Source organism: Rattus norvegicus, chromosome 20 (genome assembly GCF_021556685.1).
Source record: "Rattus norvegicus strain SHRSP/BbbUtx chromosome 20, alternate assembly SHRSP_T2T, whole genome shotgun sequence".
In the NCBI taxonomy this organism is placed as follows: Eukaryota; Metazoa; Chordata; class Mammalia; order Rodentia; family Muridae; genus Rattus; species Rattus norvegicus.
In genome coordinates, this window is record NC_141553.1 from 48,968,292 (window position 1) to 49,090,187 (window position 121,896).

The window sequence follows — 121,896 nt, forward strand, 5'->3', positions numbered from 1 at the left end:
CGAGCCTCTTATTGACCAGTTAAATTGGGGAAGAAGGTTTACATATTATCACCTGGCATATGTGAGGATCTGCTTGTGGGGAGCAGCCAGGTCTTAGGAGCCAGCATCTAGCATTAGAATACGTAGCAACATTAGACCAACCCACTACATTTCCCATTTTAATCTAAATAAAAAAGCCTTCTCTTATAATAATAAACAACACAGAGTAGAGACAATTATGAAAACTATTGAGTAAGAATTACATTCAAAAGTCTAGTCTGTTTGTATTTGGCAACTCAGGAGAAAGTATTTTATTATCTATCCTATCCTGGTGAGTTTAGAGTTCTGTATCTAAATTGTTTTCCACCCTAACTTGTATTACCATTCTAAAAACCATCTTTAGACCTAACAGATTCTTCTCACGTCCTAAACAACTTAAGTTAACTGTGAAACTATAACTCTCTAGTCTTCAACTCCACCAGAGACTTGAGAAACAAGAGATATTATCTGAGTATGTAGGAAGGGCAGGCAAGCACTTCCAAAATTATAAACACGACAGACAGTTGGCCGCCTGGGAAGCTACCCGGTATTCTAAAACACTGGAGCAACATCTTCAGCCTTCTGGCCCAGAATACCTGACAGACATTTTGTGAAGCAGGAATTATGAAGGGCCTGTTTTGACAGAGCTTGGCAGTCGACTTCCCTGTGTCCATTTGTCAATTCTGGGCAGCATTCTGTCTGCAGATAAAACGAGGGCACTTTCCTTGCCTGGTGACTAGGCACATTTGAAGCCATCCCCAAATGGAGGTCTTGCAGTGTTCATCATCTTCTGAGTCAAATGGGTTGCTGTCAGGAGCTGACACGTCTCAATGTCAAAGAAGCCTTAAATTAATAAAAAAAAAATCTTTAAAATGCCATATTTTCTGAGTCTCTGAGGTTTTGGAAGACCATAACTGTTTGTAACCATAAAATGACCAAAACCATCCGCCCCAACTTAAAGAATAGGACAATGGTCTTTTTGTTACTGTTTCTTGTTGAATTAGAGTGAAGAATTCCTTTTTGGGAGGCCCCCAAAAATTGGGAAAGTGTTTAAGTAAAGACAAAGCTAGCATTTGTTGCCCAGTCTGTGGGGGCCTTGAAAGTTCAGGCTTAGGTTCTCATTGGATCAGTCTGGAAGGCTGAGCGAACTGAGGTCATCTGGGTCAGGCACCCTCCTTGAAGCCATTCTGAAAGCAAGTCTCTCAAGGAAACAGCATCAGCACAGTCTGAGGCAGGACCAGGCATCCCAGTGTCCTCAAGGGTGGGTCTTGCCAGGACTGTAGTGTTGAGCCAAAGATGATTTTTCTGCTTTTTGTTCAAGCAGATGAAAGACATTTTGTCTTCTTTAACAGTTAGTTTGAATTGTATGTCAGATTATAACATAATTTTTTACCTATATCATTTAAAAGAATGGTATGAAAAGCTTTAATTTTTCAGAATCTACTTTTAATAAGGGCTCTTAAATGCTTTAACATCACCCACCAGAGGTAGTAGAAAGGGAAGGTGATTAGGACACAGGGGCTGTGGACCTGTTTAGAAATAGTTCTTTGGAGCAAATCCAATCTGCACTGTCAGGATATCAGCAGTTCGGTTCACAGGAATCAGCAACGGCAGGTCGATCCAGAAGAAGCCTCAAGGCCCTGCTGTATGCCGTTTAGAAGTAGTTCCTTGGGGGCAGTTTCAACCTCTGTCAGGGTACCAGCAGTCCAATTCAGTAGTGTCAAACATGAATCAGCAGCAGTGGCCCAGCAGAAACTGCCAGGCCTCCACCAAACAGCATGAGTCAGCAGGAGCGGGACTAGCAGGGACTCCAAAAGTTCTCTACCGTGCCTCTCTCAACAAAGTGAAGATCATCAAAGACTAAGACTTGAGACCAGTGAAGGATTGCAAAGCTAACTATGCAAGTCCACCATCACTATCCGTTGAGTCCTACTCATACTCCCTCCAAACGTCACATGTCCTCCCACAGGTCTTGCCTCAGCAAAACACCATGTGAATCTGTCTTAGCAAAACTCTACATGAGTCTGTGTTAGTAAAACTCCACTTGGGTCTGTATCAACTGACATACTCAGAAACTTCCACTTCACTCTGCCAATCAGCCCAAGTCAGAGGAAGTGGTAAGAAGCCACCAGAACACTACCAGAAGGTTTTTTTTTTTTTTTGGTATGTTTCTTTCTATGAATCATGACAAACAATGACTATTAAGGAATAATAAGGCAAACCAATGTCATCCACTGTCTATTGAGTAATATTTATATTCCTGCTTAACATCATGCATTTTTTTCCCATGTGTGCCCCAGCAAAACATCATTTGACGTAACTGACTTTCCAAAGACACTGGAAGTTTCCACTTCAAAGGGTCCTGAGGATTTTGTAGTCAACAAGATCTATTGGTTATGCATAGGCATTTTTTTCATATCATATCTCAGCCAATCTCAGAGCAGGATCAGGGCACACGTTGTCTGACTTAATGATCTTGCCAACCTCCCTCTTTTGTCTGTATCCAACATCTTCAGGGGGTCTTCCCCAGTCAAACCTTATTTTCAATAATTTAGATGAAAGACATAGCTTTTCTTTTCCTGTTGGAACAAATGTAAAATCTTATTCCCCTTTTAGTCTATAAGCATCTCTTGGAATTTCTGTTAGATTTGTTTTTTCATAATGGCTTGACTTATGTTTAAGCTGTGGATTGTAAGTTACATCCGGACTAGGTTCCATGACATAATGTCTATAAAATTATTGTTTCTAACGGACGTATATGCCTGAGCATCAGCAGCTTTGATCATCGAAGGCATTCCCAAAGCAGCCATCCTCTCCAATAAGTATGCAATCTCAGAATCACCCTTTGGAATTTGAGTCAGAAGCCCATTGGGATTTCAAATATGCGTCAATAGCTTGATGCGTCAACATATGTGCATATCTCAATTCTCCAAACTCTACAGAATGAAGCACATATTTTATTTATGACACTGTTTTAAGGCAGTATCCAAATGTAGAATGGTTTTCCCATTTGTAAAGTGTGTATTTTTAATTTAATATACTGCATCTTTGTGAGTTGTCATTCTAAATTCTCAAGCCTTTGCTCATTTTTCTCATCTGGGACTACCTTTTCTGTTGTTGTAGGTTCCAGATCCTCTAATCTGTGTTCTATGGCCTGTAATCTAGTATCTAATTTCTCCGTCTCTTTCTTTTTTTAAGTTTTTATTATTTTGATCTCTTTGTAAAAGGACATATAAAATTATAACAATTATTCTTATGGTGTTACATATGGTAAGGTTCTACATGCTCCAGATGTCCTGTGACATTGTGTCTCCTTTATATTTTTAACATAGAAGATATTTTTTAATGAAATTTTATATTTAGCTTAGAATTTTGGGACTTTTAAGTCCCCTTGCAGCTTTGGAAAAAGGTTCTATTTGCCTGTAGGCTCTTTGGATCAATATGCACCTATGTTAGCTAACTCTGCCCCCTTGGTTGGAGCTGCAATAGTTTATCCTCTGACTTTTGTAGTTCTTGGCTTCTCCCACAGGGACCCAAATTGGTCTAGAGCCATCATTTGTCTGGCTTGCCCCTAAGCCTCAGCGCCGGTGCCCAGTGCCTGGTGCCTGGTGCCTGGTGCCAGGGGAAGGCTTGAGGAAGCTGCAGTGAAGCTTTGGAATTCTCTGTAAGCTAACCTGTTTGTGGCTGGATAACAGTCCCAGAGAATTGCAGGTCCTTGCATGGCATGGCGGGATAAGCATCGATTGCATCCCTAGGAAATGCATTGAGAATCTGTAGTCGGAGAAAGACTCCCCTGCCAGCTTTGTTTAAAGGCAGTGGATTCTCTTTACGGAGCTCACCTCCAACAGTTAGAAACCCTTTGTTTTGTTTTGTTTTTTAAATCCTGGCTTAGGTCTAATAAATGAATAAGAAATTTAAAAGTTTGGGTTTATGTCCTACGTGGGGCGCCAACAATAACAGGAATTTAACAGTCTTTGTAGCCAGTATAGAAACACACAATCCAGATGTTTTATTTACAAACTATAAGCTATGGGCATGTTTGGAACTATTCTAACTTATTTCCAGTTCATAATATCCCTCGTTACTTGCTGTTTTTTCCAGGCCACGTGCTCATGGTTCATCTCCTCTCATGGCAGCCCCTCTGTCTCTGTGTTTTCTCTTCTTTTTCCTTTGTTCTCCCCTGAGACCTCTCACTAGATCCTCCAGCCCCACCTTTCTCCACCCACTGCCCAATTACAGGTTCTAGCCTTTTGTTGACCCGCTAAATTGGAGAGCAAGGTTTACATAGCATTTCTGGGTGTACATGAGGATCTGCTCATCAATGACAGCCAGAACTTGGGAGTCAATATTTAGCATGAGAATACATAGCAGCATCAGACAAAACTACTACCAATCCCATTAAAAGCAACTGGAGAAAAGGCCAGAAACTCAGAAGGGAAATCAGAACCAGAAATGCCAATCTGGGGGCTGGGAAGCAAGCATTTGCCCAGTATATGCTCACAAGCATAAGGACTTGAGTTCAGATCCTATAACCCATGTAAAAACCTGGGTACAATGGTATGCCTCTATAACCCCAGTCATGACAAGATAGTAAACAGAGACAGGGATGCCTGGACTCTTACTGACCATTTTGTCTAACTACTTGGTAGCGTTCTTAGCCAACAAGAGACCCTACCTCAAAAGATTACAGGTACCTAAGGACCAATCCTGGAGACTGTTTTCTGATCTTCAAATGCATGCCATTCATGTGATACTGGCTCTCACACATGTACACCAATACACACACACACACACACACACACACACACACACACACAGAGAGAGAGAGAGAGAGAGAGAGAGAGAGAGAGAGAGAGAGAGAATTGAATTTGGAAGTCCCTGTTGGTATGAGTTGGGTTCATCTGGGGAAAGTGTGACACACAACTTTCAGATACAGAGATATATCAGTAGGGGTGGGGAGTGGAGGCTTGAGGGGTGGGTGTCATACAGAGGCTTCAGTAGTCAGGTTGGTTTGGGAAACAACACTGGACAGATCTACTTAAACTGATTTCTTCCACGCAGGACTTCTCAGAGTCTTTCACAGTGTGGGTGGATGGGAAGGCCAGTGAGGCTGAGGGCTTTCCAAATGAGGAATCACATTTGGAGATTCCTAAATTTCTCTTGTTACAGAACCCTTCTATGCCAGGACACCCCATGAACTAGACAAATCTCCCTGATCGTCTAAGGTGTTAGACAGAGCAGTCCTCTGCCCCATCATCTGAACAGGGCACCACACTTAACTAAATGCTTTTGTACCACCTGAGTCAACCCAAGACAATATGACAGAGGTCGTCTTTATAACTCCGTCCATTCTCAATGCTCAGACGTGTCTCACTGAAAAATCACTTCATTTTATTATTATTATTGGCTTTGGAATGATTCTATTTGTAGTTATCGAACTTTAGGCTTCTTTTCCTCCTCATTGTCTTCTAGCTGCCCTTTAAATATGTTATTTCATTCTTCTTTGGCTCCCATTGTTCTGCTGAGAGGTCTCACCTCTCATTCAGGCTTCCTGATGTATTTCATAAACTTTTTAACATGTAGTGGATTAATCTGATGCTGCTTACACTCTAATGCTAAATACCGGTTCTCAAGATCTAGTTGCCCAAGAAGAGCAGATTCTCAGATATATCAAGTGATGCTATGTAAGCCTTGTTTCCCAATTTAATTGGTCAATAAAAGGCTAGCTGTTGTGGTTTGCCCTGGAGTTATCTGTATTTTGATGCTAATTCCACTGCCCCAAGGACAGCTGCCCTGTCACATTCTCAGGAATCAGGTGACCTCACCAGAACCTTGTCATTGAATTTGTAAAGTACAGGTGAGGGGCAGGTACAGGATAGAAGGAGGCCTGTCATTGGAGGAGAAGGAAGGATGGGCAGGAGAGAAGTTTGAAGGAAGAGGAGGAGACAAGACGAGAACGGAGAGAGAAGAAGGAGAGAGGGGAGAAGCCATGGCAGGTGATGTTAAGATTCTGCTCTGTGTATTTATAGGATGTTATCAATGTTCTTAAGGGATGGATGGTACCGGGCTTTTTATGTTTAAGTGGGCAATTATATCTTACCAATTGGGTCAAAGATTATTGTGTTGTGTGTTCTTTTATGTGAGGGTTTGAGTGTAAGAAAATGTGCGGCTGGGATGTGTTTCCACCAAGACATCTAGCAGATATCTGGGACACCACGGTGTGGACCTAGCAGGTAAAAGACATCCATACCTTTTTATTTTTATATTTTTACAACAACATAGCGCCTGTGATTGGGCAGTGGTGGGAGAAAGGTGGGACTGGAAGATCAAGTGAGGGGTTGCAGGTAGAGGAAGAAGAAGAGAAGAAACCAAGGGGGGAGGAAGCCGCTAAGAGAGGAAATGGACCATGAGCATGTGGCCGGGAAAAACAGCAAGTAACAAGGGACATTATGGCTAGGAAATAAGTTAGAATAACTCCAGACCTGCCCAGTCTAGTGGCATAGCTACTAAATGAAAATACCTGAATTATGTGTCTTTTATATGGGCTTGCTAGAATTATAAGTTCATTTTACATTAAACTTACTGTCCCGTAGGAAAGTCTGGATATTTTCTTCTGATCTATCATCCAGTTTATAACAATTTCTTTTCTCTTGCATATAATCTGCTTTTAAGCCCTTCTACCGAGTTCTTAGGTCCTAAGTTTTCATTTGATTCTTCTCCTAAAAGTCTCTGTGCAGGCTGGAAAGATGGCTGAGCAGTTAAGAGAACTGCTGCTCTTGCAGAAGGCCTGGGTTTGGTTCCCAGGGCTTACGTGACAGTTCATAGCTGTCTGTAACTCCAGGTCCGGGGGTCAGACAATCTCTTCTGTCCTTCTCACACCAAACATACATGTAGTATACTTACAAACATGCAGGCAAACATGTGTACATATAAAATAAAACCAAAGAAGTGTTTCTAAAAAACTGTGTGTAGGGGGTGAGGTATCGCTTGGTGGCAGAATAGTTACTGAGCTTGTACGAAGACTTGGGTTCAAGTCCCAGTATTAAAAAAACAATAAACTTTTTAAAAAAAAAGACTACATATACACTCATGTGATCTGAAACAATGTATATATGATGTGGCCTCAAATTATAATAAAATTAAAAAATTCTCTTCAGTTAGTGTCTTTACTACATATTTTCTATTTAGATATGCTTAGATGAGTAAATACAATCATGTTATAATTGTCTACAGTATTCAATATGGCAGCATGGTACCTGGATTTGTAGACTAGGAAAAAAGGGTGTATACCATTAGCCTAGGGGCATAGGATACTGTGGGTGAATTTACCTAACAATCCAATTGTCATTTCTCCAAAATGTCCCCATTATCCCAGAACACATGTCTTTAAACTCTAACACTTTTCTCCTGGTTTTCAATCATTTGATCTAAACTCTTAGCATGCCTTGTAACAAAAGGTAAAGCAATCCCAGAGACTGTATGAAGAAACGCAGTGGTAACTCAAACATTGATGCTATCTTCCTCTAGATAGGATTTCCTTTCGTTTATGACAGGCAGCCCCTAACAGACCATCTCCTTTAATTTAACCTGAGATTGAATTCTCAGCTAATAGACTGGGGCACCCACTAGGTTCCTGGCCCTTCCCAAGAACCGAATGCTAATTTTTGGTCTTCTTAGCCCTGTAATACAGCCAAGAGCTGCTACCTTAGAAATCAGTGTCTCTGTACTAATTTGGGATCAGTGAACGCTTCATGGGGAAGCTACACCTGCCCACCTGCTTACAGCTCACCTGTCCACCTGCTCACTTGTCTACTTGTTCATCTGCTCATCTGTCCACTTGTCCCCCATCTACCTGCTCACTTGTCCTCCTGTCCACCTGCTCACTTGTCCACCTGTCCACCTGCCCCCCATCTACCTGGTCACTCATTCACCTGTTCACCTGCTCACTTGTCCACCTGTCCACCTGCCCCCCATCTACCTGGTCACTCATTCACCTGTTCACCTGCTCATTTGTCTACCTCCTGCTCCTGTCTACCTGCTCACTTCTCCACATGTCTCCCATCCACCTGCTCACCTGCCCACCTGCCCCTCATCCACCTGCTCACTTGTCCAGATGTCCCCCTATCTGCCTGCTGACCTCTGTGTTTCTTCCTTTTAATGCCTCAGACATGTCTTATTAGTTCGCTGAGGCTTCCCAACAGATGTTCCTCACTTTTTACAATTATGTCTTCTGGCTGTTCTTAAAGGGAGATCTGATTAAAATTAGTCCATAATGGCCAGAAGCAGGGGTCTCCCTCTAACAACTTAACCAGCGTGTTGCTGTGTTTCAGGTTTCACTTTCTGCCCTTTGGTAACTTTGCCCACCTAAGCTCCAGTGGCTATAAAGAAAATTCTCAAGGTAACAAAAATAACTGAGACTTATTATTTTTCAAGTAAAAAGATTTTTTTTGCCTTAAAGTCTTTTGTTGGTTTTGTTTGAGGCAGGGTCTCACTCTGTGGTACAGGCTTTTCTAGACCCTCCTATAATGCCCAGAATGGCCTCAAACTCACAGAAATTCTCCTGGGCTCCATAGGGTTAAAGGTATGGGCCACTGTGCCTGGGTCTGAAAGCTTTTCTCCATTAATTTTTTAAATTAGCATATAAAATAACGGTTTAATTATGACATTTTTGTAGATGTGCATAATTATGCTTTGTTCATATTCAGCCTGCTTGTTCTCCTTCCCACAGCCCCTTCCTCCTCCCATACAGTTCCATCATTCATACACACACACACACACACATAAACACACACATACGCACACAGAAACACACGCAGAGGCAGGCACAAACATACACTCACACACACATACATGCATGCACACACGCTCACACACACATATGTGCAAACTCTCATGCACATAAACACACACACAAACACAAAGAGGCAGGCACAAACATGCACACACACAGGCGCACACACATATACATAGATACAAACTCTCACACACATAAACACACACATACACACCCATAAACACACACACAGAGAGGCAGGCACAAACACACACACACAAACATGCATGCACACGCGCTCACATACACACATATATGTGCAAACTCTCATGCACATAAACACACAGAGGCAGGCACAAACATGCACACACACATGCACACACATATACATAAATACAAACTCTCACACACATAAACACACGCATACACACCCATAAACACACACACAGAGGCAGGCACAAACACACACACACATGCACACACACACATACACTCACACACACACACATCAAATCTAGACTCCACATCTGAGAAAAAGCATGAGAATTTTTGAAGACTTAATTATTAATAAACTGTGGTGCTCTGAATGTAAACAGCTCAATGGGCTCATAGATGTGAACATTTGCTCTCCAGGGAATGGAGCACTTGAAAGGATTAGGAGGTGTGGCCTTATTGGAGGAAGCGAATCCATGTCAGTAGGCTTTGAGGTTTCAAGAGCCCATTCTAAGCCTAGCGTCTCTCTCTTCCTGCTGCCCGTGGACCTGGATGTAGAGCTCAGATCTCCCTCTCCAGCACCGTGTCCACCTGTGTGCCGCCATGCTCCCCATCATGATGAAACTGCAAATAAGCCCCAATTAAATGATTTCTTGTATAGGAGTTACTGAAGTCATGGTGTCTCTTCACAGCAATAGAATACCAGCTAATACATAAACTGGCACATCTGGCTTGTTTTATTAAGCAGTATCTTATAATATCAGTAAGTACTTAGGGCCAGGCATGGTGGTGCACACCTTTGATCCCAGCACTCAGCAGGCGGAGAGGCAAGTGAATGTCTGCGAGTTTAAAGCCAGCCTAACCTACATAGTGAGTTTCAGGACAGCTGGGGCTGTTACACAGGGAAACCCTGTCTCGAAACCAAACCCACTCAAACCAAACCAACAAACCAAAAAGTACTTAGTGAGTGTTTAACTCTGGACCAGGCAGCATCTTCATATGCATGAATTAATTTATTTAATGGAATACAACCAGTGGACTTTGCCCTTCATATTCATCAGCTACAGGGTTTGTTCAAGGATGGGTCGTAGAGAAAACATGGCATATGACTTAGCACACAAAGCCAACACAGTATGCTGAAGAGAAGAATTTAGTCTTATGTATCTCAGATTTGATGGAATGTAGAAGCCCCCCCCCTCAAAGGGGATCTCCAAGCCCTAAGTATAACTCCAGCGGGACTACTAGCATACGTTGGTTGACACAAAAGACTAACAGGGAGCATAATTTCCCCCAGCTGTGTACTTCCTGGTGGCGGTGACAAAATGTCTAAAGCAGGAAGAAGCAATAGGAGGCTGAAGAGGAGGAGAACAGGGAGTGCTCGAGAGCTGGGATCAACTGTCCTTGTGTATCTTGACGATTTATTTGGATTTAGCAGACATCAAATAATTGCAGGTCAAAGAAACAATTAGAACGGCGGAATCAAAAAGGAACAAGACTGGCTCAGTGGCTAAGGAGACGCTGCTCATCTAGAGGACCACGCACTTGAGTTCATAGCACCCATGTAGGATGGCTCACAAGGAACTCTTACCCCAGTTCCAGGGTATCCGACACTGTCTTCTGGCCTGCGCGTGCGCGCGCACACACACACACACACACACACACACACACACACACACACACGACTGACACATGCCCATAAATGATTTTTTTTTTTTTGGTTCTTTTTTTTTTTTTTCGGAGCTGGGTACCGAACCCAGGGCCTTGTGCTTCCTAGGCAAGCTCTCTACCACTGAGCTAAATCCCCAACCCCAATGATTTTTTTTTTTTATTTAAAAGGGAAGACGGGGGGGGGGGGGAGACCCTGCCAAGAAGAAGAGGACATTCTATTGCACAGAAATGTACCAAAGCCAGGTATGGAGGCCAGAACGTAGTAATTCAACCCTCTGCAAACCGGTTCTGCTTACTCTGCAGACTCCTCCAGCCCAGGTCATGAAGAGTGTGTGCTCTATTCTAGCTACGAATGAGGCTTGATTACACACCCTTTGTACTCCAAAGAGTTGTCCTCCAATGGGAGTGGTATGAAGTGGGTGAGGCATAAATACCTCATGGATGTTGGCGGTAGTTGTTATTCAATTCACGGTGTAGAGAGAATCTCTCTTGTCCTGTATGGAAGCATCACCTGTCAATCAAAAGCTGATTGGCCAATGAGCTGAGGCAGAAAATAGGAGGTGGGATTTTTGGTAGAGGGAGAAGAATTCTGGAATAAAGTCAGGCACAGGAAGAGATTCACCCTGAATGAACCTTGAGGAGTCAGATGCATAAAACTGGTAAGTGGTAACCAGCCATATGACGCCTATAGAAGAGAGTTAAACGGGTTAATTAAGTTAGGACCTAGTCGGGAAACGAGTCCAAGCTTGAGATGTAGGCATTTATTCATATGTAATTACATCCCAGAGTTCTTATTTCGGGAACTGGGGCATGGCTGGGAAAGCCCTCAGCTACATCAGTGTCCTTGGGTGTGTAAGAAGTGATTGTCTTCATTGATTGGGTGTCACGAGTGGTTCCTTGGATACATGGCTATAGAAAGGGATATAAGTTCAATCCAACAGAAGTGGTTCCTTATTACAGCTGGCATCCAGGACGTGAAGAAATGTTCCAGAGTACACGGATGTGGAAGGTCATTAGCAGAGTTGCTGTTTTCACCCCACCCTGGGAGGAGCTGGTTCTCCCAAGGTCATTGCAAGTCGGCTAGCCAGAAACACTGGAGCTAGATGGGCTTAGGTTGGTTAAAAATGAGGTGCCTGTCCACCCTTAAAGACAGAAGTGCTCCTCCTCAGATGGTGTACCACCATCACCGTCGTCATCATCATCATCACCATCGTCCTCACCACCACCAGCAGCACCACCATCGTCAAAACCTCTGCCCAGTAAAATGATTAAAACAATGACTTAGTTCATAATGTGAAGCAAACCAATGTATTGTGTCACCCATGCACACTTATGTTTTGTTATCTTCACTCTGGAACCAAGTCTTGTGCCTGCATGAAAGCCGAGATGAGACAGAACAAGCAGCCATCTTACCTTTCAAAAGGTTTCAACCCAATTCCGGTTGTCACTGTCTGTATGGCTTTGGGTGGTCCTGTTTCTTTGCACCGTCCCTAAAACTCTTGTTAAAGGAACTTCAAAGTCCTCTCCGGGTCTAAGATGTATTATGTGTGGCAGTGGTTTTAGTTAGAAGCTAGCCTAGAAATTACCACTGGCCGGTAGAGTGAGCCTGCTCATTCCTGATGCAGCCAGCTTTGAACCCACAGTATATGGCTCTCAGGTACCCTCTGAGGACCCTCTGGGGTGCCGGTTCCCCAGCCCCACTCTGGCCCCATGGTGGAGGTTTCTCTAACTCCTTCCCCACCAGCCCCTTCCCTGATTTATGCTGCTGCTCAGAGCTACAAAGACAAACTAGAAACTTCCCTGCCCTCTCCCTCTTTCAACTGACTTATTCTTAACTGGCTCTAACCCAAGCACTTTGTTCTCCACAGCGTCCTATATGTAAAAATACTCCAGGCCCCACCTCCCCTGCTTGGAACAGGGCATCAGCTTCCAAACTGCTGGCCAGGTCTTTCCCGGTGGGCAGGAAGAAGGCTGCTCTGTGAAGACTGGAGTCTAAGTAAGTACTGAGAAAACAAACCACGGGCTTCAATTTTAAGCTCTGAAAATAGCAAGTGCCCAGGATTCCTGCTGGCCTGAACTATGAGATTTGTCTCCCTCTGCCTATGGAGTGGGGGAGGAAAAGACTTACAGGACCTGAGGCCAAGCAGAGAAGCAAACAAGAACCGAAGGCCTCCAGGGAGGGGGGCGGGGCAAGTGAGGGAGGGAAGGAGAGGGGAGAGAGGGAGGGCAGAAGGGAGAGAAGAAGAGGGAGAGAGAGGAAGAGGGAGGGGGAGGGGAAGAGGGGGAGAAGGGGAGAGGGAGGGGGAGAGGGAAGTAGAGAGAGGGAAGGGGAGAGGGAGAGGGGGGAAAGGGGGAGGGGGAGAGGAGGAGAGGGAGGGGAGGGGAAAGGAGAGAGAGGGAGAAGGAGGGAGAGGGAGACGGAAGGGAGAGTCTCAAGCTCAAACCCTGGGTGGGGGACCTCCTAGGTCTCTGCTTGGCACCGTCACCCTGATGGTGGAATGAACTGGCACACAGGGGTTCTGGGCCCTGCTGAGTGTTCCTCCTGAGCTGCTCTAGCTTTGAATGCTAAGTTCTGGTCAAAGCTGAAGCAAGCCTCTGAGAAGCTAGCAGCTTCTGTCACAGCTCTGTACACAGCTGATCCTTCTGAACACTGAGCACGAGGTCAGATACCAAGAACAAACGGACTCATGCAAACTAAAGCTCCTGGGAGTCAACTGAATGTCTAAGTGGCCCTGGGCCACTCGAATATGAGCCTTACTGGCATCTTCTCTTGCATGGAGAGAAGTCAACCGTAGGGAGATCCTGGCGTGCAAATACTCGCCATGCAAACCAAGGTGTGTCTGAAGTGGCAAGGGAATGTAATTAATGATTGGCTACTCACCTCCTCCTAGTTCCTCCTCTTCCATATGGGTATGACTAGCCACCACCCTCATTAGACAATGGGGCGTAAGTGCTACAGGACAGGGGCTGTATAGTACGTCTCCTTTGCTGTGTGTTTGCACAGCTCCTGGGATTAACAGAGCAGTGAGTAGATGCAGAAAAGACACATACAGACACGGGAATGCTGGGATCTGGTAGCCCGGGGTTCTCTGATGTAGAGGCCGCAGCATCCCGGAAGTTCAGTGTACTTATTATATTTAGCCAAACAAGGAGGCTGGCAGGAGCAACAGGAGGGGAGCAAACTCCAGGCCATAAACAACTGAGAAGAGAGCTACCAGAAGTGGGCATTTCTGCACACGCTGGCTGTTAATATTTGCAGTTGGGCTATGACAGGCTTTGCTAGCTCTCTGAGCCTTACTCGGGGAAGGTGCAACTCCCATGGAGCTGAGGCCTGGGCTCTTGACCTGGACATGTGACATGTCTTGTCAACAATGCACACTCACCCAGGACCTCAATCACTCTCTCGCTGCTTCACTCTTCCACTCCACAGTACACAGTACCCGACTGATACACTTTACAGCACCTGCTTTGCCATGACCTACGTGCAGTATCACCGGAAAGGTCACAAAGCGACGTGCAGCATCGTTGGGGAGCACAAAGCTATGATGCAGGTTGAGCCAACTGAGCTTAGCGGAGAAACAAATCCAGGTTTCCATGTGCATGCATGAGTCTACATAGATTGGTGCTGGGCCTGCAGTGAGGTCCCTCAAGTTCCTGGTGACTGGACAAATGCCACCTATAACCCTAGTGTTCCACTTACTGCCCTGGGTAACCACTACAATGAGGAGAAAGTCAGAGGGCATGAGGGTCTGGGCTCTTGCTGCTATGACTTTGCAAGAGTCTATCCATGTTGGCCGGGTTGCTCCATGGGCAGTTCCCTATCCCAATGTCTCCTTCATGGAGACACCTCAGGTTTCTGACTTTCTTCAGGTTCATTGATTTCAGCTTGGGCTTGAGTTCCCACTGCGGCTACCCATCAAAACAGCTAATCAAGGTGCTGCGGAGGGGCCTAGGAGCCAGGACTGAGGAAAGAGGGGGTCAGGGCAGAAGACCCACAGCTGTTTAGTACTATGATGCTTCAAAGAGAGACATTCAGTCTTGGGGATTTCCTCTCTTCTTTTTCTTGCTTCTCTGATGCTATGGGGATAGAGCTGTGGGAATATTATCACTCCCTAGGGTGCCTCCGCTACCTGACCTCCTTATTTCCCTGCACCCAGGAGCCCAGCAGCTGATCTAAACTACCCTCTAAGAAGTCTTCCTTTGACTGGCCTTGACCTTGTGACCTTCCTGCTTAGGTCTCTGGAGTGGCTGGGGTTAGGAGTGGTAGGTACTACTACGCCCAGAAAAAAGTCTGAGGCCAGAATATAAGCCGCAGCTGCCCTAAAGTAAAGTCAGTTCAAGCACACGGACACTTGCACAACTTCAAACTAGACAAAAGCCCAGTGCAGAGAGAAGGAAGTGTCCACAACATCTAACCCCTGATCAAGAAGCCATGTGCAATCAGTACCTGACTGAAAAGCAGGTATAACAACCACACTCTGGGGCAGACCCTGTGCTCAGGAGCAGTTATCCAACAGACACCATGGTGTGTGTGTGTGTGTGTGTGTGTGTGTGTGTGTGTGTGTGTGTGTATGTGTGTATGTGTGTGTATGTATGTATGTGTATGTGTGTGTATGTGTGTGAGTGTGTGTGTGTGTATGTGTGTGTATGTGTGTGAATATGTGTGTGTATGTGTGTGTATGTATGTGTAAGTGTGTGTGTATGTGTGTGTATGTGTGTGTGTGTGTGTGTGTGTGTGTGTGTGTGTGTGTGTATGATGGGGGGAGGGTGCTGTTGTTACAGTTTGGTGTCTTTTGTCTCCTTAGTGCCCATTTTGTTTTGGATTTGTTTGCTTTTGTTTTTTGAGAGCCAGAGAAGGAACACCACAGCACTGGGTGGAGAGGGAGGTGGGGAGGACCTTGGAGGACTTGGATAGAGAGGGAAGGGGGGGATGGGAGGGGAGAGATGAGCATGTGATAAAAGAATATCACATGAAAAAAATTTAAGAATAACTTTAAAACGCAATTGGAAAAAGTACAGGCCTGTACTTTTTCCTGGACTGAAGGCTTTGGGGCTGAGGAACCCTCTCCACCCTTGAGCTCCCCCCCCCCCCCCCCCCCCCGTGGGTAACTGTCCCAGCCCTGACTGCCCTTGTGGAGACACATCTCAATGTGGCCAAACCAAACCACAGAGTCCCCATTTGGAAGATCTCCCTTCCTAACCACCCTGGCCCCACATCAATAGCAAATGTTGCCTCACAAGTGGCAAGCCATTGCCTGTAGGAACCACCCGGGGCTCACAAACCAAACTCGCATAGGAGGAAAGAACATCCCCCTAGAGAGGAAAGCCACCATCAGAAAAAAGAGGAAAACAAAAGTTCTCAGCCCAAGTTTCCTCCATGGGAGACACCCTGGCCAGGGCTCCTCCTCACAGCTGGAGGCTTCCTTTCCGTGCTGGGCCTCTCATTAGGACCTAATGACCCCCAGCTGTGCCCGCTTCTGCCTGGCCTGGTTAACCCGTTGGTTTCCTTGACCAGAAAATATGGGTCAATCAATTCTGCGCAGGACTCACCCATCTAGTCAGGGGGGTGCATTAAGTGCGTTCTCCTGGGAGCCTTGAGAGTGAGAGGCTAGTTCACCAGTCTCCCCTGAACGCTGAGGTGGATGACGGTTCCCCCCCTGAGGCCACGCAGCCAGCAAGTGAAGGTGGGACGTACACTTGGCTCTGGGCTCTCTTGGGCATCCTATCGCTTGTTTGGCTAAAGTTAGATCATTTTCAACGCACAGATTACAAAGATCCCCACCCTTGCCTGGTGCACTTCCTGTAAGCTTGAAAAACAGAATTCTGGGCTGGAAGTAGGGAGAGTCTAGAAAGGAATTGGCTTTGGACCTACACCAACGTCTTTGAACTTCAGCCACCTTATCTGTAGTGTAGTGCAGGGGAAAGGATATGTCGCCACGCTGGAGACAGAGCTCAGCAGGGAAGGCTTGCCCTAGGATTTATGGCCCAAATCCATCCTCAAAATAGAAGGAAGGAAGGAAGGAAGGAAGGAAGGAAGGAAGGAAGGAAAGAAGGAGGAAGGAAGTCTCTTGAATGTACTTGAAAACTAAATAGATTCATTTGGGAAAAGTATTATAATTGCAGAGCCTCCTCAAAGGACATTGATGCTCTGTGACCCCTGATGGTCAAGCACATTGAGTGACATTGGAAGTGTCCTTTGTAAGAAGCAGACTCTGAGAACTTCTGAAAACTGGAGATTTTTTTTTTTTAATTTCAGGGATGGTTTATCCTGACTAAATCCTTTATGCCACCTGAGAGAAACCGGGTCGGAAAGAGTACATGTGGTATGTCTCCAAGCCAGTGGCGCTGCCTGGGTCCCGCTTTCCCGGAGGGTCCCGCTTTCCTGGGAGGAGGTGTGGGCGTGTCCTGGGTGTTCCTACCTGGACAGGGTAGGGGAGGGGCATCCTATTCTGGTGGGAAGGTTCCTCTCATGGTCCTTGTCTGTTCTTGGGGTTCTGGGAGGAGCCAGGTAGGCCATTGTCAGAGGTCCCAGACTCGTGGGATAAACTCGAACGAGATCTTTGGGCATCAGACTGTATTTCATTTCTGACTGTTCCTGATGCGCAGAAATCTTGCTCAGTAGCTGTCTGAGAGCTGAACCTTGAAGAAGGAGAAACAAAAGACATGGGAAGACAGCCCATGAGCCACACTAGACCCTAGCGCCAGGTGCAGACGCAGGAGTCACCCACAGCTAGTGACATGGATCCAAACAGGAAAGGGGACATGCGCTTCCTACTGCTTCCTGTGACAAACTGCCACCAACCCATGCCTCCCAACACAAACCACACACAAGTCACTGTCTTATGATGCTGGTCTGAAGGCCAGAGTAGCGCTCACCAACAAGGTGGCAGCTTTCTTCTCCTAGAACCCTAGGAGCCAGCCTCCAGAGGCCATACTCATCCTGCTGCCTCAGCTCTGTCTTTAGAACCAATATGGCTGGAAGCCCTCTTTTCACTTGCCTTCCTTCTAGCTTTGGCCCTGGTTCCACTACTCCATTTCAGAACCTTTATGATGAGAGCAGGTCCATCTAGACAGTCTTACTTTTCATTGTTAACCCTTAATTTCCCACTGCTGCACGACCAAACGTTTATAGGCTCCAGGTTTAAGACGTGACATCTTATCCTACAGAAGCCTAAATAGGCTGACACATTTACCTTTGATCCCTGAGAGATCTAAATTTTACTGTATTTCAGGATCTTGGCAGGCAACACTCCCGGCCATTGAAATTGAGCCTCTGTTAGATTCTGATTTATTACTTATGCCCAAGGTAGCTGAGTTTGCTAACCCCCTCACTCCTGCCTGACCCTCACCGACAGACACCACGCATCAAAGAATCTGCCTTCTTATGTCACTGGATTGGGTGTGATGGATGCATTTTTAGATACCTCATTACAAGGTCTGCGACCAGGGGTTTATTGAGAACCTACTGTGTTCACACATAGAACTAACCTTAGCAAGCTCCTATTAGGTGCCGCCAGGCTCTAAGACCTTCATGCAACCTCTCTAATCTTCACGATGGCACAAGATGGGATAAATCTTCACCTCTACAGTGGCAGTGGAAACCCGGGGCTTAAGTCACCTACATGAGGTCACACAGCGAAGCTGGCTGCCTATCTGTTGCCTTTCTTTTTTTGGTTCTTTTTTTTCCCTGGAGCTGGGGGACCGAACCCAGGGCCTTGCGCTTCCTAGGCAAGCGCTCTACCACTGAGCTAAATCCCCAACCCCAGCTAAATCTCCAACCCCTTGTTGCCTTCCTTTTCTCAAATTTTAAACTCTTTTTTTTTTTTTTTTCCGGAGCTGGGGACCGAACCCAGGGCCTTGCGCTTGCTAGGCAAGCGCTCTACCACTGAGCTAAATCCCCAACCCCTAAACTCTTTTTTAAAATGCTTAAGCCCTAGTCGCTGACTCTGGTACTACCAAAGAGTAGGCTCTTAGTGGGCATATGTTGACACGGGGCAAGTCAAATCATAGGGGTGTGTGTGTGTGTGTGCGCGCGCGCACACACACACACACACTCTAATTCTCATCAGAATCCTCAAGGGAGACACTATCTGTACCCCCAGGAAACAGACAAGGAGGTTAAAGCCCCAGTGACCGCAGCTGCATATGAAGTCCCTGTGCTCCTAGCTGTAGCCTGGGCCCCCAGGTTGCAGGCCACGTGTTCTCACAAAGGCCGGCTGTCTTTTCATCTCTCAGAACAGTCGCCATCATAAAATGCTCTTTGGTTTGAATTCTGTGGTTAACAGATGCTTCTATTGTGAAGAACCTAATTGTACTGAACCGGGCATGTGCGGTGTGCACCACTCCGGGAAGATGTTCGTATTCCTCCAGAGGTGGGGCCAGCCTCGGGCACAGCCAAGGGAGGAGGCCCGGATCCTTATGCTCAGGGAGGCATAAACACAGCAATTAAAGCTTAAGCTACCCCAGCAGCCCTCTTTTTTTTTTTTTTTTTTTTTTTTTTTTTTTTTTCCTTTTTTTTCTTTTTTTCCGGAGCTGGGGACCGAACCCAGGGCCTTGCGCTTCCTAGGCAAGCGCTCTACCACTGAGCTAAATCCCCAACCCCCCCCCAGCAGCCCTCTTAATTACATTCTTCCTTAAATACCGACAGGGCTGACAGGGCCACATGCAGGAAGTGGTCCATGAGGGCCCAGCCTGGAGACAGCACCATTCGAGGGGACGCACGCACGCACGCATGCACGCCCCCAGGAGGACCGTTTCCCTTCGTTATATGGGTATTTCAGTCTGTGTGCTTCCCCTTCTCCCTCTGACTTCCTGTCTGCATCAGGCAGCTAATCCATCTGGGCCGCTGTGATGATTAATTAATATTATCAACTCGACAGGCTCTTGAGTCACCTAGCAGATAAACTCTGCACCTGCCTCTGAAGGATTATCTGGATCAGGTACACTGAAGTGGGAGGGTCTACTGTAACGTGGGTGCCGTCAACCCCAGACTAAGTAAAGAGAACATGAACTGAGCATGCTCCTCCGCAGTCTCTCTCTCTCTCTGCTTCCTGACTGCGGATGTGATGTGACCGGCTGCCTCGTGGTCCTGCCACCATGCCTACACTGTGAGCCACAAGAAGCTCTCTCTTCATTGGGTTGCTGTTGTAAGGTATTTTGTGACAATAATGAAAAGTAAAAATAAATAAACGATATAGCCACCGCGGTGCCTCACTTTGTGTCACTTCTTTGGAACCGAAACTGGAGAGACAGCACGCAAGGGCGTGAGATCTGCGAGAGAGCACCGCCTTTGTCGGAATACACACGGAGAACGAGCGTTTGCAGGTTCTTGATGAGACACCAACCATCCCCATTCTCATCCCTACTCCTCTCCACACCGGTCTCCCTCCTGATCTCCTTCCTCCGTCCCTCAGTCTCTACCTCTGACTCTACCTTCTCTACCCTCAACTCCACATACTCATTTTCCCCCCCTAGTACAAGATGGTAGCCACTTAGCTCTGAGCCTAGTCCCTCGGTGTGCAGCAGACAGTGAGTGGACCACCTCAGAGGCTTGGGGTCCTGGGCACAGTCTGGAGGGAAGAAGTGGGTTAGAGTCAGCAGGACGGGAGTGAGGGGAAAGGGAGCTTTCCTTGTTTAGTGATGTGACCAAGCAGGGCTGTGTATGTGTGTGTGTGTGTGTGTGTGTGTGTGTGTGTGTGTCCTCCGCTCTCATCCATCTTCCTCCTGTCTCATCTGTATCTTCATCCAACCTCCATTTTCTTTATCCTTCTCCCTGTCCCCATCTCCTCTTCCCTCCCCCATCTCCATATCTTCCATCTCTGTCCCCTCTCCATTCCGTAGCCCAGCTCTGTCTCTGAGATCCTCACCTCTGTCTCTGTCCCTGTCTTCTCTAACCTCATCTCCATCTCCCTCCCTATCCCCACCGGCCTCGGACACACAGCTGATGGTCCATTGGTGGCTTGCAACGACCACCTTGCAAGGTAAGAAATGTTCCCAGAGTAGACTCTGCAGGTGGGGAAACTCACTCCCGAGGACGTTGAAATAATTTACCCGGTGTCTTCGTGTCACCAGTGCCATGACGAAACACCAGGATCAAAGCAACCCGGGGAGAAAAGGGTTTGTTTGGCTTTCTTACTCGCAAGATCATCACGGAAGGAAATCAGAACACAAACTCAAACAGGGCAGGCACCGGGAGGCCACAGAGGAATGCTGCTCACAGCTTCTTCCTCGTGGCTTGTGTGGTGGCTATTGCCAACTGTCAACCTTGCTGTATCTGGAATGAACTACAATCCTGGTGGGGAAGGGAGGCACACGTGGGATCCAGATCTTGAGGCTGGAGGACACAGGCATTCCCAGGAGATGAGCCACGCAGATCTCTTAGTTCAAGTCCAATCTGGGGCAGAGCAAGTTAGAGCTGAGGAACACCTCAGGTCCGGGTGTGGACACACACCTTTAATCTAGGACGTATCTTCTGCTGGTGGCCTGCATAAGGACAATGGGAGGCTCTCTTCTTTGCCTGCTGGCCCTCACTTACCTGAAGTAAGATGGAATCTATTTCGTCAGGATTCCAGCTTATACAGAAGGCCGGCTGAAACACCTATCCTCACGGAACTGAGCACCTACTAGGATCTCGGACCTCCGGTTGTTGGGAACAGCTGCCCACTGTTGGGTTAGCCGGTCCGAAGACTGTAAGTCATCCCAGTAAATCCCTTCAATATATAGAGGCATTCCATACCTTCTGCGACTCTAGACAGCCCTGACTGATACAGCTCGCTCAGCCTACTTTTCTTACAGCACCCAGGACCACCTGCCCTCGGGTGGCCCCACCCACAGTGGGCTGGGCCGCCCGCCCTAATCACTAATTAACATTCCCTACAGGCTTGCCTGCAGCCCAATCTTATGGAGGCTTTTTTTTTTTTTCTCAAGTGAGGCTTCCTCGTTTCCAGTGACCCCAGCTTGTGTCAAGGTGACATAAAATTACCCAGCATACTCAGGGAACATGGTTCTGGTGGGCAGAACCAGAAGAAGACATACGTCATTTGACGTTCTTTCCCAGGACACTTAAGTCTCTTAGGCCTTGACTATGATTCTTTGGTCCATGGCATGGAGGAAGCCAACTGTTGAGTGTGGCTCTCACCACAGCCTAGACATCATCAAGAGAAAGGAGAGCAGGACTTAAAACTGGCCACCTCTCAAACAAACGATTCTAATGGATTCCTTATATTTGATTCATTTTGCTGTATGCTTCTAAAATGTAACATTCATTTTTTAATCTTATGAGCATTGGTTGGTGTTTTGCCTGCATGTGTGTCTGTGTGAGGGTGTTGGATCGCCTGGAACTGGAGTTGTGAGCTGCCATGTGGATGTTGGGGATTGAACCCCAGTCTTCTGGAAAAGCAGCCAGTGCTCTTAACTGCCCAGCTATCTCTCCAGCCCCCTTTATAGAGTAAACATCAATCATGCATGGAGAGAGGGTCTGCAGATATGACACCTGGAAGAAGGGTTTACTCAGAGCTTGCTGGAAGGGTAGACAGACTTCTTCTTTTTTTTTTTTTTTTTTTAGATTTATTTATTCATTATATATAAGTATACTGTAGCTGTCTTCAGACACACCAGAAGAGGGCATCAGATCTCATTACAGATGGTTGTGAGCCACCATGTGGTTGCTGGGATTTGAACTCAGGACCTCTGGAAGAGCAGTCAGTGCTCTTAACCACTGAGCCATCTCTCCAGCCCCCGGGTAGACAGACTTCTGGGCACCCTCATGTTATCTGTGGCCTCGCTTCTATCTCGGCAAGGACGTTAACTAGCATTATGGCTGGGGTCTGGTAGGGCCAGGTTCCAGTGGCTCCTATTTCAAGGCAGACCTCTCTGCTGACTCTGGCCGTGCAGTCCACAGAGGTGTGTGTGGCTTGTCCCTACTCCAGCTTCTTGTGTAAGGCAGGTCCCTGTCTGTGTTGCCAGTCTGCAGGGTAGGCAGTGAGCAGGTGTTAGAATTTCTCCTTCGGAGGTGCAATGTCTCTGCCTATTGGGAACAGGAACCAGTGGGCGCCGGAGAGTTCCCAGCCTTGGGAATATCTTGCTGAGCCTTTGGAAACAGGCTGGCTCTGAAGGCTGGCAGATAGCCCTCCCCTCCCCCAGAGGAGTGCTCAAATCTCAAGCACAGCAGAGTAATCTTCCATGTGCTTGTGCAATCTCACTGTGAATAGGTCTGCATGTGCGGTTTGGAGCCAAGGAGACCAGACGTTTCTTCTGGGGTGATGGTGTCCTTCTGGAATTCTGGGAGATGAGGAAGCACAGCTGTGAGGTTAGGCTGCTCGCCCTGAGGCCATGCAGTCCAAGCTGATGGGGCGAGGGGGAGGAGACTGGAGCCAGACCGGATGGACAGGTTGCCAGCCAGAGACTTCCTTGTGTGGCATGTGACAACCCGATTGCTCTAGGCGACACTGGAATGTCTCTTGACTCTTCCACCCTTATCCACGCTTGTCCTTTGATGCCCACTTGACCCTTACCTTACCTTAGGTGCGGACTTAGAGGTTTCCCCGTACAGAGGGAAACACCTTTGTAACTCTCCTTTTAAAATACTCACATTACGTTGGTGAGAAGAGACTCTCATTGTCGGTGTGTTGTGAACTGGTTGGTCCATTGGACGTCAGCTGGGCCAACTTCTGCCAAAATTACCCATGCATGTTTCTTTTGGTTCAGCAATTCAATATTTGGGCGATGGTCCTCCAGAACTCCTGGGACATGTATGAGTCAACACAGGGATAAGACTGTTGCAGTGTTGCTGGGAACAACAGCTGGTTGGAGGTAACTCAGTGTCACTCTGCCGGCAGGGGAGTCTGGGTTAAGTCAATTACGATGTAGCAATACAGCAGACTCCTGCCAGGTGTGGCGTCTAGGAGCATCTAGGGCAGGAGTGATTTCTATTTTTATATTTTACCTTGCATTATTTTCCCCTAGCTGGTTTTATATGAGTATAAACCACTTGAAACCCGCATTTCTCATTTTCTTATCTAAGTATGTAAAATTATAAAAGTGCATTTGCAGGTGTCTTTTTTTTTTTTTCCGGAGCTGGGGACCGAACCCAGGGCCTTGCGCTTCCCAGGCAAGTGCTCTACCACTTAGCTAAATCCCCAACCCCGCAGGTGTCTTTGATATGAGCGTTTTCTCTGTATTTTCCCATGCATTTTTTAATGATTATTGTTTTAATAGCTGTATAATATTCCTTTGTTTGGGTCAGGCACTTCCCGATTATGGCTTCTAAGATGTTAGCAGGGAGAAGTTGAGGCTATGAGGACAATGTTGCCACTGTACCTGCCGTTTGGAGGTCACATAGCACTTAAGCAGTGTGGTGACCTCATTACCTCCTGCTTCTAGTCCCCAACACCCTTCTCCCATTGTATTATCTGATCCAGTCTTAGGAGTCAAAGCCACTCTACCACCCTGCCTTTAAAACTATCTTCATATGAGAAATAATACACTCCTTCCACAAGTTACAACCGTATATAAAGTGAATTACTGACAGCAAAACCCTCTTGCCTTCCTTCCCCAGACTCAGCCATTGCAATGGGTCTCCTAAAGTCTAGGTCACAGCTGCTCACCTTGGCTAGAAAGAGGGATGTGAGATTGACAGTGCGGGCATCTGAGACCTGAGGCCACTTCCTCCACTACTTTGACGGGCCACAGAAACAGTAGTTCTCTGGGTGCCATGTTGTTCTGGCGTCTTATTTCAACCCCTTCCTATGTCCTGCCAGAGTACATCCTAGGCCTGGCATTTCTAAAGACCAGCTTGGCTCAGGTCTCCACCCGGCCCATTCCCACTCTATTGAAAGGGCGAAGCGCCTTGGTCTGGACATTTCGGCAACCCACTTTTCTTGCTGGGGTTTCTGCTGCTTGAAGCACACGACGTCCCAAATATGCCCCTTCCTCACTCTCTCCTGGGCCCGAATTAGCCTCCCCAGGTCACCTGAGTTATGCTGCCAGCTAGAAAGCCCTGTTTGGTTAGTGACTTCTGCTGGCCCGGCTCTCATTCTACTGTGTTCCACTCGTCCGTGGCACTCAGGGACTCATTCAGGGCTGGGCCTGAACACTTCAGTTCGGCCCCTTTAGCCTAACTTACAGCAATCCAAGACAGGCGCCGAGTTCTTCTCTTCAGACATTTGCTGCACCAATTCTCGGAGGAGGTAAAAGCAGCTGAGCCCTTAGCGTGTGCCAGACAGTGGGCGGAACCTCACGCATGCGCACAACTCCGTCAGGGGGGTTTATGCCAGGGGTTGGATCCCCTGGAATCCCATGGAGTTACAATGTTAATGCTGGAAATCAAAGTAAGTCCTCTGGAAGAGCAGCCAGTGCTTTTACCCCTGAGCCATATCTCTAGGACCAACTTCTACATTCTTCGTCTTTTATTGAATTTTGTTTTATGTGCATTGGTGTGAGGGTGTTAGATCTTCTGGAACTGGAGTTACAGACAGTTGTGAGCTGCCGTGTGGGTGCTGGGAACTGATCCTGGGTCCTCTGGAAGTCAGTGTTCTTAAACGGCTGACCATGGTTCCAGCTCTCTACGTCCTTGATAAGGAAAATCATGAGGAAATTGTTCCTCCAGCCCCGAAAGTGTGTCGGCTTCATCCCTCTCTCCACTGGGGTGGGTCTCACGACTGTTCCCTCTTTGCTACTATGCCTACTTCCGGCTGAGTCGAGAGATGCCCAGAGCATCGTGGGCTGTTCCCCACCAGACCCAGCTGCCTTCCTCATCCTCCATGTTTCCCAGGAGTGGCTGCGTGTCCCGCAGCTCCGTTACCCGCCAGGAATTTCATTTTCCTCTACTTTTGGACACCAAGCTGCAGCTCCGCGGAGCACAATTTTGATGGCGTGTGTCCAGGGAGCCTTTGATGGCTAAAAGCCTTGCCCAGACTATCAGAGTAGGAATTGTTGTAGAGACTCAGATTTTCCTTTTAAATCAGATGTGGAGGCGGGGCCAGTCACCTAACATGGGTCTGCACAGGGACATCACACATAGTACATATCACAGTCAGGGCTGGGGCCAAGTCATGGTTCTCTCTTGGGGCTGTCACAAGGTCTGGCTACTGCCACTCAGACTTAGTGAGCTTTAAAGGGATCTAAACTCACTGTTGGCTGCGTTTTAGCCTGGCTTAGAGACCTCAGTGTCAAAGCAACTGACATCAGAGGTCTCATCTTTTGGAATAGTATCAAGGTGCACAGGTGAAAATGTCTTTCCAAGTTGGATGCCAGAAGAGGCTAAGGAATTTCCCTTTGTAAGGGTTCAGTAATGGGAGAGAAACTGACCGAAAGTGGGGCTTATCCTACCTTTTCAGGCAGCTCATCCCAAGGGTCTGACTTGCAAATGTACCTCTTTAAAGTGAAATCCAAATCACCCTATGTCTTGGGACCTTTAAACCAGTTCCTGGGTTTTTGGGTTTTTTCCCCCCAAAGTGCAATTAACTTTTATAATGTAAGAATTAAAGAAATTAATTTATCTAAACAACCAGGGCTAGCTTTATTTTACAATGTTGTTCCTTCTCACAGCTCAGCGAGGCCAGGCAGGGTCAGCATCCATGCAGTTAATGTTGGCTCTGTGTTGTCTGCTGTACAGTGTGTGGGAAGGAGGGCCCTGATGATGGCCCCTGGTTACTCACTGGACTCACAGGAGGATCACCTCTTTAGACCCAGTCACCCCACAAAAGCAGAGTCCCATCCCTGCTTTCACATTTCACCTCTGGGGCTCCGGTGACAGTACATGGTAAGCCCAGCACAAACAACCCCTTAAATGTGTTTTATTAAACTGTCTGCAAGTCTATGGAGGTCAGGAGTGGGCTGGAGAGAAAGTTTACACTTAGTTTAGATTACGGGTCGTTGCCTCTCGAAGGCTGGGAAGGGTTACCGCAGGAGACTGCCACACAGACGGAACCATTTCTTCCCTGGGGAGCAGGACAGCAATGATGACAGACTCTCGGGCACGACAGAGTGTCGTCAAAGCTTTATTTACATGCGGCATCCTCTCTTTTACAAACTAGATTATGGTTTTAAATGGAATACACAGGCAATATCTACAAACGACACGGGAAGGACGCACCTCCAATTCCACTGGGAGGGGCGCATTCCCAAATCAAACTGGTTTTGATCCTTGAGAAGAAAGGCGGCAGGGCTAATTCATGGCAACGTACGGTTAGACAAGGTCCTCGGTACCCAGAATGCAGCATGGTAGTGTTTGCCACGCGCACATTGAATTCTAGTTCGTGTGGCGTAGAAGCAAGAAATCAAAACAGGCCCTTTTTTTTTTTTTTTTTTTTTAACAGATACTGTATACAGAGGTTGTTGTTTATTTCATTCATGCAACTTTTTTTCTTTAAAAAAAAAAAAGTTAAACATGTGAAGCCCAAAACGCACATTTTTCAATATTCACCAATTTTTCTGGTCTCCTTCACGTCTGTTGACATTTCCCACGTACATAATGTGCTAGGACAAGTATACAAGAGAAGGCCGACTGATTGCCAGAAAAGGAGATAGTTTTAGAGAAATAAGTGACCAGACACACACTTTTAAAAAAAGGCAGTCACACAAGTTTTCCCGGAGTGTGGCAGAGGCCTCGGAATCATTCATTCGTGAAAGAAGGATGAGTGAAATTCAACAAGAGAAAAACTTCCACCCATCTGATCTGCGTGCTACACACGAGATTTAGTTCAGTACCACTTACTCCTGTCAGTGGCTTGGGCATCCGCTCTAAGGTCCTGTCTGACCAACGTGAACCCACAAGATCTCTCTCTCTCTCTCTCTCTCTCACTTCACGCCCCGTTCCTGCTGCTGCTACCACTCCCAGAGCTGACTTCTTTGTATCTCGATACCAGTGATTGCTTTCCTACAAAAGGTCTGCTTTTAATAAAAAAAAAACAAAAAAAACCCCAAAAAAACAGAACATTATTCCGCCTAATCGTGATGTTCCCCATATACATGAGGAAAAAGGAAAAAAAAAATCAGCCCCCATTACCTTTGCTCTGTTCTCAGAGATTAGGTAGCATTTTGTTCCCCTTCGTCCGGGGGACGACGATGGAAGGTTTGTTTTCTCTCTGCCTTACTCCAGAAGTTCTTTCCCAAGGGATGCAAATGCTGCTCGTTCCTTCATTGGATGGAGCGCTTTAAGAAAAGGCAAAGTTGTCTGTCTGTCCCTATGAACTTTAACCTGTGTATGGGTTTAGAAGTTGGCTGAAGTCACACCTGAGATGGGGTGTACCCTCTCCTCGGGCTGATGCTAATCACCAACCCCCAATGTCCGCTTTGTGCTACACCCGGTGCACGCTCCTCCATCGGCAGGAGACGTAGGAAAACAGTTCTGTGTGCTTCAGCTGTCACTATGTTGCAGAGGATACAATGGCGAACACACCTCTATTGCAGTCACAGTTAGCCGGAATGCTGAACCCAGTCAGTTCTAGCGCTAGGATGGCAGAGGCTCGCCACAGGCTGGCCTATCTTTGGTACAAAGTATCAATTTCTAGAGCCTGATGAGAACCATGGAGCCCAAGACAACTGCAGTCTTCGACACGGCCTCCTGCCTTCTGTGTTCCTGTCACAGGTGTGCAGGGCTCCCCAGGAAGGCTCGAACATCTTCCTTCTCACCAGGATTCCATGGGCTGGTCCTAAGCCTAGAAGGGCCACAAGGTCATCTGCTCAGATGTCTCAAGAGAGTGCTTTGTTGTTAGGGACTTAGTGAGAATGCTACTTGGTGGCCAGTGACCAGTCTACCCTGAAAGCAGGGTTCCAACAGAAGGTACAGAGGGCCCAGGCTATACCTCTGTCAAGTCTGACATTGAATCAGGCTTGGCTTCTCTGGGTGGGGAATCTGAGGGTGGGTGTGCAAATACCCCGGCAGGCATCACTATTCGTATTTTACCCCAGACTGTCCAGGGCCTGCCAGGCCTTAGCTCTCCACACATTCTGTGTGTGGACTCCATTATTATTTAAAAGTAAAGTAAATCAAAACATCTGCCTCTGCTTTCCTAATCTGCTGAGGCTACTCTGTCCTCACCTGTTCCTGCTTCAGTTTCTAATCTATTTCTAGGACATTCTGAGAGATTTGGTGCCTGAAACCCAACAAACACTGGGAAGGAAAATAAATGAACTGTTACATCTGGAAGGAAATCTGAGTTTTCAAAGGAGAGTACACTGGAGGGTTACCCTTTCCACTCCCGATGCCTGTAAACTGCACGTCCAAGACGCTATCTGGTGACCTGGTCTGCGTCTCTCTAAACTCAGATAAACTCAGAATGCTCTGAGCCCTCATGCTGGAAGCACGTGTGGTTCTCCCTTGTACCTGAGCTTTCTCCATTCCTTCAGCTGCCACCGATAATGTCCCACTGAGGAAGCAGCACTCTGGGAAGCCAGAGCCGGCCCTCTGCCTAAATGACACAGGTTTCTTGGACACTGACTACTGAAGAATCGGGGCATGGCTAGCGTCACCAAGGAGTGGATAAGGAAGTATGGGGCTCACTGACCAGCAGGTCACATGACTACACATCTTCAAAACTGGACTTTAAAACTGAAGATTTTAAACAGGTAGCAGTTTGGAAAAGGCAATGTGCTAGCTACCAGGACCACCACTGCACGACGACGACGTATAGATTCCATGAAAGGCAGAGTGAAAAATCAACAGGGCCATCGCTCAAACACGAGGATCCAAGCGAGGCAGGAGAGGCATGTGACAATACCAAATGGAACTCTCATTGTGCTAGGAGCTGTGATGGCCGTCGCTACCACCCCCAGAGCGCCCATGAAGCAAAGGTGCACAAGGAGGGCAGGGAGGGGATTTGGTGGCACCCCTGGGTTGGTGTCCATGGCCACGGTGCAAGCAATGGCAGGAACTTGAGCAGGGAAGCCTGTGCTGGAACACTAGCCCACATTCCTAATGCCATGCACAAAGTCCCATTTTCGTACTGTACATGATAAAATATATTTTATACACTTGTATACCTAGTGCTTTTTATGCAAATCAGAAAGTCTTCATATATCACTTTGGAGAAGTGTGTATATGCCGCGCTAATCGGAGCATCGTCATAGCAGTTTTGCATGTACCAAAGGAGTTCCCAGCTACGCTGTCCATCAAAGGGAGTAACAGATGCACAGATGCACTTACACTCTGCAGGTTAAACAGAAAGCACCTATACAGCACCATAACTTTTTGGAAACAACAACAACAACAACAAAAACAAGATCCACAGAAGCAGGAAAAGTTTTTAAAAAAAGTTTAAATTGCCTTATCTTGTATTCCCATGAATCACTTGAACAATTACAAACTAAGCGCATATATATACATATATGTGTGTGTGTGTATGTATATATATGTATATATCACCTTTATGCTATTGCTTGTCACTCATACACTTCTAGGAAGATCGGCGTACACACAGCAAGGTTGAAAAGAATCAAAAGATATGCATGTTCCAAAAACAGTGACGTTGGACCTGCTAGTGCAGACGTGGCTTGTTGACCTCCCGCGCTGCTCACTGCATGGTTAACAGCTCACCTGTAACTCCACGTCTTCTACAAAGCAAAACAAGCACACGTTTCTTTTCTCTTTTCCCCTTAAAACTAAACCCACCAGTGGCATTTGGCAATGAGCAGAGGCTGAGCTGAGGCGTTCCTGAAGAGGCCCTAGTTCCTAAGAGCAGAGCAACACTGCCTACCGCTGAGCATGGCGGGAGATCATGAGCCCCCACGCTGAGCATGACGGGAGACCGCGAGTCCCGCTGAGCAGGCAGCTGCAGAGTGGGCACGCAGGACAAACAGTTGTGCCGTTGTTCAGTTTTTAGAAAAGGATAATTTTCTACCAAACAAGAGAAGAAAGGAAGTCCCCCTTTAGTCTATGTAATGTGTTAGGTTTGCGGAGTTCCACAGGCTCAAAAGCTCAGACTGGGAACTGACACAACACCTTCCTTCTGCTTTTTAAGTGTGCTAGGGAAAGGACAGTCAACGTTTTCAACAGAAAAATACTGCAGGTTACTGTGTGTAAAAAAACTCAAGAGGGTCAAAGGAAACAAACACAAAATGACACTTAAAATATCCCCTAAACCATCACGATCCTGAAACAGTACGGAATCGCCGCAGCCGGGGCTCCCGGTGTGCTCTGGAGTAGGGATGCTGATGGGTGCTGTCCACGATGGCAGGTCACTTGCAGATGAGTTAGATTTGCATACGTTATAGAGTTCTGCTCCACGGGAAAGGGCTTCACCCAGGGCCAGGGCTGCTAACAGTCTCTGCTGGGTTAGGAAGATGGCGTGGGAGTCACAAAGGTGTCAAGCTGTAAACGGGGTTCACTGTCCACTGGCTGAGAGCAGATTTGGCAAAGGGTTTTTTTCTCTGTAGGTCTTCGGTCAGTTTGAGGGTCTGAGGGAGAAAAGAAATCCAGAGTTATCAGGGGCATTCAGAAAGTGACAGGGAGGAAGCTAGGGGAGGGTCCGACCGCCGCCTGCTTGTCTGACCTCAGAGCCCAGGTCTGTGCACTAACGCTATACTGCTAAGTATTTCGGGCTGGAAACCTAAGGATAACAGAGAACTGCTTACCTTGGTTCTTATAGCATCCTAACGTGAAAAGGCCAAATTTGGGTGGTAATCAAGAAAGGCACTCGAGGGGTGTTTTGGGTGGGTTTTTGTTAAGTTAGGGTCAGCCAGGCATGGATTGGGGTATAGTCTACGTTTCAGAACGTGGCGTGCTTAAGATACTCGAGCTGGTCACTCGGCGTAGAAAGTGGTACTTCTGTGTTCCCCCTCAGTCCAGGGGTGAACTGACCTTGCTGAACAGCTAAGGCTTAGTGAGACTCCATGGGGAATCTTGGCTTTTTCGCCACGCAAGAATCAGGCAAGCTATCTTAGGAATTAGATGTTTATGTTAAAAAAAAATTGGGATTGAAAAAACATCGACCGTACACTGCACATTTCTCACAGAAGGAAGGTCTTGTTAATTACATTGTTCCGTCTCTACAGTCGTCACGGAGGTCTTCCCAGAGCACCTGAATCCAGGGAAGCTCAGACAAGTCACGAGAACTAACACTAAATAGTACATCCAGATAGCTTAGCAGTAAGAGCACTGGTTGCCCCTCAGGAGGACCTGGGCTCACGTCCCGGCACCCACGCGGCAGCTCACTACTGTCTGTAGCTCCCGTTCCAGGGGATCTGATGCCCTCTTCTGACCCCTATAGGCACCACCCATGCAGTCCACTTACATACACACATGCGACGCTACTCACACATAAAGTAAAAATAAAGGAAAAAGTGTACCCAAGAGGTGAAGCTAAAGGACGTAAAATCTGTTGTCTGTGGTGACCCTGCCGTTTGTCCTGGTCACCTTCCCAGGGGACATGGGTCTGAGTAACAGAAAACTGTATGCTCTGACAGCACAGGATGGTACATCCACCAGCTCCTCTTGGATCCTAAGACTCCTGTGACCTCGCAGGACTGTGTATCCTGTCTTATCTACTCTGGTGACAGCACTAGAGAACAGAGGGAAGGTTTTTGTTTTTGTTTTTGTTTTTTTTATTAGAGGGAAAAACTACCAATCAGGAGAAGAAGGCCTGTCTTTCTGTAGACCTCTGGTTTGGCTGAGGATTTTTCCTGAGGTGAGTATTCTGTTTTGTAAAGCCACCAGACAATCTTATTTTGGCCTATAACTTTGGGGTTAAAAAGCTAAGAAACAAACCAACCAACCCAGACCCCAGTATCTCTGAGGAGCTTGGCCTGGTAAAGACAACGCTACTCTATATGGAGAGTATCTATATAGTATATACAGGCTTCTCTGTGGGTCCCTGACAAACATTGGCCTCACAAATGAAGTCCTTTCAAAGGGATTAGGTTTCCCCTCACAATAAGAGCTAACAAACCACAGTCTAACATCACTATGCCATTAATCATCAGGGGACTAAGTTCCCCAAGTCCCAGTCCTGACTTTCTGTGGGTGCCTAGGGAGAACTGGTAAGATATTACCTAATTCAGACCCCTCCCTGATTCCCTTTGGTGCCAATTATTCTGCTGTGAAACTGGTGCATGATGGGAAAATGACACACTTCATTCCCCAGGAACAGAGGCTGACTATGGTCCACTTTGATCCTGGGGCTGGAACAGACTGGGAGGGAAGCATCCAGGGTGTAGTGAGGTACCCAACATGTCATCACCTAGTTAGGACCGGCCATGGCCTTGAAATTGGGACAGAAGCCCCACCATAGTAGTCCAAAGCCACGCCAGCAACAATCCCCAGGCTGCCACATCCCCATTCCCTCAGCAAAGTCTGATCATCTTCTGGGAATGTCATCATTAAAGAGAAGAGGCACTAATCATCGCTCTTCCCCTTCTGTAGAATGGGGCGGGGCTGCCTGTGACACTATGTGCTGGAGTTCCCCTGGGGTCTCAGGCAAGGGCTCCCAGGGAGGCCTGTGCTGGAAGCTGCTCGGTGTCTGTGGGCTGAGCCAGCAGGGCCAGGTAGAGCTCTTGGAGAGGGGACATTTCACAGAAACCCTCGGGGAGGCCACTGCTGTGTTTAGTTTTTCTTTTCTTTTTTTTTTATTTTTTATTTTTTTAAGATTTTATTTTATTGTATATGAGTATACTGTAGCTGCCTTCAGATGCACCAGAAGAGGGCATCAGATCTCATCACAGATGGTTGTGAGCCACCATGTGGTTGCTGGGATTTGAACTCAGGACCTCAGGAAGAGCAGTCGGTGCTCTTAACCACTGAGCCATCTCTCCAGCCCTAGTTTTTCTTTTCTATAATAGAGGGAGAAGGGTGTAAGGGAAGCAGACGGACTAAAGAGAAACACAACCGTCCTGGAAAGGCAGGCAGGTGCAGGGAGGACTGGGGCGAACAAAGGAAGGGGGTCCCTTTGATGCCTTAGCAGCATCTGCAGCTCCCTGTGGGCACCTACCTGTCTATCACACAAGAACTGGGAAAGCAGGGGAGCAAAGGGACAGAAGCAGCCACTCCCTGGGGGCTCAGTGGTGCTTGGATGAGTGTGCGAACCACGGGTTCTACGGGCGTTCACGTTGACTTAGCTGCGAGGCTTCTGTATGCGTTGATGCTCCCATAGCTTACAGAAACAACAGCGACTACAACCCCCCCTACCCCGCCCCCACAGCCAGACTCTGGAATGGAGAAGAAGCCGACAGCTGCAGTCACTGAGCAACACAGCAATTAACCAGACGCTGTCCTGCTTCACTGGCGACCTCCACAGTGAGGAAGAAGAGGCCTCCTCTCGCCCAGACTAGTTTTAAAAATTCCTCACTGAATCGAGGGAGATGAAGTGGGAGACCTCGGGAGTCAGGAGGGACGCTCTAAAAATATTGGTGGATGCTGTCATCTGCTGAGGGGTAGGTAGTCGGTCCCTCGGTAACCCCGGGCATCTCCGGGGTAGGCAGCCTTCTGCCCGCTTATCACCACCAAGTCACATGATGTTCTAAGACAGGGAGAGGCCTCCAAAATGACACCAAACAGAACAACCCAATCGACTTGAATTGGACTCGGGAGCAGAAACAGCTCCCACTGCTGTCCTCCCACAACCTAACTTCACCATGCAAAGCGAGAGCTTGTCAGCAGGGTTTTTTATCTTCTTGGCAGAGAAGAAGTAAGGGCCCCGATAACTAATATGATATGAACTCTTCCGTCCACAGATCCACAACGCTTAGTTAACAACTATCTCTTGGCTGGAATTTTAATTGTCTGCCTGAAATGCAGGCTTAAAGTGAGAGAGGCTGTGATCTTTATGCTTTGAAACAGATAATTTCAGAATCGCCTGGAACTCCAAGGTCAGGCTGAGGGCCAAGCAAGGAACATTCAGGATGGGCAGGGCGGAGATCCTCGGATGGACGGGGAAGCCTCTCACAGAGTTCAGAGAGCAGCTGTGGGCTGCACACTTAATTTTTTTTTTTTTTTTTTGCTGGGGCACAGTGGCAGCCACATCTAATTTTTTTTTTCTTTTAAGATAGGTTGTTCTCGAGTAGCCCAGGCTAGCCTTGAACTTTTTATCCTCCGGGTCCCACCTCACAATCTGTTGCCATACCCAATACACCTTATTCGGAACATTCCTGTGGAGTTCAACTCCAAAGGCAAACAGAATGCACCACGGGAAAAGCCATGGGAAACCTGGAGGCAGGTAGTGTTGGGGCTTTGCTTATGCGCAGCCCATCTTGGACCTATGACCGGTCATACAATAAGAAGGGACTTAGGAGGGACCATCTGTATAAAACTCCATCTTGGGGGTTGGGGATTTAGCTCAGTGGTAGAGCGCTTGCCCAGAAAGCGCAAGGCCCTGGGTTCGGTCCCCAGCTCCGAAAAAAAAAAAAAAAAAAAGAACCAAAAAAACAAAAACAAAAAAAAAAAACCAAAAAAAACCCCTCCATCTTGGCAAAAGCTGCCAAGGAGCCTCAACGGGCAGCGAGGACTCTGGGGGACAGGCAGGCAGGCAAGGAGGCTCTAACTGCAGGGGAGGGCAGCTTTCTGTTTGGTGACAGAGCTCTCCAGAAGGAAACCTGGACCTTGTGGAACCAACCGATCTGGAGGAGTGGGTGTGCTCTAAGAGAGGTTTGTGCTGACTGCTGGCTGATTATTAAGAGTCTGGACCCCCAAATTAGATTCTCCCCAGGAATCCCCAGGAGAGGAAATGCCCGAAGCCCTTGAGGTCAGTCAGGGAAAGAAGTTATCGCCACGATAACAATCGGTCAGAGACCTTGCAGGGGAGACTTGGCAATGAGACAATTCTGGGTAGGGTCTGACCCTGGTTGGGCTGCTGAGCAAAGCACCTTGTACTGTACTTGAACCCTAGCTCCACTGTCAGCAGCCCCAAAGGAAAACCTGGGGAAGTCTCTGGATCCTTGGCCCCTCTTCCCAACAGGGCCTCGATGAATAAACTGCCCCTTTCTGCTCTTTTCTACTTGTCTGTCTCCGTTAGTTGGTTTCCTGAGGACAGGTGGGCGAACTAGGCGAGGAAACGGGATGAGTAATGGTGGGCACTGTTAACCAGGGGAAAGGCAGGGGTCTGCGCACACCGAAGACACACTTAAAGACAAAGGCCCAGCTTCCGGAAAGCACGTGAGACGTGTGACACACTGGGCTGCACCGTGACCTGCTGTACCCCCCCTCAGCACGCTGAAGCCTTTCAGGTGTCAGGGAAGGTGTCCAAGGCCTGGCTGAGAAGGCCAGAGACGGCAGGCAGCCGAGAGGCTCTGGCTCCCAGGACACTTTGACGCCTAGACTTGTCTGCCTGTCCCGTTGGCCAGCCTTTGTGCTGAGCTGACGAAAACGCAGGGAAGAGAGAAGCAGCAACCTTCGAACTTCACAGCTGAGGACAGAGAGCTGTGGTGGGAATCAGCGGTGGCTAAAGCGAGCAGGGGGCAGCCTGACTTTGCCTTGAGGAATGGCAAGGACCTCTCCGTGCAGACAAGACAGATGCTTTTGACTCATAGAGTAATATGCAACGTTTGGGATTATCGTCTTTTAAACAACTACTTTTGCCAAGTGTGGGGACACAAGCCTTTATTCCCAGTACTAGGGAACAGTAGATAGAAGGCAGATCATGTGAGTTCAAGGCTAGCCTGGTCTACGTTGCAAGTTTCGGGCCACCTACATAGTGAGATCCTGTCTCAAAAACAAACACTACCAACAAAACCCAAACCAAAAGAACCACTTTTTGAGGGGATGTGGGAGTGGTAAGAGTTAATCACCCTTAACTATTATACCCAAAAGTTTAACTGGCAAAGACCTGTGGGATCTTCCACTCTGCTGGGCATAAACCTCACACTCACCTGGGGGTGACCTCAGGGACGATTCGCCCAGCCTGCCCTCCTGTCCAGGTGAATCACCCTCCACACAGCCTTCACTCTGCCCCTCCCCCCCAGATGTTCAGCTCCCTGCTGTGCCCTGCCTCTGACAGGTAAGCATTGAGTGCCCAGAATGCCTGCCCACACTCTGAGCTCCCAACGCTGAATTCCTTGAAAGCGGGACAGTCTTCCCAATGATGCAAGTACCAGGGAACATGGGCTATTTTAGGAGCATCTTAGACACAGTATCTGTTCTCAAGCACCATAAACTCTGTGAGCGCAAGTGTTTCCAAGTAGCCTGGAGAGCTTGACCTAAAACAAAACAAAATGAAAAGGTCCACACTGGACCTCGGCTAAGAGAACGAGCCATCCTCTTGGAGTGGCCTTACTTCCTCCTGGCCTGTTCCAACCCCAATGCCTCCCTGAGGCTGCTGGTTCTAGGACCTCATCACACTTCACACAGGAGTGAGGCTTACTGATGCCCAGGCAGAACCTATTGTTTATGGAATGGAGTCGCAGATTCATAACGCTTCCCGGGGAGGAGGATTTTCAGGTTAGTTTCCAAATCTGTTTCTTTTAAGGTGAAACCTATTAACATCCAATAGCTTCTCACCGATATAATTAGTCTACCTTTGTTTCTGTCTACCTTCACTGTGTAAAGCTCCCAAATTCCTACATTAAAGCCTTGCTTCTCTGCCTCAAGCTGAGCCACAAGGAAGAGATCCACCACTTACAGAAGAGGACAGGGGCCTTGAAGAAATGTTTACAGACCTAAGCCAGGACTTCAACAGTCCTGCTCACCTCCCCCGGGTGTGGCCCCGGAGTGAGATGGGGTGAATTATGACAGCATGCAGGCTGAGATGCTTTCCATCTTCTGAAGGTGGGTGCAGTGTAGACGCCACCTCACCTGAGGGCCGGTTCCCAGGCGCGGAAGCCGGCTCACCAGAGTCCTCTTTTCCTATTTCAGATACGTGTGGGTCTCGGGAGACTAATTTTCCAACAAAACAAAAATAAGGTTCTTCAGATTCCAGAGTTCGAACTGCACACCCACCTCTAAGGTAGGACCAAGACTCAAAGGTGACAGACAGTGGCCGAAAACCAACCAGGAGGGAAACCAGAGTGAGCAGGAAGGAGGGACTTGATGCCGAGTCTGTGGGAGACAACGTGTCTGTCCCCTCGGGCTGGGGGCCTTGCTGACTTCAGCAGGGAGGCCAGTTCTGCCTTCGTGTGAACCCCATCTCCATGTCCACCTGCACTGCACAGGCAGCCTGAAGGGAACCTGGCTGGCTGTGACGGGGTGGGCTCAAACTGAGGCACTTGGTGTCAGCTAGCGTTCCAGTTCCACCGCCTAACCGGTCCATCAGCACGTTTTTTGACTATTTCTGACTGCTGGTCTGTGCGGCTTTCTGATCACTTCCAAGCATATAGAGGATCAATACAGTGAGCCACTGGGCCACGTGTAGAACCTAAGTCTAAGAGAGGCTCTGGCTGGGGTCTCCTTGGCCGTTAACTTCCCTAAGGAACCATATCAAATGCTCCACAGAGATACATATTTAGCTGGGAAAAAAAAAGATAGAAAATGTATGTCCTGGACTGCTTTCACTAGTGAAAGAATGGGACAGGGGAGGAGGGGAAGGAGGAGGGAGAAGGAAGGGAAGGAGGAGGGAAGAGGAGGAGGGAGGAGGGAGGGAGGAAAGAGGAAGCAGGAGGAGGGGGAGGAAGGAGGGAGGAGGGAGGGAAGGAGGGAAGGAGAGAAGGAGAGAAGGAGGAGGGGGAGGGAGGGAAGAGAGAGGGGGAGGGAAGGAGGAGGGGAAGGGGGCCACGGTGGCACAGAGACCTTCAATCAAACTGAGACTGACAATTAGAGCCTGCTCTCTACAAACACTGGAATTACCCGGAGACACGATGACCAAAAGACTCTTGCCCTTCAACAAAGGAACACCATGGGCTTAAGAGGCCACTAAACAAATAAAGACCTGGGGTCAGAGTAACGGCCACATCTCTCACTGGGAGGGGAACAAACACAAGCAGACCAGACCCTTGCAGCCCAGCTCCTCAGTCCTCAGAGTTGTGCTCCGGGTCTTGGCCCACTGCATAGCACTAGGGCAACCTCTCAAAGACAGCCTCACCTCTCAGATGTTCACCCACTGAGAATTGCCAAAGCCGGGCACGGTTAACTGGCTTTCCTGTTTTCCTGTTATGTCCGACAAGTAACCACCGGCTCTTAGAGGCCAGAGCCCCTGTGAGTATCTGCCCACCTGAACATTTCTTCTGCTTCCCTGAGAGCCCCAGCAGGCTGGGGGTACACTTGTATCTCTCAGTGGACTGGGGTACCTGTCAGGATGGTGAGGGTGGGAGATCCAGGGTTCTTTCCTACAAGCAGTGGGACACCTCAGGAAAGTGCTGGCTTCCGAACAAAGGAAGGCAAGGCTTCTCCCACAGTGAAGACCAGCAAGGTGGGGCCTCGGGCACTCCTTCAGAGAGGCCAAAGGAACACTTTGGTAAGCCCCCAAACCTCACCAGTCCATCTGTGGCAGGATTTCTCTTTGAAAGTGGAAAATACCAGCCTCTCTAATGTGTGTCCCCAAAATGGCACACAGGACTCTGAGGGCAGAGCCCAGAAGGCAAAAAGTTTACCGAATGAGCATGGAAAGAAACCTTAGCTAGCTCTGGTTGTCAAGGAAAGGAGCTGCCCTGGGCAAACAGTGTAAGGCTGACTCAGTGCTTCCTACGGGCTGCATGAAATTACGGGATCAAGTGAGAAAACACCCGGGTCCACACGATGGCTCTCACAAAAGCTGGCTCTGCTCCAGAGAGAAACGCTTGCCACACGGTATAAGTGAGCCTTGGTGAGACCCTGAGGCAAACGGCATGACGCCTTACGTACCACAGGGCCATGAAAACTGAAAACAGCAGCCGTCTGGGGAGGTCAGTCTTTTCTGCCATACCAAGGACCCCAGGATACTCTGAGTGAATAGCAGAGGTGTTTTAATCTGCAGGTCCCCTCGGAGCGGAGCCCAGGGACAGTGTGCCAAAGTGGGTGCTCATCTCAGAAACTGGTCCTGAAGACGAACATGAACTAAAGGAGAGGTCTCACTGGATTTTAAACAAGAAGCCGGCATCTGACCTTTGACCTTTGGAGCTCCTGAAGTAGTAGGACCTTTATTTTTATGCGCATAGTAAAAAGTTAAGTGGGAAATATGCAACAACGAGGTTGTTGGCAGGGATGACCAAGAAACTCCAGCGTGCTAAGGCAGTCAGTCACCCGGCGCTGACCGTCTTCACCAGAAGGTAAAAGGTCACTCCACCACTGTGCCTCCTTCCCATCCAGGCCATGCATCCCTGCAGGGACAGACCCAGTTTGATTCACCTCTCTCTCCATACTCAAACTTCATTCATCGAGCTCTGGCTGCTCTTGACCCTCTCTGAGACTGGCTACACTGCAGGACTGAGAAACGGCTCGGCTCGAAGTGTGCTAATACCCAGCAGGTATCAGGAGAGCCACAGTCCCCCAGAGAGCCGCTGACTCCCTCAGAAACACCCGAGGGTCGAGGTTTCCTAGAACTCTGGAGCGGTGGTTTCCTCAAAAAATAAAAAATAAAACAATAAAAATGAAAAGATTTGATGCAAGATACTGAAGAAACTTAGGAAATCTTGGCTAGGTAGCAATTTACCCTTTACTGTCAACACTAAAAGATCCAGAAGCCAGGTGGGGTGGTGGGGCAGTGGGCGCAGCACCTGCCTTTAGGGAGGCAGAGGCAGAGGTCTCTGAGTTCAAGGTGATACTACATACTCCTGCAAGGCAAACTCCTTAAGTTGGTGTACTATACCCAAAGGTGGACAGCAGGGTTCTTCCTCCACACAGCACACTACAGGTCTGTGTTTACCCTGTGTTACATTCCCTAAAACAAAGTAACTGATATCAAGAAAAACAGACTACCTGCATTTTGTTAGAGTTATTATCGCCCAACATAAACATTAAAGGCACGGCAGGATCACCACATCAAACATTAGTGTAACTCCTATTTCTTAAATTCTATTCTACACACGTATACCGCCAGCTCTCTAGGGCTCTGCCCTCGATGCTCATCTGAGTAGGCCCATTTTACAGACTAGTTAGGTTTCAGGTTAAAACCATGCATAGTCCGCACATTTAAAAATGCCCCGATTCTGCTTTCTGTTGACAGAGAACAACTTAATGTCCTTAGCGGTTTATTACTAACGCAGCTAACGGTAGAAGCGGGAGACTCGTCTCTCCCATCTCACTAATAAAACTAAAGGCCACCATATATTTAAATCTCCCTTGGGCTGGAGAGATGGCTCAGTGGTTAAGAGCACTGGCTGTTCTTCCAGAGGTCCTGAGTTCAATTCCCAGCAGCCACATGGTGGCTCACAACCATCTATAATGGGATCCGATGCCCTCTTCTGGTGTGTCTGAAGACAGCTACAGTGTATTCATCATATACTTAAATAAAATAAATCTCCCTTAATTGATTCATACAATTTTCATAAACACACACACATACACGCACACACACGCACACACAGCATGCTATCTTTAACAAGAAGGAACATCCAACTGAAACAAAAGCTGATACTACACTTTCTCCTAAAGTTTAGTGAAGGGCAAGTGGTCTCTACTTACAATGACAGCCAAATTAAACTTTCTTGTGTCAGAAACCACAACCACAGTCTTCCTCACTGGAGATGAACCTGAGTATCTACCTACATTTCTAAAGTGAGCTCCCCATAGAAGATCCTTGTGATGACCGCACCAGGAACGAGGGGTAAGAAGGCTGGGTGGGGTTTGGGGCTTTGACCGGGTGGGGTTCAGGGTTTTGAGGTCCTTTTCTCTTTTGGGTCATTTGAGGGAGGAGGTAAGTAGCTGAGATTAAAATTAAAAACAGAAGAAGCCAGGAGCTGAGGGTGCAGAGCCTTTAACCCTAGGCATGTGGGGCACACACTGAAACAAACCCGTTGGCAGGAATAGGCTGCCCTTCCCAGCCCAGGAGAAGGGTTACAGGGGAAGAGCCTACTACCCACACGCTGGCTCAGACCACAGTGCCTTTTTTTTTTAACCATATACAGAAAATCAAGCCACTTAAGACAGGTAGTGCCTGGGGCAAACTGTGTGACCTGGGCAAAGTACTGAACCTCTGTGGTTCCCGGCTCCGGCTCCCTCACTTGTCAGTGGACTCACTCAACCGCCCTTGGGATGCTTCAACCTGCTGTGGCTTTACAGACCCTCTCACACGCCCTAGTGTGTGTGATTCCTGCAGTAGCTCTCTGGAATAACAGGATCACTATTCCTGAGAGGCTCAGGAGCTAAACCCATCAGTGTGGCTGGACGGCAAAGGTGGAACTGGACCTTCAGGGCCTCTGTAGGTAGCCCAGGCCGGCCTCGAGTGCTCTGCCTCTAGGTGCTGGGATTATAGGTGTGTCCCACCTGTCCAAGTCCACTGCTTTTTCTCACGACACGGCAGCACCTGCTGGCTCTATCACAGCAGCATTAAAACACTGTCATTTAAGAAAAACTGCCACGCCCTTCCCACAATCCCTCGTGCTCTTTCTGCAAAGGCTGGCGAGGAGGGCCCCCTGCTATCGATGAGGTGGTGATCTAAGAACCTCATTAACGCTTTCCTAGGGCAAAGCATTACTTTCTTAGGGGATGAAGAACCATCACACAGAAGGTTGAACCAGTGCTAGATGTGAGCCTGTAAGAAACTCCGGGGCCTGGTATGCTTCCCCGTGACCTCTGACCTATGACCCAAGCACCTCCCTTCCTCCCCTTTCCTTCTCTTATCATCCACCCACCCACGGAGAACCTGCGTCACAGCTCTGTGAGGACAGAGGAGATAAAGAGTGAGCTCTTTGAATATTTGGGTGTTCTTTTTATTACTGACAGCTGTGAGCCCTGTCTCACAGGTAAAACTCTGGTGAACTGGCTGGGAGCCATGACTGCTGCGAGGGCCGTCAGGACAGATGGACCGCCCCACTCCCGCCCCCACGCCCCGCCCCCACGCCCCGCCCCGCCCCGCCCCCGCCCCACTCGTGATGCTCTCCCATGGCACTGGGCACTGACCTGCTTTGCCCATTTCCCCTTTCCTCAGTGATCCTTCAGCCTGGCACCCAGCTTTGAGATGAGGCCTGCTTAGCACCAGTGAAGTTCCCCACGTTCAAACCAACAACGTTCTGTGTGGAGATGAGGGAGTCAAAGTTAAAATCCAACCCATCGGCATCCATGAGTTCGCTACGGATGATGGACTCCATGTCACACTCCAAGCTCCCATTGAACATGTCCAGGTCCAAGTCACTGGGGAACTTGTCGTGACCCATGACGGGAAGGTTTGCACTGGCTGAATACAGTGAGGAGCCTGAGAGAGAGTCCGAGAGGGTTTGCATAGACTGGCTGACGGGAGACTGCTGCTGGTGTTTGGCTGAGCCGAGGCTGCTGGAGTCACTCAAGCCCATGTTGCTGACAGAATTTGACAAGGCACGGCTGCCACCAAGAGCGCCCTGGGTTTGGTGCTGGTGGTGGAGCAAGTTCTGATTGACCAAACTCCCCTGGGTAGGCTGGGCGGCAAAGGACATCATTGGGTCGTTGCGAAGCATCACGTTCCGGCGGGCGTTCTGGGCGGACACAGCGGTGCTAGCCTGAGACATCAAGGGGTCTGACTGGGTCATCATGACATCGCTGTGGCTGAGCGAGTCCGAAGTGAGCAGGTCTTGGAGTGTCTGGTTGCCGTAGTGCGACACGGAAGAAAAGGTGGCTGGTCTGTTCTCCTGGATGGTCTGCATGGGCGACTGGCGCAGGGAGTTGAGTGACGCAGGTCCGAACACGGTACTGTTAAAGGAGCTGGTTGGGGAGCCCAGGCCGGAGCTCTTGGCGGTGTACGGGAAGCTGGAGCTCCGCTGCATAAGCCCGCCAGGAGGCGACGCCTGGGAGGGCGGGAGCGCGATGTTATCTAGCAGGTCATCCATGAGGTTCTCGGCCAGCCCATCGTTCAGATTCATGGTGCCCGCCATGTCAGTCAGCCGCGGCAGCTCCACGGTACACGGCTTGCTTACGGAAGGCGACAGGCTGGCAGAGCTGCTGTAGAGCATGGGGGAGAGGGGCCCGTCATCGTCCTGGACGTCATCCAGCTCCGTGCTCGCCAAGATGGGTGACAGGCGGCCGCTCACGGTGCTGGCGTTGGAATTGGTGCGCGAGCGGAAGTCGGTCCAGGCGTCCAGCTCGTCGCTGCTGCGGGATGTGGGGCTGCCCGGCCACTTGGAGAGTTGGGAAGGGCTGTCGTCTGCCGACTCTGGGGCAGCCTGCAGGGCCGCCTTCTTCTTGGCTGCCCGGCCTCGGCTCTTGGTGTACTTGTTGCTGTTGTCCATGGAGACGGCCCGCCGCCGGGGAGCCTTCCCACTCTTTCCCCCATCGGGGTTGATGATCCACCAAGAGCTCTTGCCAGTCCCTTCGTTCTGAACCCGCATGAAACGGCTGTGCAGTGACAGGTTGTGGCGGATGGAGTTCTGCGGAGAAAGGGAGAGGGATACGGTGATCAGGGGAGGTGCAGTCCAAAACAGACGTTAAGATGCTTCAGTTTCTAAAGAGTTATTTCGAAAAAGCAACCAACCAACCAACCGAAGAAACAAACAAAACACTTCTTATAATTTTGGGGAGGGGAAGGAAGGTAACACACACCCACCCACACCCACACACACACACACACACACGGGAATCAGAGGATAACCGGTGGAGATGGATTTTTTCCTTCCACCACGTGGGCCATGAGGTTTGGCGGCAAAGGCTTTTATCCACTGAATTTTATAGGCCGACTTTTTTTTTTTTTTTTAATTTTTTAAAACGACAAGCATCTTTTTGACTTGGTACAAGGCACCAAGGTAAATGGAAAACTTCACAGGGCGGTGCACTATCCGTCCTATGAAGGAGATGCGGGAAACATGGGCGCTCACGGACACTGCCCAAGAGCATGATTTCTGTAATTCTATTTCTCAGCCCGCAGATCACTCTGAAAACTTATGACCATGCCACCCCCTTCTCCATACTTTGCAACAAATTCCCCAGCTCTCTGAAAAACTAGTCGCCTGGGTGGCTATCCCTTACAGTCCCAGACCTCTAAGTAGCTAGCTCTGAAATGCTTCTGTTGGAAAGTGTGACGTTTTACCTGTTCCCTCCAGGGAACCCTGCCACAGTTTCACAACTCATCATGTAATTCTGGCAGGCAGGAGTCAGGCGGGGCAGACTGTCAGGGACAACTGAGGAGCAAGACTACCTCATTTAGAAGAACTTGCATCATTTACAACCTTGTACGCTCTCAGGAAGGGTGGGTTGAATAACTTCCTTCCACAGAGTACAGAAGGGAAAGGGAAGAAAGAGTATTGCAGTGGAGAAATCTGAGAGAGGCTGTGTCGGCTGGGTGACCAGGACCCATGTTCACAGCGACCAGCACATTGCTAGTGTGTATCCTAGGTAAAAATGCATGGAAAATGGCAACTTTTCCATCGGTCTTTTTCCAAAACCCAAATCCTAGATGAATCGTAAGAAATATATGAACTCCGATTAAAAGGGCATTTATGAAAGCCTGTTTAGTACTCCCCAGACCTGCCTCAGCCAAGGAGTAACCGGAAAAGGTAATAGCTGGAGCTAATGCATCCTGGATGAGATCCCATCCCAGAAAACCCAACCAACCAAAAAAAAAAAAAAATCAGAAAAAGTCTGATTAGCATTATAGATCTTAGCTCATAGTAATAATGATAAATATTGGCTCATCTGTGCTGACACTCATACCAGAGCTGTAGAAAGTTACGAGGGAACCCTTGACGGCGTGGATTCCTGCTAATTTCACAAGTTTCCTATATATCTACAATAATCCTCCTGTTGGAGTAGGGCAAATCCCCTTAAAAGTCCTAATAATCTGCACCCACTGCAAGAAACTTCCTCCTGGCTTAGCAGATACACCCAGTTGTCAGGGATAACCAGGCTCAGACTTATCTCCGCCACTGGCCAATCACGCGACCCCATGCAAATCATTTCATCTGTCGACAACAAGGCATGTTCTCTTCTCCACTATGGTCATGATACAGTCCAACCACCCCTCCCTGCCTGGCAGGATGACCTAACAAAGACGGAGGATAATGCATTTCAGAAGCCAGTCACACTCTCAGTCAGTGTTCCTCTTTCCCTAGAAGGGCAGGCCCATAGTGAGGAGCGCTCAGAACGGGGAGGGATCCTTCTAATCTGTAAAATGCCTCGTGTGCAGCAGGAAAAGAGCTGACGGTGTCCCCCACATCTAGAATAGCACCTGCAGGCCAGATGAGCCTTTATCATCAAGTTAAAGATGAAAGACGGTGCCTAATGCTACAGGATTAAATATGAACAATTTCTAAAAGTCACTTTTAACAAGAATTGGCAGGCATCAACTGTATTTATGTAGAAGGCGCAAATACATGTGTCCTACCAGATTGTTTTTAAAACACAGAAAGTCAACAGAATTTTGTCATAAGTAAATAACTCAAAACACAAAGTATTCCTGATATACATTCCTCCTGTTCAAGAAGGGACTTGAGTTCAGGCTGGGCAAAGAACACCAGCAATTCTGGTCACAGCTGCCATTTTCAACAATGGCCCTGGTGGCCAGGTAAGATGACAGCCAGCACCGGAGGACCCCAGGAAGCAGGTGTCGCCCAGGAGACAACACACCATTTCCCTCTCAGGTTGGTTAGTTTGTTTAGAACAAAGGTGAGTGTGTTAATGGTTCAGAAACGATTTCTTTGAAACAGGATGCTTTCTCTATGATGTGGGTAAGAGGCACATTCCTAACGTGCACTTGGCAGGGAGAAGCAAGGCCCACTGTGAGTAGAGGTAATTCAACGCATTTAGTAAAATGTAAACACAAACTTCAGGGTGAAAAGAAAGCTGGCCCCCAACCTTTAGGGGTACAAGGCAGACACCCCCTAATTATTCCCACACAAACACCGAATGTTTACAGAAATGATCAATCTTACATATTCAGTGATCCTGTATCTTTTAGGGAAGGATGTTTTTAAAATGTATTTCACTGTCCCTAATTCTAAACCTACTAAAAGACAAATGAAACCTTTAATTTACCATGACTCTACCTCCCCAACAACGTATATGTATAATTTTATGCAATCCCAAGTGGCTAAAATTAGAGGCAGATATCACAAGGCTTCTGCAAAAGCCTGAAACACCTAGCATGGGAGGCCAGCACCACAGGGAATCAGGGCAGGAGTGGGTCATGAAGACTGGCCCCCTCTCCAGGTTCCTAACTGCCGTGAGATCTGAAGGTCCGCCAGGTCACGGCCGTGCTGGCTACTGAACCTTGGGTTTTAAATTCACTTGATTTTACATGTAAAGTCTCAGGGTCGGAGATAGGAAATAGCACAGCCCACCAGCTGGTGCACAACTGAAAGCAGGTTTCCCAACTTCCCTGCAATGCTTTTTCTATAGCTCCTCACAGGACCCTTAGCGAGCAGTCACCATTTAACGTCCTTATGCAACAGTTTAAGAAAAATACTCCGGGGAACACACAGAAATAATCTTATTGTGACTTTGTGAAATACTTAGAAATTTAGAGGCCTTTCCCCAATTTTTATAGAAACTTTGTAACAAAGCATTTTGTTCTTCCTGAGGAGAACTATCAGACTGTATCCACTCTGAGAACAGAACCACCGCAGGCTCTTACATAGAGCCCACCTTGGGAAGGAGAGAGAGTCTGCCTTTAGGGGCCAGTCTCCGCTGGCTTCTCATTTTAGCGGCAGAACACAGTCCCTGAGGTTCATTATCTACTGATAGATAGGTCTTTCCAGCTACTTTACTAAGACAACGGGGCCACCACCTTCCTGACTGCTCTACCACCTTCCTGACTGCTCTGGTCGCAGAAGCCTCTCTCCATGCAGACTGGCCACCATAAAGGCCACAATCTGAAGGCGGGACACAGACAAAGACCATTAAAGACGGCTCACCTGCCCATTGTGTGCAAATGCCCTGCAGGGCTGATGCCAGCCACAAATGTATTTACGGGTTGGTTCAGACTGGCTTTTCCACCTCAGTTTTATTGAAAACAAAGAAGTTGAAGAAAAGAAAGGAAGGGAGGGAGGGAGAGAGGGAGGGAGTGAGGAAGGGAGGAAGGAAGGAAGGAGAAAAGGGAAAGAAAAGAGCTAGGTAAAACATCAGCCCTGAGATACTTTTCTCTACGCCTTCCCTGGTAACAAGTTAAAAGCGAGGTTCGGCCTGTAAGACTCTGCAGGGTCCTCCCCAGCTTCAATCTCAGGGAAACCACCATTAAAATCATACTACTGTGCTGAATGGTGGTCGTCCACACCTTTAATCCCAGCACTGGGGAGGCAGAGGTGGGTGGATCTCTGAGTTCAAGGCTTAGCCCGGTCTACAGATCTAGTTCCAGGACAGTCAGCCAGGTCTACAGGGAAACCCCATATTGGAAAACAAAACAAAACAAAGCCCTCCCAAAACTGTGCTTTTGCATTAATTTATGTTATCGTTGTAAGAAATAATCTAAATTTCTAAGGTTTTACTTTAAGTGGAGACTGGTAACTAAAGGTAATGAAACAACGGTTTGGTAAAACTCTTTCTAACCCTACTCACACGTACACTTGAAGTCCACTGTGACGTTCACTTGGCTAGAAAAATGTGCTTTGCCTGGCCACTGTCACCAGTTAGTCCCCGAGGCTGCCCATGAGCTACCCCACACAGACCTTGTGAGCAGCTCCAGTTACATAAGTCAAGAGTCTGTCGAGTTACAAGAAAGCAAGGAGCGGCACTGCTGCTCCACATGCAAGTGCGCTGACTTACACAGATTTAGAAACCTTAAGAGACTCCTCCAGTGTGTAGGAAGGGGGCAAAGGTAAGAACAAGCCCGTGTTTTTGTGTTACTCTTCTATGAAATAGCCTACAGCGAACAGGCCTGCGCTGGGGCAGAGCCCCCACTACATGTGGTTAATTAGTAACCAAGCTGGCAAACCTGACTGTGGCCGCAGTTAGCTCCTTCCAGGAGCTGTGCAAGAGGTGTGTGGAGGAGGAGGTAAACCTGTTGGGATTGAAGGTTCAGTCTTGCCGCCTGCACTGTGTGGGCCACCGCCTAAAGATTCCTTTGCCCGGCCCACCTAGAAAACACTGTTGCAAAATTGCATTCACTGCTGAGGCCGAGGTGTCCACCACCCTTCACTATGATAAACCATTATGAAGGCAGGTGGACCCAAACAGAACGGGAGTCCGTGAGAAGCTGCCTAGAGCTGCAGAGAAGCCCACCACTCTCTCACAGAGTGGGTGCGTAATATAGCAAGCAAGGGAAGGTAGCCATGGAGGAGATGGCCATGCTGAGTCAGGCCCAGCGCTCTGGGATCTGGACCTCGGCTGCCCCTTTGGAGAAGGCAGGATCAGATGCTCTCTCTGCACCTGGGATCTCTGCGAGCATCTAGGATGCTCAGTAAGCAATGCTGCTCCACGGCTCTCTACAACAGACCCCACACGCCAGAGCAAACCGGAGCAAACAGCGGGCCTTAGCTTACTGCTTCCCAGCGCCGTGTGCTTTAAGTCAAAGGGTGAGAGGGTGGTGCCTTCCAAGAAAGGATGACAAACTTGTAAAAGGTTTTAGGGTGCAGTGCCAGCAACCGGACACTTTACTGCTGCTACCCCGCATCTGCTTGGGGTCCTTCCCAGCCGTGTTTACCTTGTGCAGACTCTACTAACCCAGACGCCAGCTGCACACGCTCTCCCTGGAACACAGAGAGGGCTTGTCTGGAAGCAACATGTGGTAACAATTTATCTTTCTGAGCAACAGCGAAGTCTACTCACTTTAAAAATAAAAAGGTTGTGCAATTTAACTCTTAAAAGCCCTGCTTTTTTTTTTTGCAAAGAAGACAATTACGATCCCTCCTCTTCTTCCTCCTCTTCTATTATTTATTTATTTTTTATTTTCTGGGCTGTGTAGAGAATTAACAGAATGTGTAATGGCTATCAACTTACGAGCCCATCACTGCCCACTAGACTTGGGAGACTCTGCCAATGGCTGGTTTCCAGCACAGCGTTCATCTGCCTCACATGCAGAACCCCTGTCTGTCTCCGTGTTTGAGTCGAGGGCGTTGACGATCTAGAACAAAGCCGTTCGGTGCCTGCACTCCAATATTTGCTCCTGGTGAACCACAGGTGGCAACGGTGGCATGGACAGCTCAGTGTAAATGGTGAGTCTCTGAGGTGGCAGAAGTTGGTGTACCACATGCAGAGGCAGCTACAGGAAGAGCTGCTTGGGCTGACAGGGACTCTCAAAGGTTTCTACTCAGTAGCAACTCTACAGTCTGGCTGCCTACTTGAGTCTCCCGGGGAAACTTTACTCACCCACGTCCCTTCCCAGAGATCTGGTTCAATACTTGTGATGAGGCCTGGGTATTTTACTTTAATTTTTGTTTTTTCAGAACTCACTGTGTAGATCGGGTTGGCCTCAAACTCAAGAGACGCCTGCCTCTGCCTCCAAGGTGCTAGGATTAAAGGCATGTGCCACCATGGCGCAGTTGAGGCCTGGGTATTTTAAAGCCCCTCAATTATACTAATTAGTAATCAGGATAAAACCCACTGAGGTCTTCCCCTCTCCCTACAGCATTCCACTGACTTGGTTCCCAGTGCCCCAGGTCTGTAACAGTGTAGTGACTTCCTTTGAGTCGTCAGACTTAGAAGTTGAAGGTCAGAAGAGGCACAGTGGGGAGTTAAGGTAACTGAGGCCCTGACTATGTGTTTATTTAAAATGCCTGGGTACTGGGAAGGGTCCTCCACCTCACTCTGGGTGGGCAGCTTCCCTTTGTCCTGTAGCCTGCAGCCAGAGAGAAGCCTCACCCTGAGAGAGAGAGAGAGAGAGAGAGAGAGAGAGAGAGAGAGAGAGAGAGACAGACAGACAGACAGACAGACTGACTCACCCTGTCAGACTGCAGGAGACCAGCCTTTAGCTGGCTCTGCCCTCGCCTGCATTCACCCCCAGACCCTATCTCTTCAGGACTAACACCCTGAGTAACACGTGTCAGAGCATAACCCTGACGTGTGACGGCAGGCCTGAAAACTGGGAAAACATTTTTCATATGTGCTATCTATAGCGGCCAAAAAGTAAGCCTTACGGCTTGATAAAAATGCAAATAAACCTCCATCAAAGGATTGCACAATCAACTCTGATGTGTAAGACAAGTTTGTCTGTTCCTAGTCTTACTCTTGTCTAAAGTCTTAAAAGTTTAAACCACTAAAAGGGCCTTAAAAACAACGATGTTCTAAAATAAATGTTGTTGGGAACTTGGCTGAGGGATTGTGTTTCCAGCTAGAAACAAGACTTCCCGCTAAATTTGCTGACAGTAATTCTCTACCCACAGATTTCTCTGGAAACATTTTTTAAGTTTTCATGCAGACAGCCAGTGACAGCAGGATTAAAACAGTCATCAGATGAGCAGAACAACGTCCATTTTTGTTCTCTACACCCCCCTCACCTTTCTGAGGTAACAGCTGGCAGGAGAGAAAATCCTAGCTGGGAAGCAAATTCTCCTCAGTGTGGAGTGAACCAGCATGCTGCGTGCACAGTGTTGCTGGGTTTTCTAGTGTGAATGTTATTTTAATATAATAATAATATACATTAGTTTTTCACCAAGCAATCGTTTTTTTCAAGCTATTCCACAGCTGTTTCTGCTCTTGGAGGGCAAGAGGGAACATTCCATTCCTCCAGGCCAAACTTGCACTTCCGGCACACACAGAACCCTGGCAGCCTCGCACCTCTGCCCACACCCACTGCTTGCAGCCCAGCCCTCTTCCTCCCCCCAGGCTCCTCCCCCACTCCACAGTCCAGGCCCCAGACCAGGGAGACAGCCACAGGTACACAGTCCACTGTCTCCACAGAGCAGGTTAGATGGCAGCTTGTGGACAACATTTCTCTTCTATGTTTTCTCCCCTGAGGTTCCAAACGGCCTCCCCTCTGCCATGAGGGAATTGATAATAAACACACGGCTGAGATTCCCTTTAAAACCTCGCTTATCCGGCCCATATAAAATCAACGTATCAGAGAGTTCAAAGCCAAGGGATCACAGAACTTTCTCGGTTTTGCAGTGTTGAACAAAAAAATAATTTCATCAACCTAGTCATTACCTGAGATTATGAGGAAAAAAAGCTACATTTTTCTCCAGTTCGGAAACATTGTGTATAGAAATGGAAGAAAAACGGATATTAGAGATTCACATCCAGAACTCAAGAACGTACGGGAAAGTTTAGAATCCCTTTAGTGACATTAGACAAGTGACCAGGGCAAGAAGCTTGGTATAATGCAGGGGCTATGGCTCTGGGAAACGGCAGTCATAACTTTATAGTGCTGGGAATCGAGGGTGCTGTGTAGTGAGTGTCCGTCCACTGAGTGGGTGTGAAGCAGCACTAAGGTTGCTTCCCAGTTCATGGTCTCACCCAGGGACATGAGACACGTGCTGACACCTTCTAGAAGAGCGATGGGAAGACCAATGAATTGACAGGGTGCAGACTCGTCGGTGCTGAAAGGCCTTGGCAGAAGGCAGCTAAGATCTAGCTGGGAGAGCGCTTACTCTCAGTGCATCTTGCAAGGCTTTGGGGCCCTCACTACTCATTCACTCACTGGAAATCACAAGTAAACAGACCTTGGCTCCAGGCAAGTGCGCACGAGGGGAAACTCACAGCAGCTCGTATTTCACCTACAATCTGAAGGAAATGCATGTACTCTCTGCAGGCTGCTCGGCACCCGACAAACCTCATCTCGCTTTCAAGCAGGAAGCTGAGAGGTAAGAAAGCTGGATGTGTTTGGTGAGCCTGGTGCTCTGAATCCAGCCTGTTGGCTAACTCATGAGCTCTTCTACCATGTGTTTCCCCAATTAGCAAACCCGCTGAGGAGGGAGGCTGTGCTGACAGGGACCAAAGGACTTGAACTACAAACACTTCCTGTGTGGTGGCTTCTGTGCTGAGGGGAACTAGCCACCGACTGTGTTCAGGCAGTACTACCTGGCTGTTCTTGGGAGGTCTAAAATCAGGTCCTCAAAGAGTTGGCATGATGCCACAGATCTCAGGCCAGACACGTCAGGCGAATGTCTGCAAGGACCCTGGACTGCTAGGATGAGGCTTAATCCAAAACAGGGACCCCACTTTATACTATTTAAAACATCTAATTAGACTATTATTAAGCCAGAGAGAGATTAGCCTGCTTCAAAATTATGTGAATCTTAAAATCTTAGGCCTGCAAGTGAGAGCAGGCAGGGTGCTTCTGTTTAACCTCACTCGAAGACTCCAGGAGAGAACTACGATAGTGTTGCAAAAAGTGTTGCAAATGTGACTACCTGGCTTTCAGAGGCATCAAAGTCGGCAGCAACAGAAACCACTGGAAGGACAAGCACACCAAAGGGATAGATGTGGGGTGTTGGGTAATGGGTTCAAGCCGACAGCCCTACAGTTCAACTCTGAGAAGATTGATCCTGCTCCACATCCCGTGAAATCTGCCGACCTTGGCACCACACAAACACAACTGCTTCCGGCTCTCTGGATGTCACAACTCGGACAGCCTGTTCTCTGATATCTAGTTATTCCAGAAGCAGTGAGCTTTTTTGGGGAGCTCTGAAGTATATGCCAACGTGTGGGTCCAATCAGTTACCCACTGGAAAGGCAAGGAAGGGAGAGGGCAGCTCGCTGTGTTAATCTGCTAACACCAGGAGTCAAAGTGAAAGAAGTTGTGGACGGAGACCAAGACCACCTACCCAACGCTGGCAACCACAGACAGAACAGTGGGTGAGTTTTCCTTCACCGAGACGAAGAGCCCAACGCTGCCTGTTCAACCGAGACTCAGGCCAACAGTGTCCCAGTCCCCCAGTGCCCCACACAGCACTGAAGCTCAGCTGACGTGGAGCCTCTGAGGAGCTGCCTTCCACACTGCCCTCTCACCTGCATATGCCACTCACACACTACACACCTCATCAGCTTGTGTAGCTGCCCCACCCCACTATAACCTCACCTGTGTGTGCAGTCCCCCGCCCCCATATGCCATGACCTTGCCAGTACGTGCAGGGCTTCACTGTACTGGTGGTTCTACAGGATTGTTTTCTCGGTCAGAACCACAGGATGCAAAAGCAGCAGACGACCAACATAATGATTACCGTAGACATTCAAATGGATCAACCCATGAGTCCAGGGCACGGCTGGGAACCAATTACAGACAGATGAATACCAGACTGCTCCAAAATCTACATAAAACACTCTCCAGCGAACAGACTAGCCAACGGCACACTGGCTTGACATCCTCTCAAAGAGCTTCCACTGGGTCACTCATTTAAACGTAAGATCTAGAATGCATAATATCAGACCGCTCCCTGGGCTAGCACCAGTTAAGGAGGTTGGACGTGCATGGGATAAATCAGCTTCTCTGAAGACTACCCACAACTGGAGGGTGTTATCTTAGTATTAATACATACTAGGTTTTAGTCCATTTCGCGCACTGCAGGGTAAACGTGAAGTCCCTAAAACAAGACCACCAGCGGCAGTGCACGGCCTGAAGGGAGACCAGGGGAGCTGTAAGAGAATCTGTCAAAGCAGAAACCATCCTGGACACCCTTCTCTAGAACCTACCTGGGCGAGTACAGTTCTCATCGCTCATCCCGTAAAATAAACGTCTCCTTGGGACACATGAAGTCCTTTCCAGAAAACCACAACCAATCAAAATGCAGAGCTGTGAAGCCTAGGCCTAACCGATACATCTTCACTCAGGCTCAGGGACCCTTACAGCAGACGGGGCAAGAGGACTGTGAGTAGGAAGAATGGGGAGTTTGCTGTGAAACTGTGTCTCCTAGAAATGTCAGGAGCTCCACCCATGAAGTCTCATCAAGATGGCTGCCAAAACATGAACTGAACAAGGACAGTGACGGACAAGCTAATGTGGAAGGGTTCGGAAAGCCACCAGGCCTCACTCTTGCACAAAGAACTACATGCATGTAACCAAGGAAAGTAAGAGCAGAAATGGTCTTCCCCAGGAAGGAGCAGACCAACTGGTTCTCTAATACTGAGTGGCCATCCCTGAAAACATATGTACAAATAACATTACACAGAGCAGGTTGTATCTATGTATTTAGGAATGTCACACACACACACACACATACACACACACACGTAGTAAAGAAAAAGAGGCTATGAATTGGGAGACACATGGAAGGGTTTGAAAGGAAGAAGAATAATTATAATCTCAAAAAAAAATAAAATTTTATATATATACATATACATACATACATATACATACATATACATATATACATATACATACATATATGTGTGTATGTATATGTGTGTATATATATAAATAAAATTTCTTTTTTCCTTAAGGGTAGGCATGTAGCATGAATGGAACCCATAAATGGATACTTGGGTACTCGACAGGCTTAAGGGACTCAGGAATCTGCTTGTTCGGACCCTGTTTGTTACTGCGGGTGAAAGAGGGGTGTGAGAAAGGAGAGACTATGAGAGCTGGGGAGTGGATCCACGACTCAGCCAGCAGGTTTGACAGTCCAGCAGAGTTCATGGTTCCCACTTGTGGACTGTCAGTAGTTCTAGGCCATTTATAGGCCCCTGGCATCTAAGAACTGCCTTGGTAGAACCTGACGTGGCAGGTTTAGCCCAGACTTTTCTTCACTGAAGAAGGCCATCGCTTGGATCGCCTGACTTTCCCAGCTCCTTCTGTTTGGGATGCTCACCTGCTAATCAGCTCGCCACCCCCAGAAGCCTTGTCTTTCCAAGTCTTGCAAACACATTCCAGCAACTCTGTTCCGGACCACCATTCAAGGAAAACTGTATCTGTCTGGTTAACGGCTTGAGACTGTCTCCTTCGAGAGCAGGGAGATATGTTCATTGCCTTTTACGGAGGACTCAGGAGCCCTAGCTCAGGTTTCTGCAAGTCTAATAAACATGCAGTCATCAGCTTGAGCCTATTTGCTTAACAGCACCCTCTACTCCCTCCCTGCCTGCGCTGGAGAGAACCAGTGCAAGCTGCCCTTTGTCAGCTGCCAATCACAGCGCTTGCAGAGCTGAAGCAGACAGGAGTTCGTGGCCTGGATGAGGGATACGATGAATTCCAGGCCAACCAGGGATTTAAGTGACATCCCATCAGAAGGGCAGGCAAAGAGGGAGCTGGAATAGAACCACCCGTTCCTGTGCCTCTGATCCCTGACTCTGAAGGACGGGAAAGCCCCCCTGAGGTTTCATAAACCACTTGCAAGTCTTTAACTGCAGGAGATGGTGCCATGGGCTTTTGAAACCTTAAAACTACCCACAATGCATACCTCCTCCAAGGGAACACTTCCTGATCCTTCTAATCCTTTCAAACAGAGCCAATCCATGACCTTATGGGACCATAATCATTCAAACTACCACACCACCCTAACCTCTCTCAAGCTTCTAGGCTGTTCTAAAGGGAATCTCTTTTATTTTTGATCTATTCATGGCCTGGTTACTGTTAATCTTTCTCCCAGGCATAGTGACCGTGTCTCTATGTCATGAATGTAGACACCCAGGATTCCCTTCTTCCACATAATTAGACTTCCAGTAAAATTACTTTTCATTCTTCTAGTAGAATTTAGCAATTTGGGATCTGAGGAAAAACACACAGGAAGTTTCCATAAACGAATAACATATAACACAACACATTTAATAATATGTAACATATCATATACACTACATACTGCAGGTTTTCGAAAGATTAATTTTCTAGCATAGTAACTATGAACCAAGAAGCCTTTGCTACAAGAGAAAAAGGAAAACCTCATGATTTTATGCACCAGTTTTTTAAACTACTGACTTAAGTATTCTGGTTCAGAGAAAACTGGTATTTTTCTGTTCTTCCCTTTCCTCCTCAATAGCCAACTTCCACTTGGCAAAAGGAAGGGTACATTTACTACAGTGACCGCACGCATCTGCTTGTCCAATGCCTCTGGAATGACGTTGGATCGCCGCCGCGAGCCAAATAATGTGCTCTTGGAGAAATAATTACCAGCTAAACGCCATTAAATGGGCCAGCGTTTGCACTCTGCTTGTGCTGTGAGATAATTCTGGCACCGAACTCAAGCTCTCTTTGGTTACTCCTTACATCAATCAGAAAATTACTTTAATTTGCTCTGATGCTATTTGTAGACACGCATGGAAAAGAAGAACAGGTGCCTAGGACACACGCAGGTAAGGCCACTGGCGGTCAGCGACAGGTCAGCATGAAGCTCCAGACACTGTGGAGGTCACATCCCAGCCTATGCTGAGTGACAAAGGCTGCAGAGACATTGAAGAGCCACTAACTACGCGCGAGTTGTCAATATTTAGTGCTTCCAGCCTAAGTGAACCTGCCAAAAGAATTCGGCAAAAGCGCTGACTTAAACCCCAATGAGGTAGATTTCAGTTTATTTCTACATATGTGTCTAAAAATGGGGGTGGGGGGTGTTTGTTAAGATTTATTAGATACCATTGGGACTTTCACAGAGAGAACCCTATGGCTTTTGTATATCCTACATGCCAACTCTTTATTTAACACAGTAGTGGTTACTAAAACATTTCTGGGATCTGGGGAGACAGGCTCAGTCAGCAAGGTGCCCGTCACCCAAGCATGAATGAAGTCCTCAGCTTGATCCCCAACAGCCAAGTGAAATCTGGTGCTACAGTGCCAACAACAGAGACACAGGAACCCTTGGAGCTCAATGGCATGTTAGGGCTCCATGAGAGACCCCGTCTCAAACGCTAGTTAGGGAAGAAAGAAAGCAAACACCTGATTTAGACCTCTGGCCTCCAAACCCTTGCATGTATGTGCATGCACACACATACATTATAGAACATGGAGAAGCCATATGAGCCCATGTAAGAACGGGAAGAATTAAATAAGAACCACCACTACTCTCCACCCCCAGTCTTCCTGGCACATCGAGGGCTTGTCAAACACCTTCTTTCAGGGTCAACAACTTCCTCCTTCCCCTTTGGACTAAGTCACGCCAATGAAATGTCACGTAGAAAGGCCGACATCACTGAGGAAAAGCACCTTGCTCCCAGATTCCCATGGCCAACGAACCCACCTTTCACAATGGAATCAGTAGCAGGTCCTCAGGTTACACAGTCTATCTTCCACTTCAGAAGCATCCAGACGTTTCAAGCATGTAGACATTGGACATAGACACAACAGTTCTCAAACAACTCACTCTGGTGCTTCAAGTCAACCACATAGTTGGGATGCAACAGACAAAGTGCCTAAGTTAAGACTGAAGGTTCGGTAGCTGACAGAGCACTGGATTGATGATGACAGTGTTACTCGAAGGCAAATCCTTTTGGGGGACTATTTTATCAGTATTATGGATACCAGAAAAACCAGCTTTGGGTAGGAAAGACCACCCCATTCTTTGCTTCTTTACGACAGAATGCTGATTGGACCCAAAAGAAGACTTCGTTGTCCAGCTTTCCTTGAGAGGCAACCGTCTACTTCAGTTTTGAGACGTGAAGGCATTTGAGGAACTTGTCAAAAAGGAAGTGAGCATAAGGCAGACAGTATAAAAAGCAACGTACCCTTTGACCTATATTTGGGTGGCCGTAAGAATAAAAGACACTTGCTGAGAAGGAAGGGCACTACACAAGGAGTTTCTGATCACTTCCTGTTTCTCAGATGGATTTTCACTGTGTTGAACTCCCGAGCTCGAGTGAGTCTTTTAGCCTCAGCCCTTGGAGTAGCTGGAACTGAAGCTCCGCTCTACCACACCCAGTCTAAACCAACCTTTCATACGAAAGTAATTCACCCTGCACCGCAGCAGTCTGCGTCCGTGCGTGTGCTTGTGGTGTCTTGGGCTTGTCTGGACCTTGAGCCCCAGCACTATGTAACAAGACCAGTGTTGGTAACATCCGCCTATAACCCCAGTGCTGGAAGCAGAGACCGGATGCCCAGGCCTCACTGACCAGCCTGCCTGACCTAACTGGTGAACCCCAGATCTTAGATGAGAGACCCTGTCTCAAAAACAAAATGGAGAACTCCTGAAGAATGTCATCTAAGGCTGACCTCTGGGTACCACATGAACAAAAGCATACAAAATAAAGTGAGACAGGTGCACGCTGAAACCTAACTGACCCTACTTGACAGGCCCAGCAGCGCCACCATTAGAAGCTTACCACACTGACACGCTTCTGCATGTGAGATACAGGCACTGGATTTCTCTGTGCATATCCTCTTGCAAATACATCGACTTTATAACCAGCTAATTATAAAAGTCGAAGTGTTTGTAACAGTGATTAGAGGTTTTGTTCACATTACGATGGCACAGTAGGAACAGCAAGCAGAGACAGCTTTTATGTGCTGAACTCTCCCATACAAGTCACGCACAGTCATGGCTCACTCAAGTCCTCAAACTCCAGTTCTAGGGGATCCAGGGCCTTCGCAGGGGCACCAGGCACACATGTTGGTACGCCTGCACACACACACACACACACACACACACACACACACACACACACACACACACAGGCAAAACACAGTTGTAAAAAACAAAAAGTGGTGTTTAAGGAATAACAGTATAAGTGCTTAACACTGCCATCCCCTGGGGTACAAGCAGCAGGACACGCTGTAATCCTAGAGGCGCCCCAAAAGCTTCCCAAGTTCTGACATAGAGGCCACTAAAGACAGAGAGTGGGAGTATTTGGAAATCCCAGGCAGGGAGACAAACAAAAGGCAAACAAGAACAGAGCACAAGACAGACCGCTCTCTCATCGGCTCTCATCAGGCACGCGGACAGGGGGCACTAGCTTCGAGGGATCTCCACAGTCTGAGGCAAGTGGCAGCCATGAATTATGGGACTGCTTCAGTCCCTCCTGCCTCCAGCCAACTGAATTTCCAGGAGATCCAGAAAGGCCAAGGGATGAAGAACTCATTGTTTATTTTACACAGCAGCACTGTAAGAAAGCTAAAATTCAAGCTGGACTCTGTGACTGGAAAACCCTGAAGCGCAGCTGGATCCCTGGGGCAAGGTTTCCGTTAATAGACAGACTGGCAAAAAATTGGGGGACATGAGAATTTCCTTTGTTTTGAGACAGGGTCTGTGTAGCCTTGGAACCCAATATTGAGACCAGGCTGGTCTTGAACTCATGAGGTTTAAAGGCCTGCACCATCATGCCCACTGTGAAGAGACTCTAAAGTCGGGCATTTTTGTGGCTTGGTGCCTTTGGATTCAGAAGTAAAGGACGTGTAGGGCTTTCTAGAGATTTTTTTATTATTAGTGTATTTTCTTTTCTGTGTCTGGGTGTTTTGCTTGCATTGTGTTGGTTCATTGCCTGCAGAGGCCAGAAGAGGGGGTCAGGTCCCCTAGAACTGGAGTTGCAAACAGTTGTGAGGCACCACTTCAAGTGAGGAACCGAACCTAGGGCTGCTGAAAGAACAAGTCAGAGCTTCTCCCATCGATCCCTTTGGCCCCTACACCTACGCTTGTAAAACTAGGAAACAGGTTCACTCGTTAGACGCTGTAAAATTCACACTGTGTTCTGGACCCGTGCAGATGAATTCAAACTGTACGCAGAGGCCAACGATCAGCAAGCTACAGCATTAACAGCAACAGACACTGCACTGGCCAAGCATGCATTAGCTTTGTGGAAAGACGGACAGATGTCATAGATCACAGCTGACTCAGCTGACAGGGATGCCCTACAGTTTTTGTCCCACCACCATCCAAAGCTAAATTTATAGTTTTATTCATTGCCACACACAAACATTTCTAATTTCTCAAGAGTGCCGCTTACAAGCGTTGCACGGAAGGTCTGTCTTTGCGAGAAACAGAAGAAATGGTGTCTTGTTTACCCCTGTGCACAGCGGGTCTGCTGATTTCCTGTAATTCTTGGTTATAATCAACAAGGATACCTACCCCCCTCTGTGCTGACCTGAGTCAATGTATCCCACGTTATAATTAATATTTTAAGAGGTTCTGCCTAATTTCTAAAACATCAGTGAACTGTGCTGTGGTTGACTAGATGCTGCTCTCAACCCCTAACTCATGAAGGATTTAGACTTCAGGTTCTCTGCATTCTCTCATTCTTCCTCCTTAAAGTCTTCAGAATGTTCTCCCTGTCTGCCCACTTCCGGGTCTTGGGTCTTTCTGGTTTTTGATCAGAGATTGAACCCAGGGCTAAGCAAACATCTGCACCTCCAGTCCTCTACCTTTTAGACAAGGTCTCATGACATTGTCCAGACTGGCCTTGAACTTGTGATGTTTCTGCTTCTGCCTCTGGAGTGGCTGAAATTACATTTTGCCACGAAGCCTTAATATGATAATATATGAGTCTATAGTACAAATACTTTTTCTTAAGTCTTTGTGCCATAGATTCATATACTTCTCAAGAAAACACTTGAGAGATTTTGATTGTCGAGTGTGTGTCCCTTACTCTATTTGTTTTGTGCGCCGGCCATAGCCTCCTACACACATCACACACATACACATCACATACACTCGAGGGCATCACTCAGACGCTCTTATTTTAGTGGCTGCTTAAGGACTCACCAGTGTACACATACCAAACTGTTTGTAATGGGAACGGCCGGGTCATAAGAGAAGAAAATGCCAGAATTCAGTAGGACAAACTTTATGTATGAAATAATTACCATCTCTCCGCCTGACTGGAAAATGCAACGCTAGTATCTTGACTGATACAGGACGGTACAGGAAATGGGCCATGGTTTTGGGCAGGAGGTCTCAAAGCTCACCCAACCCCGTGGTATTCTTGAACTCTCAAGAGAGGCAGACAAACTTACTGAAATTTAAAGCACAAGATTCGCTAAGCTGGTTTCTTTTGGAAGCATCTGAATAGTAATGTCCAGGCTGTTACTGATAGGACGTGTCAAACTAACCACGAAGAAATCAAACTTAACTAAAACGAGCTCTCACCGAAACGCCCAGTTTCTAGGTCAGTGACTTCAGTAGCAATACCTAGAGTGGCGCCAGCGCGGAACGGTGCCGAACACTCACTGGTTGGAAGACCTTACGGCCAAATGAGACCCAGAGGAGGGCCAAAGGCGGCAAGAAGGAACATGCCCACAAGTCACTACTACAATGAGCCATTAGTCAGACAAATCTGATATATACTAACTGTGTATGAAACTGAACGATCAAAACCCCAAATTGATTAAATGCCCTAAATATGATACCTGGTGAATAATAAAAAGGTCATATAACCAAAAGTGATGGATAATTTTCTGGTATCTGGATAAAAGGAAAATCCATTCATACGAAAAGCTGATATTTATTGCTGGTGAAGTATTTATTTTGCATGCACTTAGTAGTCATAGAAGCATACGGTTTAGCACCTGTGACCCAAGTTGAATGCTGCTGTTGTAGTACTGCACACGCTAACATAGGGACCTACACGAGGAAGGACATGGCTAACAGCTAACCAGAGTAGCAATTCCGATCTCAACTCAGTCCACACGTATGTCCTTCCTAGATATAGCACCTAAAAAACCCTCCTGCCGGACAGTGCTGCCGTTCTCTGGCTGTCTCAGTGAATGAGCCCGCCTTCCTCCTCCAATGAGAGATAGTCTACACTGACTCCTATCCTGGAGCAGGGCTGCGCTAGCCTTCAGACCCCTACAGTGCCAGCATCTGGAAGCAGGTGGCCATGTTAGAGGCTTCTGCTCTGAAGTAGGTCACAGGTGCAGGCATGGTTCTGTGTGCAGTTGCCCTCCAAGGAATCTCTTCACTCAGAGACCATGAAGTTGCTACTGTTTCTGTACCTCAGAATTACTTGGCAGAGTTCGATGCATAAACCTTAGAATCATATTTAGAGAGACTGAAACTCATGGCTTTATGCAATGGAGCCAACCAAGACCACGACGGACTCATCACCCTCAATGTGTCCTCTTAAAATTGGTACCCACGCCAGCTATCCAAGTTGATACGCAGAAACTGGGTGGGATTCTGGAAGTCAGGGTGGATAGAGGAAGGAACTGTTCCAATTAACCAGAGGACAAATCCATGTATGTCTGAGGCAAAGGGTCTGGTGACCTGTTCTTGACAGCGGAAGTCATCCGGCACACCTTCCCTCAGAGTTTGAGCTCTGACTACAGTGAGAAACAATCTTATCTAGCTGGTGTTCATCCACTTCATTCCAACACACTGGTGACCAACGAAACGCTGGCTTTCTTTATATTACTACCACAGACTTTACACCTGGAGATGAAGGCTTGTTCCAAAAGTCAAAAAGCTAATGCCATATGACAGTCAATGGGAAGGAGTTTCTGCTTCCCTCCCCAGATTGGGTGGGAAGAGATGTATTACATGCGAAAGGAGGAGGGCTTGGACTTCACCCACCAAGGCTATGGAGAAGCACGGCCTGACCCGGCCTTCAGATTATATTCAGGTGGGAGCTGAGGTTGCCCAGACAGCACTGATGTGTGGGCCAGGGTTCCTGACTGTCTATGGAACTGAACACATCGGATGCCATGTAACCAGGCTGTGGTGCCCTTTCTGCAGTCTGTGTTGGTCTGATTAGCAAAACTCAAGGGTAACTATAACCATCTTCTTTCTAGAAAGAGCCTGAACCCCTCATCTAAAGACGACTAATCACCCTTTAAAAAGCCACACGCTGTTGGGTCCTCTTGTTTCCTGTGTACACGACACACAAAAAAGAAGAGAGTTAGAGAGACAGAAGCCACCACAGGCCTCCCGCTGTCCCTCCAGGAAGGCTGGAGTCTGGGGCCTCGGCGCTCTCTCTGTTCATGTGGTCGCGACCTGAGTAAAACCCTAAAACACCGGGGCCTTCAGTAGCTCTTGACTGCCCCAGCTCAAACTTGTCCTTTTGGATGCAGGACACTGGGAATTCTCACTATCAAAGTGACCTGGACAGCTGCGTACTGGACCCACGGTCCTGCCTGTGCCCTAAGGGGCATCCTTTCCTCTATACCCCTGACTTTCAAACTTCATATTCAGCACCAGAATCTTTTCCTCAGTCTTCTTCAGTAAGACGTAGAACACAGAGCAAAGTGGAAATGTCTGGGCTCTAACAAGTAGGAACAGAGGTACAGGGGTACCCTGAACCCCAGTCTTCTGTCACAGGGTCCCAGAGCCCCTCCCAGGGCCCGTGGGGTTTCTCAGAAGGACTACATCTGAATCACCCATCCATCCATCCATCCATCCCACATTCCTCTCCACTCCCGCCCTACACGTCTACAGATGTCGTGCGGATGTGCACATAGCACGGACAGAAGCACGTGTAGACTGACAGGGCCAAGAATGTGAGAAACCAGGTAAACTTTACTCACATCCTACAGTGTAATGGCGTCTGTATGTGTGGGTGTGCACATGTGCACACGGAGGTCAGGACAGTCCTGGGTGCCATCCTCAGGTGTGTTCTCTTTCTGTTTGAAGTTGGGGTCTATCTTTGGCCTGGAGTGCACATACCAATTAGGTTAGACTGGCTGGCCAGAGAGCTCCAGAGACTCGCCTGTATCCACTTCCCCAACACCGGGTCACAGCCACACATCACCGCACCCACCACACCGCCATTTATGTGGGAAGGGATCCTGAGGACTGGGCTTGCATCCTGAGACCTGGAAGACCCATCTCCCCGGTTCCCCAACCTAATCATTTTACCACTTTCATCTGTTAACCTCCTACGTTTAAAACATAACCTTCTGTCCTGTCTCTTCACTGCTTTTACACTGAACATATATTTACTCAGAAAATAACACTGTATTATATCCATAAAATGTCAGAATGTTCTTTCTGAGGACTTCTGAAATACTCAACAAATTTTTAACGTTATAATCAACGGAAGTGAGAAAAAAAATGAAGACAGCGTTAGGCCTAGAGAAAGAAGAGGAACGACTAATGGAGCTGGGGGTGGGATGGGGTGTGGATAAGCAGGACAGCAGGAACAAACCCTTAGGTAGAGGCGAAATCTCACTTCTATACATTACGCCAAGAGTCTTGATCATGTGTGGAAAACCTATGAAGGCTCACTCCATCGAGCTGTGACTTAATGTATACCTGCATAATGATGTTCAGAGCCCACTTGACCATGAGCTGGCTTGGCTCACCTCCTATTCTGGGGAAGAATCGGGAACCAGACGCAGGGCATCATTTTTTGTCTGTTTTTGTGGCTTTTCTTCTTCCAGTCTCATTATATAGCCCCGGCAGGCCTAGAGCTCATTCCGCTCCCCGAGTTATGGCCCCCAAGTTAGCCTTGCACTTCCAGGCTCGCACCTCTGCCTCCTCAAGGCTGGAATCACAGACGTGAACACCGGCCAGGACCTGCCCTGTGCTCACCCAGGCACGCAGTTCTCCCGCCTGCTTGTGTTCTGCTCCACTCACCCAGAGGAACCTCGAGAAGCTACGCTTCGCGTCCCCAGGGCATTCACCAAACCTAAATGTCAAACAGCAATAAAAGACCTGAGAACAGGTAGCAGGGGGGGCTGGGACATGGCTCCGTGGAGTGCCCAAGAGCGAGCACTGGATGCTCTAGGAGAGGACCCGTGTTCAGTTCCCAGAAGCCATGTGGTGGCTCACGACCATCTGTAACTCGGGTTCCAGAGGACCTTTTAAGGCCTGTGGTGAAGCCAGGCACACATGTGGTATAGAGACACACATGCAGACAAACCCTTACACACATTAAATGCATTTAAAGATGAGTAAACTCGGGACAGTAAACTCGGTTATCCAGGTGATATGGTACAATAATAAGGCTGGCAGCCTTACGGAGGGAAGACAAAAACCTAGAAAATAAATGCATCTGGGAGAGCCCATGCGACACTCTGAAACCCCGACTCTGATCGCTCTCAACCTGTGACTCACACCCAGTGGTTCCCTCCAAGAGTCCAGGACGCTGAAGAGCTGCTACAGGTTGCCTCGGCTCTGAAGCTCTCAAACTCTTCCAGGGAGTACAAGGCTGGGGGAAAATTGTTGGAAGTGTGGCTCAGTGGGGCTTGGGGGAGGGACTTCATGTCTGAGCAGAGTCTGCTTCCTGGGGTTTCATCGATGAGACTACCATCAGGTAGTACCTTACTCTAAGCCCTCCCCAAACACTCCAGAGATGTCCGTGCGTATTTAACCGAGGAGGCTACCTCCCGACGTGCAGTGATAAAGGCTGGTTTGTGCTCAGTCTGAAAGCAGCCTCGCTGTGCAGCTCACAACAGCCTGCAAGCCTAGCTCCAAGCGGATGTGCTGCCCGAGGCTTCCACAGGCACCTGTGCTCACTCACATGTACCGTCTACATACAATATCTATATGCCATGCCACACATATGTGTACATGTACACACACGTGTACATATACACACATACACATAACAAAAAATAAGTAAGAATTTTCTAGTAAAATAAAGACACAAGGTCTTAGGAAGCTTAATGTAACCTCCACTCCCTGACCCCAGGCTGGCTGGACACGGGGAGGGGCTATGATCAGAGCCTATGGGGCAAGCATGCTGTGTGTGTCCCCACCCCAACTCCTCTTTAATTCTTCCTCAGAAACCAGGGAGGGGAGAAGGTGCCCGTCACATCTTAGAGGTAGCCTACGAACCCGGTGTCAGAACAATCTTTCTGAGCACTGAGCTGAGGCCTGCAGGGCCTGCAGGAAAGCCAACATGGTTAGCACACAACACAGCCGGCCAGTCGAGAGTGGAACCCGATTTCTTCTTCCTGGAAAGTCTCCTCACGGGACCCAGGTTGTTAGAACCGACTCACTCCATGACCTAGCACAATCTCTGTGAAAGGTGCCAGGTCAGCATGTTCTGGAAAAACAAATGCCGGGCCTGATCCTGTGTCCTGGTACATTTTAAACAAAAGTAATCATACGGTATGCATACCCAAGTACCCACCCTCTCAACTATTAACACGTCTTAGTATTTTGCCACCTTTCTTCAAATATATTTTGTAAAAGATTTGTTTATTTATTACATATAAGTACACTGTCTTCAGACACAGCAGAAGGGGGCATCAGATCTCATTACAGATGGCTGGGAGGCACCATGTGGTTGCTGGGTTTGAACTCAGGACCTCTGGAAGAGCAGTCGGGTGCTCTTAACCGCTGAGCCACCCCTCCAGCTCCTGTTTCAAATATTTTAAGAAATAAAATATTACAGATTCAGGTGAAACACCCCATCTAGCCTCTGTTCGTTCAACCTCTAACTTCCTTACAGTTGGTCGCCATCCTGGAGTGAAGTGTTAAATATTTATTGAGTATATACATTCAGAGAAATTAATACTACTTGTATACTCTAAAACGTCTGTGTGAACATATCACGCTACTGTTAGTGTACTGCAATTTACATGTTTGTTCAATTTTTTTCTCATGGGAACTTCGGACACTGACAAAGACATAAAGAACTTGAGAATAACCTGTGGGCTCCTTGTCTGGCCTCCCCTCCAGTCCTGTAACCCAGCCTCCACACCCATTCCCGACTCACGCATATGCCTCCCAATACTCTGGAAAGAATCCTACACACAAGGAACTTTTCAAAGTCCAGTTTCTACTGGTGTTGGCAGCTTCACTAGAGAGAAGCCAAAACAGAAAGGAAGCAAAACCTGGTCCTTAACCTCAACCACTCTTGGAACGGTTCAGGAAATGAACAAACAGATCCTGCCTGAAGTCCCAGGCGCAGCTCCACCTTTCTCAGGGGCTGTGACTGGCGTGAGGGCACCACTTCCTTACCCCTCAGCTCAGTCTTATCTCTGGAACCCTGAGTCACCCGGGGCAATATCCTCTTATCACCTACAAAGAACTGTCTTCCCATCATCCATCATCCATCCATCCATCCTCATAACCTGAACTATGCCTCTAACTGAACTTACGAGTTGGTACTATTTCATTTCCCCCATGTCTCATACCGCACTGTTAACTCATTTTCTTGAGGAAGAAACTCAAGCACAGGAGTGATTATTTCCCAAGGTCAAATGGTTAATAAATAGAGCAATGTAAGCCACCTAGGAGTAGAACGTACTCCAGCGATAGGTAAGAGTCACAGGCGCTCATCCTGGTGGACAAAATTCCTCTGTGGTAAAACTGTGAGTGGCCCGGTCAGATGGAAGGCTGTCCGCAGCCTGCTCTGGGCTCTGGCCCCCAGATCTATGACATTCAATTTTCCTTTTAAGAGGTTGCCACCAAACTGACTCCTGTGTACTAAGGAAAGCAAAAAGAAATAGCACAAAGGTATAGACAAAAGCCATTCATTAGCCTAATCTCTCCCCTCAACAGCCATTTAAAACTGGGAACAGAGGAAGGATCATGTTCTTAATGTCTGAAAAAAGAAAACGCAACACGTGACTGTCCTCCACGTGGGAGTGTGGCGCCCGCTGTCAAAGAGCGCATTGTGCTGCTCACACAGCAGGGCAGAGTAAGTGTGTGACCTCCAGGCAGCAAACACATTATCTGTCGCCCTGATAAGTTTTAGCGTTTATAGTAGAAACTGGTTTTTTTTTGGAGGAAAATAAATGGATTTTTTTCTTCCTTAAAAACAAAAACAAAACCCAGTTTGCTCAGCATCTCCTGGGCTCTCTACATCTTAAATACTATGTTGTTTAAACATGTAATTTTTTTTTTTAAGTCAGCGGATCAGACAAATTCCTCTTCTCTCCCCTTCTCTTGCACTTGAATCGGTTCCTTACAAAGTTGGGGTTACTTTGTCTACTTGTTTCCTCGACAACGACAAACCGCACGGTAACTACTCACGGCTCTTTCCCTCAGCATTTGTGTGCACAGACAGAGCAGCACGCGGCTTCTGTACAGCAGCACTGTACGGACAGGCTCAGTGGGTGCTGCATTCGCAACAGGAATTTCCCCTAGGTTTAAATTCCCAGCCACTGACTCGAGAGACGCTAACATCCCACTCCGGGTGCTTCCGGCTCCTTTAATAAAATACTCACAGGTCATTTTATAGTCCACTTCATTCATTCCTGGTGAAATGTGGAGCCCCTCTCCGGTCCACCATTCCAACAGAAAAGTGCTGGGTGCCCTGTCCCCCCAGGAGTTGCCTCCTTGTGAGCTCTACCTATCAGGAGGCTCTGTCCGGAGCATCAGGGACGGTGGATATGAAGGGGCTACTGGTTCAAGAGTGGTACCCACTGCCTCTTCTACCTGTAGCCTCACTCAGACGTGGGAGACATGGGAAGCTACAGAGCTCTGAGGGCCATTCTGACTGACAGCGCTGACAGGCACCTGAGTTAGAAGATGCCCCTCGGGTTAAGAGAGGATTTTTCAACAGATTACGATGAAGCGCTGTGCAGGAAAGCAGCAACCTTCTACATGCTGGGAAACTGCATTTCTGCATAGACTCCTTCAGACTGCAAACCTCCTGAGGCGTCACAGGCAACCGCTCCTGATGGTTAACTTCTGAGCCACTGCCCCTATATTTACTGTCCCTCTGTCCGGCTGCCCATCAGGATTTACTTCCAAAAGCCACTCAAGGCAGCTAAGAGTTTATTCATCTTTGTAGCGCCGGGAGCCCAGCACCAGCTCTAGTTACTTGTTACTCATATTTAATAAGGAGCTTTTTCCTATCGTGACACAACGGGACACACACATTGTACTTAAAAAGGCTGAAAGTAATCACACTTCCAGAGTTCATTTCCAGTTTCAGGAAATTCAGGTGAGAGAGAAACATAATCACCGAAAGGAAACAGATCCATCCAGAATGTGGGGCGTTCTGCAGGCCAACCAACCTGGTTTCTGAAACTCGTCAATGGCGTGGCAAAGAGGTAAGGCGGGTGTGCGGCTGGGGACTGTTCTCGATCAGGAGAGAGATAGCTTCCTGCACCAAAAGTGGCATTTACTCCTTTTCCTTTTACCCGTGTGATTAACAGAAAAACAAACTTTCAAGTACTTCCCGGCCAGGTGTGGTGGTGCACACCTTTAACCCCAGCATCTGGGAGGCAGACGAGGGTTGGCCTCTTGTGAGTTTGAGGCCAGCTTGGTTGAGTGACTTCTAGGACAGCAAGAACAACACAGAGAGGCTCTGTCTCAAAAACACAACAAAAAATCATATTACTTCTTGAGACAGGGTCTCACTATCTAGTTCTGGATGGCCTAGAACTTACTATGTACACCAAAGACCAGGCTGGTTCTCAAATTCAGAGAGATCCACTTGCCTCTGCCTCCTGAGTGCTGGATTAAAGACACCTGTCACCATTCCTGGCCCAAATTTGACTTAAAAAAAAAAATCACACATAAGATATTACATTACACCCATTAAAAAAGTAACTGTGGTTAGTTATTCAATGGCAATGTGGCCACTGAAAAATATAGCCATTTTTTCAATGTGTACATAACTCAGATAAAGTAACTCAGGCCTAACATTTACTTTAAAATCTGAAATACAGAGCTTCCAGGGACTAAGCCACTATCCAAAGACTATACATGGACTGACCCTGGGCTCCAACCTCACAGGTAGTAATGAATAGCCTAGTAAGAGCACCAGTGGAAGGGGAAGCCCTTGGCCCTGCCAAGGCTGAACCCCCAGTGAACGTGATTGTTGGGGGGAGGGCGGTAATGGGGGGAATGGGGAGGGGAACACCCTTAGAGAAGGGGAGAAGGATGAGAATGGGGATGTTGGCCAGGAAACCGGGAACGGGAATAACAATCGAAATGTAAATAAGAAATACCTAAGTTAGGGGCTGGGGATTTAGCTCAGTGGTAGAGCGCTTACCTAGGAAGCGCAAGGCCCTGGGTTCGGTCCCCAGCTCCGAAAAAAAGAACCAAAAAAAAAAAAAAAAAAAAAGAAATACCTAAGTTAATAAAGATGGAGAAAAAAATAAAATCTGAAATAAAGCACATGGGGCAACATCTTGATAGCCTTTTAATACATACCCAATAGCTTTGCATTATGCTTGAGTTTTTAAAGAAGCTCAAAATAAACTTATAGATTGAAACAGTCTAAGAGCTAATACAGTAGCATCTTGCTTCTGAGACCTGGGAGAGGGGAATCGGGTGCTCGGGTGCTCAGATAACCACATCCTGTCAAAGGCTGAGTTGGTGCTGGGAGACAGGAGCACTTCCAAAGACAAACAAAAAGAAGAGGTCCTTCTCAACGGCCCAGCACTTGCTTCTGAGCCAGCTTACTGAACAAAAGATAAAACCAAACTTTCTTTTCTGTCCCTACTGCACACTTTTCACAAGAACAAACCATTTTACACAATGTCAGGTGGGCAGAGGGTAGTGATTCCATCAGATCCACTTTTAAAGAACCCCGAGCTGTTTCTTCTGCAGAAATCTGGCAGGAAAGACAGCCACTGGGCCCGGGCCCCACAGGCAAAGCAAAGGAAAATACCCCAAGAACAGCGAAGAAACTTGCAGGACAAAGGGGGTCCAGAGGGCTCTTCAGGCGGATCCCACCGTACTTCACAGGGTGATTATCTGAATGCCTCTTAAAGGTGCTTAAAGACAAGTGCTGCTTTACTCTTTAAAAGCCCGAGGAAACCACATAAAGGGGCTGGCTCCTCAGATCTTCCTAAGGAAAGTAATATTCTACCCTAGCCAGCTAGAACAGGACAGGGGTACTTTCAACACAGAACGGATGGATGTGAGTAGGTTTAAAAATAACAAAAAAACTCTTTCCAACGGAAACCCGAAAGAGCACAGGAATCAAGACGGCTCTCTGCATTCTAAGAAGTTAGCGGCGGTTCAGGGAAATGATTCCTTGAGGAAGAATACAATGGTCTCGGTGGCAAGGGGAGGTTTATAAAACGGTTGGTTGTGTTGACAAAACTTCTAGGATAGATACCCTGGAAGGACTACAAGGCCTCCCAGAAGTCTCAGAGGGGCCTCTGATATATCAACGCCTACACAGCCAAACAAAGGTATCTGAATCCAGAATCCCGCAGAGCTTTATGGGTAAGGAAGTCTTTCCCTGGTTTGTTGACTAAATTCCCATCAGAATTACTGAAAGACTTTAATCATGAAGGAGAAAAGAATCTGAACAAAACCCCATTACAAAGTGAATACCTCACTTATTTAACGCCTCCTGCCAGAAAGAAGGGCATTTAAAGATTATGAAGCAACAGCCCTAAAAGAGAAGTTCTGCTCTGAGAGAATATTACCTAACTACAGCTTCCGCTTCCTCCCAACCCTTCCGAAAAGACAGTCTCTCGTCGTCTTAGGAGTCCAATGAACCACGACGGCTGCCTACCTGTGACAGCTACAAAAGAAACCAAGAAAAAGATCTCCCGAAGCTGACACCCCTACCAAACCTGTCACCTACCAAACCTCCCCATGGCTGGCCTTAGACCCACAGGAAGAGGGTCCCAGAGAACCGTACTGCCCTTTTCTTAACTGTGCACAACCTCCACTCAATCGTTAATTTGGGTTTTACCACTGAGAGATGGAGGGAGACGGTAAGTTACAGGACACGTTCAAGGTCCTGGTAAAGGACGCCAAGCCCGCACTGCACTCTGGGTCAAAGTCCAGACTCGTCACGGCCACCTGACCTGAAGCAAAAGGACCTCCCTGGTCCAAAGGCCAGCAGCTGCCAGAGGGGCGCTGGAACCCAAGACTCTTCTGCATATCTTTCACCGTCACTACCTAGGGAGGGAGGAAAGAGGTGCCCCTTCCCGCCTACCCCTGGCCAGGCTGCCCCTCCCTCCCTGGCTGCAGTGTGAGTTGTCTTCTTAGAGTGCTGATGTAGCCTCTTACAGGCTTCACCTCCTGCCCTGAATGCGGCGAATGGACTTGAAGGAGAGGTGTGGTCAAACTCAACGGCAGGACTCTGACATCCATGACTAACCAGTGTCTGCCCTTGCCTCCTCCACCCAGGCCACCAGCCCATACCACAGCAGACACACAAGAGAACCCTGGGCAGTGGGGCATGTCAGTGTGGGGTTGTGAAGACAGACTTAGACTGAAAACGGTCTACCAGGAAGTTCCGGTCCCTTTGTTCTTCATTTCCAAACCACCAGACAGCACTCAGAGCAGGGAGCCTGACACACACACCTTCCTCCCTCCCTCCCCTGCACACTGTCCCCAGGCGTCCCTGCTCTTGGCTCAGGAACCCCCTGAGAAGCCCTCGGGCAACTCGCATGCAGAGTGCATGAGCACCGTGGAAACTCTCGGTGACTGTCCTGGACGCCTGCCTTCAGAGTCAGGTTCTTCTGCCTCCTAGCACTTACTCTCACCTGCACGCCCCAATCCTGTCACTGACAGCTGTCTGCATACCCTCTGGAGTCCAGGTTCTTTGTTAGGGACTAGAAACGCAGGGTGACATGACCCCACGAAGCTCATTCCCCTTCTTCACCTAAAAGTCTGTCTTAGACAGGGTGACTGTTGCCGTGATGGACATGGGACCAAAAGCAACTTGGAGAGGAACGGGTTTATTTGGCTTACACTTCCACATCACCGTTCACCACAGAAGGAAGTCTGGACAGGAACCTGGAGGCAGGAGCTGACCCAGAGGCTGTGAAGGGTGCTGCTTACTGGCTTGCTCTCCATGACCTGGGGGATTCAAACTTGGATGTTACTCACCAAGTCAGTGAAATAATCATCTCTCCCGTAAAGCATCCTTGAAACATTAGCGGATCCACGGAGAACATGGACCTCCATCCCCGGGTTCTCGGAGAGCACAGCACTCCCCTGCTAGCTTCACAGGGAACAAGGATTTCCACTGCTGGGTTCGTAGAGAACACAGATCTTCACTGCTGGGTTCGTGGGGAGCATGGACGCCAGTGCTCATACTACATTATGAAGTCTACACATTAGACTGAATATAATCCAGTTGCCAGAACCTCAGGCAGCCATCATTGCAGGCTGCCCAACAACTTTAGCTATTTCACCCAAGGGTACCGTTTTTCTCCATCACTTCTAAATCTCCCTAACAGAGAACAAAACCTTCCCGGTTCTTTATTCTTCAGACTGGGGAAAGGACTTCTTGTGCCAACCAATAGAGGAAACAACCGGAGATAACGGGCACTGAGCAGAGGAAGACGCTCTAACGCCCAGCTGTGCACCGAGGCCGATTGCTCCCCACTCCCTGCCATCCATCCAATACTTGTGATTATTTACTCCTTAGGGGAACAGACACACACGGCGTGAACTTATTACAACTTTAGTGGCATTTTCCACAAAGATCATGGGCATGTTTTGTTTTGTTCCTTGTCTGCCCGAAAGGAAATTTGAGTACATACAGTAGAAGCACCACAAAAACAAATGTCTAAGAAGAGAAGTGTGACAAAGCCCACTGCGGGGGGGGGGGGGGGGTAGCCAGCCTTTCCAATGCTGGAGGAGCCAAGCTGATGGCCCGTCGGCAGTAAGCCTGGGACAATGTGGGGGCACAGAGGGACAAGGTAGGAACCCTAAAACCAACCTGCTCAAATATTCCTACTTACTCACAAAACATCCTGTAGCTCTGACCACTGACCCAGAAATCAAGAAAGGAGACTAGCTCACACTTCACCAGAGAAGGCTCCAGAAACTTGCGGGGTTCTTCATGTCTGCCCTGCCGCCTCCCAGGAGCTGGCCTGGGACTTCCCTCAGAGCCTTTTCCAACCTCAGAAGCTAAGAACAGATCCTGGCGCTGGCTACATAGCTTAATAGATAATATTAGATAATATAATACACTGGCTGACAAGATGGACCCACAGAGTTCTGGGACCACAGGGTTGGAAAGAAACTGTCAGATTGTCTCCTGGTCTCTGTCAGCATGCATGCACGCACACGCGCACACACACACACACACATACACACACACACACGCACACGCACACATACACACACACAAAATACAGACACATGTTCTGGTAGGTTTTTTCTGAGCATGCTCTAGCCCTCCAGGACAGCCAAGACAGCCACAGAACTGGGGTAGACACCCTACCCCACTCCAACTCAGCCTGCCTTTTCCCTCCTGCTGGTTCCACTACCACTCAAGGAGGGAACACTTCCAATCTTGTTAAAAGGATCTTATGGGGGTTGGGGATTTAGCTCAGTGGTAGAGCACTTGCCTAGGAAGCGCAAGACCCTGGGTTCGATCCCCAGCTCCAAAAAAAAAGAAAAAGGAAGAAGAAGAAGAAGAAGAAGAAGAAGAAGAAGAAGAAGAAGAAGAAGAAGAAGAAGAAGAAGAAGAAGAAGAAGAAGAAGAAGAAGAAGAAGAAGAAGAAGAAGAAGAAGAAAAGGATCTTATGTTCAATCTTCTAAAGAATGCCCTAATGAGACAAGAGCTCACAGGTGTCCTTGAGCTGACAAACACTAGCTCACAGGTGACCAGCACTCACAGATATCAGACAATTTGAAATTTTTAACCTGTGTCTGCTGCCGTTGCCATATTCTGAGAAAAGCAAGAAAGCCACACAGGTCCACATGGGATCTGTGGCAAGTGGCTCTGTAAGAATCTCTCAGCAACAGGAAGCATCCCCCTGCCTCCTAGGCTTCCCTTAGTGTGGCGGCAGCAGGTGGGGAGTGAGAAAGGCAAGGAGAACAAGAAAATAATATAAAATCAAAAGAAGCAGAGATGTTAAAAATGATCTGATCCCTAGGGAAACTGCAGAGGGTGAGTGTCACCTCCTGTCAGGCACACAGCAGTCCTCACAAGGATGGACAGCTTCCTCTCCAACAGAACACGTACTACAAGGTCTCACCTCCTCCTGCCCCTGAACTGTGTCAGGCCCTCCTCAGTATGCTGCAGAAACAGGTCTGTGCGGAGCCCAAGGCTAAACTCTGGAGACCTCTTTTCATTGCGCCTGGGCACTGCAGCCTGTAAGCACTGAAGGGCCAGTTAGAAAATATAAACTTCTCCGACTGTGCTCCCGGCCGTTCCTGCAGCACCTGCAGTCTATCCAGGCTGAGGACACTTATTTTTGAGCCAGGATCTCATCCGAAAGCTTGGCTGGTCTAGAACTCGCTTGGGCTGTCCTGTGATGCTACACACTGCACTTCAATGCAGTCACCTCTTCCCCCTTATTAATGTGGCTGCCAAAGTGTCCAATGGCCCCTGGGGACAGAACTGCAACCCCCACACCCACACCCCCCAGTCACTGGCTCAGGATTCCACTGAATTCCCTCGGTAAGATTCCTGCCCTTTTCCTCCTACTGGGTTTTCTCGGCCAGCCTTGATGTGAGAATGTTGGAACTTGTGCTGTATTTGGTTGATGTTCCTGAGAGGCCTGCTCTTTTCTGACAGGAGATGGGGGTATAGCTAGGGAAAGGGGAGGTGGGGGGATAGCAAGGGAAAGGGGAGGTGGGGGGATAGCTAGGGGAAGGGGAGGTGGGGGATGGCTAGGGGAAGGGGAGGTGGGGGGATGGCTAGGGGAAGGGGAGGTGGGGGGATAGCTGGGGAAGGGGAGGTGGGGGGATAGCTGGGGAAGGGGAGGTGGGGGGATAGCTGGGGAAGGGGAGGTGGGGGGATGGCTAGGGGAAGGGGAGGTAGGGGGATAGCTAGAGAAAGGGGAGGGAGGACTGCAGTTTAGATATATGAGAAAAGAATAAATAAAAGGGGGCTTAAAAAGATTCCATACTCTGACAGCGAAGACCTATAGCTCTAACTAGTAAGTCTCTGGTGTGAATTTAGCTATGCTCCAAAAAGAACAGTCTCCAAGAACAGGAGTAAACCGAGAGGCTTACTGTCCGGGGTAGGGTTGTGCTGGAAGAGAATAGAGAACCTCTCTTCTAGAAAACCAGGGCCGGAGAAAATCCAGCAGATCCCATTCAGATCTGATGCTGCCTCTGTTCCTATTTAGGGGAAGGAGAAAGGAATCCAAGGTCTGTCTGAATCAGACCAGAGACTTGACAACACTCCAGAACTAACAGGATCTCAGAAACGCCAAACCCACCAAACAACTGAAGCCAGAGGGTCAAACTGCACCTCAGAGAAGAGATGACGCTGAGAACCCTAGCACTTCAGCTGAGGAAGGTCCTTACAGCATCCAGCCCGGCGGCCCGGGGGCCCCATGCACAAAGTGGGTCAGAGCAAGCTTGCAGCACCTCCTGAGGGGGCGTGACTCTGCCGGCAGCCTTGTGAGGACTCTGCATCACATCTCCAAAGATCCCGTCAATTATTCAGGGAGATCTAATTGATACACAGAGGGGTCAAGACAGTCCGCCCTCCAGTTGTTGACAGGCAAGTGGGAAGGGAAAAAGGCTAATTACCCACCCAGCACACCCTTGTCACCACCTAATCGCACAGCTGACATTCATGGGAGGTTATGATTCGCCAGGCTGTATCACTGTGATCACCTTTTAATCCAACCATGAACCTTCTAATATAGGGAGAGAGCTGCATCTCCATGCTACTTAAGGGGGGGGGGGGTGCCAAAGAGACTGACTTATCCAAGGTCACAAGCTGCTAAGGGACACTTTAACTCCAAGCCAATGGCTACTGGGCAGCATCACATAAGAGACATCAAAGGTGAGACCCAAGGCTGGACTCAAACCAAAACTGAAGACTGGGACTGGGAAAGGACCCAGTGTTTCTACGAAGCCGGGCGGTGGTGGCGCACGCCTTTGATCTCAGCGCTTGGGAGGCAGAGGCAGGCATAGCTCGGCAAGTGTGGGGCTAGCCTGGTGTACAGAGTGAGTTTTGGGACAGCCAGAGCTACAGAGTGAGGCCCTTTTTGGGGGAGCAGGGATGAGGTCAGGCCCGCATGAACCCAGACTTTGGTCCTAGGTTTGGGTTTTACTGTTCCCAGCCTGTCCCCAGCATGTTCTTCCACCATTCTAAGAGATGTGTGCTGGGCTGAGGGAAACTGATAGAGGAGATCGAAGGTCACCTCCTAGACTTCCTTCGCCGCTGTAGCCGGTGTACAGCCTGTCCTGTACATAATAAATTTCTTCTGGATGCTGCCCTGTGACTTACATTTTTGAACCGTGCCTTCTGCCAGGCCTCATGAATGACCAAGGAAGTCCTTGGCTTGACCTGATGACATCTGATGCCTTTGTGACTCAAGACTGTAGGCAGCCAGGAAGGCAACTCACGGGCACCCAGAGTCATCAGGGTGACGGGCACCCAGAGGAACTCCTCGCCCTCACAGGAACTCCTGGTTTTTCAGGCAGAACAAGGGCATACCAGCCTGGCTTCCCAAGTGCTAATGGTCATTAAACCAGCTTGGTGATTAAGCAGTACAGGACGTACCCAATTATACACTCTATTTTTTCCAGTCCAGTTTCATAAACCCAATTTCACAAGAACATAGATCTCTCTCCAAACAAAATAGTCCGACCTTAACAATTAAAACACTGGTTTGTCCTCAAAATTCCTTTTGGAAGTGAAAATATGAATAAAACATTTTAATAGGCATTTTATTCTTTTTTTTTTTTTTGCCTGTCATTCACTTGAAAAGCCAAGAAATACATTTCAAGGCTGCAGGCAGGCAGGCAGAGTCCTGAGGGTGAGAATTAAACACCACACAATGAGTATCCATTAGGCCCATATCAAATAACTACTGGGTCAAGTAAAAACATTTACAACGCTGTGGTTCTCCTTGCTCCCACCCCAGATTAAAAATTACGTGAAGTCTTTGAGCAGTAAGCTGCCCGTGGCCGCTGCTACTGGCTGAGGAACAAGTCGTTATTACTGTAAACAAATCACTAGTTCTTTCTGCAATAAATGACACCTTGACGCTCTCAGCCTTCACATGGAAAAGTGTGGCCGCCTACCACAAACCACCCAGCTCTCACGGAGAGAGCACACAATGGCCCTGCACAAGGCAGGTAACTTCAGCTTTTAGGGGGAAGCTCTGTATCCCAAACAGAAAATAAAATGGCAGCACTATGGACCCGTTTCCCTCCTGTCTGAGGGGAGGGATAGCAACACCACCCACTGCCACACGCTATTAAATGTGAAGGGCAGATACGCCCACATAAAACAAATCAACAGGCGGCACGAAACCATCTCCAGGCCTCTAAGGCAGGGCTAAGTCCACGGCCCAGTATACTTCTGAGCTCCTCGATTCGAGAGTGGCCTGTTTTTCTGACCCAGAAATTATTACAATCAAAGGCTTTACTAACCTAAAGGTCTAACACAGGTCTCTGTTAAAGAGTGGTTTGCAGAACGAAACACACTCCTAGCTAGCACACATGATTTGCCTAGGCACTAAGACAGACTCGTGGAGACACCCTCTGACTCCGGGCAAGCTAGCCCTACCCTGTAAATCTAGTCTGGAAGATCCCAGGCAAGTTTAGCAAATGAAGTCTGGAGAGCGAGAGGGCGGTGCCAGTGTCTGAGCTTGGCATACACGGAAGACCGTATTTGTCAGGATTTACAACCAAGCTGAAGGGAAATTGAAGAGTAAGACTCGCCAAATTAAAACCTCACGGACTACTAAACCCTCACGGCCAGATACAGCGATACAGCACCTCACGTAGGGCTAGCCTTAATCAGGGGAATTAGCTTCCTATTGTAACAGACCACAGGAAGATTGTCTCAAAAGTGGGGCAAGTATGTTTCTGCCTGTTAATTATTTTTCGTAATTAAAAAACACCGAACTGGACTGGTACGGTGGCTCATCGGGAGCAGGTGCTTGTTGTGGCGCACACGACCCAAGTTCAACCTCCAGGACTCACATGGCAGGAGAGAAGCAACTCCAGGCGGATGCACATGAGTATACCACGGCATGCGTGCGCGTGCGCGCGCGCGCACACACACACACACACACACACACACACACACACACACACACACACTAATCTCAGGTTCTAATTTTTAAATACGAACAACCGAAAGTGTTGATATCCTCACACAGGAATAAACCAGATGCTAGTGCAGACACGAGACCGGCTTCCTCCGTCTTCAACTGTCAGTCTCTGAACGCTGGGGCTACAGAGAAGACTCTAAGAATCCAAACTCTGCGACTAGAAAACCAAACTATTTTTCCTGTGCCTGTCATATTCCAACTGCTAAAAGGCAGGGGCAGGGAGGAGGGCTGCCTGCCAGGACACGAAGCACTCGGGGGTATTTAATAAACACTTCTCGGATGACTGAACAGATGGGGAGCACTTAATCATACTGGAAACTCAGGGGTTACGCCTTCATATCTCAAATACCCTTGGTCAGAAGCAAACCAATGGGACGACATGCATAGGTAGGCTGCCCCGCTCAGCCTCCCCGCCACACAGCTGTCTTCTCCCCCCCCCCTCCCCTCCCCCCTCCTCCCCTCCTAACCCTCCCCTCCTCCTCCTTCTCCCCCTCTCCCTCCTCTTCCCCCTTCTCATCCTCCCCCTCCTCTGATATGTCCTGCTGTACAGAATCAGTGTCCTAGGGGAACTTAACATTGACTTCACACTTAGAATGGAGTCTACCTATCACGTGTGGATAAGAATAGAGAGTGAGGGGAAAATGCAGGAAGAACTGTTTCTACATCTTACAACGGGCAACACAGGGCCTGATTCCTTAAAAAAAAAAAAATGTAACAAATGAAGCAACGTTGTAGCAAATGTTCTTAACCACAGTGCTCATAATATTAGTAACAGTCAAACATGAAGCAGGGCAAGTGCCCTCCAACTGATGAGACAGATTTTAAATATAGTTTTAGAAATTAATGCACGTGTGCGGGTAGCTGTCTCTGTGTATGTCTGAATGCCTGCGCACTACGTGGATGCCCGGTACTTGCAGATGTCAGAATACGGCATGAGATCTCCCTGAAACTAACCATCACGTGGTGCTGAAACCTGGACTCAGATCTCTGCAACATATATTGCTGAGCCATTATTACCGGGCCCAAAATGGATCATAAAAGATGACTGAGTTTTAAAATGTTTGCTAAAACTATTCATATTCAGATCCAGGAATTCAGTAACTCCCAAATAAAACAAGTATAAAGAAAATTACAGACACCTAGGAGGCGCGGGGGGGGGGGGGGGGGCAGCCTGAGCTACAGAGCACCAGGGAGGCCGAGGGCAGCCTGAGCTGCAGAGTAAGTTCCAATCTGATAACAGTAATATTAACGATGGTGGCTGTGGTGGTTTGACCAGGAATGGTCCCTTACAGGCTCACACAGTTGAATGCTTCAGGAGCATGGCATTAGAGAGGGTGGCCTGACTGCAGTAGGTGTGGCCCTGTGGAAGGAAGTGTGTCACTGGAGGTGGACTTGGGAGTTTCCAAAAGCCTAAGCCAGCCCAGTGTTCTTTCTCTCTACTCCCTCTGTAGACCAGGTTGGCACTGAACTCAGAGATCCACCTGCCTCTGCCTCCCTAGAGGTGAGAGCAGAGGAGTGCGCCACCAGGCCAGGCTCTCGATGCCTGCAAATTTGATGATACGTGATACAGAATAATCCCTTTAAAAATGAGACCCACCAGAACTCACTACAAAAGAAGTAAACAGCAGCGCTGTTATCTATTAAATAAATAGTGTGAATGGTTCAACGGCTGGAAATGACAACTTTCAAATATGTACAGCGGCATGAAAATATAAACAGAGTTCTGGGCGAGTGAGATGATTCATGGTAACAGTACTGTTGCCTGGCAACCCAGTCCCAGATGAAGGAACTTCCGAAAGTTACTCTCTGACCACACGAGAGAGACACACACACACACACACACACACACACACACACACATTTCTAAGTCTTTGGATAAATCTTTAAAAATGTGTGTGAAAACTATTCTGTAAATGTGTATAAAAACAAAAATTTTATCTGATAAGTAAATCTAGACTCGTTTAGATATTAAAATTAGCTCCAAAGGCACAGAGACATTTAAGAGCTAAAAGTATTCGGGAAGAAGAAAGCTGTGACCACAGAGTCGTCCAAATTTTCTAAAACAGAACAATATAGCACACCTGGACATAACCTAAAATTTGTTCTTCAAAAAGTCATTTTAAAAACGGACAAGCAAGCCAGCCAGCTGTGATGGCATGAGCCTTAAAGCCCAGCACTGGGGGGGGGGGGGGGGGGGGGGGAGGCAGAAGAATCAGGAGTTCAAGGCTACTCTCTGGATACCTGGGTTACCAGACAGCCTACTTCAAAATCCAAAACAACGACAAACCTTCAGACCAACGGGACAAAAACTCACTTTTGACAAAAACGATTTGTGTTCAAAAGAAGGAATAATGAATTCCTAATAATTAAAATCATGTGAACCAAAACCATTTTTTAAACGGCTTTAGATTTACATAAACCAAGCATTGGAAGGCTGAGACCAAAGGGATCAAGTCCAATGCCAGTCTGGGTCACATATGGAGACTCTTCCTCATAACAACAACAACAACAACAAGGTAAAAGACTTCAACAGAGCCTTCACTGTAAGGAAGAGACATAAAGCACCAGTAAGAATATAAAAAGCCGTCCAGCGAGATGGCTCTGTGGGTAAAGGGGCTTGCGGCCAAGGCTAACGGACCCACACGGGAGAGAACTAAGTCCCACAAACTGTCCTCAGACTTCCTTATGTGCACACACAATAAACAAAGTTTAAAGATATTTTACTATAACAGATATTAAGCAAAGGCAGCCTAAAATCTACAGCATGATATCTACCATATTCCAAACACTACACTCAACAGAGGACGCTGGGGATGGTAAGTGCGGAAAGACTGCAGGGCAAGTGGTCTGCAGTCACTGCTGGTGGAAGGGTAAAATGCAGTCTGAAGAGGCTGGTGGAAAAACACATGCTGTGCCTACAGCTTAGCAATCTCACAGCCAGAGCTTTACCCCTCCCCCCAATGAATACATATCCACCAGCGTTCATGGGAACTCATGGCGATCAAAAGCTCCGACCTAGTCCAACGCCCACCCGTCTACTGACGGAAGGACAGAGCACACTGGTGAGTTATATAAGATGCCGTGCTTCTTAGCCATCTAAGGATGCAAAGTGGATTTAAGGATGACCTACTGATAAAAGGCATGGGCAGTCTCAAATGCACTACACTGAGTGAAAACTGTTACCACAGACATCTACACAGAGTACGACTCCATTTGTGTGAAATTCTAGAAAGGCCCACAGCGGCTCAGCAGCTGCCAGACTCGGGGCAGCAGGAGGGCACTGACAACAGCCAGCTAGCCAGCAAGGTTTGCAATGTTTACATTGTAACTGTAACCTTAGTTACACCACTTTGCACTTTTCAGATTGTAAGCCCAGTGGTGGCTCAGGCCTTTCGTCCCAGCACTCAGAAGGCAGAGGCAGGTGGATCTCTGTGAGGTAGGAGATCAGTTTTGTCTAAGAAGGGAGTTCAAGGACAGCCAGGGCTACATGGAGAAACCTTGTCTCAGAAAACAATAAAACTCAAGTTGTATCCTTGAATTGGTTGTTTTCAAATTATAACTTAATAAACTAATTAAAATTTTGACCCTGGTAGACTTCCAAACATATTGCTCTCATTAAAAAAGAAAAGCAATTTTATTTCACTATAATATTCTCCAAATGCCCTCAAACCAGCCAACTCGGTAAGGACACACCTTTAACCTTTACTTGAGATGGGGGAGGGAGAGGCAGTGACATATACAAGCACTAGACACATGTGCTTGGATATGTCACCCCCAGCTCTTTAAACACCCTTACAGACTTCAGAGGATGCCGTGCAACTGATACCTACTTGCAAAGCCAGAGAATGTAACCTTTCTTTAAAAAACAAACCACCACTCACAGACCCCATTCTTTTGCCTCCGACTCCCAGCACAAAGGTGAGGAGGCTCAGCCCATTAGGCTGAGGGGCAGTCCCATGACTCCTTTATACTCAAGAGCACTTCTGAGTCTATGAAGCCTCTTGTGTGGCAGGTTTCCCTGACTGTTCACTGTGAACTCCTGCACTGGACGGCAGTAAGAACGAGAGCCACTTACCAGGTCAGGCGTCTTAAAGTCGCCCCTTTGTAAAATGACGTGTATGCGTGTGTGTTGGTGCTCTGTATAAATAAAGACAGTAAAGATAACTAGAAGAACCATCGCAAATCCATCCATCCAAGCCTTGCCCTATTAAAGCAACTCATCTACAGTATTGTCTTTCTAAGGGAGGGACACACTGAAAGCTCAGAAACGCTCACTGCTGCCAAGATGTACAAAAAAGCCTGCAACAAGCTCGCCAATCAAGGAAGTTAGGAAGTTTCTCAACTTCCTTTTAGAAGTGTGTGTGTGCGTGTGTGTGTGTGTGTGTGTGTGTGTGTGTGTAAGAGAGAGAGAGAGACAGAGAGACAGACAGAGACAGAGAGAGAGGGAGGGAGACAGACAGACAGACAGCAGAGACACAGAGAAGGGGCCATGGGTTAGTTTTCAATCTCCTAAAGTCAATGAAAGGACCCTGACCTACCCAAGAATGAGCCCAGTGTAACACTAGCGTCCCCTTAACATTCCCTAGGGTTGTCGTGCTAGGAGCACATTCACGTGTGTGTCGCTAAGCCCAATGTTACATCTGAAGGACTAGAGACAACATGCCCAGTTGTGAAGCATGATCTCAAGCACCAAGAAGTGAACGTGCAAAGGTCGAACCACAGCCCGGGTTCAGGCGGCCGCCGGTGGCCATGTGTCTGCCCTTGTGCAGGTGACCCACAGCACTACACAGTGATGTGGGAAGACAAGAACTCACCTGCCCACCTGGTACCAGCCTGGCCACCTGCCTTCTTACCACCGCCTGCAGTCTCCAAGCTGCTTTCTCACCCACACCTCGAGAAGCCATGGCTAGAGCAATTAGCACTTTGGAATCGGGTCTAAAGACACTCAGCCTCAAAACAGCTAAGACTGGACTAGAACTGTCGGTTCCTGATACTCTCCATCCATGGTGGACAGGACCCCAGGAGCCACCAAAACATCTGTACACCCTGCCGGGTCCTAGAGACCAGCAACTCCTGAGAGCTGGTTAGCTGGCAAGGAAATAAAACAAGAGCCTTTTACAACAAGTGTTTTGGGGATTCACCGTTCATTTGGGGGTGGGGAGACTGGCTAAACATAGCGAGGCTTAGCGGTAATCCATTTGCTCAGCTTGCCACTTGTCAAGCAGAGCGCTACAGAACGAGGACCACGGCCGGCTGATCTTAAAGACAGTTAAGGACTAATCTCCAGCAACCCCTTCTGCATCACGTAGCTGTCCATTGGGATTAAGATGAACCAACCAAAGATATCCTCAACGGCCTGAAGTCCAACTAACACGCCCAGGAGCTGGCAGCAGCACCTCATGCCTCAGCCCTTGTTGATTTAGATTTTATATGCGTGAGCGTTTGGTCTATATGTATGTATGTGTGCCACGGGCAGCCCTGGTGCCCACAAAGGTTGGAGGAGGCACTGGGAACTGAACCAGGGTCCTCTTCCAGTGCAATGCTCTCAACTCCTGGGCCATCTCTCCAGCCCCTGGCTACCTCCATTTTAACAAAAGCCATGTTCTACACTGCTGTGCACAAGGGGAGGGGATTCGTCTTCTAAAAGAGTTTACAGGGAGGGGATTGGTCCTATTTGTCTTCAAAAAGAGTTTACTATTAGAAACGCTAAGCCCATTGAAGAGTCCAGAGCGTCTGTAAATTGTTTTCCACTATTTCCACACGCAATATGCTGGCTAGCTTGTAGGATAATGCCTATTTCTATTAAGGGTACTTTTCTCCTGGATTTTGCTTTGATGGAGAAACTACAGTCTGGCTGCAGCATCCTTCTGACATTCTACTTTTATGACCGTACTCCAGTCCATGTTCTATTTCCCTTCGGAAACATGGAAACAAGAGAATTACCCAGACAGAAACTAGCTCTTTAGTCAGAACTACTATAGTCAGAAACTAGTTCTGAGGGCCGACTCTCAACGATTTTTAAACCGTAATAATGCCACTTAGTTTACCCAAACACCAACTTTCTATGGGTCAGAAACTAGAAATGTCGCTCCATCCACCCGGTTTTGAAGTGGGACCTCTGTGGCCCTTGCTAAAACTGGAACTCACTATGTAGTTCAAGATACCCTTGAATATTTGACATCCCCCAGCCTCAGTCACTGGAGTACTGAGATTACGGTCGAATGTGAAACAGAAATCTGAATGGGTCTTACGCAGACTGAGAGGGTGCACGGCTGATGCATACAACAGGGAAACTCTTGGAACTTTCAGAACTTCTATCCGCTTACATTAATCCCGACCTCAGGTGAGGGTATGTATGGGGATGAATGCGGTGGCTTGGGGGGGGGGGTGTACTTTTTCTTCTCTAACAGAATCCTTGTGCTTAGAACCTGACAGAAGGTAAGCATCAGTAGATGTTCTATAAATACGTTTTCTAATTAGCCTTCTAAAGCAAAGCATTATGTACTTAATCCATGAGCCCCTAAAGGAAGGGTGTGGCTTATAGGCCACTACTGTGAGAGAGTAGAAAACATAGACTAACACCCCGAACTTTACAAACTGAACAGAATTTACCCACAACCACCCAGGCACGTGAAGAGAGACGTATCCAGCTAGAAACATGCACATTTTGCAATCCCAATTTCAAGATGTGTAACTTTTCCCCAAGGGTACCAACAAGGCAAACTTCTCAGGAGGAAAGCAGTACCCTTCATCTCCATACGTCCCATCAGATACAAAAGATAAGGCATAGAAGTTGATAATTAAAAGTCCCCGAATTCTGAGTTCTGTGACTCTGAGAACCGACGACAGTATCAGGCGTCTGAAAACTCTGACAGTCCCAGAATTCAGCTGACTTTTCAGTTTAACAAGACGAATTTTAAAACCAACAGACACTGGCTGGTTAAATCGCATTGTCTCTCACAAAGATTCCCAACTTATTTACCTCCTGAAACTCTCTGGGTCCCCACCTCCCAGGCTGGTCTCTGTGTTGCCAAGGATGGCCTTGGATTTTTAACCCTTCTGCCTCTACCTCCCCTGTATGTGCCACCATGCCCATGAGGTGCCTCAAACCCAGGGTTTAATGCCTGTCGCCAAGCCAACACTGACTGAGCGACATCCTCAGCCCCAACATGAAGAAAACTGCATGCAACAGTAGTTAGATAACCAGTGTAGATGAGGCCTTAAACTGTCATCTGCTGAAGGTGATACTTACCCGCAATTTCCTATTCGCAACTGGTCACTAAGCTTTAAAGTAGGACAGGCTGGTAAAAATTCAAGAAAGCTTCCTGCTTCTTCTGAATTCTGTTCTACCAGTGCCAGTGCCCCCCGTGTGTCAAGATCCCAGAGTCTGGGGTAAGAGGCAATTGCAGGGGCCTGATTACTATGCAGAGAACACTACCCTGCCAGGAGACAGCCTTGCCAAGGAACTGCTCTTGGGAAGGGGAGCCAGGGCGGTGCGCACCAGAGAACAGGACGTGAGATAGTCACGTGAGGTAGTCCGCAGAGAGCATCCAAGGGAATTCCTCCTCCACTCCAACTTCTGGATGTGCAGGCAGGAGCAGCAACTAGTTATCACCAAGAACATGACTGACAATGTAGAATGAGGCTCTGAGGAGTCTCTAGCACAGGACTCCAGTCTTCAAACTCACCGGCAAACTGTGTTCTTTTCTCACCCAGTGCCACCTTTTTAAATATGTAACTGTTTGGATCCATGCAAAACTTTGTGGCACTATTTTAATTCTCTTTACTCTCTTCACAAGCCCGCCCCTCTCCCAAACCGATAACAATTTGCAATGCAGTAAATAACCAAGGATCATACACTCATAGCATAGGCTTAAACAGTTCCTGTGGTCTTTGAAGGGATTTGAAAGCATCTCCTTCTACAGGGTGATTGGTCTTATGACCTCTTCCTTTAGTCACATTCTAGTGTCCTGGCCCATATGCTAATTTGCGCACACGCACACACACAGCCCTTGCTTCAGGGCTCTGTGACTTTAAACAGGTGCTCAGAAGGATATGCCCGAATATTTCCTGTACTCAAACAAAACTCAACATTATCTCTGAACCATGTATGAGGTAAAAGTCTGACCCATGATTCAATGGCCGTGTTTCTTCCTCTGAGAAATAAGCAGCTCTCAGGTGCAGGTTATAAACAGTGTCTGTAGACAGTGCAGGAATATCTGGCCTGTTGGAGTATGAACAAATGGATCCCGTGATAAAAACACTTGGCCACAAACTTCACTGACTTCAATGAAAAGGTTAGTTTGGCCAAAGACAAGCCAAAACCAGGAACTTACATAGAGCAAGAATCTAGAGGCAGGAGCTGATGCAGAGGCCATGGAGGGGTGCTGCTTACTGGCTTGCTCAATCTGCTTTTTTACAGAACCCAGGACCACCTGCCCGCCCTGGGGTGAACCAACCCACAACAAGTCAGATCTTCCCACATCTATCACTAGTTAAGAAAATGTCCCACAGGCCCATCTTACAGAGGCATTGTCTCAGTTGGGGTTCCCTTCTCCAGATGTTCCTAGTCAACAAACCACCAGGGACAGTAGTCCTCAGTACCACCTTCCTTCAGAATCAACCCCTTCACAACCAGGTTCTTGTTCAACTAGTTTTGGACCCATAGGCATTTTTATGATCATAGCCTGTGTGTGTGTGTGTGTGTGTGTGTGTGTGTGTGTGTGTGTGTGTGTGTGTGTGATATACAATGCAGATAAGTTTTTATTTCAAAATCAAGACTGAACATGAACCTTAAAGGTAACCACTCAAGGATCATCCATGGCCCCAAAGGAAACGATCAGCCAGTCTTAGAGAGACAACACAAGCGCTACCTTCTCAAGATGGCGCCTCTCTCCCGCTTAGCAGTTCCGTCTCCAAATCCTCTTTATGCCAAGAGTTACGTTTTGGAAACCAGGCTTGAGAACCGTCATCTTGATAGGCAATCGGTATTTCATTTCCTAGACCCACACTCGAGAGAGCGTTCTGGGCATTGGAATGTTCATACCAACCGGTGCTGTTAAGGGTCAGAAAGATGTCGTCCTGAGCTAGGGACCGGTTTGCATGGGTGATAGTTCTTTCCACTGCCTATGTCCCAGCAGTCAGCGATAGAACTCCTAGCTACAGCATGCAGAAGGCACTGAAGGGGCTGAAGAGCGGGGTTCCTTACCAACTTTAAAGCACCAGGAGAAAAAGGAAAACAGAGAGGGAGGAAGGTGTACGTGGATGGGAATGAGCTCTCTCGTGGGGTATAATGAGCAGAGTACAGAACCAGTGGGTGGATGTAGAGGGGAGAGCGCCTGCTGTAGGCTGTGTCTTCAAACACCACCCAAACATCTGGCGTTCCCGGAAGCCGTATGCCCACGGAACCAATTCCATAAGTGGGAGCCTTCCTAGAGCACACTTTAGAGTTCCTTCCCTAAATCTGTGTCCACAGTGAATTTCCAGTTAAGTCCATCACCGTAGAATACGTAACATGCTCCACTCCCAATCTGTATAGCCTCAAACTTTCCGGAATCATACTTCTAGTTCATTCCGTATTTAATTTTGTTCAGGAAGAAACTTTAGCTTGTTTTCATTCCCACTTCCCAGCAACCCTCTGCACAGACAGTTGGTGCAATCACCAGTGTGTGGCCCAGTGTGTGCCCAGTGTGTGCCCGGACCTTCTTTTGTGCCTCAGCTGACTTCATCACTTAGCAATTGCTTGTTAATCCCCTGTCATCCCCACGCTGCAAAGGTCCTTATCAGGAGCTGAGCAGCAACAGTCAGCAGAACCTGGCCCATCTATCTAGACGCTAGGCTGAGTCACTCCAGCTTCTCAAGCTGACCTAGGACAGGGAGACTGGGAGAAGCCAGAGGCTTCGCACGCCACCCTGGGAGGAAGGCTCACCACTGAGTCCCGAAGGAGTGTACCCCAAACTGAGCGTCAGGAACCTCAAACTGTAACAGGAAACGGGGGTTTTATTTTTTTTAAGGCCTCTTGCTTGTTTCAGGCTGAATATTCATAAATTTGCTTTAGCAATGACGAGTTTAGGAAAAGCTAATAAATACCTTCTAAGTATCAGCAAAGGAGAAATAACTATTTTTTTTAAAAATCTGAAGTATGAATTCTAATTTTGGTTGCCCCTCGGTGCTCTGGTAGATGGCACATGACAGAGTCTGATACATCTCCAGAGTCGGGCAGCCCTAAGAGCTTATTAAAAATTAGAGAAGCATGAGGTTCCTGAAATAGCTCACTGGTTACCTCACACGCTGTAGCTGGGCTTGGCCACACACAGGTCTACAGAGCCGGCCACAAAAGCCTGCAGGATATCTGCATTAAAAAAAGTCTCCAGACATAGGAAAGATCATCTTAATTTCGCCCGAGAATGCCAGAGTCATTACCCAGAAGGGCCTGGAGCCCTGCATTTAATGAGGATAGAAAGGCTGCCATTGCTTCTTACTGCTTAACTGAGCACACTAAGGCTCCCTCTCACCTCCACGTACAGTAAGAACTTACACAACCGAGTGGGATGTGTCCCTTGCATACCCCAGGGGCAGCAGGCACGGTCCCTGCGGTTCCTCTCTGCAGGGTTCCACGTGTCCTCCACCTCTGATCCCTCCAGCTTTTCTCTCTCTCTCTCTCTCTCTCTCTCTCTCTCTCTCTCTCTCTCTCTCTCTCTCTCGGCTCGGAGTCAGACCGTGCCTCACACTTCAGGAAGGGTCTTCTAGTGGAAGGGACTCCAGGTGACCTCGCCTAGGTTTTGTTTCCTGAAGTGTGCTCTGCTAGTTTTCTGCCCCAACTCCCCCAAATCCTTCCCACCTGTTGGGAACAGGCTACGTTAGATTTTGCAAAACAGGTTTCTTTGCTGCTCCCGTCTCAGCTGCCGTTCACCTCAAAGCTCCTGCAGCATGATTTAGAGTTATTTTCCAAACTCACTCAAACACAGATCGCTTCTTAAACGAAACGGGTAATTGTGCTAATATTCTTAGAGATTCCCTCAAAACCCCCATCACTGCATCTGCAGAAAAAAAAACGCATGTTGGTCTTCCTGTCCTCTGGCTGCCCCTTCTTAGCCTGCATCCCTCACTTCCTCTCCTCACTCCAACCCTCCATTCCTCTCTGCAAACACACCTTTCTTCCCTGCTAACAAATTCACTTGATGGGAGCTCATTCACCGACTCCCAACTTGTCAAGTAACCTGGACATTTTCTACTACAGCTCAGGAGACCACATTCCTAGTTTTGCTTTGAATAGTTTTCTTCTAAATTCCATGTACTAAACAAGGAGTCCGTGAAAGATACAGAGTCTGTAGCCCCTGGAAACTGTTTTTAGAAACTGTTTTAAGACACAACCAGTCCAACTTGCTTAAATGGGTCCATTGTTCTTCAAAACTCATTGGCAAATAACAACAAAAACGGGATTATAAAATGCTTTCGGCCGAGGGGGAACGGGATGGAGAGGGAGCCGACAACCGAGGTGGAAGCATTGGCCTTTCGAGCTAAAATACTAGACATTCAGATCCTACGCTCGGGAGGACTTCTTCCAAGAAAAAGGAACGAGGAAAGACAAACGAGGAGCAGCCTGACCAGCGAGAGGCATCTGGACGGCCACCACAAAGATGCTTATTTATACCTTTACCTCACAGGAATCGTCAAACATGTATCCTCTTAGTGCAAAGTCAATTCCTAGCAAAAGTACGAAGCTTACCCTAAAGATACGGAAAAGGGCAGGAGTCAGGCAGCACGTCCAGGCCCCAGCACAGTCCACAAAAGCCAAGCGCAGTAGGGCATGGCTAGAACCCTAGCACTCAGCAGGCTGTGGCAGGAGATCAGGAGTGTGAGGAAAGCTTCACCCCATGCGAAGAAGCCGAGGCAAAGGGCGTGGGGTGGGGACAGGTAGCCAGATGCTTAGCCACTAGACCACTCACACTTCGTGCAGAGAGGTGTGCCGGGATGCAGAGGGGAGGCTCCCAGGCTCAGACCCAAGGCAGAGGCTGCCCTCAGGGTAGTTTCTGCTTTCTTGCCTAAGGCAAGGTCTCCAGTGTCAGGACTTGTTAATGAACTGCCTTCCCTCCAGAAAAATACACTTCTGTGAGAAAGAGGGAACAGTAAAAGTTACTTCCTTAAATAGCTTCAACGAAGTGGGGGGAGGAGAGGGTCCATCCTCTGGCATCTACTGGTTTTTATTGGGTCCCTAAAAAACAAAAGCTTAGAACAATGGGCGTGCCTAGAAAATGAATGCAATGTGTAAGCATTAACGTTTTTTTTAACAAGGCTGTTTAAACTGAGCTCCAGTTCAGGAGTGGAGAGGTGACCGTTGTAGTGAGAAGTATCTTTTCACTCTCCCTCCTTTAGACACGGGTTTGCAAACCCAGCTGCTTAGGGGGAAAAAAGTGGGGCGGGGGATGGGCAGAGGTGTGGCCCAGAAAAAGATGTCTGCCCTTGAGAAGAACTGTAAATATCAGTTGCTCTCGTTAGAGCTGTCTAGAGACTCCCCATGAAAACACCTTAGATTATAAGTGATTGTGACAAACTCCACATTCCCCGATACAGAGTCCAACGTTCATGCTTTTAAGGTTTTATAAGGACATTAAAAACAAAAAACGGACCACGCTGGTTCTACAAAACTTGGCTATTGCCAATCCTTACCACCCAGCACTGGGCTGGCAGCCGTCGTGTTTGGAAAGAGCCAGGGCCCCTGCCAGATTCAACAAGGCTGACTGATGTGGGGACAAACACAGGCATGCCGGTGCCTGGCTGTCCTCCTCTAACCATTCCCCAGTTCAGTCAGCTGAGATATACCAGACCCGCAGGGGTATGGAAGGCCCCAGACCACCACTGCCAGGGGGAGAAGCTTCTACATCTAAAGCTTTAGAGTCCAGGAAGCAGTAAGATAGAAACAGTACACCCTAAACACAGAAGAATAAAACCAGGCAGAGGCCAAGACAATGCGGGAGAGCGGACTGGAGTGGAAAGGTTTGCCCTGAGACTCTCCCCTTCCGTAACGGGTTCACCCAGAGATGTTTTCTTTATTTGACTTCTAAACCTGGGCTCCCCAGTTCCACAGCTCTCCTGAGGCAGACGGAGGCAGGGACCTCTGCCTTTTCCTTCTTTCTGGAGTTTTTAAATGCACCTTTTTATGAAGCAAAGATTGCATAAACCGGGAACCACAACCTGCTCCTCACCCCACCGGAAACTAACTTTTCAACAACTTAGGGGAAGGAAGAGACAAGAATGTGGAGGTCTGCCATCTTTCCCTGGACCTCTCGGAGTATGAAGAAAAGGACGTCCACAGGCTCTAGACAGCAAGGGAGAACTGTGTACTTTCCCACCGTATGCCAATATTGGACTTTCCTTAAGGCCAGTTAACCTTCTAGCGAGCTCCGCTCACTCTCCCCTATTTGAAAACCAGTTAGATCTGGACTCTCCACATGTCCGATTTCACAATCAACGTCTTTTGATAAACTAGGAAATAAAAGGAACGTCCTGTTACTGTGGTGTGTGAGCCTCTCTTCTAAGAAAAAGCAGGGCGCTGAATCCAGCTAGCACGTTCCATTAAGAGCAAGCTGGTTCTTCACAGACGCTAATGTTGACTGGACGCAGAGGACCTGAACTTTCAAATGAACACTCAATGATAATATTCCCAACAGCTAGATGTCCAAATTGCCCACTAAATTATACATTCCTAAGCACACATCCGTCTCTCTGTGGATGCTCCAGAGGACACTCTAACAGTATGGAGATGGAGGCTAAACACCAGCGAGCCCTGTACTCACACCCCTCATCCCCTGCTCTAGCCACGTCCGACGCCTTCCAACAAGCAGCTTCTCAGAGGCTCAGGCTGCATGAGGTCCATGTGCAGCCCACCCCAGCTGTGTCACACAAGCGCCAGCAGCTAAACCCATGACATTCTTCTCTCAATATGCACAGTTGCTTGGACAGCCGTGAGACACCAGAGCACGGCGATCCGAATCTGGAGAATAAAGGTCCTCTTTCCACCATTTATGTTCTCCAGAAAATCCCCCAATGCGGGCTCAGAGAAGCCTGTCCTTAAGATAAAAACTCCAGGTCAATCTAAGATAAGCTACATTCTTGCTTACTATGAAGGGCTGTAAGTGTATGAAGGAGAGATTCTATTTAAATCACGATAGCGAAGGAAGCTAAAATAGAATCGGGAGCACAAGCCAGCTGACCCTGCAGGAGAGGGGTGAGTCCCCTGCTATAAACAGTCTTAAAACATACTACTTCTTCAGTTACACAAAGAGATTCCATACAAACAGAAAGTAAACGCTGTAGGCCTGTAGTTAGACAATGGTGGCAAGTCACACAGGCCAGCACAGCTACCACCACAGTAACACACTAGACTTTACTCCTCCCCACGAACGCCTGCATGCCTTTACTGCAACCAGCCTTCTCCCACCCCACCCCTGGCAACCACAGACCACTTAGGTCCACCTTCCTAGGATCGCACAGAAACAGATCCAGGAGCACGTATCCCACCACGTCGGGCATTTTGGTCAGTGCGCTTCCGAGATCTGTCCATGCTCTGATCAGTGGTTTGTTCCAGACTTCTCTGTTATGGACTGCTCTCTTTATACTAATACGCCATGTTCCCCCCACCAACCTCTCCTTAATGAAAAGAGGGTGTGCGCGCAGGTTTGTACGGACTCCATTTTGTTCCTATTGCAAGGTAGCCGATGCCAGAGGTAATGCACAGCTCCAAGTCCAAACCTGGGCTTCTGAACATAGCTCCATTTTGCTTTGCCTCCCTAAAGAATGATGTGCTCAATCACCGGGAGAGACCTTGATAACCTGAAAGCTGAGTCTACTGCCAATTCGAGGTGCCATTTTGAGCTTCCGAGGAACTAGGAGGGAACTGGGACCTAGGAAACTAGGAGGGAACTGGGACCTAGGAATTTTCACGTGCTGCCTGCATGCCTGACCGGAGCGAACTTGGGAATTTCAGTTTCGTGTGGGTTCTGGCCCTCCTGCTCTATGCCTGGCTTCCTCTGGATTTGGGATTTCACATTGGCTTCTGTGTTGCCACTGGAAGGATGCAATGGAATTTCTCTGGAGTCAGAACTGCCCTGGGAAGTCCTGTTTAGCAAAGAAAGTAAACAGCCATGTAAAGATAATTTAACCTGACCGTCCTATCATGCGAGACCTCTAAGACGGCCAAGGGGAAAAGACATACCCCAGGCCTCACATGCACTCTTAAGTTTTAGAATGGCTGCCCGTATACACTGCCACCACTACCCTCAAAGGGAAATGGACCACCTGTAACTTAATGCGACTCTCCCTTTTTCTCATCCAAACATTTTTTTATGATAAGTGCTACTTTATTTGTAATCATTACAACGTTAATAAAATAATAAATTTCATTTGAAAGAGCCCTAATGACTGTAAACATGAACCCCCAGCTACACAGAGGATTTTAAATAACGCAATCTAAAAACTTCAGGGTCCACCTTCATTCCCAATGCCCACATCCCTCAGCAGACTCAAGCAGGCCTTCCCTCTAACAGTTAAGGGGGAGCTGTAAGATCTTCTGACTTCCTGACCACTCGACTCCCAAGGCAGTGGCCAATCCTGAGCCCACTACCAGCTTCTCCATCAAAATGGAAGGCTGGGCCAGGATGAGTTACAAGATTCCCAGCAGTCTAAACACTGCCACACAATATTCACAAATGAGTCCCGAGTTCCAATACAAAAAAAAGTGAGAGGGGCTGGGGATTTAGCTCAGTGGTAGAGCGCTTACCTAGGAAGCGCAAGGCCCTGGGTTCGGTCCCCAGCTCCAGAAAAAAAAGAACCAAAAAAAAAAAAAAAAAAAAAAAAAGTGAGAAAAGCTGTAGGTTTTCTGAACCATAACTCCATAACTAAATTTGTGAGCACATCGGACAAAAGAGGTCTTGATCTTCATTCATAATTCCTTGTTGCTGCATTCCCTAAATAAATGTACTTCTTTCTCTTTCCCAAATGTGACTATTATTCCTCTAAACAGAACTTAAATTAAGCCCCGACAACGAGTCCCTGCCTTCGAAGTCACTTTATGTGCCTACATGCCCATTGTGCAGGACACTAACAGTCGGTTAAGGCTTCCAGCACTATACAGAAGATGATTCAGTATAGCCCTCACAATGCCGGGAACACAACAGCTCAAAAAAAAAACAAAACGAAAATCCCTGCCTGCTTCCGCAATATCATCCCGATAATAGCCAACGTTTATGTCTTTTAATGACGAAACTACAAAGAATCCTCTGAAACTGCACTGGCACCAGCAACCTGGATGCTCGACCTCAGAGCCTGGAGAAGACAGCATCGTAGATGAGGAAGCCCTGCATTCCAGATGTTAGCCACAGAAGCCCGCGCTACGGAGCAACAACCCTGCCCGAATCCTCAGCTCCTGGAGTTAATGGCGGCCAGAGCCAAGGTTCCAGCCTGGAGCGGAGGCAGGGAGAGCTGGAAGCCTGCAGTGTGCACTCTAAGAGTAAAAGGCCTGCCTCGGGGAGGCAGCGCTTTCCAAGACAGGCGGGAACCAAAGCCGGAGAGGCTGGCAGGAGTGTTTGTACAAGCGCACACAGTCCTTCTTAGAACTGAATGTCCCCAGCACTTGGAGAGGAAGTAAACAAAGATGCAGGTCACTCCTATGTCTGTGGAGCCCAGGGCAGCCAAAGCCTGGACAAGACTCCAGAACCCACAGTACGAGCCTGCTTACATCACCAAGCTCTTAACTGCCGGCTGCCTGCAACCAAGAAAAATTACAAAAAGTACAGCCTATATTTCTCTCTGCCATTTAGCTGCTGGCTTTTGAAAAAAAAAATTTAAAAAGCAATCATCATTTTCTGAAATAAAACTGGATCAGAGGAAAGAGCTACTTGGGGGCTGGGCCACAGTGGACTCACTCACGAAGCTTTTCCTCCTCAGATCTGCTTTATGGAGAACCAACCCCTCCCAACCTGAAAAACTCAAAGCAGGCCCAAGGAAAGGCTCGAGGGGAGGCCTTGGGGAGCACGCACTGCACACGTGCTACCGTAGAGCCCACGGCAATCTGTTCACATAACAGACACCCAGGGCTGAGGTACCAAGGTAACTTTACCACAGCCCAGCAAAAGGATTATGTATTCCTTGACTCTTTTCTACATCTAAATCAGTGGGACCCCAGTGAGCGGGGGAGTAGCCAGTCCGTTTGCCTTCCTCCTCCAGCCCTGAGCTTCAGAAAATAATCCCGGCACACCATAAGGCCCGCGCTAAGCCCCACTACCCTCCTGAGGCCCTGGCGTTAGGGCAGGGCTGAGCCAAGCTGCACTCTTTCCACCCCACTCTGGGTACAGCCTACTGTTCTTCCCAGCCGGACAGCTCTGCAGCACAGTGTTAAATAAAGGTCCATCTTAGCCCCTGCTTTCTCTTTTCAAAGGGGGGGGAGACACTAGGGACTATAAGAGAAGCAGAACTGGCCAGAGAGAAGAGAGGAGAAGGCAGGTCTGCAGGTAGGCACAGGCTTCGTTTTGTGTAACAAATGCATGTCTGTAAAGTCAGCCACAACTGAATGTCTGACACAGTAAAAGAGCCCATCCGTTAAAAATTATAAAATGTAGCAGCTCATTGGAGACAGTTAATCATTCAACAACCCTGATTTATCTTTTTGTAAATCTTAATTTTTTTTATATAATTTAACGGGGAAAAAAACCTATATCCAGTCAATACAATCAAATCAACAAACAAGGAAAAAGAACAGACCAGGTGCCGAGGAACTTACAAGATGCATTTTTTTTTCTTTCTTTGAGATCAAGTCTCACGCTATACCCCAGACTGACTGGAAACTGACTTATGTGGCCTAAGCTGCCTTTGAACTCAAAAAACCTTCTGCCTCAGTCTCCTGGGTGCTGGGTAAGAGATATGCACCACCAGATAGGCTATGAAACGAATGTTAATAGTTTAAAATAACTCGCTTTAGAGGACATATTATATTTGCCCTTATTGAACTTATTAGTTTAAAAATGACACAATACATTATGAAATGGGGTCCCGGCAATGCAAAGGGTGAGCAGACTGTGGTAGAATTTAGGGCCTCTCTCTCTCTCTGTTAAAGCTATCTCCTTTGCTTCATTGTAAACAACAGACATTAGAAAGGACAGCTATACTGAGAAAAGGCAGGAGGAGGGCAGAGTGGGGCCTTCTGCGTGTACCCATTTAATGCTGGGAATTTGGGAGCACCTCAAAGTACAGGAACCCTTAAATCTCCATAAAAACATCGAGCATCCCATGTCTTGACAATCCAACATAGGTGGGCAAGAGGAAAGTTCCAGGTTCTAGAACCAAATGTCCTATCAGCCAGTCAACCAAGTACAGATAACCTTAGAGAGGTTCAACCCTTCCTCAAGGGTTCCTGACGACACTGCAAAAGCAGGCCAGCAGCATACTACTTTAAACAATGTCTGTCTGTCTGCCTGCAGAAACACATTCTGGTCTAAACCGGAGGGGAGAGAAACCCTATGCCTTAGTGGGATCAGCCCTCACAGAGAACAAATGTACAAACTTCCCCCACTCCCAGGTAAGTGTCTGTGTGTGTGTGTGTGTGTGTGTGTGTGTGTGTGTGTGTGTGTGCGTGTGTGCGCGCGTGCATGTGAGAGTGTGCGATTGTGTGTACCCCAGCACACATTCACATACAGACTCACACTTTGCAAGCATCTGCATCAGATGTGGCAGCCCACAGAGCTGTCAGGAGCTACCTGACACCCACTCTCACCCACCCCTTTACCTGACTTCCCCCAGCTGACAGCCTGGGACCAGCTCTTGCCCAGACACTCCTGTCACTTAGAGCCCCTTCCTGCCCTGAATAAGTGGGAACATCTTGAAGGGGATGCAGGGAAGACACTGGGCCTACAGTCACAGACCACTTACAAGCAGGGTGAGTCTGGCCAAGGACCCACCTAACACCAACCAATCCAAGCACGGACAAGACCCAGCAATTACAAAAGAAACTACTGGACCCTCCTGGAAGCTCCCCAAGACTGAGACACCAACCAGAGCATACACAGACTGGTCTGAGGACTGCCTTGCCCCGCCTCAGTAAGAGAGGATGTGCTTAATCCTGTAGAGACTTGATGGCCAAGAGAAGGGGATGCTGGGGGTGGAAGAGGGAGGGACGGCGGCCCTCAGAGGCAAAGGGGAAGAGGTATGGGGGGGAAACTCTGTGAAAGGGGGACCAGGAGATGGGAGGAAGATTTGGAATGTAAATAAATAAACTAATAATAAAAATTGTCAGAGAAAAGCTACTGACCTCCAGGTTATTTTAAGGAGAGTGCTCAATAACAAGAAATGAACCCACAGGGACTCCTACATCATGGTCAGGTCTGGTCACCTACTGTGGCCCTTTCCAGTGCCGGTGCCACCACACCCAAGTTCCCCCTGGCACCCTCGTCAGCAAGCATCAGTCTTCTGCAAACTCCCCTAAGCTCCTCCGTCTCCCTGCCCATTAGCAGGCTCCTCCCTGATCCACACCGCTTCCCCCCCCCCCCCCCCCCCCCGTAAGACTCGGGCATTGAAGTCTGAATCCATATACACTCAATCGAATTCCTGGGATGCCAGAAAAGGAAGTATAAAGCAAGTGTGTAAACGACAGAGGACTGCTCAAATGGACCGGGTCGCCACCTCAGACAATCAAATCCCCAAAATGAGAACTGCATCTCTTACATCGGTGTTTTCCTCAAGACGTATTAAGGGAAAACCTCGGCAAGAGAAGGCTGAGCTTCTGCTGGGTAAGGCTGTCACTCAGAGGCAGTTCAAAGTTCAAAGCAGGTCCCGTTTGTTACTGACAAAGTTAGCCTAACTCCAGCCCCCCTTAAAGACTATACGGTCCTTAGCTTTGTCACTCAGCAGCAAACGTTTTCCAAGTTGCCATGCAGCATAAAGCAGCAGCAGCAGCAGCAGCAGCAGCAGCAGCAGCAGCAAATTAAGTTTGAAATCGATACCACCTTGGTAAGGGGCTCTTTGCTCTCCCACAGGATGAGCCCACACAGGGACCGCAGATCTCTTCAACGTTTGTGCCAAGTTGCTAAGAAAATGGGGAGGGGACGTGATGAAAACCAGACATCTGTTCCCCCATCTTTCTGCCACACACCCTGGGAGGACACCTGAGGGCAGGGGCCACAGAAGGTACTGAAGCCAGGGCTAATACATCCCCGCTCTGCAGAAGCTTCTGGAGTTTACCTGATACTGAGTTCGATGTGTATTTAAAGTGGTTTGGATTTTCATCTGACTAAAACCAGAGAGGCTGCAGGCTAAGAGAATGACAACGATAGCTTTTCTTAATGTGCCCTGAATAGCCTCTCAGCCTCTAATGGGAACAGAGAGCCATCTGTGAATGGAGATGTGCACGGGGCACACCTTGAGAGGCTCCTCACTGTCTCCGGGAAGCAGCTAGCCCCTCTCTGCTGAAGTGCCAAGGAAGGAGCCATACAGTCTCTTGCAAGAGTGCAGGAGCCATGACCCCACGCCACCTGGGCTCTGAACAGCACTGTGTCCATGTGCGCAGGTCAAGTGGGCTGGAACCCCTGCGCTAGGTCATTGTGAGAACTCCGAGGCCTTGGGTTGTAAGGGTTTTCAGCAGAATGTAAACCCTGACCAGGAAACCTGGTCTCCGAAAGCTGGGACAGTAAGCTCGCCAAGCTTCTTCAGGGTTTGGATATTCTGGCGAAGACAACTGCCAAACGAGAACCACGGCACAGATTAGGGACCCAGCTTCTCACTTCAAATGGGCCCGGCTTAGGGACTCTGCACAGGGAATAGGCTTCAAGACTGTGCCTTTTGCCTCCCATTAGAGGGCTTCTGTGGTTGGCCAGGGCTCTTTGGGAAAGTTGTCATTAATCTTCTACTAGTCTACAACCTCTTGGGTTTCAGCCAGATGGAAACCTAAACTATTCTACATGCACACTGCACTTGGGATCATCCAAGATTGGCTCCGTCTCCTGATAAATACAAGTTTCCAGACAGTATGACTACGGGTGAAATCCCCCACATGCTACCAAGGGCCTGGGGCTGTGATGCACCTTCCACCCCCTGACTCCCCTAATAAGCCGTGCTAGGAGGAGTCAGCTTGCCTCCTTTAAGAAAGCAGACTCAGTATTCGTTCGCAGGTCATACAAACAAATAACAGAGCCAAAAATGGCGGGAGGGTAACACCCAGGTCCCAGTACCCAGGTCGCCGAGGTTCTGTGCTCTGCTGCTCTTCCTTGGGAGTTGGGAAAGCTGAGGGAAATTTCTCGTTACTATAACACTCTCACCAGCAAAAGAAAAACACGACATTGTATTGTCGGTTATCTTAGAAGAGAAAATAATGAAGGCAGTGGGAGGCTCACACGATGGCCCTTCTTTCCAGCCAGAGTGAGTGAGAGCCGTCTCCCAGTGAACTGTGCTCAGACCGGCCACTCACCACACTGCACTAGCCAGGAGGCACTCAGGAAGCTAGGGCAGGCGGAAGACCTCTGTCAGCTAAAGGCTAGCCTGGTCTACATATAGTGAGTTCTGGGGCAGCCAGGGGTCTATAGTGGGATTCTGGAAAGAAAGAAAGAAAGAAAGAAAGAAAGAAAGAAAGAAAGAAAGAAAGAAAGAAAGAAAGAAAGAAAGAAAGAAAGAAAGAAAGAAAGAAAGAAAGAAAGAAAGAGGGGGGAGGAGGGGAGGAGAGGAGGGAGAGGGGGAAGGGGAGGGGGAGGGGGAGGAGAAGGGAGAGGGAGAGGGAGAAAGAGAAGAGAAAGAGAAAGAGGTAGAGCTGACGAAGTGAGCTCTACCAACTACTCAGGAAGCTGAGGTGGACTTCACCTGAATACAGAGCATTAGGGACGGCTTGGATAGCACAGCGAGGCCCCATCTCTAGACGGGAAAACAAGCAATGCCTATTTCTGAGTCTGTGCGTCTTTCCGAGGTGTACATTCTGCATCTCGATGCACGTTAGCGGGAATAAGCTGACAGGCACCAAATCGTCACATCCTGTCCCCAGTGACCAATTCACGAGAACCCTGGGCACGGACACCTTCCCTCGGCTTTAGGTTTCCACCTGAGTCAGGCTGCAGAAACCAGTGGCAATGCCACTAGCCACTCCTGAGGGACCAGACCGGTCGTTCGGCCATCTGTGATGGACAAAACTATTCACAGGGGCTGCCTCCAGATAATCTGGTGTACTGCCGCTGTGCCTTCGAAGCATGCATAGATTTAATTCATTAATTCTTGTTGGCCACGAGCCTCTTAATAATCAGCGTTAAGACTGAAATCCCTGCTGACATTAAGTGGCCATAGTGGCGCTGTGGCTCTCGGGGACAAAGCAAGAGATCCCACAGTTCAGAAAAAGCCAAATTGCTCCAGCGTCTAACAAGAGCTCGGCAATATCCAACAAGACTTTAAGTTACAGAAAATCATTTCTGGGGGCCAAATCCCCAAAGATAACCAAGTTTCCCCTAAACATTCGCTCTCCAGGCTGCCCAGAAGTAAGACTGAAGGAGCAGCAGATCCCCTCTGTAGCAGACATGGCCACTTAGAGACTCAGGCCCCATCATCCTGGATTACAGAGATGACACCGGGCAAGACACCCTCAGGGTCTAACGGTCTGAACTTGGCCACCAGGACAAAGTCTCCCTCAGGTACTCAATGCCTCCACACTGGGCACAGTAAAACAGTCTTACTCTTCGCTAAGGTACAGGGTGGTGGCGTCTGCAGTGAGAATGGTGTCCTGACAGATGTCACACATCTTCGTGAGACAGGCAGGCCACCTCAAGACCACAGGACGCACGGCGAAGAACTGTCTCGGAATGAATAAATAAAAATGCAGGAGCCCGCCTAATCAATGAGGAGTTAAGGGCAGCCTCGCTGCGGGTTTTCGCCATTAATTCATCATCAACTGCTTCTCGGGTCAGACCTCCGGGAAAGTGGGGTCGCTTGAGATGGATGAATGGGGATGTCGGGAACACAGGCGTGTGTCCTGAGAGTCAGGGGAATGGTCTGGGCTGACACATCTAACCGTGGCCTGGGTAGGACAAGGCAGTGGCCAAATGAGCTCCTCTGGGTCAGCTTGGGCTTCCCTTCCTCGTACTCAGCTACACAGGCATCCGAAGGAAACAAAACGCCAAGTTTGCCCCAAAACTGTCTTCCCAGTGCTAACTCACCTCCACAACGACACGACGGGTGGAGCCAACCCTCGGAATGGAGGCATCATTCCACAAACGGTTATTTGTTCTGTCTTAGGCCTTCGGGACGCCCCTACTCTACATACGAGCAGCACATAATTTTTATATTAAAAGGTCCAACCGCTTCTGAAAATGTTACTTAGTCTGTGGCTGACGAGGATGCCTGAGCTCCCATAACTGGACACAAAGCGCTGCAGGCGGGTGGGATGTTAAACCCTGGGTGGGCATGATGCGGCCATCACCTGCACTCAAGCTGAGGGGCCGGCCTGCTTCCCTCAGAAAAGAGGATGCCCAGGACCCCAACGTCTGAGTTACGGGGGGATGGATGGCAGGCGCTTGTCCCCCTGGTTGCTTACCCGACAGGGGAAAAGGTTGATTTCTTTCTCCTGGCAGAACTAGGGGTACTGCAGAATTTACTTGCCCCCACATAACTGCTGAAATGCCAACCATGTTCTTTAACAAAGTGTCAGCAGTGGGGAAAATGGTGCGAACAGTTCTCCAGTTCCTTCCTCTTACTCGAACATCTGCTAACACCAAGGACTCTGGGAGGTTTAGTTTGTAGAAAGAACTCTTTTCCCACCTTGACAGAAAAGAAATGACTCTGAACTCTGAACTCCTTGGAAGGTAATTCTGGAAGTAGAAGGCCTTACGATTATTTATTCCAAACCTCTAATGACTTAGCTCCCTCTCCTTGCCAGTCTGGGAGCTCTGCAATGGGTCACAGTCCTCCCAGGTTCAGCGAGTCCACACTGGGGCCCGAAGTTCGACCTGCCCCTTATTACAAAGTGGAGCCATCCATGTCAGCACCTGAGTACATACGCGCTATCTGATAATGTTCTTGGGGAAAATTATGTCACCACTTAACTCCTACACCCCATACTGGCAATCCCATAATAATCTGTTAAAGTCGCACAATGTCCCTCCAACCTCTGCTTTGGGGTTTATGCTGGCCCATCTTCCATGCTCCTAGACTTGTGTCCAGTTATGGTCTTGTCCTCCCCTCCACCATTCAACATGGTTCACTGTGGCCACCGCCACAACGTCCTGACCTACAGTGAGGAAAGCCAGGTCTAGGGGCTCTAAACGTCTCAATGCCTTTTGTGCTGTGTGACCAGTCACTAAAATATTGTACACAGGTCTCTCCTACAGGGGAGAGCAGAGGAAAGGCAGAGGGGGAGGAGACTGAGAGAAATGGAGAGGAAGGAAAGTGAGCGAGGTCACCCAAAGCAAGCTTTGATGCAATCTGGAGTAAAAGTATCTGTGTGTCCCATCTCCAAACCTGCAAAGCTGACCAGTCCACTCTCCTTACACCACTATATTTGCACTGCAGCCTCAAGAAAAATGGCCACACTGGAGAGTGCCATCCCTAGGAATCAACCTCACATCGCCAAATTACCAGTCTGAAAAGTCTCTTGTGTTCCGCCCGGACACTTGTCTATACCCTAACTTGTCTACACCCTAATACTACAGAGTTCTTACTGTGGGCTCTGAGTGACAAGCATTTGTCTCCATCCCAGCAGATCCCACAGACTCCCCTCTCTTCTTCTGAACCAGACTAAGAATTTATATTAGAAAAGATCACCCACCGATCTCAGGCAGTTGTTGTAAAATCAGGTTAAAAATCAAAATCTCTGAGGCTTGGATAAATGACTGACTTCGGAGTTCTGTCAAAGGGGAGAAGGCAGTGCTGGTTTCCCATCTCCAACTGTCCACCTGCTCACTCCCTACTCTTCCTCACACCTCATCTGTAGACCAGCTAAACTCTTACCTCAGGCACACTGTGAGGTGTTCAACGACAGTCACAGTTGTGAAGATGGCCCATAAACCAAAAGGTTTTGACCACACACTCACACCCGCTCACTGACTCACACTCACACCCACCGACTCACACTCACACCCACCCACTGATCGCACACTCACACCCACCACTGACTCACACTCACACCCACCACTGACTCACACTCACACCCACTTACAACTCAGAGTGAAGGTTTGTAATGGTGTTGCACCGCCTTCCCTTTTAGTGGGGACAGATAAGAGCTCTCACCTACAACTCTCTAACCTTGTTGACAGGGGGACCTTCCCAAGGCCTCTGACAGAGAGGAAGTGCACATAATTTCATTCGCTGGATCTGCGGGTAAGTTCATGCGAGCCAAGGTCTCAGGGCCCCACTGGGATGGAGGCGACCCTCCTACCTCTCTACCCAGCAGGCATTGATTGCATGAGCCTGGGTGTTTCTGAAGGAACCTAATTCCACAATAGACGAATCCTCGGTGCCAGAACCTTTCAAAACATATTGCTTTCTTGTTCTCAAAACATGCCAAGAGAGGCCTGCGCTTTTGGAAACCAAAGGAAGCCATATTTACACGTTTCATCTGGGAACAGCCGTAGCTTGGGAAGGAAACAATTCATTGTTCCAAGCACTTCAAGTTTCCGTCCAACTTCTGTTCTTCCCAGGTCCCTACAGCTATCCTACGGTTCAGGTATGAACGTTGCCAGCAATATTCATAACACTACCGAAGACTCTTATACTTTGGCCTCGGATATAAAAAAACAAAAACAGCTGCCTGTCCCTTCTGATGGTGCCCAACATTTCAAGCTATCTTCTTGACCCTCGAGAACCTTGATGGAGGAGGAGAGTGATCGTCCAGCCTTCCCCACTCCCTTAGAAAGCCCAGGACAAAGTCCTCGGGGAGCTCAGGACTCAAGCCACATCCTCGGGGCTTCAGCCTGGCAGACCTGGCATACTACTAACACAAGGGCTTATAGTCTAAACTTATATGGGTAGTTCCCCCCCCCCACACCAGTGTATCCACTATGTATGTGTGATTATGAACTCCATGTAATATTCTGAAGCGGCAGCTAAGAAAGAGGTCCTGAAATGAACTTGAGTCCTGGCCAGCCCACTGTTCTTAGCGCACTCCTAAGGCCATCAGCTCTGTCTGATATGGCTGCTGCTGAGGCCCTGCCTAATGGACTTCAAATCCAATGAAACTGGCTAGCAGCAATGATTCCATCCCCCCCCCCCCAGCTTCACCTAGGGGTGAAGTAGGCCAGGCACCATTTAGGTTCGTGAGCCAAGACAGATGCCACCTGCTCACGCCTGCCTTCGTTGCCAGGGCTGCCCCTCTCCCCTTCTCTCCCTGATTACACCCAGCACATTTTAATCTTATCTTTCTCCCACACATCTCCAGTCTGTCTGGGGATGAGTCAGAGGCTACTCCCTGGCTGCACGCTGGTCTTGAGACTGGGGACGTTCCCCCAAAGGCAAAAACAAACAAACAAACAGGAAAAATAACCAGAATCTCATTTAAACGCAAGCCCTTTGAAAACATCACATATCTCAGGATGAGCGCTGGCCACAGCTGAGTAGGAGCTTTTCCTCCCACCCGTTGTCTTGGAAGGAGATTGGCCCCTGCCTTTCACAGAAAGCTACAGGGAGAGAGAGGCTGGTCTAGAATACTCAAGGGGACAGGGCTTTGCTACACTCAACACATCCCATCACAAGATGTCTGCTCATTTTCCCCTATGTCAGGATTCAGAAGCCAAAGTGGCATAAGAATTATGATTATGACTTCTCGAATTGTCCCAAGAATTCCACACACTTAGCAAAGGACTTTACTTGTTTCTGGGGGCTGAAGAAATGGCTCGGCAGTTAACAAAGTTGGCTGCTCCTCCAGGGGACCGAGGTTTGATTCCCAGAACCCACACGGCAGCTCACGACCATCTATAGCTCCGGTTGCGCCCCCCCCCCCGCACCCCTCCCCTCCTGGCACAAGGTACATACACATGCAGGCACGCAAGTAAAGCGCACAAGTAAGTCTGAAAAAAAATTCTAATAATGCCTTTTAAAGCTTGGATCTGAAGCCTCAGCTCACAGCAATATGGCCAGAGAGCCTGTAAGAACCGACCGACGGCTGTCCAGAATTTCTGACTTAGTATGTCTGGGGTGGGTCTGAGGATCTGTATTCCCAACATGTGCCTGTGTAATGTCAGCGCGGTTGGTCTGAGAACCACGCTGTGACAGTCAATAGCTCAGGGAATCAGAGTGTGGCGGATACAGTATACCCAACAGGAGGCTCCCCGAAGAAACAAGTTAATGTGTCTCAGTTTTCAAGTCTTATACAATGTTTCCTAACAGTACCATCTCTTCTTTCAAGTTCTTTCAGACTTCAAACCAAGTTAAGTAGGGTCCAATAGAGACAAGGAAAAACAAGTGGGTGGTGGGGAACTTGAATAAACCACTTAGGATTATACAAAAGAAAGAAGAGACTGCACTAAATATAGCTTGTTAAGGAATGATGCTCTTGTTTCAAGTGCCTTAGCCCCAGCTCGACCACATTTCTTTTCATTCAGAGTTGGGATGGGAGGCGGGGTCAGGGGCACAACAGGGGAGAGAACTCTCTGACTTGGATTCTTCCCACAGAGAAGGAGTGTAAGAAGGTCCAAAAGTCATTACCAAAACAGTCAATTACTTCCACAGACAACATCCCTCTCACTTCTCTAAGACCATGGTTATATTATAGCCATCTGAGAAGCTTAAAAAATATGGCTACTGAGCCCCACACTTGGGGACCCCTCCCTAACTATCTTAAGAAGAATGTGGGCATTGGCATTTTTAAGGCTCTCCGGGTGATTCTAAAATACAGCTAGAGTGTGCCCTCGTTTGCCAAAGGCTTGGTAGCAGTCCAAGAGCCTATCAGGAAACTCTTCTATAACAAGGTGTACTTTTCCCCAGGAGAGCTAACAGTCACAAACTAGAGACAAAGGAGCTTGAACTTTTTGCAAATTACCTAAAGGTTCAACCTTGAAACCCTGTGCCAGAATAAAAACCTTCTCCCTCAGCAAAAGAAAGTGGGGTTTTTGTTTGTTTTTAAAGGGGGATGGAGATGGTGAGATAGATTTTAAAACTCTGCAAGCACCTGGTAGTTTAAATGTTCATCCAGCAATGCTCTGATAAATTGGATTTTCCAAAGTTGTCAAACCACATGAAACAAACAATAAAATGAACTTTTTTTTTCTTCCTGAGCAGTAAAGATCCACTCGAGATAAAAGACAAGCGAACTTCTCTTGTCAGCTTCATGATCATACTGGAGGCAGAACCGTGAGCCAAAAATAACCTGACCCCAAGAACAAGATGCCAGAGCAAAGACTTTAAGGGTCACAGAGCGAATCCCAGAAGCCAGAGAAAGTTCCAGGTATACTCATGCCTATAATCTAGCACTTAGAGAGCTGAGGCAGGAGGACCTCCAGCAACTTCAAGACCAGCCCAATATAGAGTTAGACCCTGTCTCCAAAATCAGAGACCAATAACAAACAGAATTCTAGGCATATTTTTACAGCATGAAAAGCTAAAACGGGCTGATCAATTAAAATTTGGTTATAGACTACAGATATCTTTAAATGAAAACTTTAAATCGTCAAATGAGAATTACAATATTTTATTTAAGAAATTCACTTGGTAATCATTTTCAACCTATTTGAGTAGCCAATGGTTTCTGCTAACACAAAAGATCCAGCATGCAGAGCCTCACTGACTCAGGGTAGGTACCAACAAGCCAGCACAAGACCACATCGCTTCGGACTGCCTCCACAGTCAGCCCCAGGCCACTTACACCGGACACTCACTCAGACTTGATTCTCCAGGTTACACAAAATGATGCACCTGATTACTTTTCCCTCTAAAGAAACCTAGACCAAATGTTTGAACTCATAACTGTGTCCATTAACTGGCAGCAGGCTCTGGTTTTATGAGATTATTGGAATAAACCTCTCCCCGCCTGTCAAAGAACACCTACTAACCCTTGTCCAGGGACAAATATTAACCTTAATAACTGTGTGTCATAGAGCCTAAAATACAGCCAAAATCACGGAGCCTTTCCATCTGAAATAAGGATCGTTCTTGGAAAGGGAAGACTCCCCGGGACTGATTGAGATGATTCAGTTCAGCAGAGGACACACACCTATTCAAACAGGAGGCTGTAAACGTATCTTTATTGGATGGGGTTGGAGATAGAAGGCCTGATCTAGGACACTAATTTCAAGAAACCGTATACCTGCTCACCTAGGAGGTTATCTACCCGAGCTTAAGAGCCCAAGCGCGCTAAAGCCACACCAACAGTACCTGCTCCGTTCTCAAAGGATCAGGACCAGAACATCTCCAGTGGTCAGTTCCGGCCTGCTTCTCAGATGGCATAGACACTGCAGCTGATCTAACTTATTGTTTCTTAGGTTTCCTAACGATATCTAGCCAAATGCTTGAACTCACGGCTTCAATTTTACTTAAAACTGACTTGCTGCAAACTGTGTTAGCCTATGGGCTCCTATTTATTTGTGATTGATTGATAGATAGATAGATAGATAGATAGATAGATAGATAGACAGACAGACAGACAGACAGACAATAGTGAACTAATGCTGTTGATGGGGCTATACAGCAAAAGAACCAATAAAGAGGAGATGGCTCTTCTCAAGTTACCAAAGGAACAAACTTCGAGGGAAAAAGAAGAAACAAAAACAAACAAAACAATGATAAACAGGATCCAGTGGAAAAGTATGAAAAGTGAGAGAGAGTAAACAAACTCTTAACTTGGGAAGGGTCGGTGGCTTGGAGCCAGAACGACTAGTTAGAGTCACGAATGCTAAAGGGCTGTGGCAGCAGTGACCTTCGGGCGAGGGAGTTTTCATTGTGTGAATGCATGCGTTCAGAGAGTTTACTGGAATGAAAAGTTCACATAGCAGCTGGGAGTGGTGGTACAAGCCTACAATCTCAGCACAAAGAAGGCTGAGGGGGCAGGACCTCAGCTCAGGGCCAGAAGGAACTAGTTAGTAAGATTCTATCTCATAGTTACACTTACACACACAGCACAGGCTCATCCGCGCGCGCGCGCACACACACACACACACACAGAGACAGACAGACACAAACCAAAAGTTCAAACGGAGACATCTAGATTAGAAAACTCTAACAACAAGGAAGAAAAGTAACATAACTGAATACTAGTCAGCTAATATTAAGGAAAATTAAAATGAAATATCGAGAGGTGGCAGCAAGCGGGAGGCTTTAAACATCACTCTGTGTGATATGGAGTAAAGGCAATCATCGGGGTAACTCAGAGTGGAAGAATATCAGTCTTAAGTGTAATAAAGTACTTCAGGGACAAAAGCAGTTCTGAGATTTGAGTGGCCTGAATTCATGGCCTCGCTATGGGTTTTTGTTGGTTGGTTTGTTCCTTGGTCTGCTAGGAAAGTTACTCGAGCACTGACAGACCCCAGCCCTCCATCGATCCCACTCCCAGTTTCCAAGGAGACACTCAACAAGTTCAAATAAAGTAATTTTATGTAAACATCAGGTTTATACCCACAATTGTACCCTTTAAAGGCCACCACAGGCCCTGCCACGGCTTTCTCAACTGCCCCCCCCCCGCCCTTCACCCCACCCTCTCTGCATGCTGGCTGCCCGAGTTATCAGGCAGAAGCAACCTGCACACTCGGGCTTATCAAAGGGGTTCAGCCTATCATGTGGAAACTCTCAGAGCTCTCTCACCTACGAAAGCCACAGTGTACGTTTTCTCCAACACGTTCAGGATGACATGTAACTTTAGCTTCCTATTTAACCGTAGTTCAATTCTAAACAGCGCATGGCTAACTTGCCCATATTACCTTGAAGACGAAGGCAGCGGGCTCTTCTGTAGGGATAAACACTAACCTGGCTGGCACCGTGCATTATGCAACATCCCTGTCTCTGTCTTGGCAGCCTGCCTCTAAACCCACTAATAACTGCAGTGCATAGAGTCAACCACCTCAGAAAAATATTTTTAATGCCTTTAATTATGAAATCTGATTTGGCGGCCAAACTTCTGCCAGAAACTTGTAAATTTTTTCTTCCTGAAACCTACTTTTTCTTAGGGCTGTGTTGTCATCTGTCTACCTGTTGCAGAAGCACAGATGTCCTGCTGTCTGGCGGCAGGAGTCCCATCAGAGAGCCCAGCCCAGAGAACCTCTGCACTCCATGTATGGCTCTGTCGTTCCCGAGCAGTGGCCCATAGTAAACTGTAAGGCAGAGCTGCTAAACCTGCAAGTTTAAAAGCTACGTCCCAAGCCTCCTCCTCCCACTGAAGGAGCAGGCTTGTACAGGTTCCTTCGAGGTTTCAGTCCATGAAAATATCCAGGCTAAACCATGGTCCACCTTCACTCCTTACCAGCCGTGGAGCTTTGGATGAGAACAGCGCCCCCATCAGTTCATTTAAATACTTGCTCCCAGTTAGTGGAACTGTTTGGGAAGGAGTAGGAAGGAGCTGTGGCCTCAACAGTATGTCACCGAGGTGGCTTTGAGGTTTCAAAAGCCCACAACATTCCCAGTTAATTCTCTCTTCACCTTGCGGTCATCTTAAGAGACAAGCTCTCCAGGCAAGATTCTTGCCTGCACGCTGCCATGCTCCCTGCCATGTTGACCACGGACTCGCCCTCTGTGGACCCCCACTAGAGGCCTTCTTCTAGAAGTCATCTCGGTCATGGGGTCTCTTCACAGCAACAGAAAAGTAACGAAGACACCAGGTCAGACAGACATTAGCTGCTGTCAGCAAAGCTCCAAAGACCCCATGGTCAAGAATCGTCTGAGGGATTAGTGTGAGCATCATTGGTGACCTATGTAAGAAATGCAGCCAAGAGCAATGCAGAAATGATGACATCCCACCCTCACTCCAGGAGGCAGAGGAGCCTGACAGAAAGCTAAAGAGCTCCAAGTTAGACTAGGCGTGAATCCTGAGTAAGTCACTTTCACGGATCTCAACCACTTCCCGTGTAGGGTCAGTGTAACAAAAAAACAAACAAAAAAACAAACAAACAAAACCCCACAAAACAAAATCACACACAGGTGAGCAGCTGGGACATAGTGAATGCTCAGAAAGTCACACGAGCTTCCAATAAGGTCACACTCTGAGCGTCCGTGTAGACATGAATCCACAAAATGCAGGATTTAACCCACTAAAATCGCCAAATCTAAATAAAACTACCACCACAAGGGGTAGGGCAGGAGCAAAATGAAGGCTAATGACCCAGCAGAGCACTGCAGAGTTGTAAGAAGTTAACAGGCTCCCCAAAGGCACGACTGACAAAACTCAGCTAGAAACGAGATTCCAGCTCAGAGGACGCCGGGAAAGCTTGGAAAACATCAGAAGTGCCACAACTGAAGCGGCACTGAAACAAACCGTTCTGTTGGTTTTAACATGATCTATGAAAGCATACTTCTTTAACATCCTTTTGTGTGTATGTATGTACGTGTGGTGACCAGCAGTCAAGCTAGCCTGTCATTGTCAGGGGCACTCTCCCAGCTCTTTTGTATCTTGTTTATTGAGTCAGGATCTCTCAGTGGCCTGGGGCTGACCTAGGGCTAGGCTGCCTAGCCAGAGCTCTCTGGAAACCTGACTCTACCTCCAGTGTTAGGATTACAAGTGCCCACCAGACACCAGTGGGCGTCACGCACCAGTGGGCAGCCACGTATGCTCATGAGTGCACACACAGAGGACAGTGGAAGGTGCCAGCCACCTTCTGTGGCTCTCACTGCCTCAAGACAGGGTCTGTCACTGACTTAGAAACTTACTGTTTGGCGCTAAGTTGGCCAGGGGGCTCTTGGAATCCTGTTTCTTCCTAACAATTCTATGGACGCAGGCGTCCCGCGTCTTGGCCTTTTCCTAGGATTCAAACTCAGAACCTCATGCTTGAGAACAAGTGCCATGCTACCCCCTGGACCACCAAGCTGGCTTTCCATGAATTCTGGGCATCAGACTCAGGTCCTCCTGCCCGCATGGTAAGCATTTTACCAGCTACTTCCTCAGTCCATTTGTATTAGGGATAAATAACTATTCCCACAAAGAGCGGGATGATATGCAAAAGAACAAGGCTCTTAGAGAGAGGGCAGACAGACATGTAGCCGAGTTATGAGGATTGCAAGTTCAAAGACAGCCTGGGATACCAAGTGAGACACTTAAGAAACTAAGTAAATTCCCACTTAACTATTTTAGATAGGAAGTGATCATGGGTCTTAGGAAACTAAGGTTTTCTTTAGCAAAGTTACTCTCCATCTCAAATTACCTTCTGAAACGACGACATTTAGCCATGGATGCACTATACAGCAGAATTCTTTAAGGCAAGACACCTTGGCTTTATGGAGAAGCTTAAAGACCTGGGGACTCCCTCTGCTGGCTCTGAATTTAAAGTAGATTTTCAATGGCTTCGGGAGCTAAATTACCATTTTACGAGACACAAAGGTGAAAGCAGAAATAGAATATGGACTCCCCCTATGCCCGGGCCTTCAAAAAAGTAAACAATAAACTTCAAAACAAGCACTGGAACTGCCAAGCACATCCCCATGGACTGTCAGAGGAGGCTCACTGGAGAGAACCATGTCTATGCTGTTGGTCTGGGAGAAGGGCCCGCCTTGGCCTTGTCTCCTCAGCTGTGCTTTGTCCCTTCCTTGCCCGGCGCTCCTCTCCTCACTACAAGAACAGAGTCCTTCTGGCATCGAGCGTTAGGGTCCCAAGAAGACCTGGCCTCTTCCCCCGGGCCAAGCACTGCACAGCTGCTAGAAGGAACACAGCCAACCAGAGCCGAGTATCTGTCTCACTGTGCGGTGTTATCTCACAATAGTCACTGGGCACTCAGGAGGAAGAAAGAAAAGAGATCTCAAGATCAGAAGGCCAAACCAGCCCTTGTTCTCTAAACCAGCCTAGGCTGCACCAACCTCCAGGCGTGTTTGTGTGTGTGTGTGTGTGTATGTGTGTGTGTGTGTCTGAGTCATGACTCCGGTAGAGAAGGAACCAGAATCCGGATCTTCCACCTAAGTCTCTTGTCTAATCACCTATTCAGAAAACTCCCAACTCAGAAAAGCTACGGGTTAGCCCTGCAATGGCTGGTCTTAAGGATGGACTGCTAGCTCCCCTTCCTCCACAGGTGACTTATTTCCTAGCAGGTAGAAATAATAGCATGAAAAATGCATCCAAGGCTTATGTCCCCCAATACAGAAGATTACACTCCACTGACCAGCTTGGCTCCTCCTATGGGAGAAGGAGGAAACTTTCAGCTAACACCCCTCAGACAGTACGTGCTGATGCTGAAGACAGTGTACAAATGGACAAACCTGGTTTCCTCTTTTCAGTAATACAATGCCACCCCACCACACCGCCTCCCATTTCTGGTGTGAATTGTAGTTTTCAGGGACATTAATAATAAGAAGCCAACACCCCCAAGACACTCCGCCTTCACACCCTGTCCTGTCACACAAAGCCAGGAAGACTGAGGCTGTGGGCACCCTCGAACCTCCAAGCATCAGAGCAGATCCTTGCTGCTGTCTAACACTCGGTCTCTCAGAGTCAAGGGAAGACATCAAGAACCTGGTGTGGGGGGAAGCTGGGCAATGAAGTCTGAGGGGACTTCTTCAGCAAGGTGAACTGAGAGTTTCCGGTAGAGACTGGGGGTGGGGGTTGGGGGGAGGCAGCCCCTCCCATGAGAGTCAGCTTAGAGGAAGGGGGAGGAGCCAAAGAGAACAAATGAAGTCGGGGCTTGCAGAACTGGAAGCAAAGGGCACTGACAGAAGCAGCAGCTGTGAAACCACAGAGGCTAGCAACACATTCTCCACAGCAGTGGTGCCCTGCACTCCTGTGAACACACTTTAACCACACCCCAGCAAGCTACGAAAACCCTGACCCGGTCACGCGTGCTCCCGGCCTGGTACTTCACCAGAAAGAAATGAAACAGACCTCTCGTGACCCCTTTTCGTTAGGAGTTCAAGTGAAAAGCGGTGTGGATGAGTCAGCTCTATCCGGTTCCCCAGAGGACTGGCCTCCCTGGAGGACGGGACTCGAGCGCTCGCAGCTATGCAGGGATGCTGGTGGGCTCCAGCACAGGTGGACTTTGGGAAACTCGTGCTTCTCCCAAACACACACAAACTCTAGGTCCCGTGCTACAGAGGCCTTTCATTCATCGGTGCAGCAATCTCGAAGTGACCTGCAGATAGCCAAGGGGCTCTAACCTAAGAGCAATGCTGAGTTTGTTATCTGCAATGGCCTCTCTCTCGGCAGAGGTGAGGCACAGGGAAAAACAGAAATACCAATGTGCTAGCTGCCAAGGGTGAGCGCCAGGAACACGTTCACAAAGCAGCTTTCCTGCTAGCAGCCTGTCTCTGCCCTCCTTAGACTCCTGTGAGCTAGAATTTTATCTGCCATTGTACGCCATTTTATACGACCACTGTACTCCTGGGGCTGGGCAGAGGGCCCGTGTAGGGTTTGAATCCACACAGGAACTGACAGAGTAGATGCAAAGGATTTTCACTGTGCCGTCTTCAAGTCACTTGCTACCAAGCTGTCAGTGGACATCAAAGACATTGTAGTATGTCTGCTCCCCAGTTCTTTCTATAGCAGCCGTAAGGAAAACTGGTTCCTAGACTCCTCGATTTGTGACATATATAAAATATAAGTCACGGGGCTGGGGATTTAGCTCAGTGGTAGAGCGCTTACCTAGGAAGCGCAAGGCCCTGGGTTCGGTCCCCAGCTCCGAAAAAAAGAACCAAAAAAAAAATATAAGTCACGAAGAGGATCAAGATTGTCTCCCAGAAGGAAAGACATTACAACAAAATAAATTCCATTTTCCCTCCAGCCCTGGAATCCAGGCTGAGACACCAGCAATGGGTAAGAGGTAAACTCGCCCAGGGCCTACCAAGCTTATCTCTACATTACCTCAAGTTTGGGTGGATGTCGCTAAATTTTTTCCTAGTCCAAGTAAATGACTCTTTTAGAGGACAAGCCTCTTTCATTATCTTACAGAGAAACTATCTGGTATGTTTACATATGAATCGGAGGCGAAACACTAAAAAGTTCATTTTTAACATGTCCCGTGGTACCCTTTCCTTAAAATAAGACCTTCTTGAAGTCTCCTAAATATAAGGGTGCTACCGTTTCATTTTTCTGAGGAGAATGGAAACACACACTTAGCTGCGTTCTAAAGAGTCTTTCTGTTACACGGGGTTCAGAGATCAAAGTCTGAATAAAAGGCCCAATTTCTTCACTTCATAGGTCAATGACACAGCTTTGCAAAAGAGGAAAACAGTCCCCAGTGCAGGCAGTGGGACAGTAGAAAGAGGAAGTGTGTTACTGAGAATCACTGACAAAGACAGGCGGCCAGAGGAAATTACGAAACAACAAAGGCCAAGCAGAAGACAGATTCTTCACATACACACAACTGTCACAGGCCTAAGGGGACGAGGGAAAAACTGCAAACCAGCATGGGACGGCAGCTCTGTCGTTTTGAAATTTAATATGAAATTTGAAAACAAGTTGCAATTAAAATACCACTTAATGCAGTATATGGAAGTCTCTGCAGGGCCTCCTCCAGGAAGTGCCGAGGGCTGTCCAACTCCCGTCTTTTCTTTTTACCTTGCAACCATCAAGAAGGCAGCTTTCCCACGAAAGGCTCAGACTTGGAAGACTCACCCTCTGCGCTACAGCTGAGTCTTCACACAGTAGGTGCCCCACACAGTAGGTACCCCAGAAACGAATGGCTGTTTAGTCTCCTGCCCTAACCCATGAGAAGCAAGTCAGTGAGTGTGGGAGTCAGTAGACCAGTAAATGAGAGATGAGGGATCCCTGGTAAAACCCTGGAGTGCTTGGGCCTCCCAACAGACGGAGCTCACCCTACATTAACTACACTGCGCTCCAAGTAAACGTAATCTGAACAAAGGAACCTCCTCCCCCCACATCCACATCTGGTTGTTCCCTCCACTCTAATGCCCGAGAGGTAAGGGACCTTCGAGATAGCCATCGCCCTCCCAGCACAACATGCACTGAGCAAGGGCTTCCTCTTTTGTTAAAATGCTCTCTTTTGCCTTTTGTGCTACTTCAGACTTCCTAAGCAACCACACCAGAGGATGACACAGCCTGCAGCTACCCAAACACGACCCCTCTGCTTGGCCTCCGGCTCCCGTGTGTCCTTCTGGTGTCTAAATGACTGCCAGTGTTTGTAGGCTGGGGGTGGGACACCGACGTGCCTCTCGGGAAAGCAATTTAAGGAAAGCGTGTGGAAAGGCTGGGACAGAGACCTGCACACCTGTAGCTGTTAATTAACCTTGTGCTACCCGTGATCCGAGAACGGTCTTTAATCTCTTCATCGAGGAAGGGAAGGAGCTGCACCAGCATTCCGGCTATAAATTAGGATCACCCGAGGAACTGAGGAACCGAAGCAAAAGTCACACACAGTCAAGTTCTACCAAATCCTCTGAGCACTAGTATTTTCCAGTTGCTCCCAGGTAATCCTAACCAGCCAACCAACTGGTGTAAATTCCGATTTTCAAGGCATCTTTTCTAATTCTGGCTTTTTGAGACAGTCTTTCTCTTATGCAGTCCTGGAACTCACCGTGTAGACCAGGCTGGCCTCAAAGCCAAACTGCCTGCCTCTGCCTCCTGAGTGCTGGGATTAAAGGATTCTACCATTAAGCCTAGCTTCCGTCTGTAGTCTTAAAGTGATATTTCTGGTTATAGACTCACATAATGTTCTGGCCCAAAAAGCCACCAAAGTATGTCTTAGGACTCGGCATTCCTGCCCTTTGTGGAAACGTCTGAAAGGTTAACCTGAATTCTAGACATTTTGAGATGCTCAGAATCCTAAAGTATAACTCACAATGAAAGTACTGTGGTTAAAACGCAGGTTTCTAAAATGGCCGTGCATCACAGGTGTCAGTTCCAAAACTCGGATGCACAGGCCTGGGTCACATTAGCTCCTGACTCCTCTCCCCTTACCTCGTCTTCCTGCCTCACTAAACCAGCAAACAGAAAGGCTGGCCTTAGTCATAGCCAGTGTATAAAGCAGGCCAGGAGGCCGGCCTCCTGTTCAAAGGGCCTTCTCTCCCCATCCTTAAATATATGGAGGTGTCTGCTTCTTTTGATGAAGGTCATCTTACAAAAATGCCAACTAAATTATGTTCCTTCAAGTCTTCAAGGACTCCACGACACCCAGCCTTAAAGTTAAAGCAAAAGTAATCATAAAACATATGCCCTAAATTAAACACAGTAAGGTATTCTCTTTGCAGTGTCTCAAGTGGCCTTAGTTGAAGCAGGACAGCAGTAAAAGAAAAAAACTGAGAGACAAATAAACAATTATAACATGGCCACATGTGACTGTCCCCTTAGCTCTACTGAAATCCTAAAGTCGTTCTAAAAGGATGGACCAAACTCAATTTGTAGCTTCTTTTGGTAACCACTTTCAGGAGTAAATCTTTAAAAAAAATTAAAAATAAAATAAAAAAAATAAAACCACAAACAAAACTGGTGTTATTTTTATAAGCATAATAACAAGAAACACTGCTTATGGAATTAAGTTACTTTTGTAATCCTTAAAAACAATCAGAGGGGCCAGTGAGATGGCTCAGTGGGTGAAGAGACTTGCCACCCAACCTAACAATCTGAGTCCAACTCCCAGGATCCACTTGTTGGAAGGAGGGAACCACTCCCAAAAGTTGTCCTCTGACACACAGGCACACAGGCACACAGACACACACACACACACACACACACACACACACACACACACACTCCCTCCCTCTCTTTCTCTCTCCCTCTCCCCACTCTAATATATATTATATATTATATGCACAGACATATATTAGGAAATGTCAAAACCCTTTCCTATGCTAACTTGTAAAGTTGAGTAGCCTCCTATAGCAAATTCAAATATGTCGGATTTAATTTCAAGTGTGAAACTGGTGAAAAATATTCCAAGCTACCAAATGCATTTTGCCCAATTCTACACACCCCTTCCAGATGATGCACACTGCCGTAAACCCCTTCTGTCTGCTTCGAAGCAGCTTCCAAAGCTATCTCGTTAGCAACACTTCCAAACAGAAGCCTGGTCCGTCCTTTCTGTGAACCACCCTAACCTCGTACATGTGCCATCCCTTTGGAAATCAGTAAAATTAAATCAACTCTCAGCTTGTAACATCAGCATCTGTACCTTCTGAAATGTGGGATGGCAACGAAGCACACAGTTTTGCTTGTAAACCATCCACGCAAGGCTGTTCCGTACTAGACCCTCTTTTTTCAAGTCACTTTATCTGCAGGGCTCTTCCGTGGGTTTAATTTCGGGTCTCTGGAAAGATAAACTGCTCTAATTTATACACCAAGAAACAGTGAGGTAGGAAAAGGAAGAAAACGGCAAACAGGAGCAACTGCCAAGTGACTTAGCTTCAGAGATGTGGGAGCCTGTGGCTGCTTTCAGGGGAATGGGCCTAGAGGTGCCCAGAAGGGCAGGACAGCCCAGCAGGGGACCAGGAGTCAATCTCTTTGGATGCCCAACTGCAGGAAGTCATTACATCATAGGCCTTTCCTCACCTCTCTCCCTACCACGTGTCAGGTGCCCCAAGAGGCTGAAAGGGAACAGAAGAGTCTCTCCTCTGGCTCCTTTATAGACAGAAGCCATTATGGCCCAACCCTGCTATCAGCCCTCCCTCCCTCCCACACAGGTAAAGCTCAGACGGAGTCCCCGACACGTGACTCCCGCCTCAAACGTTGCCAGAGGCAGCATAGACCTCCACCGGAGCAGCAGGTGTAGCCAGTACACCCTTAGATGACAAACCCGACCTGTTCCAAGCCCCAGAGCATTTCAGAGGCTACCTGCTGGCAGGCTTGCTGGAGTGACATCTCTAAAGAGTAAAGGTTTGTGAGGAAAGGCGAGAGCCGGCCAGAACAGTCCGCAATCGTTGCTTTTTCTAATGGGATCGATTTGCCTGTTGGTGTCAACACCCACAAGCACAAGTTGAACCCCAAGAGCCTCACTCAGTTTCCTGGTATCAGTCTTGATACCAGGACTTGAACGCAGTCCCAAACACCATACACACACACACACACACACACACACACACACACACACACACCTTCCCTCCACCTACACTGTCCTCGGTGCATCCACCCCCTGTATTCCAAAGTTGGCCGCGGATCTACCTCCTCCCCGCAGTTGGGGTAATCCAGCAAATACAAACGTCTTGGTCCTTTCTCCTTAGTGTGCGTTGCGCACAGCCTCCTCACCTGGGCATGCCCAAAGCTTGCCCAGGGCCCTCCCTTCCCACGGAGGCCATCCCCAGGCTTCCCTCCTGTAGAAGTGAAAAGAATCCCCTTCCCCAAAGCCTCACAACATAAGCTCCTCTGCAACCCTCTCCGGGCGTTGGCAAACCGACCGCTTCCATACGCGCTTGGCGCTGAGTAGGCCTGGCAGGTCCGGCCGCCAGCCCCTGATAGGCACGCACCTTCCAGCCCGCAGAGCTGTTGCTGTCGCCCTTATCCTTGAAGTAGGGCACACAGCGCACCATCCACTCGTAGATCTGGGACAAAGTGAGCCGTTTGTCCGGGGAGCTCTCGATGGCGCGGGTGATCAGGTCAGCGTAGGACAGGTTCCCCCAGGCATTCCGCCGCGAGGAGCATTTCCTCGGTTGCCCAGAGCCCCCAGCCGCCCCCGGCTGCGGCGGTGGCAGTGGCTGCTGAGGCTGCAGCTGCGTCTGCGTGCCCCCACTCAGCGCGCCTGCGGAGGACGCTGGCCCCGTCCCGAGGTCCTGCCCTCCGGGAGACAGCAGCCTGGCCGAATCTTCGAGGAGCAGCCCGGAGCCCAGCGCACTGCTCACGCCGCCACCGATCACCATGGCCGAGCTGCCTCGGCCGCCGCTGTCCTCGTCGTCTTCATCGTCGTCCTCCTCGGGGATCATGGAGTCTGCCGCCGTCTCCCCCGAGGGCTTGGCCGGGCTCGCCTGCAGCTCCGGCCTCTGCAGGGGCCACGTACAGGAGCGTGGCCGACTCTGTGGCTCGAACTCTGGGTCCAGCTCCACTTCGAGCGGAGAGAGCGGGACCGGGGAGGCTGGTGCCTCTGCCATCTTCGCTGCCTGCCCGCCGCCCGCGGCTTGGGCTCTTGCTCTCTCCTCTCGCGCCCAGGCTGGGTGCGGCGGGGGAGGGACAGGGCGCCGCGAAGGCTCGAGCTCCAGCTACCTAGGGAAGCGCGAAGAGAGAGTTGGTTATCCCGTGCAGGAGCCTAGTCCACGGAGACTCCTCGCCCGCGGCCGCCACCTAGAACGGATAGACCTGGGGACGTGCGTCCCGCGAACCTGGCGCAGCAGACGCCGCCCCCTGGACAGGCCGCCCCGGAGACGCGAGCGAATCGACGGCCGCGCGCGGGGCAGCCCCCTCCCCCGCTGCCGTCGCCAGAACGGCAGGTCTCTCCCGGGCTGGGTGGCGGGGCGGAGGGGGGAGGGGTGCCCCGGGGGAAGGGTGGCCGCGCGCCTGAGAGAGTGGGCGGCCTCCCGACCCCAACAGCACAGCAGTGGTCGGAGGGCGTGCGTGCGTTTGTTTACGTTTGGCTCCCGCCCGCTCAAGTGCCTCCCGCGGAGGCGCAGCCGAAGTCAGCAGAGTCCTGGGCTCTTCTCCGGTTCCCCGGCCCTGCGAGCCTCCTCCTCCCCCCGCTGCACACCCCTCCCAGACCAGTGGCCCCCTAGGGCTGGCGCAGGCAACTCCCGTCTTTTCCTCTCCACCCGCGGACCAGCAGGGCGAGCGTGGGGTCTGGGTGCAGACCTGCCAGGGTGACTTCCAACGAGAGAGGACCGACCCCGCAGGACCCGCTAAGAAGATCTGAGGTGTATTTTCGCGGGGACGTGGGGCCCTCCGCCCCCTTCCAGGTCAGAAACGGGAAGGAGGAAGCAAGTGGGAACATAAATCTTCCAACAGGTCGGGAAGCGCCAAATCTCTCGGACTGCAAGAAAACCCGGACCAGCACGTTCATCACCTCCTTGCTCCCGCTGCTGCCATCTTGACAGTTCCCCCCTTCCCTCAAGTCCTTTAAAGACACTAGCGGGAGAGAAGGGGGAGAGCACACCGAGTCACGGGGAGGGAAAGGGAAGCGCCTGGCCCAGCTCGGAAACAGATCCGGAGTCACTGGAAAGGCGGCCGCCCCGCTGCACAGCTCCAGCGCCTACCTCGGCTCCTTCCCTTCAGGGACGAGGCGGGAGGGCGTACGATTCCGCGCGAGCCCAGGGCACCGCGACGAGGGGACGCTCGGGCCGCCGCCGCAGCCCGCCGGAGGAACCGCCTGTCAGCCTGTGCTGCGCCGCCGCCTTCCACATTCCTCCTCCTCCCTTCCACGAGCAGGGCGGCCGCGGCAGCAGCACAAAGTTATAGACACTCGCAGGGAGCCTCAACCTAGGCTGACGGCGGGGCGGGTCCCCGCCCAGGGGGAGGGCTGGGGCGGGGGCCGGGAGTGCTGCTGTGCGTGCGTGTGGGAGTGCGCGTGTGTGCGCACTCGCGCCTGCGCGGGGCTGCGGGAGTGGGGGTCGGGCGCGCGGGTCGGGACTCGGCCGGGCTCCGGCAGCCCTCGGTGCCCGGGTCACACACTCTGGAATCGCAGCAGCCCACGCTGGCCCGGGACGGGAGGCCAAGTCGGAGCACACCGCTGGGCGCCGCCGCGCGCCCTCTCTGCCTCGGGCCCTGCGTTTGCCTCTTGGGTCCCCGGCCTGCCCGTGGGTGCGTGGGGTCGGAGCCCGCCCCAGTAT

The 121,896-nt window shown here is 48.5% G+C and overlaps 1 protein-coding gene across 2 annotated transcripts; it reads right to left on the bottom strand.

Annotated features, from left to right (window-relative positions):
* Window positions 1-26,654: 26,654 nt before the first annotated feature.
* Window positions 26,655-121,540, bottom strand: Foxo3 (forkhead box O3). 2 transcript variants are annotated; one of them, XM_087597225.1, is made up of 4 exons: window positions 120,923-121,493; window positions 119,614-120,343; window positions 42,564-43,999; window positions 26,655-31,066 (listed from the first exon to the last, which is right to left on the bottom strand). In XM_087597225.1, exons 2-3 carry the CDS (start codon window positions 120,229-120,231, stop codon window positions 42,599-42,601), a joined length of 2,019 nt encoding a protein of 672 aa, XP_087453351.1. In that variant the 5' UTR covers window positions 120,232-120,343; window positions 120,923-121,493; the 3' UTR covers window positions 26,655-31,066; window positions 42,564-42,598. The 2 variants fall into 2 exon arrangements, with proteins under 2 accessions (XP_087453351.1, NP_001099865.1); NM_001106395.1 differs by having other exon boundaries at window positions 30,565-31,066; window positions 121,324-121,540.
* Window positions 121,541-121,896: the final 356 nt, after the last annotated feature.

Coding starts and splice junctions, on each gene's coding strand:
- Foxo3 (XM_087597225.1), bottom strand. CDS start 120,231: ATGGCAGAGGCACCAGCCTCCCCGGTCCCGCTCTCTCCGCTCGAAGTG. Junction 44,000..119,613: donor ACAGCTCTGCGGGCTGGAAG/GTGCGTGCCTAT, acceptor CTTTCTCCGCAG/AACTCCATCCGCCACAACCT.